Source organism: Giraffa tippelskirchi, chromosome 4 (genome assembly GCF_054371585.1).
Source record: "Giraffa tippelskirchi isolate mGirTip1 chromosome 4, T2T-mGirTip1v1.2.pri, whole genome shotgun sequence".
NCBI lineage: Eukaryota > Metazoa > Chordata > Mammalia > Artiodactyla > Giraffidae > Giraffa > Giraffa tippelskirchi.
In genome coordinates, this window is record NC_137278.1 from 172515917 (window position 1) to 172621193 (window position 105277).

Sequence of the window (105277 nt, forward strand, 5' to 3'; positions counted from 1 at the left end):
TGTGTGTGTGTATGTGTGTGTGTGTACAGACAGAGCGGAGTCCACCCCTGCACACAGCCTTGTGTGTGCACACAGAACACACATCCTTCCCCACGTGCACACATCATCTTACCAACCAACACACCCACCCCTGCCCCCCTCTTCTGCTAGTTGTTGGAACACACACACACACACACACACACACACACACACGCACACACATATCCCAGCATTGGCCCTGGCCCTGCCAGAGCTGCAGTCTGCCGATTTCTGCTGCCTCCCTGCTTGTCCCACACCAGCGCCACCAGAGGAAGGGGCAAAGCCTTTGCAAAGGTTCCCACCCCCTGGGAGCCCCCACTCCCCAATTCTGGTCCTCTTACCAAACCATCGCCCTCCTGCGGGGAAGGGGAGTAAAGCCCCACCCTAACTCCCACCCCCCCACCTCAGCTGTCATCCCGCACCAATCAACTCCCCCTTACCAGCTAGAAGATGAATTCCTTGACCCCCGGACCACTCCCTGAAAGAGGGGTGCGAGGGCCCCCGAATCGCAAAGATGGGGGCAGAGAGGCGCGCTGTGGTACTGGCTGGCACGACCGTCCACCATCAAACCTCTGCACCACCCCCCGAAACTGCTCACCTCACCGACCGTCCTCCTCGTCCTCCCACCCCGCCTCTGTCCACCATCCCCAGCCCTGCACAGGGTGGTCCTCCCCGGGGGTGGGGGGCGTCTCACGGGGATACCCCGACCCAGGAGGCGCCGGGGGTGGCTTTCCCCGTCTCATCCTCCCCCGGCTGAGTCCTCCTCCAAGCCCCACCCCCATGGCGGAGCGGGTGTCCTCCGGTCCCAGCGCCCACTCCCACCGTCTGGGCTGGCCATGGGCGCTCGGATCCGAAGGAATTCACTCACCTCCGGCCCCTGCCGGGCTCCGGGCCGAGCACCGCCTCCGATCAAGGCGGCTGCGGGGCCTGCGCACGAGTGTGAGTGCGAATGCGAGTGCGGGCGCGGGGCGATGCGCTCGGCGCCCGGCGGGCTCGGTGCGTGGCGTGTGTCTGTGGCGCGGCCGGTGTGTCTGCGAGCCGCCGCCGTGTGCGCGCAGACCCCGCCGCCCGCCTCGCGCCTCTGCCTCGCCGGGGCCCGCGCCCGGGAGGGGGCTGGAGCGCAGCGTGCGTCAGGGGCCGCGGCCGCTGGCTGTCCGCCGACCTCGCCGCCCGCGCCCGCGCCCTCCGCAGGCCTCGCCGCAGCGAGACCCCTCCCGCCCCCTCTTCAGGCTCGATGCCGCCGCGGACACACGCACGCTCACAGACACACGCCCGCCGGGCGGGGGCCGCACCGGCCTCCGCCGCTGCCAGCCGCGGCCCCGCGGACGGCTAAGTCCCGAGCACGCTGTGGCCCTCGGCCCCCGGGGACGCGGTCCCACCGCCACCCCTGGCGCATTCAACAGCTGGAGGCAAACTTACGGCGGGGCGAGCCGCCCTAGGTGCGCGACGCCCCCCAGCGCCCGCCCGAAGACGCCTGCAGCCCCTGGTCTCCCCCTTCCCCAGCAGTGGACCACACACACACACCCCATCCCCAGCAGCCGGCTCCCTGATCGCCGGTCCTGTGCTCAACCCCTGGCAACTGGAGGAGTGTGGCTGCTGCGTTCCCATTTTACAGGCAAGACAACTGAGGCTTGAGGAGCGCAGAGAATCCCCCAAGGTCAGAAGCCAGCTTGGTAGCAAAGACAGTACTACTAGACTCCAGGTCTCTCTGTCCTTGGGCCAGGACTCTGGGCGGCGCTCACTACCTTTCTCCAGCCCTCGCGAAGCATGGCCAGGGGCGTATTGGGCTCTGCTGCAGCCCAGAGATGCTTCCTAAGGCCTTCGAGCCCTAGCCACCTCCCCCACATAAACACAGAGGGAGGAGATGCAGGAAGAAGCTCTGGCATGCGGGGCTTATAACCCTCACCCTACACACACACACACACACACACACACACACACACACACACTTGGGCACACAAGCACCCAGTGAGAAGACTTGGCTTGTATCCCTCCCGTGCAGAAAGAAACAGGCCCCTCCTCGGCCCCTGGGGCCCTCAAACCTACTGGCTGAAGCCCTGCTCGGGACAGGTCTTATGCGTCTCAATCACTTTTATGGGGCCGCATGCGCCAATGCCAGTCCTCAAGTCGTGCACAGCAAAACGGGCTGCAGGAACTCCCAGAAGCAGCATCTCATCCCGGCCAGGAACGGAAAAGACTCTCTGGAAAAAGCCTGTGCTGAATCGATGGATGAGTAGGAGTTGGTCAACTGAAGAAGGTGGGGGAGGATGTCCCAGGCTCCGGGAACATCATGTGCAAAGGCACAGAGGCATGAGACCACCTGGTGTGTGCGAGGAACTCCGCGGAGTTTAGGTGTTACTAGAGCATCAAGAATCTGTTCAGAAATTCCTCCATTCTGTCAACTGAGAACCGAAAAGCAGGTCCAGGATGAGGCATGGAGTGCAGACAAGCTCTGAGAATTAGACCAACAAGGTCATGGTTTCTCCGAGTAGGAGCAAACTAAACTGTTGGGCGTCCCACTTCTGCCCTCCACAACTGCGCTCCAAGCTGGCTGGCACACTCCTATCCACCCTTCAAGGCCCCTTGCTGCAGACCCAAACAAGCCATTACGTTGTCTCTGCCCTCTAAACTGACCCCTCCTAGAGGTCAGGGACCATATGGACCATATGGCCCTGCACAGGGCCGGGCGAGAAGCAGGGTCCCAGCCCAAAGTCCTTGCTAGAAGGAAGGACTCGCGCACCGCACCGCCCACCTCAGGCGGACGCACAACGGCCTCTGCGCCCTCTGGTGGATCTAGGGAGCAACAGCAGAAAGCTCCCCAATCTACCCCTATGGCTGTGGCTCTGCGATGCAGAGGCCTGCCAGAGGTGGGCGCTGGAGGAGGTCCACCAATTCTGCTCCGGCCCGAGAACCTCAGCAATGATTCCAAGGAATACGAGGCAGCAAAACAGTCTGTTCTGGTTCAGTTTGCGTGACTTTCCTAGTCCTCTGCCAAAGAACAAGTCACACCCCTGTCTGAGCCTCGTGCCCCCATGTGTTCTAAGTGGCTTTGGTCGTTGTTTGATTGTGCAAGCCTATGGACTGTAGCCCACCAGGCCCCTCTGTCCATGGGATTCTCCAGGCAAGAATACTGAAACGGGTTGCCATGTCTTCCTCCAGGGGATCTTCCCCACAGAGGTATCGAACACGTGTCTCTTAGGTCTCCTGCAATGGCCGGCAGGTTCTTTACCACTAGAGCTACCTGGGAAGCCCCTCTGAGCCTCATTTTCCTCCTTTGTGATATGAGAATAACAGAAGCAGCCCTGTCTCCATCACAGTGCTGCGAATCACCACGAGGGCACTCCCTTCCCCTTGGAACCTCCAAGTCTGGTGGATTAGCTCTGAGATTACTTTAAACTCTGAATCCATTCTAAGATTCTCCCTTCAGAGTCTTTGTCCTTAGCAGGCAGACATAAATAGGCAAGACTTTCAGACTCTTAACTTAGTCACTGCCCCCAGGTAGAAGATGGAATTGACCTAGGCTAACTAGGGTCATGGTGGGTCACATGATATGGACACCCAACTAAGCTTTCTCTAGACCAGCACTGTCCAATAGAACTTTCTGTGGTGGTGGAAAGATTATATATCTACATCATCCAATACAGTAACCACTAACCACATTGTGGCTATTGAGTGCTTGATATTGTGGCTAATGGGACTCAGGAACTGCATTTTTAATTTTTATTTTATTAATTTAGATTTAAATGGCCATATGTGGCTAGTGGCAACCCTGTGGGTTAGCTCAGGTCCAGAAGTACAGCACCTTTCTCCCTACAATGGAGCCCAGACAGAGCTAATACATACACACACACACACACACACACACACACACACACACACACAGGACCCTGAGCTCCCTGACCAGGCCTGGCGGTAGAGATGAATCCACTGCTTGCAATCTCTAGCTGGACAGGTAAAGTTGAGACAAACTCAGGCAGCAGAAAGTCCATCCCCATGGTCCTTGTCCTAGGTTAGGACTTACCATCTCTCACTTGAACACCTGCAACAACCTCCCTCATCACCCACCTATTTCAACCCTCCAGTAGCCCACGCAGGGATGAAGTGTATTCCTTTTTTCATGATGATGCCGAGTGATTGACAGCAGCTACCTGGGTGCTTCCTTTGCAGACAATGTCATGGTCGATTGGTGATGTCTGCCTTGGGTGCAGACACAGAGATGAATGGTACACCCTCCCTGCTAAGGAATAAAACCCAAACTTCCTGCCTTGCCCAAATAAGACCCTCAGCAGTCAAGCCCTTACTTACCTTTCCAGCGTCATCTCGTATCATCCTACACATGCTCTGGATCCCAGACACCAGTGCCTGACCTTTCCAGAACATACCATGAATCTCTCACCTCTCCACACTTTTGTGCTTTGAGCATGCTATTCCCTCAACTTGGAAGATTTTCCTCCTTTCCTATTCCTTCCCCACCAGTCTACTTCTAGTCTGTCATCAGGTACTACACAAAGTCTGCCTCCTCAGTGAAGCCTTCCCTGACCACCCATGAAGTGAGCTGACCAAGGTACTTCTTTCTCCACTGGCTCCCAGAACAGTCTGTGCAGGCCTTAATAACAGCACACATTGCGTCCTATTATTATTCATTCTCACATGTGTCCTCCCCCAAATTATTTCTCATGCCGACACCTCTCTCATAGTAGCTAGCTTGTATGGGGCTCACTCAGAGCCAGGCACTGTGCAGGGCCCTTAACATAAATGATTCTCATTAAAAAGTCACACAAAAAAAAGTCACGAAGTTTAAAAAAAAAGTCGTAAAATGAACATTAGGGATTTTTTGTTCTGGGACCCCAGCATCTCTCCCCCTTCCCATCAGCCTCCCAAGTTCCTCTCTCCCCACTGCCATGTACAGTCTTGGTGGAATTTGAGTCAAGGTGCCTCCCCCAGCCCCAAGCTGGGCTAACTGAGTTGTGACTAGAGTGATGTATGGACGGGAAAAGCAACCACAGTAGAACCATCCCAGAGGCCTCAGTGCCAGATGAGGTGCAGGCATTTCCAGCTACCTGGCCCCCTGTCCTGAATCCCAGACCCTGGGATCTTCTGACAGTGCTTGGGAGTTGCCCCTCACAGCCCACCTGCAAGGGCCCTAAATTGACCAGATGTGGCTCACACCCGAATGACCCCACTGCCCTGGCCATATCAGCACAAGAACCTGTTTCTGGAAGATCCTCCTTTCTGCAGGCTTAGAGAAAAGAGGAGTGACAGTGTGAAGAACCCATGAATTGCTAAAAAAGCTTCATGGGCTCTTTAAGGTAAATAACAAGATCTACCCTTTGTACTTAGGTGAATTTTTTTTTTTCACTCAGTCTACATGGCATTTCGAGTTGATGCTAAGAAAATTAGGTTAAGTGATTCTTTTAGAGAAACACACACACACTGACTGTGTATGGGGTGTCATATTCCTATTTTGGATCCAGATCAAAAATCAGATTTTCTGCTGTGCTTCCAGTGCTAGAACCAAGGGCTATGATCACTCAGAACAGGAACCAGTGATGAGACTCAGAATCCAGAGGACAAATAATGAAAACTCCCAGACTAAAACCCCCACCTCTTGTCCACCATGGAACTGTCCTAGATTGAATATAAAGAGATAGATGTGGGCTGTCTTCTTGGGAAAGTGGGGCCACTCAGCTGAGGGCATCTTGTTTTGCTGGGCACTGTGACAGGTCAGGGTGTGCTAGATTAAAGGTAGAGGTTAGGGAGCAAATATTGCTGGTCATAAAAACGATGAGAGGATTTGGAGCTGGGAATTGAGGGAAGGTTGGCAATATAAGGACTTCCTGGGGGGTTCAGTGGTTAAGAATCCACCTGCCAATACAGGAGACATGGGTTCAATCCCTGGGTCAGGAAGATCCCCTGGAGTAGTCAACCCATTCCAGTATTCTTGCCTGGGAAAACCCATGGGCAGAGGAGCCTGGCAGACACAACTAAGGGACTGAACACACACACTTCAGCAATATAAGCCCCTCCCCCAACTTCAGCCTCCCCTACCACCTCTCCCCACCACTTCCTTCAGGAAAGTCTACATGCTTATCATATAAGTCATCTATTGCTGTGTTACAGATTACCTCGAAGCTCAGTGGCTTCAAATAGCAAAAGAATAGTTATTATTTCACAATTCCTGTGGTCTGGAATTTAGAAGAGACTGATTTCAGCTTCCTGGTGGCTCGGTGGTAAAGAACCCGCCTGCAATGCAGGAGCCACAGGAGGCTCGAGTTCGATCCCTGGCCTGGGAAGATCCCCTAGAAGAGGGCATGGCAACCCATTGCAGTATTCTTGCCTGGAGAATCCCATGGACAGAGGAGCCTGGTGGTCTACAGTCCATATGGTCGCAAAGAGTTGGACACAACTGAAGCAACTTAGCATGCATGTATGATTCTGGGCTGAGATCTCTCATAAGATTGCAGTCAAGGTGTCTGGCCGGGGCTGCACTCATCCGAAGACTGCCCTGGAGGGTCTGTTTCCCAGATGGTTCATTCATTTGGCTGGCAAGTTCGTGCCGGCTGTTGACCAGAGGCCTCAGTTCCTTGTCACATGACCCCCTCAATAGGACGGCTCGAGTGTCCTCACAGCATGGCAGCTGCTTCCCTCAGAGTGAGAACAGGGAGGAAGCCATCATTCTCACATGACCTATCCCCAGAAGGTACACACTGTCATTTAGGCCATTTCCTATTGGGTACACAGGTCTGCCCTGTTCACTGTGGGAGGGTACGACCCAGGTGTGAATTTTAGGAGGAAGGTAACGTCAGGAGCTGTCTTGGCAGGCCAGTGGGCTTGAGGTCGATCAGTTGTATTTAGGAAAATTGAGGAGGTTCCATGTTCTGCATTCAGATTAGCAAGAGTGAAAACAGAACTGGGGGTGGATACAGGAGCTGGAGAATCTAATTCCATAAGATTAGGTCTGGGTCTATTATCCTCCAAGAATCAAGGGCAACTCAAGGTCAATGGGGCTTGAAGAATGTACATAAAGTTCCTGATGAAGCCAGGCAAGAATGAAGGGTGGCTTGGTGTGTGGCCCGCATGAGAGGGTATCTGTGAGGGCCAGAGGCTAAGACTGGACCCTGGGGGATATTTTGAAATGTCCAGGTGGATACCTTTTGACCCAGAAATCCAGTTATGGGAGAGACCCCAGGGAACCTCATTAGGGCTGCTGATAGCATGCCTGGCTTGGAGCTGGAGGGTGAGGTTGGCCAGCCTGCCTCCCTGCCAGTCTTGGTAGAGCAGGCTTGGAGCATACGCTGGGGCAGGGAAGGAATGTGAGTACCCCTGTTGAGACACCAGGTGCCTCCACCAGAATGTAAACAACTCCCAGACCCCGCAATGTCTGACCTGTTCTGTGCCCTGGGTGCCCAGGCCCTCACAAGATACAAGATGTGCTGGCGAGGGTCCTTATAAGTGGCCCCATCCACTGGTGAAGGGTCAGACTCAGAAGACCACTCCAACATAGACATAGTCCACAAGCACTGCAGCCCTGTGACAGACCACCTCCTCCAGTCTTCTGAGCCAGAGGTCTCCTCTGAGACCTACCAGGGAGAGCTGGAGGGGGTGGTGGGAATGCTTGGGGCTCTGTATACCTTCCTGCTGCCTGCTGTCCACTAGCCAAAGGCGTTTGAGCCCTGCAGCATGGGGGTGTCTGCCATTTGGGGTTAAGCATCCTTATGTGGGGATCTTCCTGGGTGGCTCAGTGGTAAAGAATCACCTGCGATGCAGGAAGCACAGGAGATACAGGTTTGATCCCTGTGTTAGGAAGATTCCCCTGGAGAAGGGCATGGCAACGCGTTCCAATATTTTTGCCTGGAGAATCCCAAAGACAGAGGAGCCTGGCAGGCTACAGTCCACAGGATCGCAAAGAGTCAGACATGACTGAAACAACTTAGCACACATGCATCCTTACGAGGAGGGGTGCAGGGCTTGAATCTCAGCTGGCTCAGCTGCCACGAGGTCAGCCAGGCAGCCGCATTATTAAACCATCTATCTGGCTCTGCCCAGAGGGATGCTGGGGGTTGGGGTCAAACCGGCTTCTACTGCCTAGGTCCAGAATTGGGGCAGCTGGAGGGCCCTGGGAGCTGGAGGTCACTGGCCTTGTGGCTAGGCTGTCACGGCTGGCCTGAGGCCGGCTCCAAGGCTCTGGATGCTGCAGCGACTGGAGAGGCGCTGACTGGCTGCTTTCCTTGTGTTCTTCCTCTGCTCAAAAACGTCCAGGCTCTGACCCCATGAGGTAAAGTGCCAGCTCCTTACACCAGCATCTGGAGTTTTCTGCAACCTGGCCACACTCTACCTAGAATCATAATAATAGCTTGAAATGGAGGTGTTTACTATCTCTTTTAGGTCGAATGCCAAGTGTTCCCAAGGAATTAAAGTCTCAGTGAAAAATGACAGCAATCTTGCAAGGTGTTTATGTTGTTATTCCCATTTTACTGATGTGGCTCAGAGATGCTGAGAGATTTGACCAAGATCACACAGTGAGCAAGAGGCAATACTGCAGCTCATCCAGTTTTTCTTGCTGATGGAACAGTGCTGTGACTACGGGTTTCTTAGGGTAGTCTAGACTAGTAGCTCCACTCTTAGCCCCCATGTAGCTCATCCTTCCTAGCACCTCGCCTTTATACCCAGTGTTCTATCAGTCTAGAATCCAGGTGTGAGGGTGGGTCAGGGTTAGAGTAACTGTGTGTTCCCCAAGCTCTGTACAGAGTGGCTGATGTATGTTACTCAGGCCCCAAACCCAGATGCTACATTGATGCCTCCTGAGCTCCCTGCAGAACTGATCCATCGACAACTCCTATCAGCTCTGCCTCCAAAATATATCTAAACCCAGCCCCTTCTCTCCCTGTCGCTGCCACAGATGCAAGGGCAGGGTCCTTGCTATTCACTTCGGTTTGCTCAGGATGTGGCATGCAGCCAGCACTCAAAAAATATATGTTGTATAAAATGATCAAGCTGGAGACAGGGCTGGAGGTAGTGGGGAGGTGGGCAAAAAGAAAACTTCACGCAAGAAAAGATGCTCTGACCTTAAAAACACAACAAACCAGTGACTATAACAAAAGAAGCAGACTCACAGATATAGATAACAACCTAGTGGTTACCAGTTGGGGGGGAGCGATAGAGACGTGTGAGAGTTGGAAGTACAACTACTGGGAAGGGAGGCTTAAGGATGTGTTATTCAACATGGGGAATAAAGCCAATATTTTGTAATAACTGTAAATGGAAGTAACCATTTTAAACTGCATAAAAAATTTTAATTACTGCAAAACAAAAAAGAGAGAGATGCTCTAGCTGTCAGCCCAACAGGTGAGGAGGTGCACGCAGGCAGAGCCCCTGGAAGGAACAAGCCACAGAGGCATGAAATGGCCAGGACAGGACTTAGGGGCAACTGAGGCTCAGGACAGCAAGCCAGGACCTGCCTCCTCCTCCCTCGGGCTGAGCAAGGTCCTTCCCAGCCCAGCTCCAGGGCAAGGTGGCTGCATGCCCTCAGTCACTCTGCCCTGGATTTCCCTGGTGGTGTCTCTGCCTTCCTGGCCCACAGCCCAGACCTGAGATAAAAGAGGGACTTCTGCCCTTTCTCACTCAAATCCTTCTGATTGCTCTGCCTGCGGTTTCTCTGAAACCTCCCCTCACATCTCCTGCTCCCCCGCCCACCTCTCACTTGGGGCCCATGGAACTCCAGTCTCCACAGTTCCTCCAGTTCATTCTCAGAACAGGCACTAGACAAACCGTGGCTTTCAAACACCCAGCTTCACCTTGATTTCACTCAGTCTGGCCAGGCTAGTGTTAGGATTTCCCCTCATCCAATTCTGAGGAGGAAATTTGCTGCCAGAGGTTAAGTTCCATTTCCTCCTCCCTGATACCCTTCCCAGAGCAGAGCCCAAACTCAGCTTCAAACTCAGCTCCCAGGAACTTCTCTGATGATCCAGTGGTTGAGAATCCGCCTTCCAATGCAGGGGATGTGGGTTCAATTCCTGGTTGGGGAACTAAGATCTCACATGTAGCAGGGCAACTAAACCTGCATGCCACAACCAGAGAGTCCACACATTGCAATGAAGACCCAGCACAACCAAAAATTAAAAAAAAAACAACAACAACTCAGCTTGCAGCACCAAGAGGCTAAGAACAGGGCCAGAGGTGAGAAGTCGTGTGGTATTAGTTGGGCTGGTATTAAGCAGTACGCCCAAGGTGGGAAAGGAGCAAGGCAAGTGTCAGGGCCGTAACCAAACAGGCCGAAGTTCACAGCAGGCCCCAGACTCCCTGGAGAAAAAAAATATCTCTCACCATTTACAGGATGACTGCCATGCGCCAGATTATATACAAATGCCATCGAATCTCCACAACAACTGGATAGGATGTTATGTTAGGACTCCTTGGATACAAGTGACAAACCCAACCCAAGCCCAGTTTGAACTGACAAACTCAAAGGAGGATATACCAGCTCTCATAAGAGGGTAGGGCAGGAAAGGCCTCCCTGAGGAAGAGTGAGAAGGAGGAGGCCATCTTGAATGCCATCTACATTCTCTGCCTGTCTCTCTCGGCAACTAATTCTTCTGAGCCACAGTCTCCATTCAGTGCAACCAGGAGACCCCAGGCTAACAGCCTGACAGATTCATGGCAAGAATGGGAAGGTCCTTCAATTCCAAGCAGCACAGTTCTAGGGGAGGACTCTGATTGGCCCATTGTAGGTCACATGTTTACCCCTTGAACCAACCACGGTGGCCAGGGTGATGAGGGCAGATTAATGGCCCAGGCTGGGTCAGGTGCCCCCACCGCTGTAGCCAGAGGAGGACCTGAGAGCAGAAGAAAGGGGGAGGGACTCAGAGCAGACAAAGGAAGAGCAGCAGTACAGGTTCACTGAGGTTTTGTTTTTTTTTCTTCTTATGTATATAAACATCTTATTTTGGAACAATTTTAGATTTCTAAAAAAAGCTTCAAATATAGCACAGAGAATAGCTGTATACCCCTCACACAAATTCCCCTGATGATAACATCTCACATCACCACAATACATTTGTCAAAATTAGGAAGTTAGCACAGGTATATTGCTGTTGTTGTTCAGTCGCTCAGTTGTGTCCAACTCTTTGCGACCCCATGGACTGCAGCACACCAGGCTTCCCTGTGCTTCACCATCTCCCGGAGCTTGCTCCAACTCACGTCCATTGAGTTGGTGATTCCATCCAACCATCTTGTCCTCTGTCATCCCCTTCTCCTCCTGCCTTCAATCTTTCCCAGCATCAGAGTCTTTTCTAATATATTACAACCAACTAAACTCCAGGTTGCATTCGGTTTCACCCATTTTCCACTAATGTTCCAGGATCCTATCCAGGATCCCACACTGCATTCACTCATGTTTCTCCTTAGTTCCCTCTGGCCTATGACAGCATCTCATTCTTTCCTTCCTTTTCTAAACCTTGACAGTTTTAATTAAAGGATATTTCTCAAGTATTTGGGGCCTTCCCTGGTAGCTCAGATGGTAAAGAATCTGCATGCAATGCGGGAGACTCAGGTTCAATCCCTGGATCAAGAAGATCCCCTGGAGAAGGGGAAGGGCACACTACTCCAATATTCTTGCCTGGAGAATCCCATGGACAGAGGGACCTGGCGAGTGCAGTCCTTGGTGTTGCAAAGAGTTGGACACAACTGAGCTACTGACACTTTCACTTTTACTCAGGTATTTTGGAGAATGTCCCTCAATTCAGGTGTACCTGAAGTTTTCTCATTATTGGTCTGGGCCATGGGCGGGGAGGAAGACCACAGAAGTTTGATGTTCTTGACGTGGCTGTGTATCAGGAGGGACATGACCAGTGGTTAATGTGAGGTCTACATCCACTTAACAAATTGGTAAACTGAGGCTGGGAGAAGCTAAGCTGCTCAGTGGTGGGAGGAATGCGAACGAGACCTGACTCCCATTATCAGTTCTTTGGAGTTTTAGCCCAGCTCTAAGAATGGGAACGGAGAAGACAATGGCAACCCACTCCAGTACTCTTGCCTGGAAAATTCCATGGATGGAGGAGCCTCATAGGCTGCAGTCCATGGGATCGCAAAGAGTCGGACAGGACTGAGCGACTTCACTTTCACTTTTCACTTTCATGTATTGGAGAAGGAAATGGCAACCCACTCCACTGTTCTTTCCTGGAGAATCCCAGGGATGGCGGAGCCTGGTGGGCTGCAGTTTATGGGGTTGCACAGAGTCGGACACGACTGAAGCGACTTAGCAGCAGCAAGAATAGGAAGGTGAGAAAGGCTGAACCATGAAATCTACATGAAGTCTGCAGCAAGAGCACTGGGCCCAAGGCTTCGTGGGAGACAAAGCCCTGTTGGGATTGGCACAGACTCAGCCAGGTAAGAAGGATGAAGGAAGGGGGGAATGGCAAGGATGATGGGCCAGACAATCCAGGAAGCCTCCCTGGAAGAGAAGACTACCACTGTAGGAATAGTCAGGAGGGCAGCTCAGGTGTCAGGTCTATCCCAGGAAACAGAAGAGCAAAGTATTTATGACCATGAGCCTTGGAGTCTGATGAGACCAGGTCCGATTCCTTGTCTGCCTCTTCCTCACTATGGTCTTGGGCAAGTAACTGCTTCCCAAGCTGATTCTGGGCTTTTTAGCCCCCAGGCTTTGCCTGTCCCACTCTCTCTGCTGAAATGCTCATTCCTGAGCCAGCTCTCAGACCTCCACAGGCTGGACAACTCTATAATTTGTGAGACCCAGTAAAAAATGAAAAGGCAGAACCCCCTTTTCAAAAAGTATTAAGAATTTCAAGACAGCAGTGCAGAGCATTCAGTGAAATATGGGGTCATTTAAGTCAGGGGGCTCAGGGTGACTGCACAGGTTACATTCCCATGAAGCTGACCCAGTCCCCAGGCCTCAGTGACCATCCTAACCCGTGATCTGACCCTGCCATAGTTCCTCTACAGTTCCTTGTGCATTAATCATAAGCCTCCTATCGATGCTACTCAGGCCACTGTATTGAGCTTTGCTCTCCCATGGTTTTTCCTTGCTTTGCTCTGGGTGGAAGATTGGATGAGATGAACTCCAAGGTGCTTCCAACAGTTCAATTTGATTTCCTTTAATTTTATGGCTCTAATATTTTCTGCCAGGAAGCTTCAGCACTCCTGTGCCTGATACTAAGAGTCAAGGGGTCTAGACTTCCCTTGTGTGGTCTCAAAACCCTGATCTCCCCAAGCAATTGGGAGTTTTTGGATGAAAGAGGAAAAGTTGGAGGAATGTCATTCGCTTCCATTTTGCAATTTTGAAGTGGAATATTGTGACTTTTTGCAGGTGCTGTAGCCTGGCTGGCACACTTTTACATTTTGTATTCCTGCTTATTGGTTAATTTTGCTTCCTCTGCTCTCTTATTGTCAAGAGGCAGAATGTTAGAATCAGGCTGCCTGCACTCATCTCTTATCTTTGCCATGAAAATGGATGCAAGTTGCTTAATCTCTCTGGGGCTCAATTGCTTTCTCTGAAAAATCAAGATGAAATGAGTTCTATGTCTTCTGGTTACTATTGCTGCTGACAATCTCTAGCAGTGAAAAACAAAAAATGCACACGCAACCATTTTATTCTGTTCACACTTTTGTGGGTCAGGAATTCTGGAAGGGCTCAGCTGGGCAGTTCTCACTGGGGGTTCTTGCGCAGGTGCAGTTAGATGCTAGCTGCGGCTGCCATCATCTGATGCATCATCTGGGCTGCCCTGGACGTCCAAGATCACTCACTCACATGGCTGGCATCTGGTGCCCACTGGAGTCTGACAGCTCTGCTGGAGCTGGTGCCCACATCTAGCATGGCAGAATCAGGGGAGTTGGTGCCTGGCTTCCTCTAGAACAAGTGTCCCAGGAGAACCAGGCAGAAACCGCACGGCATTTTTGCACCTGAATTTGGAAATCAGAAAGCATTACTTTCACTGCCTTCTACTGGTGATAAACGAATCAGTAAGTCCAGCTCAGATTAAAAGGAAAGGGACGTAAATTCCAGCTCTTCACAGGAGAAGTGTCAAAAAAAAAAAAAGAAAAGGAAGCATGTATTAAAACTGCCACAATCTATATAAAGCACTTTGTATAGTGTAGTAAGCTCTTAAACATGTTTGTGTTGTAGTACAGCTTCAAGGAACAAAATGGATTGATCATGGAAAATGGTTTGTTGAAACATGAAACTGGGGATGAATATATTTTTAAAATTCTATAATGTAGAATAAGGCTTAACCATAATCAGTGACTAGGATTTTTCATTTGAATGCTCTGGTTTGAAAAGGTATGATTTTTGCACCAGCAAAGATAAAGAGTAAAAATAGAAAGTACAACCCCATGTACCTGCCAGTGAATCTGTGTCATAGCTACACCAGTGCAGGGTCTCTGATGTCAGGTTGTCTAGTGGTCGGTAGGAGCCTTTGAAGTTTTCACATCTATTTCCCTAGAAAACAATCATAGCATCACTCTGGGGAACCACTGGAGTGTTTCTAGAACAAGCATGAAATAAAGCTTTCCAGTACAAAATTGATGACTCCCATCACTAATGGCAGAGTAGAGACCAGAAACACAGAGACATTATTCAAAGTGGCTGGCCTCATAGAAAAGCCAGGTACAAACCACTCTATCACCAGGACCCTTATAAAGGCAGCCACACAGTGAGTGACAAGTCAGAGCAAACAGGTTAAGCTATTGGCAAAATTATTTTATCTTTTATCAAATAACACTATTGGAGTTGGGAGCCGTGGTCCATGAAATTAATGGCCAATGATGTAGAAGACTTGTAATGATCACACAGGCAGAGTGACTGCCTGTGCATTCTTTAGAGATGCACAAACCCCTGGGGGGCAGGAACAGCAGACCTTGGCACATGCATGGGAGGGCATGGCAGGGAAGCCCCCTTCCTTCTCTTAGCTGAACTCTGGCTGCATTTGATGAGGCAGTGTGCCCTCCTCTCAACTGGTCTTGAGAATCCTGTTCCTGATTTCCCAGCCTCCCTTGCAGCTAGGGGTAGCCATGTGATTCAGTTCTGACCAATAAGATCTAAGCAGAAAGCAGCAGGTGGATTTCTAGGAAAGATTTCTCTTGTCTTTCACTTTTCTTCCACTTTGCTCCTGCCTGGAATGCTGGCATGATGCTGGAGACAACAGTGGCAGTCAACTTGTCCCTCCTGGAGGCTTCTTGTCACATGTTGACTTTGTTTCCTTTTTTCACTGAGGATTCAGGAGTAATCAGAAGAGATTCCATCAACGCCCATGTCCCTCTTTCTAAGACCAAGGCTCCATTGTGCCCTCGTCCCAATCCCTCTCATCTCCTCAAGGATCTTCCTCCAGCGTTTCCTGCATCTTTCTCCTTCATCTTCATTTTTCATTTTCCCCTGAAATCATTCCCATTACCACACACATACTGTATTTCTCCATCTTTAAAAAACCTGTCTTGACTTCACACTCCCACTTCTCTCTTTTTTTTGTTTTACAGAAAGAAAAAATACCCAAAGAACTGTCTGTCTTCACTCACCCCAATTCAGTTCCTCTCCAGGAGGCCCCTTCAGTCAGTCTCTGCGCCTCCCCGCCACTCCTAGTCTAGGTCACCAGGCCCTTACCTCCCTTCTGATTTGTCCCATCAGCCACCTTAGTTAGGCACAGCTGACCACGCCCTCCTTGAGACCCTCTCTTGTTGCTCTTCTCACACATTAGTGTGAGCTCCGGAAGAAACAGAATATTTGCTGTCTTGTTCACTGTCCCATCCTCACCCCCGTGGGCAGTCAGTGCTATTCACCGAATTAATGAAGTGACTGCCTGGACTACCTTGGTGGTCCAGCTGTAAATCTCCATGCTTCCACTATGGAGGGCGTGGGTTTGATCCCTAGTTGGGGAACTAACATCTTGTATGCTGCACAGTATGACCAAAAAAATAAAGTAAATAGACTAAAGCATATAGCTAAGACACTTGCTCCTTGGAAGAAAAGCTATGACCAACCTAGACGGCATATTAAACAGCAGAGACATTACTTTACCAACAAAAGTCTGTCTGGTCAAAGGTATGGTTTTTCCAGTAATCATGTATGGATATGAGAGCTAGAATACAAAGAAAGCTGAGCACAGAAGAATTGATGCTTTTGAACTGTGGTGTTTGGAAAAGACTCTTGAGAGTCCCTTGAACAGCAAGGAGATCCAACTAGTCCATCCTAAAGGAAATCAGTCCTGATTATTCATTGGAAGGACTGATGCTGAAGCTGAAACTGCAATACTTTGGCCACCTGATGCAAAGAACCGACTCATTTGAAAAGACACTGATGCTGGGAAAGATTGAAGGCAGGAGAAGGGGAAGACAGAGGATGAGATGGTTGGATGGCATCACTGACGCGATGGACATGAGTTTGAGTAGGCTCCTGGAGTTGGTGATGGACAGGAAGGCCTGGCATGCTGTAGTTCATGGGGTCGCAAAGAGTCAGACATGACTGAGCGACTGAACTGAACTTAACTGAAACTGGGAAATGTAGTCTTTATCTGGGCAGCTATGTACGTCATATTCAGCAAAACTTCTATTAGTACTGTAGAAGAAAGGGAGAGGGGGTACTGGGGGACAACTAGTGGTCTCTTCATTTTTTAAATAAACCACTTCAGTTCAGTTGCTCAGTCGTATCTGACTCCTTGTGACCCCATGGACTGCAACACACCAGGTTTCCCTGTCCATCACCAACTCCAGGAGCCTACTCAAACTCATGTCCATTGAGTCAGTGATGCCATCCAACCATCTCATCCTCTGTCTTCCCCTTCTCCTCCTGCCTTCAATCTTTCCCAGCATCAGGGTCTTTTCAAATGAATCGGTTCTTTGCATCAGGTGGCCAAAGTAATGCAGTTTCAGCTTCAGCATCAGTCCTTCCAATGAATATTCAGGACCGATTTCCTTTAGGACGGACTAGTTGGATCTCCTTGCTGTCCAAGGGACTCTCAAGAGTCTTCTCCAACACCACAGTTCAAAAGCATCAGTTCTTTGGTGCTCAGCTTTCTTTATATTCCAACTCTCACATCCATACATGACTACTGGAAAAACCATAGCTTTGACTAGACGGACCTTTGCTGGCAAAGTAATGTCTCTGCTTTTTAATATGCTGTCTAGGTTGGTCATAACTTTTCTTCCAAGAAGGAAGCATCTTTTAATTTCATGGCTGCAATCACCATCTGCAGTGATTTTGGAGCCCCCCAAAATAAAATCTGTTACTCTTTTCACTGTTTCCCCATCTATTTGCCATGAAGTGATGGGACCAGATGCCATGATATTAGTTTTCTGAATGTTGAGTTTTAAGCCAACTTTTTCACTCTCCTCTTTCACTTTCTCAAGAGGCTCTTTAGTTCTTCTTCACTTTCTGCCATAAGTGTGGTGTCATCTGCATATCTGAGGTTATTGATATTTCTCCTGGCAGTCTTGATTCAAGCTTGTGCTTCATCCAGTCCATCATTTCTCATGATGTACTCTGCATATAAGTTAAATAAGCAGGGTGACAATGGCCCTGTGACTGGATGCTGGCCAATGAAATGAGAACAGAGAGGAATTGTGCAATTTCCCACTCATGTCCTTAAAAGGAAAGATGTATACCTCTCTTGTTTTTGTACACTTCTTGTAGGCTGGAATGCAGATGCAGTGGCAGGAGCTGGAGCAGCCATCTTAAACCAGATAGTGGAGCTACCTGTGATATGAGGAAGACAGGTAATAAAATAAAAAGTTGTGTTTTTTCCCTATATTCCCAGGAATGCACCTTATTTATTAAAGTACTTACAGTTGGATATTCTTCTATCACCTGCAGCCTGATTATTGTACATATATGAGAGAAATGTGCTCTGTGATTTATTTGGGTCCTGTTCATCACTCAGCATTGATGCTGCAACAGAGAACTTTGGGGGTTAAGTTGATGGTAACTTTGTGAGTCACGATGTGGACTGGAAAGGGACACAGGGATCAGAACTGACACTCAGCCACCCTGTGGGTGGCAGGGAAGGGCACAGCTCCATGGATGGAGGCACTAGCTCAGGAATGCCAGCCCTCACACTTGTTCGCCAAGCAGCTGGCAGGCAACAATGTACCTCCTGATCTTCATTCAGCTTTGAGAGAAATGGAGAAAATAACAAGCACAATCAAACCAAGGCCACTGAGCAGATGTCTTTTCAGCAGCAGTTAAAAGAGATGGGCCAAGCAAAACTCTGCTTTTGCAACCTGAGCAACACTCACTGTTAAATAAAGGTGCTCATCAAGTTTTTTAAAATGAGAGACAAGATTGAATGTCTTTTGCTATAACATGATGATGCCAATAAAAACTACTTTGATTTTAGAAACATGACCTGGCTAAACAGTCAGCACCTTGAATCATCTGACTCTGTCACCTGGAGGCTATGTGACAATGTTCACATTTGATAAAAGATACAAGGGTTTTGTAAGACCCAATGTGGGGCACATTTCTTGATCCCCAAGAGCCTGACTCTGCCCCAGCTCTTGATGATTTTCTTTACTTGCTCGTGGGGAGAAATCGATGACACAGCAAAGAACATATTAAAAGCCACATCCAGAAGCTCATGCTGAACAAGAAGGAATCCTCTCCAGTGTGAAATGCAGCCAAAGCCCAGGCCAAGCTGTTTGTCCCCACGCTGGCCGGCTCTCGAGGGTGGTGCCTTCCCTTTTGATGGGTGCTTAAAGAGGCCGCCGTGAGAAATCGCTTCTTGGTCACCTCGGGGCCGTGTCTAATCCTCAAAGCCCAGAACCACCTAATCACTACCAGGCACTGGTCCCCAGCCCAAACAACCTGTGGCTGGCTCATGTGCTGTCAGGTTTGGTCAAATCAAGAGAGAAAAGAGAATCAGCTGCCTGGCCAAGTATCCTGAGCTGCGGTTCAAGGAGGCTCCTCGTGGGGCCAGATGGGAGGCCCAACTCATTCATCCATTCAGCAAAGGATGAGTAGAGTCCTGTTATGTGCTGGGGACAAGGAGAGGAGCCTGGAGGATCAATGGTGGATATTAAAAAATAAAAATAAAAAAGATAGAAGGATTACAAACAAAATCATCTCCCTCAAATGTAAAGAAGACTTTTATTGTGCTAAAAGATACATAACAAAGTTGACCATTTTAAAAAGTATGCTCCATGGTATTAAGTACATTCATCACTGCTATCCACCCCCAGAATATTTTTATCTTCCCAAACTGGAACTCTATATCCATTAAACACTAACTTCTCATTTCTCCCTCCACCAGCCCCTGACAACCTCTTCTCCTGTCTCCACAAATTTGACTATTCTATGTACCTTATATAAGTAGAATCATATACTTCCATGAGTGTATAATATGGAAAATTGAATTTGACTGGAATTAAATTTGGGAGTTTGATTGAAAAAAGTATAGAAATCAAACCTGTCATTTTGCATCTGGTTTTCTTCACTTAACATAATGTCTTCAAGGTTCATCCACGTGGTGGTATGTATTAGAATTTTATTCTTTGTTAAGGCTAACTAATATTCCATTCTATATACTTGTATTTTTTATATCTTTATATATGTTTTGTGGGGTTCCCCGGTGGCCCAGTGGTAAAGAATCCACCAGCAATTCAGGAGGCACAGGAGATGAAGGTTCAATCCTTGGGTCCAAAAGATCCCCTGGAGGAGGGCATGGCAACCCACTCCAGTATTCTTGCTGGGAAAATCCCATGGACAGAGGAACCTGGCAGGCTATAGTCCATTGGGTTACAAAGAGTCAGACACGACTGAAGCAACTAAGCACATAGGTTTTGAACTTTATTTATCCATTCATCTGCAGATAAGCATTTGGGTCATTAATTTTAAACATACTTTATTTCAATTTTTTTAAATTATGGCCAATCTTGGAGGTGGTTGAGGGAGGGGCAGACCTTACTGCTGAGGATCAGAGCTGGGCTGTGTGAATGGAGCAGAAGAGGCAGAGATGGGACAGACGGAGGAGGAGAGTGCGAGTCCTAGGGACCCACCTGAGAGAAGCCATGAGTCCCAGATACCCTGTCCAAGTTGGCTGAGGGCTGGCTGGGGCTGGCATTGTGTTTGGGAAGAGCTGAGAGAATAATCACTCGTTCATTCAACCAACATCCTCCAAGCACCAGCCCCACTGGGAGATGGCCTGCAAAGATGGGAAAACCCAACCCCTCTGTGTCTGGACTTTCACCATATCTGACCAGCCTCCTACTCACCTCCCCAAAGGACCCACACAGTTATAGCCACCAGTTATTAGGGGTTCAGCAGGTGCCAAATGCATTCCAAGCACTTTACAGAAGTTAATTTTTTTTTAAACTTATTTTATTTATTTATTTGGCTGCGCCAGGTCTTAGTTGAGGCATGCAGGATCTTTAGTTGCGACGTGTGAACTCTTAGCTGAGGCATGTGGGTGCTAGTTCCCCAACCAGGAATCGCACCAGGGCCACCTGCATTGGAACCACAGAGTCTTATCCACTGGATCATGAGGGAAGTCCCCAGAAGTTAATACTTAATCCGTACAACAAACCCCATGTCACAGGTGGGAAGGTAACTGAAGCTCAGAGAGGCTGAGTAGCTTCTTCAGGATCACACCGCTGGGAAATAGAATAGTCCGCATTCCTCCCCTCAGACTGTCTCTCTCTCGATGCCAGAGCCTTCTCTGAAGACACCGAAGGTGACACCAACAAAGGGACCGATGTCACACACTCCACAGGATCCCATATATTCCAAATCCCTCTTGGAGCCTAGGACACCAGCAAGGATTTCTCCCTCCAGCCCTCCTCGGGTATCCCTAGGTCCTCCTTCCCTCTGCCAGATTCCTGCGGTGCCCAGCCCCCACCCCACCCCAGCCCTCTGCCATGATGAACTTCTCCTCCTCCTGGAAAGCAGGTCCTGACCCACCCCATCCACCATGGCGGCCTCCACAGAAAGCCGGGCCCTCCGGAGAGCAGCCACACCTCCCCGAGCGCAGGCAGAGCTGCTGAGAGCAAACACCATTTCCCCATTGTCACATAGAGTAATAGACTCTTGAAAAATCACAACTCCAAGGATCACAGCTGAATCTTATAATCTGAGTCTTTCCATCAAAGAACCTTAGAACCATCGACTAATAGCATCTTGGAGTCAGTGACTGGAGAACCCCAGAACTCTACGAGCTCTCCATCACTGACTGGGAGGCGGCTGACGTCATGGAGGGGCCCAGGCCAGCAGACTGACACAGAGCAGGCCAGGAGGGTGAGGGGGTCTGGAAGGAGAGGGAGCCGGGAGGGGTGCAGAGGACAGGGAGGGGGTGGAGGAGAGAGGCTCAGCCTGTCATGCTAGAGGAAACAGTTGGCGGGTGAGGCCCCGCTCTGTTACTGATGGTTTTTAATTATGTAAATCAGCCCAGGGCCTGCGTCTGGCACAGGCTTGGCATCTATCAGCTGGCAGCAGAATTAATCAATAAATAACCAGCTGGATGGGGCCCGTGAATAAGCACCCAGCCACACCCCCACCAGCTCTCCAGAGCAGTCCTCCCAGGCTGGTGGGGGTGGAGAGATTACATGAGAGCTGGAGTTTCACACATGTCGGTGCAGCTGCACACACGTACACACGCGTGTCCGGAGACGGACATGCATACTCGTGCATGCTCCGAACACTCGGCTGTGGCTTTGGACGCACCATGTTTACGCACAGGTGGACGCACCTCCACACGCAGAACCTCAGCTGCAGCAGCCCTGTGTGCCCGGCACACACCTCCATGTGAAGAGCCCAGGACCACAGCAGTAGGAGGCAAGGTCCTCACTCCCACCTCACACTTGTCATCTCTTGGGTGGGACAGGGCTTTGCAACTCCTGGCCATGGCCTTTCTCCTCCACAACCTCCCTGTGAGGCTGACCAGCTGGGCTGAGGCTCTGGTTTTACAGATGGGGAAACTGAGGCTCAGAGAAGGGACTTGCCTGGGGCTGTATTCTTTGTTCCTCCCCATCCCACCCCCAACTCAAAGATTCAAAGAGGCTACAGACCCAGGAGAACTGAGGGAGAGAAGTGAGAGGTGCTGGGAGCCCCAAAGATAAGTTCCATCCTCCTGAGAGCAGGGCAGGCCAGGGAGCCCAGTCGGGGCCAGGCCAGTGGAGGCCCTCTGCACTCCCCAGGAGCTGTGATGAATTGCTCTCTCCCAAAGCTGGTGCCCTCACTCCCGCTCCCCAGCACTGGCCCCATAAATCAGCCTCCTAATCTCAGCCTTGACTGTTCCTTGATCACTTTCCACCTTCGGGGGTTGGGCTTTTTCAGCATCCCTAGTGACAGGAGGGGACTAGCAGGGAGAATCGTAAAATTAATGGACAGGTTTCCTCTTCCCCCTTCCTTCTCTCTGCCTCTGGCTTTCTGCTGGCCTCTACTTTGCTCTGATCGCTAAACAATGAAATGAGGGAAAGAACTGAGACATAAATGAATTTCTGAGACGTGGAGCAGCGGGTCTCTGTCTGTGGTTCTGGCTTACTGTGCAGCTGAGGTCAGCTCTCAGCATCTGCTTCCCTCAGTCTCAGCCAAGGGGGCTCCCAGCCGCCCTAGGAGTCAGGGAAAGGAAGCAGGAAGATGTGTGGTCAGCGAGCCCTGAGGAAGCTGGGAAAGGACCTTGCAAGTCAGGGGGCCCTGGAGCAGTCAGCCTCTTGGAGTCACCACTCCCTGGAGCCACTGACAAAAACTGTGGGCTTCTGAGAAGGCCAGGATACACAGCACTGGGAATTCAAAACAGTTTCGAGCAGTGGTTAGTGACTCAGCCTCTGGAGCCAGCCCCCTGGAGTTCCAAGTCTGGGCTCAGTCATTTAGTAGCTGTGTGACCCTGAGCAAACACTTCACCTCTCTGCGTCTCAGTTCCTCATGTATAAAGTAAGGTGAGTAATAGCACCATAAGTGAGTGGGTACATACTCTTTAGAAGAGTCACTGGTGAGCACAGTTAAATGCTTTAAAAATTAGCAATTGTTACCGTATATTCGCGTGCATCAGACTCCCCTGGAGGGCTTTTAAAACACAGATTGTTCTCCCCACTCCATCCCCTAAGTTTCTGCCTCAATAGGTCTGGGAAGGGGCCTGAAGTTTGTATTTCTGATGCAGGGACCCCTGGTCTGGGGGTCATACTTTGAGGACCCACTAAAGCCTATGTTGATGCTCAGTATCCAGCTCAACCCCCCATGCCCTTTATAACTTGGGATCTGAGGTTCAGAGAGATGAGCTAGTGGCCCAGGCTTCAGCCTTCCAGGAGGTAGAGTTCTCAGCAGGAAAGGAAGGACCCTGGTAGTGGAGATGGCTCCATCACTACCACCCCCCACAACCTGCACCCTAGTAACACTCTCACCCCTCCCCCTCATGGCTCTAGGAGCAAAGAGGCAGAATTTGCCTTCCCTGTCAGAGGTAATCTTTTAATCTCTTTGGCTTTAATCTTGCAGCCCAGCATAAACCCAAATCCGCACAGGGAAGGAAGGGGGTGGGGGACACAGATCTCGTATTCTGGGGAGGCTTTAACCCTGCTCTTCCCCACAGATCTGCCATCCCATCTCTGCCTTCCTCACCCCTTGCTCCTGGGAGGCACTCCTAATAGAGGATGGGGAGGCAGAGAGAGCAGCCAGGTAGAGTGAGGCCAGATGGAGTCATGTGTTAAAAGACTCCTTGGGGAGGAAAAGCCAAATAGCCAAAGCAGTCCTGAGAAAGAAGAATGGAGCTGGAGGAATCAACCTTCCTGACTTCAGATTATACTACAAAGCTACAGTCATCAAGACAGTATGGTTCTGGCACAAAAACAGAAATATAGAGCAATGGAACAAGATAGACAGTCCAGAAATAAACCCATGCATCTACGAGTACCTTATTTTTGACAAAGGAGGCAAGAATATACAATGGGGCAAAGACGCCTCTTCAATAATAGTATGGGAAAACTGGACAGCTACATGAAAAAGAATGAAATTAGAACACTTCCTAACACCATACACAAAGATAAACTCAAAATGTATTAAAGACCTAAATGTAAGACCAGAAACTATAAAACTCTTAGAGGAAAACATAGGCAGAACCCTCAATGACATAAATCAAAGCAAGATCCTCCATGACCCACCTCCTAGAGTAACGGAAATAAAAACAAAAGTAAACAAGTGGACCTGATTAAACTTAAAAGCTTTTGCACAGCAAAGGAAACTATAAGCAAGGTGAAAAGACAACCCTCAGAATGGGAGAAAATAATAGCAAATAAAACTACTGACAAAGGATTAATTTCCAAAATATACAAGCAGCTCATACAACTCAATGCTAGAAAAACAAACAACCCAATCAAAAAGTGGGAAAAAGACCTAAACAAACATTTCTCCAAAGAAGACATACAGATGGCTAACAAATACATGAAAAAATGCTCAACATCACTCATTATTAGAGAAATGCAAATCAAAACTACAATGAGACATCACCTCACACCAGTCAGAATGGCCACTATCAAAAAGTCTACAAACAATAAATGCTGGAGAGGGTGCTGGAGAAAAGGGAACACTCTTGCACCGTTGGTGGGAATGTAAATTGATACAGCCACTATGGAAGACGGTATGGAGATTCCTTATAAAAGTAGGAATAAAACCACCATATGATCCAGCAATCCCGCTCCTAGGCATATACCCTGAGGAAACCAAAGTTGAAAAAGACACATGTATCCCATTGTTCATTGCAGCACTATTTACAATAGCTAGAACATGGGAGCAACCTAGATGTCCATCGACAGATGAATGTATAAAGAAGTAGTGGTACATATACACAATGGAATATTACTCAGCCATAAAAAGGAACAGATTCTGATGAGGTGGTTGAACCTAGAACCTATTATACAGAGTGAAATGAGTCAGAAAGAGAAAGATAAATATTGTATTCTAACACATATATATGGAATCTAGAAGAATGATACTGAAGAACTTATTTACAGGGCATCAGTGGAGAAGCAGACATAGAGAACAGACTTATGGACATGGGGAGAGGGGAGGAGAGGGTGAGATGTATGGAAAGAGTAATATGGAAACTTACATTACCATACATAAAATATATAACCAATGGGAATTTGCTATATGGCTCAGGAAACTCAAACCGGGGCTCTGTATCAACCTAGAGGGGTGGGATGGGGAGGGAGATGGGAGGAAGGGTCAAAAGGGAGGGGATATATGTATACCTATGGCTGATTCATGTTGAGATTTGACAGAAAACAACAAAATTTTGTAAAGCAACTATCCTTCAATAAAAAAATAAGAACAAAGAAAGACTCCTTGGGGAGGAAAAGCATTTTTAAACATGACACAAAAATATTAACCATAAAGGAAAAATTTGTAAATTGAGCTTTGTAATAATTAAGAACTTATATTCAGCCAAAGACACCATTAAGAGAAAGAAAAGCCAATACACAGATGCAGAGAAGATAATTCAATACCTATATCTGACAAAAGACTAGTATCCAGTACATATAAAGAACTTCTACAAATCAATAAGAAAAAAATCACAATTTTTTAGTAGGCAAAGATATGAAGAGGCAGTTCACAAAAGGGAACATCAAAATGACCAATATGCATAAAAAGATACTCTACATTAGCAGCTATCTGAGATATATGCAAAAGGAAACCACAATAAGCTACCATTCACACCCAAAGGAATGGTCAAAATGTGAAAGTCTGATAGTATCAAATATTTCCCAGAAGGATGAAGATCAACTCTCCCACATAGCCAGTGGGACTGTCAGTGGTTCACCTTGTTTGAAGAACTATTCGGCAGTTTCTCACAAGGCTACACCCATTCTATTACCCAGCCATTCCACTCCAAGGGATTTACCCAAGAGAAGTGAAAACACGTGTCCACACAGAGACTTGACATAAATTCTCATTGCAGCTTTATTCATTATGCTATGAACAGAAAACAGCACAAATGTCCATCAACAAGTGAAAGAATAAGCAAATGGTGGTGTGTTTCCCCACCATAGAGCATTTCAGTTCAGTTCTGTTGCTCAGTCGTGTCCGACTCTTTGCAACCCCATGAACCACACCACGCCAAGCCTCCCTGTCCATCACCAACTCCTGGAGTCCACCCACACCCATGTCCATCGACTCAGTGATGCCATCCAACCATCTTATCCTCTGTCTTCCCCTTCTCCTTCTGCCCTCAATCTTTCCCAGCATCAGGGTCTTTTCCAATGAGTCAGCTCTTCGCATGAGGTGACCAAAGTATTGGAGTTTCAGCTTCAACATCAGTCCTTCCAATGAACACCCAGGACTGATCTCCTTTAGGATGGACTGGTTGGATCTCCTTGCAGTTCAAGGGACTCTCAAGAGTCTTCTCCAACACTACAGTTCAGAAGCATCCATTCTTCGGCACTCAGCATACCATAGAGCATTACTTAGTAATAAAAAAGAATTGGCTGCTGATATATGTGCCACAACCTGGATGAATCTCACAGGCATTACACGAAGTCCAACAGGTCAAAAGCAAGAAAACATGTTGTATGACTCTGTTCAAATGAAGGGTAAGAACAGGCAAAACCAGTCTCTAGTGACAGAAATCAGGGTAGTGATTACCTTGGGGGAGAAAGGGTTGGTGACTGGGAGAGACACACGAGGGAGCCTTCTGGGAGGCTGGGCATGTTTGATCCACATATGTAAATCTGTAAAACTATACATTTAGAATCCATGCATTTAATTTCCTTTCCTGTATGTAAATCATACCTCAATATTCTCTTAAGTTAAAATAAATGAGGAAATTAGGACCTGGTGCTTTCAAGACACAGTTGAGCTTCCCTCCCCACAGTCCTGGATGCCTATCTCTTGACATCCTTTATATAAGAGAGAGATAAGCCTCAATCTGGTATAAGCCACTGTCATTTCCAGTCTCTATGATTGGCAATACAAAGCAATCCCTAACTAAAACACAAAAGCCTTGTGAGGTAGATATTATGGTGCAACCTCCACCTCTTGCACCCCCATTTTCCAGGTGCACCCCCAGCCTCCTGTCAGATTTTGCAAGACACCAGCACTCAAATCCCAGCTCCCAGATGCAGTGAATCAGCCTTGGCCTGAACTGGAGGGGGCCTCACCAACCAGTGTCGGTGGCGCTCCAAGCTGATCACTGCGTCTGGAGCCGTTGACACAAGTATAGGTGAGACAGCAAGGTGCTGGGCTGAACATCATACCTGTTGCAGAAATAAAGGAAAAGCTGGGGAATATTTGCATATCACAAAGAGAAAATACACGAAACAAATACTAGCCACATGGGGTAAAAGTCTGTTTCAGACTTGTCTTCCCCTGTCTTTGCCATGTGAAACTAGGGTTTGTGGGTCTCCTGCAAGAGGAAAGAAAGTGTTAGTAGCTCAGTCTTGTCTGACTCCTTGCGACCCCATGGACTGTAGCCCACCAGGCTCTTCTGTCCACAGAATTCTCCAGGCAAGAATATTAGAGTGGGTTGCCATTTCCTACTCCAGTGGATCTTCCTGACCCAGGAATCGAACCCAGGCCGGGTCTCCCGCATTGCTTTCAGATTCTTTACCATCTGAGCCACCATGCAGGAAGGAACAGCATTAAACCCACACTGAGACCACCCTATAGGGCTGTCCTACAACTCATGACCTAATGGCTGGGTAGTGGGCAAGGGTACCAGCCAGCCTGGGTTCAAATTCCCACTCCATGAACTGTGTGATCTCAAGGCAAATTCTTTACCCTCTTTGTACGTTAGTTTCTTCATCTCTAAAATGGGCACCCTGGAAGTCCAGTGGTTAAGACTCCATGCTTCCAATGCAGGGAGTGAGGGTTCTATCCTCAGTCATGGAACTAAGATCCCACATGCCATGCAGCACAACCAAAAAATAAAATAAAATGGGCATCATAAAGTGGCTTTGAGGGTTTCAAGAGCTTACCTGGGAAGAGCTTGGTGCCTGGTATGTAGGAGGAGCTATTAAGTATTAGCCATTGTTGACATGTTTCTGCTGAGAATTCTCTTCCTTTATCACGTATTTGTTATAGGAAACTGAATTTACTCACCAGTTTTGGAACATTTCATCAGTGGACTTCACACTTGCTGCTTCTGATCATAATTAATCCTGTGTAGAGTCTCCTGGCACCAGGAGGAGCAACCCAAAGCTTTTCCTCTTGCTTAGGTTTACGCAGGTAAAACTAAGTGGTGATTATACGCAATTCATTTCTCAAACACAAGGTCAAGAATCTCAATTTGTCCCATGTCATCAAGGCAGCACCAGGAAGCACCCTACATCCCAAGCCATCTCCCCTCTGACACTGACTGAAATGCCACCATTAGCACCAGAGAACCCCTAAGAGGAGAAGCAATTTAGGAGCAGAGTGACTTCATCTTCGTGTAAATGCACATATCCAGGTCAGCCAGGGGGAGCGAATCCTGGTAAGGAAAGGGAGGGAAGGAAACACCATGGGCAAATTTTTGGACCTTTTTGGGGGTAGTTGAAGATTCTCCAACCCCTAAAGGTTGTGAGCTCAGTCTCACCCACCTATACAAGTACACACACAAACACACACACACAGATAATCGCTTTACCCCAGCAGTAGGGGCTTAAGCGGCTATCTGGGCTAGCACCATCCTGCCCCCAGCTGCACCAGCACCTCTGCCCAAGGTGGGGTTCCCAGAGGCTCAGCAAGGGAACCTTGCAACTGGAAGCTAAGTCCCACAGAGCCAGCTGCTAGCAGTGGTAACGTGCAACCGGCTCTCTCTGTCACACACACTCACATGCAGACACACAGTCGGAGACAAAACACCAGACACAGACGCACACTGAACTGGCCTCCCAAAGGCAAAACAAATCAGGTGAGACCACACGGAATCATCCTGTCTCAGAGAAAGCCACAGCTGCACACTCCCATAAACAAGCGGGACTAGCACACAGAGAAAACACTCACCCACAGACTGCTCCCTGGGGTCTCTCTGCCCTGTGCCCAGCTAGCATTTGGCCCTCAGTCTTCTTCTCCCTGGGAGACAGACTTAATCAGCGTTCCCTGTCCTCCCCCATCCCCTTTCCCAAGTACGCGGGCTCCCCAGGAATGTCACCCTCGCACACCTCCACTCCCAGGGGCTGCAGACAGTAGGTGTTTGGCTGCACGCCTCCCCCTCCCCCTTGCCTGGGGTTCACGCCTCAGCTCCCCTCCTCCGTGGAGCTGGCGGCTCTTCTCATTTTCCAGCGAGTGCGTGAAAACACAGATTAGAGCAATTAGAGAAAAGTCATTGCAGGGCAAGCAAGGCAGGAGCCACCACCGCACCTGATTGCCAGCTCCAGCAAGGCGTGGTGAAGCACAGACTTACTCACACAGATTACAAATTGCAGCAAATCCCAAAGCAGGAAGAAACAGAGAAGAGGGGCTCCAAGTTCCATTTTAGATTCTCCTGTTGCTCTTCAAACATATTCTTTGCTGTTTGCAGCAGTTTTCACAGCCACGCTCCCAAGAGAGGCAGGTAGGGCAGAGATTATTTCAGCTCCATTTTATAGAAGGGAAAACTGAGGCCCAGGGGAAGAACAGTTGTAGAAAGCCCCATTCACCTGGACTGGTCTTCCTGGCTGTAGGTGGGGATCAGGGTGGCCCCAGTCCCCAGGAGAGGCCCCCTTGGTCCCCATCAGCCTTCTCCTCCCCTTGGAAAGAATCAGCAGAGGGTTGAGGTGGAGGACAGGTTCCAGATCAGCTGTAGGTGCGCTGTCTGGTGCTTATGATGGGCTGCACATGGGGTGTGCACACGTATCTGCACATGGGGTGGCCTTACCCTTCACCAGATGGCAGGATGGTTTCATCGAGGGCCACTGTCGCCAGCTGCTCCTGTGTAAATAGGTGTACTGTGTGCTCTTTCCCCCTGTCAGGGAAGAGGGGAAATTTCCTAGAATCTGAGTGCAGGGGCCCCATTTCCATGCCTCCTTATCCCATAAGGCTCTTCAAAAGCCCAGCCTGGTGCCCCTCAGCAGCATGCCAGCCATCCTCCCCTTCCAGCCAGGCCCACCTTGCCCTGGCCCTGGCCTGGGTGAGAAGCCAGCAGTGAGGCAGGAGTGCCCCCTGGTGGTGACGGCCTACACTACCCACTGGGACTCCACCCCCAGGTCTAGCATCAGGGCCTGACTGCTTTGGGTGGGGAGGGCTCCATTCTGGTTCCAGCAGCAGGGAGTGTGGGAGGCTCCTGGGTGACTGATGGACACTAGGCATGGTCAAGCAAGAAGGCAGGGGAGGATGCCCAGTATCAAGCATGGCCCATCAGAGAAGCTCAGGAAATATGGGATGGATGGATAAAAGAATGAGTGAACAAATACAGAAGTGAATTGTTTCCTAAAAGGTGGTATGAATATCACAAGTAATATACAAGGGATCTTTTAGTCATTAGTTTACTTTTTAGATAATAGTATATCTTTTAGGTAATTCTTATTTAGAATTATGTGCCTATGTTGAAGTATGATAGATTTAATAGATCTGGCCCATCAAATCCATTACATAAACTTTCTGTTTAAAACAAATGTCTTGGGACTTCCCTGCCAGTCCAGTGGTCTAGGATTTCCCCTTCCAATGCAGGAGTGAGAGTTCAATCCCTGGTCTTGGAGCTGAGATCTCACATGCCTTGTGGCCAAAAAGCCAAAACATAAAACAGAAGCAATATTGTAACAAATTCAGTAAAGACTTTTTAAATAGTCGACATTAAAAAAATTTTGTAAATTCACCCCAAAATGTCTTTAGGTGCAAAAAAAAAATTAGGCAAGTAACATATAGGTATTGTCAGGACCTAGCATAGAAGGTTCAATAAAAGTTCGTGTGACAAATGAATGAGGAGATGACCAGCAGGTGATGATGGTCTTTGTAAAGTAGAAACAGATGGTCCCAAACTTTGCTGTAAACTGAACTCGCCTGGGGAGGTTTTTTTAAAAAAAATATCTCTGGGAAGCTATGTGTCTGTGAATCTCAGGTGTCTGAGGAAAAAGCCAGTGTGTTCTGGACAGCTCCCAGAGGAGGGGAAAACCCCAAAGCACCCAATTTAGGTGACTTCTAAGATGTATCATGGCTTCGCTGCCATTTGAGATAATGCAACTGTCATCATTGGAGGAATCAGCAGTGCTTGGGCGATCCGGGGTTCCTTTGTTGGATAAGAGGTTGGACTGGATGAACTTGAAGGCATCATGCAAGGAAAGAGAAGTGAGTTATTATTTACGTAAACTAGTTTCTACATTGACACACAGTACAAAGTGAATTGTGCATTTACTATGGTTTTAACATACTAAGTATTTCTTATTTATTCATGCTGCACATCAAGTATTATTTGACATATACCTTTATCATCAGTTAATATAAATATTATATTACTTGCCATGAAGAGCATATAGAATTTGCATCCTGAGTTGATTTATTAATACATATTAGTTCTTCATTTACAGGAGTTTTCACCTCTGAAAAAAGTCCCCTTCTTCTTAAAAACTGTAATTATGAACATATATAATATATTATAGTTAATGTGGCCACAGTCTGTTTATCTGTTTTAATTGGATCCTGGCTTGATCACAACAATCTTCAGTTACTTTCTTAATTAGAAGCCAGAGGAGTGAGGGGTTTGGCGTTGGCTATGGAAAGCATGCTGTTTGTTTCTAAATCCACATATCACCTAAAATGTGCAGGTTGAGTTAATATTTGATGTGTGAGTTGTTCCATGATCTTGTTAGATACCAGTGACAACAGAAAAGAGTTTCCAGGCATGAATTTTCATGGCTATACCTCTGGGGGAAAAATGGATAAAAATAAGTTGTATCCTATTTGGAAAGATTGGCATACATATTGATATTGAGTCTGATTTTTTAAATATCATTTTAATAGTATTAAAAAGCAGTTTTTTAACTTTGAATAGATTTTTAAAACATAAAACATGAATAGATTTGTCATAGCACAGGGTCAAAAATCACTGTTGATGGCAAGTTATTTGATATTAATTCCATTTTATGAACAAATGCAATTAAGTTGCAAATCCCTTAACAGAGGGCAGTGTTAGGCCAACATTTTAATCGGTATTAGGAAATGTCAGATTAGCATCCCCAAGGAAGAAGAAATCTTTGAAATAATGCTGAAAACTTACGTGTTAGTTTTAAAGCTGCACCTTACTCTCCTACATAGCTACAGGAACTATAAACTGGTGCATACTCTCTCAAGGGCAATTGGACATCATCTACCAAACTGACACATGCAGCTTCTCTTTAATTCACCAATCCTACTGCAAGGATTTTTCTTCCAATATATTCACACCTGAGCATGATAATATGTGTAGGAGAAAATTCATTATTGCATTGCTTGAACAACACATGATTGGAAACAACCTGAATAGCCATCAATAGAGGACTGGTTAGTAAAAGAACTGTATAAGTATAACTCTTCTTTGAAATACTACATGACTGCAAAAAAGAATGAGATCTCATCAACAAGAACAACAAAAAACAACCCAATTAAAAAGTGGGCAAAGGACTTGAAAAGACATTTCTCCAAAGAAGATATACAAATGGCAACAGACATATTAAAAGATGCTCAAAATCACTAACCATTAGGGAAATGTAAATCAAAACCACAGGGAGATGATTCATACCCATTGACGAGACTTCATACTCATTAGGGTGTCTGTTACTTAAAACACACACACAGAAAACATGCTGGTGAGGATATGGAGAAATTTGAACCCTTGTGCTTTGCTGGTGGGAATGTAAAATGGGGTGGCTGGTTTGGAAAACAGTATGTCAGTTCTTCAGAAAAAAAGGTGCACAGAATTACCATATGATTCAGGAATTGCCCTCCTGGGTATATTCCCAAACGAATTCAAAGCAGACATGCAAACAGATATTTGTACACCAGCATTCACAGCAGCATTGTTCACAATAGTCAAAAGATGGAAGCAACCCAAGTGTCCATGGATGGATGAAGGGATAAACAAAATGTGACATATATAGGCAAAGGAATAATATGCAGCTATGAAAAGGAATGGAGTTCTGAAGCATGCTACAATATGGAAGACCATTACAAAAAAGTTTTTGTGGTGGTTGTACAACATTGTGAATGTAATTAATATCACTGAAGTACACTTAAATGGTTCCAATGGAAAATTTCATATTATATATTTTAACACATTTTTAAAATTAATGTAATTTCTTAAAGGCAAGGGTAGGGCCAGCCCTCTCGTTGAATATGAACTGGCCTTGGTTGATGATGCTAGACTTTCTAAGCCAGATGATAAGAGGCAACCCACCTTACTCTCTTGGCTGGAAGCCCTGAGCCAGCATGTAAGAAGTCCAGCCACCCTGCAACGTCGTATCAGAGAGACCTCATAGAGAGAATAACAATAGCAATTTGAGTCTTCCCCACCCAGGCATCAGATGTCAGAGCCTTCAGATGATCCAACCCCTACTGGAGCGGCCCCAGTGGACACCAAGCAGGGCAGAGATGAACTTTCCCACCAAACCTGCCCAAATCACAGATGCATGAGCAAAATAAGTGGTGTCACTGCTTTAAGCCACTACATTTTGGGGTAGTTTGTTTTGCAGCAATGGGTAAATGGCACAGTAAACATATTACTAATGTATTAGAATTTATTTCAATTTAATTTAAAAATAATCAGATACAAATAAAACAGATTTGAACTACATAAATGTCTCTTGCAAACCAACTGGTAAATTGGATGTTTTCAGTCTCACGATCTGTATCCTGCTTCTCTAAAACCATTAAAGATGCAGATCTGCTTGCACCCAAATACTGAACAAAGCTGGGGTGGGGGAGGGTCAATGGGCAGGAGAGAGGGGAACACAGATCCATCTGGAGACTTTTCCAAGAAGGCCAGGATATGGGTGGGAGAGAGAAAGGTCACTGGAGCTATGTAGCATGAAGGGACAGGTTTCTGACCCAGCAGGGCCAAATTAAAGATAAAAATTAAAGACAAACAAACAGCAGGTCCTTGAAATAAAATCCAGAAGGTGGAGTTAAGAGTGACATAGATCACGCAAGACAGGGTTTCAGAAGGCTTGAGAAAGAGGTTAGCCAGACAAAGCCTGAGAATTTTAGACCAGGACCATTGAGAGGCTAAAGGTTTACTCATTAAGCTTAGAAGAATTTAAAAATAAATCCATAATGTGTCCTCCAAAGATCCCCCACTGGCTCCTTCCTGTATGTGGCCCTCATCACTCCATCAGTTTCTAGAACTCCTGTTTGTTTACTTGTTTGCTGTATCTCCCTGTATTAGTATTAGTCAGGATAGGCTGGGGCTTCCTGGATGGCTTCACCTGTAATGCAGGAGATGTGAGAGACGTGGTTTTGATCCCTGGGTTGGGAAGATCCTCTGGAGGAGGATTCAGTATTCTTGCCTGAAAAAAATCCCATGGACAAAGGAGCTTGGCAGGCCACAAAGAGTCAGACATGACTGAGCACAGACAGAGAACACAGAGAGGCTAAGTGCTGTGACAAACACCCCAAGACCCCAACTCAATACCAGTTTGTTTCTGCTTCTTCTAACAATTCAGTGCAGCTGTTTAATGGAGAGACTTCCACAAAGAGATTCTGGGACCTGGGCTCCTCCCATCTCCAGGCTCCTATAACCCATAGTCCTCTTCATCCAGCCAGCAATGAGGACAGAGAGAGATCATCTCGTAGGAGAGAATTTTATGGGCCAGGCCTGCAAGTGGGACACGTCCATCAGCCAGAACTCAGTCATATGGCTGGCCTCTCACTATAAGGGAGGCTGGAAATGTCATCTCACTGGAAGCCAGGAGTATTACCCTCCACCCCAGTTTACACCCCTTGCATGCCATCTCTCATGCACCTTGACTCTCAAGCATCTTCACAGTGACTGTCAGCACATCTGGCATAAATGTAACGTGAATGAATGAATATGAATCTATGAGTGAATGAATGGTGCTGGGGCTGTGCCCCTGGAACTGGGCTGATGGAAGGATGTAATCACTCCCACTTCTCAGATTAGGAAACTGAGGCTCTGAAAGCTAAACAGCAGGCACAAGGCCACACATCTAGTCAGTGCTAGAGCAAGGTCTCAAATCCAAAAAGCCTTTTCTGCCACATGTCTGTTCTCTCCACTCCCCAGGCTGCCTCTCCAGTAAGCACACTCGCTGACTCTGGGTCTGGTTATCTTCAAGGCTGCTCTCCTTTCTAACAGTCAATGAACCATATTTGAAAAGCTGTGGGTTCCTTGGGGAGGCAGCTGTATCTCGCTCATCCTTAGGTGCCCCCTGGCTACCAGCACAGCCCTTGAACACAGTAGGTGCTCAAACCACCTTTGGGGGATTAATTTGTTCACACTGGCTCAGGCTTCATGCTTTGCTGCTTGCACAGTATGAGGGTCGCTTACAACTTGTAAAAGAAATGGAGGGGATATTCATTGTCCTGCCTCTCCCTGTGCAGTCAGAGCTGTCTCCCACAGCAGGACCATTGCCCACCCCAAAACTCGCTCCTGAAGCACAGAGGGCCGTGTCACATGAGGGCCAAGGCCACAGATGTCTCATGGCCCCCATCAGGGTTACACCATTAACTCCTGTCACGTACACACATAGAATGACCTTGCCCCAGAGCTGGTCCCAGGAAAGAGAGGAGATAGGGGCAGCGGTGTGTGGTTCTGTCCATGGTGCTGAACTCACCTCAAATCCCACCTTGTTTGCTAAGCCAGGAACTACTTAGATCCTCTCAGGAACCAGGTAAAAACACAGATTCCTTGGCCCCTTCTTTGGAGATGTGAGTTCCAAGGATCTAAGACGGGGCCTTGTAATCTGTTTTTACCAAGCACCTGTGATTCTAATACAGCCAGTTTGGTACTAGCCTGAGGTTGACTCACTTACCTAGTCTTTGGTCTGCATGAAGTGCCTGCTATGTGTCCAGCACTGTGCCAGATAATATGAGGCAGAGAGATGCATTGTGCAGGGTCTCTGCCCTGGGGAGAATTTACACAGTCATTCAGGAGGAGATGTGGGAAGGAACGAGGGTGAGAACTCCCTGTATTTTATGTGGACACAGTGCTAGGTACATACATACTTCACCTTTACCCTGCAAGGTGAGATAAGTAGGCACATGAAGACAGTAGTACTCACAACCATAACTAACATTTTCACTTTCCTTCGGGTCTCCCTAGACTTATCTGCAGGGTAGGATGTGACGCATTTCATTCAGTCTGACATCTTCCTGGCTCCAGACGGAGACCTTCCTGATTTCTGCTGCCCCTAGAATTGAGTCCTCCTTCTTCTGCCCTATGGTCACATTTCATCATCAATTACATGGTAAGCCATGCTTTTAATATTGCTCCAACTGGGATTCGAGCTCCCTTTTGAGAGTAGGGCTTACACCTGATTCCTCTGTGTAATCTCTAACACAGGGACCCCAGACACTCCCACCAGAGGAGTTGAGCAGTAAACTCTTATTGGATGGATGACTAGGGGAAGTGGTAAGTGATGGCTGTGATTGTCACTGTGACTGCCCAAGGAACGTGCTGCTGGGTTATGAAGCAGCTGGGACCAGTGCTCAGAACCAAAGAAATCAGGATGGGCCTCAGAGAAACCAGGAAACAGGCAAAATGCAAATCAGGAAGGGGCCAGCTTCCAGTCAAGGTCTGCCTCTCCTTCCTCTGGGTGTTTGGGGAGAACAGGAAGTAGAGTCAGGACAGCAGTGTCTGATGAGAACAGATGTTCTCTGGGCCTGAATGTGGGGCATGGAGGAAGGGGGAGGGGAGGGAGAAAGTTAAAAAAGGGAAAGGGGAGGGCCATAACCAGCAAAATAGAATATCCACGGCCCTCTTATTTATTTAATTTTACTTTTTATGATGGAAAATTTCAAACACACACTCAAGGAAAGGAAATAGCAAGAATGAACCCCTGTGTGCCCACCACCCTACTTCAACAACTATCCCCACTTTAACATCCTTATTTCATTCCTTGCCCCCAAGCATCTCTTTAAAAAAAATTATGGACAATATATCATTTCACCAAAATATATTTCAGAATGCATCTCTCACATATTAGAATATTTCTGAAAAAGTAACCTCATTATCACACTTAATAAAATTAACAATTTCTTAAGACTATCTAATATGAAGTCCATTTTCAAATTTCCTTATTTTTCTCAAAAAATGTCTTTTTAGGATCCATTTATTTGAACCAGGATCTTAACAAGATCCAGGCACTGTATTTTGTTGCTATGACTCTTAAATCTATTTTAATGTCTAACATTCCTTCCTCCTTCCTTTTTTATGGTATTTTAGTTGTTGAAGAAACCAGGTCTTTGTCTGTAGAATTGTCCCCATTGTTGATTTGCTTGGTTGAACCCTCATGGTGTCATTTAACATGTTCTACTGTGCCCTCCCCCATTTCCTGGAGACTGATTTTTAGATCGAGAGGGTTGATATGTGGGGTCAATTACTTTGGCAAGTAGACTTCCTGGGTGAAGCTGCGTCCTTCCTAGTGCACCATATCAAGAGTACTTAAGGTCAGATTTTTTCCTTTGTGCATGATACTAAAAAAATGGTCAATGTTACCAACTTGATCTTTCCATTATAAAGCTTCCCCATCATCTTATCCCCAAGGGGTTTTAGCACCTTTCATAGAATCTTCAAACTGACAAGCTGGAAGAGCTCTGAGAAGCTCACTCACCCATTTTTCAACTCATCTCACAAATATTGGTTGAGTGTGTGCCAGGTAGCAAGTAGCAGTGAGCAAAACCAACACAATCCCTGGGATTGCAGAGCCAACAGTCAGACAGGGGCGAGCAACAAATACATGAGCAAGCAGATGCACCAACAAGAGATGTGCCTGAGAGGTTTAGAGCCACCTGGAGAGCTACCCCAGAGGGAAGTGATGGCGCTCAGGCAGCCACTTTGTGGTGGGTGATCAAGAAAAGCCTCCCTAGGAGAGGATGTTGGGGCTTGACAAGAGCTATCCAGCCGTGCAGAGTTGGGAGACCATTCCAGGGAGAGCTGGGGCAGACAGAGAAACTGCACACCCATGAGGAGTAACGAGGAGCAAGGGGGAGGGGGGTCTGAGGGGAGGCCAGCAAGGAGGCTGCTATGGTAACGCCCTTTTCACCCCGTTTTACAGCTGAGAACACTGAGCTCAGGGAGATACGTAGAGGTCACTCTATTTCACAGGTGAGGCCAGTGAATGGTGAAGTCAGCTGCCCACGGACTGAGAGGCAGAGGGAGAAAGCAGGGTCAAGCGCAGCCTGAGGAGGCTCTCCCACCCTCCATGGTTGTCCTGCACTGATGACCACTGTGGAGTCTCAAACCTTGGCCTTGGCTCCTAAAAGCCCCATGACCTGGACCAAGGGCCTTCTCCCTCTCTGAGCCTCAGTTTCCTAACCTGTAAAATGGGAATGATCTTTGCCTGAGGGGTACGGCAAGGCCAAGACAAGGTGGTTCAACCTTGCCTCCCCACCACGCTCCCAGCCCCTGCCTGTGGAGCCCGCACAGGTCACCCTAGCACAGCCTACAGGCAGTTTCCCCCTTCCCACACAGACTCACAAGGGGTTAATCCCAGGCTTCCTCCTTCCTCCATCCCAGTTCTGATCCTTGCTGACTCTGCTCCCCGCCCTGCGTGTAGCTATTCTGGGACAATGGAGGCAGCAGATGGCCGAGTCCTGTTCCCTCCACCCGACCCTCAGGATCTGGGAACAACCCGTAAATCTGCTGTTGCTTCTAAAAGCGGGCCAGCCGGCAGCCCTCTACACACAGGGTGGAGAGGACGGCGGCTGTAGAGTACACCATCCCTTCCCTACGGGCTGTGAGCCCAGAGGCCGCCCCACTCGGCTCGCATCCCACACACTCAGCATCAGGTCAACTCAGAAAGAAAAGAAGCCCCACACCTAACAAGCACAGGGTGGCTCCTCTCGGGGTCAGACTCCTCCTTGGAAAAGAAGGGGCCAAGGCTCCAGTGTTTAGCGGTTCCATCGGCCCAGACAGAGTTGCGGCAGGGACGAGGTCCTTTGAGGGCTGGAGGACATGCCTCAAAGAAGCCCCCAGCCCTGGCTTCCTGGATCAAAGCCCCTCTGTCCCTCTGGATCTCTGTTCCCTCTTCCCCCTTGCCCTGAGCTCCACTGTGACCCCCAACCCCTCAACATCTCTGAGCATGATGCAGGCTGCGAGCAGACACATCCTCTTCCTAGCCCTCCCCACAGACACCACCAGGCCTGAAATTTCACCACGATCACTTTGATTCAATCAGGCAACCTCTTTGGGACATGAAATTTTAAGGGCACTTACCTTTACCTAGTTCCTACCTGGGCTGTCAAAGTGCCCCTTTATCTGATACCAGAGGCTGAATCCCTCAGCTCCATTCTGCCTTCCCTGATTCTCTGGCCACCTCAACCCAGGCCCTGAAGGCAGATAAAAGGAAGTATTGTCCTCAGCAAACCAGCACCTCATGACACACATATATTCACTCACGTGCATATCACTCACACAGAGGTGTGACCGAGGCACACATACATCTATATGTCCCACATACATCGTCAGGCACAGACAAGCAAAGAGTGCATGGGCACACCCTTATACATCCTAGCACATCATGACACAGCACACACTATTAGCCATCACTGTTCATGGAGCCGTTTCTTTCTCCATACCAGACTCTGTGCTATGCCCTTTACAAACCCTGCATCATTTCACCTACAACCTGTGAAGTAAGCACTCCTTTTCTCATCTATAAAATGAACAAACAAGCCAGAGAGGCCAAGCAGATTCCCCCAGGTCACACAGCCAGCAAGAGCAGGGCAGGGCTGTCCAGTTCGGGGACCCAAAATCAACATCACTGAGACAGACAGATGAAAGATCCTCCCATCCTGCTCAGGAATGACTTTGACTGCATGTAACAGAAAACTGAACCAAGCAAGGCTTAAACAAATAAGGGTTTAATCTTCTTACAGAACCAGATGTTGGAAGGGACAGCTATGGAAATGATTGTCTCGGCATTCCCTTCATGGCAGCAGGGTGGTTGCCCTAGATCCAGACATCACACCCACATTTGCAGCAAGAAAATGGGGTATAGGGCTACATAACCTTCCCCAGAAGCCTCTCTGTTGGCTTTGCTTAATTCACACTAACAGACACAGATCTGGCTCTGGCCAGAGCTGGGCCATGTAGTAGCTCCTAATGGCAAGGGAAGCTGGGAAAGTGAGCAAAAGGAACATCTTGATGGGCTGGGACCCATTCTGATTCATCATCTGAGTCTGGACATGCTGATGCTCCAAACAACATCAGGTGGGAAGCAGGGGCTGGAGACTGGTCAGCAACAACATTATCTGCCACAGACTCTGGATTCTGCCCTTCTTCCACTTGGGTACACTCAGTGCTTGAGGATCCAGCCAAGTAAGCCAGGAGTGAGTGGCCCAGTGCTTGATCCCAGGAGAGGAACTGAGAGAACAGAGCTGGGGGCTCTGCACACCCAGGGGCCCCAGTAATTCTCTGGAGGGTTAGGATTCCTGAGCCCAGGTAGCTTAAGGACCCTCCATCCTCATTCAGTTCAGCCACGCAGGGCCCATGAAGGCCCAGCCATTGAGGCCTCTCTGGCCCTTACGTGGTGCCCCCAATCCTAGGCTGTGCAACACACCTCCCAGGGGCTTGAGTTGTGTTCGGCACCAGTCATCATCCAATCCTGGGCTTGCTCATCTCTCAGAGGCCCTGTCAGGGACTGCCCCCCCCCCGCCACACGAGACCCGCCATGGGCCCTCAAGGGTGCCTGGGAGGCTAAGGACAACCAGAGAGCCTCAGCCCAGTCTCTGCCCAGCGGTTCAGGGTTCATCAGGCCACCAGCTGCGGGCACCAGGGAGTATCCGGGTAGAGGAGACAATGGAAGGAGTGAAACCTGTGGAGAGACCAGAAATGGACAAGACAGTCACCCTCACGGGCTCCCGGGGGAGCATGTCACAGAGATGGTTTGGAGTGGGGTTTTTCCACCTTGGCACATTACGAATATTAGGAGCCAGATAATTCTGTTGTGGGGACTGTCTTGGGCATTGCAAGTGCTTAGCAGCAGCCCTGTACTCTGCTTGCCAGATGCCAGATTAGATTTTTTTTTTAATATTTATTTATCTAATTTATTTATTTGGCTGTGCTGGGTCTCAGCTGTGGCACGCAGGATCTTCTATCTCCACTGCAACATGCAGGATCTTTAGTAGCAGCATGTGAGATCTAGATCCCCGACCAGGGATCAAACCTGGGCCCCCTGCATTGAGAGCATGGAGTCTTAGCCACTGGATCCACAGGGAAGTCCCCGCTGAGTCTTAACAATCAAAAATGTCCCCACACACTACCAAGTGTCCCTTGGCAGGGGTGCAAAATGGTCCCTGGTTGAGAACCACTGATGCGTAAAGACTTCAAAAGCCAGAGAAACCGTAACAGCTGAGGCCACAGCCTCTGAGTGACCTGAGTCTCCATCAAGCAGGAACCTATGGATTCTAGAATCTTTAGGCTTTGAGAGAATTTAACACCAATTTTTAAATCTCTTGACTTACAGCCATAGCTTGCACACCTCTACTGATGAGAAGCTCACTCCATTAGAAAGCAGCTCCTTTCCTCTTGAAACTTGAATTTTTTTTTTCCCCTGTATTGAGCCAGATTCTGTCTCCTTGTAATGCCCAACTTGTTCAACACAGTCCTGGGCCCAGCAGACTTGCGATAGTGGTGAGCCCTCTTCCTCCAAACAGATGGCTCTGCAGGATTTCAGGGGCGGGAGTGCAGGCTTCCTTATGGGTTACACATTTCAGGTAAGTCCAGAGTCTGGACAGAGCCTAGAAGGCCCAGGGGAGGGGGGGAATGCCACCTCCCCAAATGAATCTGATACCACTTTCTTCTTTTCTCCCATGTTCCAGTCACACTGGCTTCTTATACTTCCTTGAGCAGGTCTTACTCCCCTGCCACAATATGTCACAGGCCAGGCTCTAAACAGCTCCACAGCAATGGGGGCTGGGAGTCGGATGGAGGGGGCTGAGCTGAGCAGCCCTAATCCCCCCGGGGTGTGTTTTGGGGGAGAACTGGAGGGGCCTAGGTGGCATTTTAGCCCTTATTCCAACCCTTTGTCCATGGAAAAGTATCATCCAAGAAATGAAGAGTCTAAGAAAAAAAATTTTTTTAATTTCCCCATGAGTGCCTGGAGTTTCTCCATGAGAGCATCTCCTTTGCTCAGTGAACACAGTTCAGTCTTCTAGAGGTTCCTGAAGAGTCCCAGAGGATCAGGCCTGGGAGATCTCCTTCAGATCCTCTTTGGATCTGCCCAGCCTCTTTGTGCTACAAATGGGGCAACTAAGGTACTGAGAGGCAAGGCAGGCACCTGCCCAAGGTCACAGAGTAAGCCAATGACAGAGCAGGGACTGAAACCCACTCCCAGCTCTGTGCTATCAGCTACTAGCTTCTCCCACTTCCCTCCCTCCTGGTTCCCTTGTCTTTCTATCCCTGGCCTCAGGCCCCAGTCCTCCCATCCTATAGTTTCAGCCCACAGACCCACCTGGAGGGGTCCTCCTCAGGGGAGAAGGGGCCATGGAGCTTAATGACGTTGCGTTTCCCCTCAAAGACACCGTAGCTAAGGGTGACCTGTGCAGAGAGAAGCAGAGAAGTCAATGAAGGCGGGGGGGGGGGGTCCCACCAGGGACCCCACAAGGGGGCAGCATTCTGATAGAAACAGAAAAGGTGCCTAAGACATTTTGAGTGGCACAGAAAGCCTGTCTCTGCACCTGAAATTCCACCATCAGTAATGGGTGTGTCACTGAGGGGCCCATCCCCTCCCATTCTCCCATAATCCCTTTGGTGCCCCGAACAGTCCCATTTACTAAAGAGGCTGGAATGATCCCCTCATCTACAGATTGGGAAACTGAGGCTCAAGAGGGCAGTGCCTTTCCTGGTGCCTTTCCAGGAAGTTGTGCATCTGGATGGAGGTTTCCTGAGACCTACTCTAGGGCTTTAGCAATCCCTCAGGTCATTCCACAAGCAATGAGGCTGCGGATGATGACTCCAGTCAAAAGGCAGTCAAGCACAGTGGTTAAAGACTGTGGATTTTGGGGCCACCCACCAGGGTTCAAGTTCCTCTCTGTCCTGTACTAGCCACAGTTAGTTCCATTCTCTGGGCCTCAGTTTCTCCGTCTGTAGAATGGGAATAATGTTAAGCTCCATCCCCTATGAATGTCACGAGGAACCAGAGAGTTAAAAAAGATAAGGCCCCCAGTGTAGTGTCTGGCACAGCAGGGGCTCTGAAAACCCCAAACTTTAGGGAACACCCTGGTTTTGGCTGTCCAAAATCTGCCCCTCTTTCCTGGCTGTGGTCCTAATGGGACCAACCTGCACCCCAGTTCTAGGTCTGATCAATCAACACTAGCTCTAGGCTCTGGCAGGAAACAGGTCACGTGACCCAAGTGAGCCATGTGACCAATGAGCACCAGCCCTGCAGTCTGACAGAAGGAGAAGCTCTCTTCTCACTGGTAGAGTGGAAACCTGGGGCTGCCATCTTGCCAGCACAAGTAGGGAGCCTGCCTGAGAATGAGGCCAGCATAGGGGAGGACACACAAGACAGGGGATGGGGTCTGAGCACCCAGATCTCACCAGATCTAGCAAGTCAGCCACACCCTCACCTTCTCAGGTACATGGACCCATAAACTTCTGTTTAATTTCTGTTTAATTAGTCTATTTCCTGTCACTTGCAGCTAAAAGGGCTCTGACTCATACCATGAGACAGAACCTCCCCAGAGGCCTTCCCAGCCATGACCCCCTATGGGGCTGGACACCCATGAGTTGGAGGGCAGTATCTGCAAGGCAGAGCTCAGCAGAGTCACTACCTGCCAGGTGATGGGAGGGGCACCCACCCCTCCCCCAGCCTGACATTACGAAGACCTGGTCTTTCCCAGTAACACCTGCGTGAGAAGGACAAGCAGTAAGCAGTGGCCAGGTAAGCTCTGATGAAGGAGGAGACTGTTAAAAAGGGCAGAACTGGACCCTTCGGAGGGTGTGGTAAGGATGGGAGGTTGAAGAGAGGTGAGAAGGAAGGATGCAGTGTTCAGGGAGCTGAGTGGTCTGAATCTCAAGACGAGCTTCCTCTCATCTGTGCAGGTCCCTCCAGCTGACATTTGGGAACCAGATCAAAGAATATTAGCATCACAAATGCCAACCCTTAAGGGTCAGAGGTGGAGAGCACTGAGTCACTGCGTGCCATTAAGGGGGTCCTTTGCCACGCTGAGACTCAGTTTCCCCATCAGAGGAGAGAGCCCCCCCACACATACACCTCCCCCGTTGCCACCTGCCCCATGGCTAGCTCACCTGCTCTGGGAGCTGGGCAGCCTCCAGCAGCTGCAGGGTCTCCAGGTGGGAGTGGAAGAGGGGGCAGGGCTGCAGGTGGCCGCCCAGCTTGCACTCAACGATGTAGCCCACGGTGCAGTCGTCAGGCAGCCGGATGAGGGCAGATGTGTCCATAAAGTGGGAGCCACTGAAGGACAGAGCCATGCTGCAGCCACTGGCCTAAGGCCCTTGATACCTAGAGCCCTTCCTGTCTCCCAGAAGACCCTCCCTCCACCACAGCCAGCTGGGAGAAAAGAGTGTAGCTCTAGCATCTGCCCCCTGCATACTGTGTAGCCTCGTGCAAGTTGTAAGCCTCGGAGAGCCTCAGTTTTCTCTTCTGTAAAATGGGCATGATAATAGCCAGAGCTGTTGTGAGGATTAAGTGTCGAAATGGTGAGATGAAGCATTTTATAAATGTATCCTTTCCTTCTCTCTCTTTCTTTTCATTCATTCATTCACTCATTCATTCATCTTGAGTTTCAGCATCTACCTGGTGCCAGCCATTGATGACATAGAGGCTGAGGACACAGACAAGGGAAAGAAATGCTTCCTGCCCTCAACAGCAGCCCCTGTGCTGGAGGGAGACAGACAGATGAGTAGGTCATTTCAGAGGAGGACTGGTGCTAAGTCAGAGGAAAGCACGAGGCCTGGGAACACAGGGAGGGCAAAGCAGATTCCCAGAGGAGATGGCAGTATTTTGTTTTGCTCTTTATTTAATCATGGCAGTAGCAGATTCTAAACAGAGTCTTACAGGATGATCTGCAGTCAGCCAGGTGCCAAGTGGGGGAGGAGCAGTGTTCCTGGCAAGGGCGTCACCTGACTGTGCACCCCACGAACGCCCTAGAGACCAGGCTGGGCAGCTTGCCCCGTTGCACAAGATGCCTGAGAGAGGGGTCGAGCGGGTACGGAAACCCAGCCTTTGTCACCTTCCCCAGGCTGTGCCTGGAGGCCACACTGCCCAGAGAGGGTACTTTTTTCTAATTTACACAAATGTACCATAGAGGGGGGCAGAAGCCTAGATGGGGTAACCGGGTCACAGGGAGACCCCTGGTCATGTGTGTACACCTGCTATCAACAGACCTTAGGACAGCATTCCTGCTCCCCGTCAGGACACAAGCTACCTCCGGGGGGCACCCCCATCGAGGGCAGGGCAGGGCAGGTTGCTGCAGAGGCAAATCACTCAGGCCCTAGAGCCAAACCCAGCAGCTGAGTGACCTTGGGCCTGGGTGACCTTGAAACAATCACTTACTTAACCTCTCAGTACCTTAGTTTTCTCAGCCAAGTAGAAATAAGGCCAACGCCCCTTCCTCCCTGGGAGCTGTGATAATCTTAGCAAAGCACAGGCCTGGCTCAGAGTCAACCCTCAATTCAAAGTGGTGACACTGATGCGGCTCTTAATAACAGTAACGGCCTGCCCAGCAGACCTCAAGAGACCTTTGTCATGTCCTCTCTAGAATACCAGTACTCCTACCCAGTACTGAGGGCTTCCACTACTCTCACAATCCCCCTCAGTCTGGGACCAGTCTTCTAGGACCATTCCAGCTCAAATGCCACCTCTTCCAGGAAGCCTTCCCTCCTCTCCCAAGGTAGAAGGCCCTACTCCCTCCTCTGAGTATTCCTCCACTTGGCCTTCACCTCCCCGTGACAGTGACTGGTCAGAAGAGGGCTGAAAACAGAACCTAATATTGACTGGGCTCCTACCAGGTGCCAGCCCAGGCACTTTCTCATTTAACCCTTACAATGACCACTAGCCACTGTATAATCAGGTCCATTTTACAGATGGGGCACTGAGGCTCCTAGAGATTACACAGCTTGCCTGTGTGTAGCAGAGTGCACTAGGCAGTGTACCCCCAAGGGCAAGGTAACAGGTGGTTTGCTCACCACTAACTGTGTAACTCTGATGCAGTGGGAATGAGAGATAGTGTCTCCTGAGCTCATTCTCAAGCCCTTTCTGCTACAAACACCCCACCCACACACAGCCGACTCCTCCTCTCTGCACACCTCTACCTCCCCCACCTGCCTATAGGTCTCTGCTTACCTGGCCCACGGGGCCATCTTCAAAGCCAGTTTGCGGTTGATGCAGAAGCCAGCACCCCCGGTGGCAAACCAGAACTGTACCAGCCTCTATGGGGGAAAATGGGGAAAGCCAAAGTGTAGGGTGAGCCTAGGAGTGGGGGCAACAGCCAGGCCTCCCCTTACTCACAAGCAACATGGCTCAAAAGCTTTTTATTTCACATCTCACTGCTGCTGCTGCTACTGCTGCTAAGTTGCATCAGTTGTGTCCGACTCTGTGCAACCCCATAGAGGGCAGCCCACCAGGCTCCTCCACATCTCACTCGAGTCTTGCTATGAGGCTTCTCAGATTGCACTAGTGGTAAAGAATGCGCCTGCCAATGCAGGACACATAAGTGACACATATTCGATTCCTGGGATGGGAAAATCCCCTAGGAGGGCATGGAAAACCACTCCAGTATTCTTGCCTGAAGAATCCCATGAACCGAGGAGACTGGTGGGCTAAAGTCCATAGGGTCACAAAGAGTCGGACATGACTGAAGCGATTTAGCACGCATGCAGAGTCTTGTTATAAACTGAAATTATGCCCATGGAGGAAAAAGAGAAGGGCAGGTGAACATTCAAGGGCTTGGAATGGGATACGGCACATGGTAAACACTAGTGGGTTTATCGATCAGCTTGTAAAGCCCTTGACATTTCAATCTCTGAACCAATACCACCCTTTTAGGGTGTAAACCGTTTTCTGCCCTTGTCTAGCATCACCATGGCCTAAGATCTCTTCTCCCTCCTCTGTGAGGACCTGTGAATTCACCCATGAATTTCTTCAAGGCTTTTGAGAAACACTGTACCTTTTCAACTGTACCATCTCTTAGTCAAAGTGCCTTAAAGTTACCTTCTCCCAAGTCCACAGTTGGTGCTTCATTGATGTATGTTGCATTGGGTTGGGTTATGTCCCATGATTCAGCAGTGAGAAGAGCACTGGACGGGAAGTTGGAAAGTCTGACACTGGGCTCCCCCCTCCACTGTACAGCTGTATAACCTTGAAAGAGTCCCTGCCCCTCTCTGGATCTCAGATATGTCACCTGTGAGCACAACACTGGCTCCAGTTCTGAAATCCAACGGTTCTCCAGGCCCAGAGGTGTCCTCCTCCTCTGAGATCTCTACAAGCTTACTTCTGGAAACTCTGCCCTCTTAGAGAGAAGTCAGGCCTCAACTAGGCAGAATGAATGGGTTCTTTGGGACCTAACACATAGGAGGCGCCCAATAAAACTTGTTTAATGAATTAATGAGAGCAAGGCTTCCACTCCCAGAGAATCACAGTAACATCAGCAGCGACCATGTGAGCGCCTAGCCCCAAGCACTGACCATGTCAAGCTCTGTGCTACAGATCAGGTGACCGAGGTACACAGAACTGAGGTCATGTGCCAAGGTCCCAGAGCTCGGAATGACCCCAAGCCAAACCTCCTGCCCTCTTTGCCATCCTACCCTGGGGGGACACCCACAGTCTGAACTGGCCAGGACACTCTGGAGCAGTCCTGGGATCCTGCTGGTGGGGTGTCTGACAAGGAGGGCACTGGTGCACATTGTAGGCTTGAAGAGTGGGTATGTCCAGCAGGGTCCTGTGCCCAGCACAGGAAAAACACTGCTCAGAGGTGAGGCTGGGCTGAGTCAGGTGCTCGTGCTCAGCTGCCAAGTCATGTCTGACTCTTCAGAATCCCATGGAGCTGAATCGGGTACTGGTGGAAAACACCCACTAGGATCTACCATGTGCCAGATCCCATTCCAAGCCCTTGAATGTTTGTGTGTGTGCTTAGTTGCTCAGTCATGTCTGTAGCCCACCAGGCTCCTCTGTCTACAGGACTCTCCAGGCAAGAACATTGCAGTGGGTTGCCATTTCCTTCTCCAGGAGATCCTGGTCCTTGAATAGGTGACCTCATTTAATTCTTCTTTTGCTCACAACTGCTCTAGGAGGTAGTGACTGTTTTCACTGATTCTACAGATGAGGAAACTGAGGCACAGAGAGGAGAGGTGACTTCAGTCAAGGTCACAAAGCCAGGAGGGAGTGGGGCTAGGGAATGAGCTCTGGGAGTCAGGTTTCAGAGCAAAGCTCTCAAATCTTTCGGTCAGGGAGAGGTGGTATGGGAACCTGGGGGACCCCTCGGCTCACCTGGCATCAGCTTGCTCATGCACACCACCCCTCAGGGCCCAGGAGGATTTAATTAGGGCTCAGAGGCTGATGAGCTGCAGATAATTAAGGTTTTGTGTTTCCTGCTCTTGGTTTCCCTTGAGAAGCAGATGGTGACCCTGAGAGGGAGAAAGCCCCATAGTGGGCCCAGCTCCCGCTCCAGACATTGCCTCTAGAGAGGGGGACCCATGGCTTTCCTGTTCATGGGGGCCAAGGGTGCCCTAGGGGCCTGGGTCACCCCAACACCAGAATCCAGGTGGGTTCTGGGGACAGGGGGAAAAACATGCAATATACGTATACTAAAAAATTCTTATTTCTCCAAAAGTCAAATTTAATGAGTATCCTGGGCTTTTGTTTATTTGCTTCCTAAATCTGGCAACCTAAATCTGTCCATTCAGGTCTGGAGCTGAAGCAGGTGCTGGGGACCCTCTTGTGCCAGGTGTCAATACCTCTGTGGGTGATTAGTGAAATCTGGAGAGAGAGAGGAAAGCTGTCTAGGGGAAGGGAGGGTTCAGGGGCTCCCGGCAGCCGCAATTTGCCACCTGGCTCAACAGATTCAGCATTTTAACAATCCGTCCAACTACATGGTGATACCAGGCGGTTAGAAGCCTGATGGTGGAGCCTGGAGACCTCAGCTCACCCCACCATGCTCACGGTATGACCAGGACAAGCCACTGCTCCCCAGTAATTGAGGCCCTACTCAGTGCCAGTCTTTGCTTTCCTTGCATTATCTCAATCTCCTCTCTCTCCTCTCTCAGTCTCATAAACGAGGAGACAGGATCCGAGCAGAAGCCACCAGCCCAGATACACAGTGATGCAGCCAATTCTGAAACCCAGAAAATCCACTCGCCCCCTGCAGGACCCCGCCCCTGCAGGGCCCCGCCTCCTGGCCCCGCCCCCCGAAGGGCCCTGCCCGCCACCCCGCGGCCAGTTCACAAAGGGGGCAGCGAGGGACCCACTGTGCGGTTGTGAGGCTGCGGCTCCGAAGCGTGAATTGGCCGATTCAAGCTAGGCCGGCCTACGTAGACGTCGCGGGTCTGGGGGAAGGTTTTCAGCAACTTCAGCAGCGCCCTCGGGTTCAGATAGTTGTCGTCATCCACATGGCAGAACCATCTGTGGGGATGGAATGGGGGTACTTTGAACTTGGAAGGGGTTCCCAAGAGCTGCCTGTCAGCCAGATTCCTCCTGTACCCTCATAGTCAATCAACAAACAGATATGGGCTGGAGGGGTGTTAACATTTAAGGCCTGTCCCTTTGCCAGGCAGCATCTCCTGTAAGCTTATGAGGAAGTTGTGCCCACTTCTCAGGTGGGAACCAAGACTCAGGAAGGTTAAGACACTTGCCCTAGGTCCTACAACCAAAATAGCAGGATTTGAACCCAGATGGTCCAGAGACAGATCCCAGAAGGCCCTACATGTGATTCAGTTCACAGGATCCAGAACTTTACTTCTTTGACAAGACATCCCATTTAGATATGGAATGTCTTCAGTGGCCTGAGGCAAAGGTCACACCTGCCCCCTAAGACCAAGGTGAAGACCAAGGTAGACTCACCTCAGCCCACTGGCCAAGAAGGCATCAAATTCAGCGGCCATCTTGCAGGACAGGGCAGGGTGGCTGTGCTCCGCCGAGCAGTTGGTGACCACAAGGTGGGACCCTGGAGAAGTAAGGACAAGTCAGCCCAGCTCCTCCCCACAGCCCTGCACAGTGTGAGAAGCAGAGCAAGGTGGGTCCTCAAAGAGCCTGGAGCAGTCCACCCACTCCCATTTTACACAGGGGAAACTGAAGTCAGGGAGGGCTGACCTGCCCAGAATCCTGAAACTAATGGACAGTACGCTGAGTTGGGACCCAGGTGTTCATGGCCTTACTGTTTCCAGGAGAGACTCCTGCTCCCCTCCTGGGCAAAGGGGGAATCCCTGTGTACCAAGGGTAGACAGTCGTGTTTCCTGGGGACTCCCAGGCAGCCACCCCAGCTTTCCCTAACAACAACTGAGGGGTCCCCATCCCACCCAGAGTTACCCAGTCTCTCCTGGAGGCCTTCATCCGGGCTGTCAGTGAAGATGAACGTCTAGGAATGAAAAAAGAGTCAGGGTTGGGGTCAGCCATGGAGAGTTCCGGGTCAGCCCACGGCCAAGTCCAGGTGGATACACACACAGCAGACCTCTGTCCTCCTTCGGTGATGAAAATACACTCCTGTCACAGTCACACACTCCTTTAGGACAACAGGGCTTTCTCAGCTACCCAACCCCCTCCCCCATACAACACACACAACTCAGCTTTTGTATACACACAACTTCGAGCTATACATCAGCCCATCAGTCTCACACTCAGCCCCCTTACAGACCAATACCCACCAGACCAGAGTCATACACCCTTGGTAGAATCACACCTTCTTCAACCACACACACATCATAGTCCCACTTGGCCACTCCACAATCACATATACACGTGTGTGTCAGTAGACAGACACACATGCTGGGACACCGAACCACTTAGGGAGACAGTCACAACTTTCAGTCACCCAAACTGCCTGTGCAAGTGTCAGGGGCCTCATGTGCCTCCCAGACTGAAGAGGCGCCCCACCCACAGCTTTCACACGTCTGGTCCCTCATGATTTCACTGATCCTCCAGACAGGCATTGTGATTTGCAGATGGCAAAATGAAGGCTAAGTGATGAAGTGAGGCTGTGTGGTTGGCAAGAGGTAAGGACCTCTCCCCACTCGCAGCTCCCAGCGCAGCCAGACTTCCTCCCAGGAGCCCCACCCAGCAGGCACTCAGACCCTGCCTGAGGACACTGAGCACCTGAGCATCCCCAGACCTGAGCTCCTCTCACTCTTCCCTGTCTTACTGGGACCCAGCATCTGGGGGTCACCGTGCCTCCTCTTTCTCTCACACCCACATCCAGTCTGTCAGCAAATTCTATCCACCCAACTTTCAAACTAAAGAACTAAAGAGCCTCTTGATGAAAGTGAAAGAGGAGAGTGAAAAAGTTGGCTTAAAACTCAACATTCAGAAAACTCAACATTCAGAAAACCAGATGCCATAAGATCATGGCATCTGGTCCCATTACTTCATGGCAAATAGATGGGGAAACAGTGGAAACAGTGGCTGACTTTATTTTGGGGGGACTCCAAAATCACTGCAGATGGTGACTGCAGCCATGAAATTAAAAGACGCTTGCTCCTTGGAAGAAAAGTTATGACCAACCTAGACAGCATATTAAAAAGCAGAGACATTACTTTGCCAACAAAGGTCTGTCTAGTCAAAGCCATGATTTTTCCAGTAGTCATGTATGGATGCGAGAGTTGGGCCATAAAGAAAGCGAAGTACTGAAGAATTGATACTTTTGAACCGTGGTGTTGGAGAAGACTCTTGAGATTCCCTTGGACATCAAGGAGATCCAACCAGTCCATTCTAAAGGAAATCAGTCCTGAATATTCATTGGAAAGACTGAAGCTGAAACTCCGATACTTTGGCCACCTGATGGGAAGAACTGACTCATTGGAAAAGACCCTGATGGTGGGAAAGATTGAAGGCAGGAAGAGAAGGGGAAAGCAAAGGATGAGATGGTTTATGGTATCACCGACTCAATGGATATGAGCTTGAGTAAACTCTGGGAGTTGGTGATGGACAGGGAGGCCTGCCATGCTGCAGTCCATGGGGTCGCAAATAGTCGGACGCAACTGAGTGACTGAACTGAACTGACTGAACTTTCAAACTGCTTGGGGTACACCCTCTCCCTGCATCCTCCACGGTCAGCCCACAGTCCATCCCCTCCTCGTCACCTCCTGCCTGCTTTGCTGCAGTCACCTTTTCCCTGTTCTCTCTGCTCCGTCCTGCTCCGCTCCAGTCTGTTTTCAACACAGCCCCCGGGGGAGCCTGTAAAGTAAGTCAGACTTTTCTTGCCCTGCTCTTCAGCAAACTTGTGCCACCAAACAGTCACCAGATAGTGGAACTCTCTCCAGTCTGCAGTGTGGGCCAAATGGGCCAGGGAATGCCTGGGAATGAATTAGTGAGGGGAGGGGGAAGGAAGGGTCCCCACAGGACGGTCTGGGGGCTGAGCAGAGCTCAGGAGGCTGGTGTTTCAGTCCCCAGGAATTCTGAGGTTGGCACAGAGCAGCGGGCAATGTTTTCTCTGAGCCGAGGGTTGCATTTGATTGTTTCAAGGAGGGATCCTGACAATGGTTAAAACCTTGCAGGAAAACAAAAGGACAGACAGCCTGCTGGGGTCAGGGGAGGGGCTGCCGGGGGCCATCTGCTGCAGAAGAGGGGAGATGTGGGGCTCTCATTGCTCCCCCCACCCCTGCCCTCGAGGAATGTGAGGAAGAGAAAGGCTCCTCTGCATCTCAAAATGTGCTTCCCCCAAGCCCACCCCCTGTGCCTGGGACAAAGGCCACACACGAGCCCCAGCCCGCTGCCACAAAGGCCCACCTGCCACCCGGCTGCCCTTAACCAGCTGGAGCGGGTGCCCAGCCCTGGAGTTAACCAGCTCAGGCCTGCTCCTGATGGCAGAGCTGAGAGAGGCTCTAATACCCTCCTGCCCTGTGTGGCTGGGGAAACCGAGGGTTGAAAGGGGGAAGGCCTTGGCTGAGGTCACAGGGAGAGATGAGCCAAAGGGTGGAAATGAAGGGGGGCCAGATGTAGTGATGAGAGTGGGTCTTCCTGTCTCCTCTCTTCTTCCTCAGTTTGAGTGTCTTTCCTTTTTTTTTCAGATCTGCCTTAAAGGACAAGATTTCTAGAGTCTGCCCCTTGTGCTAGGGACAGGGGAGGCGGAAGTGGGAATGTCCAGCTGAGTGAATACATCTCCTACCTCTGCTTACAAATGGGAATTTTTAAGTTTCCGCCTCTGAAAAATGGGAATATCAATACCTACCACTCAGTTTATTGTGAGGGTTCAACAGAGTGATGCACAATATGCTGTCCCTTAGATGCAGAGCAGTTGGCAGGTACTCCCTCTGGCTGCCTAGTTAGCATCTGAGATTGAGCTCAGAGCACAGAGAGAGTGTCTGCATGCCTCTCCTCTGCCAGCTTAGTCCTGCCAGGCCCGGACACCCAGGCTAAAAGCCCAAGTGATCAGGCAGCCATGGGGTCCCCAGTCTCAGCAGAGAAGAAGGGACCCCAGCCTAGAGGTGGGCCCACTGGGCTCTGCCCCCTTGGGCCTTTGGGGTGATGCTAGCAAGCACTTCCTCCTCTCTGGCCTCAGTATCCTCATCCGGAGCAAGGGCACCATCGTAGTGATCAAGACGAAACAGGAAAGGGCCTCTGACCACATGAGGCCATGCTCCCGGGTACACACAGACACAGCACCATAAACAGGAAGGTCTGCAGGGAGGGCCAGGCTTGGTGGCTTCCGCAAGCGGAACTAGAATCTCCCCAAGATGAGAAGCTGCGCAGCCTCCCAGGGAAGAGTCTGGAGGGGTGTTGGGGGTTCCAGCAAGGAAAGGGTTAATCCAGGGTGCCGGGATATCAGGACCAGGAAAACAGGGTAAAGGTGCCCCCTCCCCAGTGGGCCCTGGCCTCTTCCAGGCACCACACCACCTCCCCCCTCCTTGGTCTCCAGGAGCCTCCAACCACCCCCGCCCAAAGGCTCGTCACTTCCTCCCACTGAGCCAGCCGCCAAAGTAAGGACAGCGCGCGCACGTGTGTGTGTGTGTGTGTGCGCGCGCGCGCACATGCGTGCGCGAATCTGCCCCTCTGCCCCCCTAGAGATGACTCCCAACACCCCCAAATCACTGCCTTTGCCTGAGGAGGGCACTGGGTATGAGGCTGGAAGAGCCAGAGGGGACTCAGAGCTGTCTCCCCAGAAAGCCACACCCCTGTCACACACACACCTCTTGTTATGGCACGTCTAACACTGACACTGGCTCCATGTGTGTGTGCATACACGCATGTGAACACACATATACATCCCCACCGTACATGCCAGGCAGTCCTCTCCCTCATCACTGCTTTCACCACAGTACACACCCACTTCATCCGTCCCTCAGAAACTGCCCCACAGGAAATGGAGCACAGGAGGTGAGATGCCACTGCCCCGGGGCACACCCTTGGCAGCAGAGGATGGGGGCAGGGGCTGTCAGGAATTCTGAAAGGATGCCCCCCACCCCTTTCCCTAAACAGGTCCCACCTAGACGGTCCCATCCTCAGAGGCTCAGCCCCTGTGCTCTACCCTCTGCCAGGGCAAAGGACAGCACCCAGGGCCTGGCCTGGGGGCAGCCTGGCCAGGGCTCTTGTCAAGAGTCAGGACCTCACAGAGGCCTCTGTCCAGCTGCCCAACACCCACCATCATCCCCAAGGCCAGGGTGGGCAGGCACAAAGCCTGCTCTGGAACAACCAGGGAATGAAGGGACCCCCAGAAGGGACCTAGGAGCCCAGGGTAGCCTGGCCCCCAAAAGACCAAGCAGTGGGCCTGAGGAGTGCCTGGCTCCTGGGCCAGTGAGGGACACACAGCCGCAGGAGACCCCCATCCTAGGAGGAAGGAGGAGAGGGAACACAGTCCAGGCAGGGCAGGTGGGAGAGCAGCTTCTTCCGTGGGGCCCTCAGAGACCTCCCCCCCAACGTCGGCGGTAGAAAGGCCTCTGTGAGCCCTCAGACCAGGGGCCACTCCTGGGACCCTCATTCACCCGCTTGTCACCTGTTCCCTGGTCCTGGAGACCCACGTGTTGAGCAGCAGCTCCAGGCGCGAGTGGTGGAAGGCCTGGGTCGTCTTGACTGCGATGAAGACCTCGTGCAGCTGCAGCTCGGAGGGCCGAGGGCTTGGCGGGCTCAGCTCTGGGGTGTTGGGCACACGCTGCGGGGACGGGCTTGAGCGGTACCGTAGGGAGAGAAGCCCCATGCACAGAAGGGTGAGGAGGACTCCGGCCAGGCCCCGGAGGAGCCGGCACTGCATTGGCCCTAGGGCCCCAGACGGCTCAGCTCCCAAATCCCAACCAGACGGGGACGGGAGGCTGGTCAGGCGGGAGCCCCGGCAAAGGCAAAGGGCCGGCAGGCATGGCGGGCGGGCCAGGAAGGGAGAGGTGGGAGTCGGAGCTCCAGACCCGCAGGCCGAGCCACCGCAGCCCCGCCGCCGCCAACCCTCCACCTGCTTGCTCCCCGACCCTCCCGCCCGAGGCTCTGGGGCGCCTGGCCCCGCCCCTGCTTCCAGCGCAGCCCAGAGGCGGGGCCGGCCCAGGGGAGCCCAGAGGTGGCTGGAAAAGGCACGGGCAGAAGGCACAGCTCCGGCTCTGCCAGCTGCTGCGGTGGGGGTGGGGGCAACAACAACCCCTCCGTGCCAAATGGAAGGGAGGGGCCCTCCAGCCTTCCCACCCCCCAGAGACCGTGGGCTTAGCTCATTCAACACCCAGTATCTTCGGTGGCCAGCCTCCCAGGTTTGGCTTCACACAGTTCCTCCTCCTGGGTGCACCCCACCCCTCCGCTAGCCCTGGCCATCCTCACCCACGTTTCCTTTACCAGGCTGAATTTTATTTGCCTTTTAAGGGCTTCCCCAATGGCTCAGTAGGTAAAGAAAGGAAAGGAAAGGAAAGGGAAGTCGCTCAGTCGTGTCCGACTCTTTGCGACCCCGTGGACTGTAGCCTACCAGGCTCCTCCATCCATGGGATTCTCCAGGCAAGAATACTGGAGTGGTTTGCCATTTCCTTCTCCAGGGGATCTTCCTGACCCAGGGATCGAACCCAGTTCTCCCGCATTGGAGGCAGACGCTTTAACCTCTGAGCCACCAGGGAAGTCCCGTAGGTAAAGAATCCCCCTGCCAATGCAGGAGACACAGGAGATGCAGGTTTGATTCCTGGGTCAGGAAGATCTGGAGGAGGAAATGACAACCCACTCCAGTATTCTTGCCTGGAAAATCCCATGGACAGAGGAGCCTGGCGGGCTACAGTCCACGGAATCACAGAGTCGGACACGGCTGAACAACTAAGCACATAGCCAATTAACAAGATTTTATAGTTTCAGATGGACAGCAAAGGGACACAGCCATACATATACATGTGTACCCATTCTCCCTCAAACTCCCCTCTCATCTGGGCTGCCACATCACAGAGTTCCCTGTGCTCTACAGTAGGTCTTGATCCATTTAAGGCTGAGGCTCAAGTGGCCCTCCTCCAGGAAGTCTCCCAGCCTCTGGGGCTCCCGCAGTGGTTAGCCCAGTTTCTTCGGTCTTCACAACAGTGCTAGAATTATTTCCAGTTCATAGCTGAGCATATAAAGCTCAGAATGATCCAAGCTGATCCAGCAGCCTAGCCACAGAGCCAGTGAACCCAGGTCTCTGGCCCGTGTCTGGCCCACAGAAGGCCCCTGAGGGTCCCTGTCCTGCTGTGACCCACCGTAGTCCATCTTGCTCAGCAGGCATTACTGCTTCCTCTCTCCTAGCCAGGCCAGTGGACAGAGGACTTTCTGCAGCTACCACCTCTGTCTTTTTTTTTAGTTATTAATAATTTTTGATTGTGCTGGGTGTCCATTGTGGTGCTCAGGCTTTCTCTAGTTGCAGTGAGCAGAGGCTTCTCGTCTTTCAGCTAGTGGGCTCTAGGGCGCAGGCTCCGTAGTTGCGGCTCATAGGCTTAGTTGCTCTTTGGTATGTGGGATCTTCCTAGGTCAGGGATCGAGTCCGTGTCCTCTGCATTGCAAGGTGAATTCTTAACCACCGAACCACCAACGAAATCCCTCCATCTTGTTTGGTACAAGGTCACTCATGTCTTGTCCTCCCTCTGCTAGAGCCCTGATGGCTTCACAAACACCAAGGACCAACACCAGCCTGCAGACCCTGTAAGGGTGGCCCCTGTTACCTCCAGTGCCAGCTCCTACTCTTCTCCTCTTGCTTCCTCACTCCAGATCCAGTGGGCTTCTGACCAGTTCAGGGACACATCCACCTCAGGACCTTTGCCCATGCTGTTCCTGCCTGGGCCTCTCTCTGTTTAGTGTCTAAGTTGTGTCCAACTCTGTGACCCATGGAATGTAGCCCGCCAGGCTCCTCTGTCCATGGATGATTGTCCAGGCAAGAATACTGGGGTGGGTTGCCACTTTCTTCTCCAGAGAGTCTTCGCAACCCAGGGATCAAACCCAAGTCTTTTTCGTTTCCTGCACTGCAGGCAGATTCTTTACCTCTGAGCCACCTGTGATATTGGTCCTGAGAAATAAATCAACTGGCCTATCAAATCAACTGGTTCTATCAACATAATGCTACCAAAAAACCTGAAAGTCTTAGCATTTACATCTCAAACTAGATTGAAGAGACAATTCTCTTTAAGGTAGTTTCATGATTATATAGAAAATCACTGATATTCAGACAATTAATTCATGCTATACTACTACTAAGTATTTTAAAGTGATTTTTACCTCTTTGTAAAGAAGAGATCAAAATAATAATTAGGATTTTTTAAAATGAAAAATGAGATTCACTTGAAGTTAATAAAATGAATCAGTGACCCAACTCTATGGACTCTCAAAATAATTAGTTCTACCCAGGCTGCCAGCTCTGCCAGAGACCTAACTCCCTCATCACCCTACCTCCAAGTCTACATAAATATCTTCTACATGAAGCCTTCCCAGACCACTTTATTTAAATTGCAACTCCAACCCCCACTCCTTCCCAGCTTTCCAGGCTCTCTTTCCCAGGGCCCCTTTTCTGCAATGTTCTCTCCAAAAGTACTTTTCATACTCCAACATCCTATATATTTATTGTCTGTCTTCCTCATGAGAATATCAGGGCAGGGATTTCTTTTTATTCACTGAATTCCTAGTACCTAGAACAGGGCCTGGCATATGGTAGGCACTCAAACTTTTCTTGTTAAACACAGGAAATACCAGATGCGTGGAGAATTGCATTAGCACTATAGAGGGAGAGAAAAGGAAAACCAACCCTTCTGAATCACCTTTCTATGGCCCAGCTCTGTGCCAAGCCCCTTCACAGCCCACCTTCTCAGAATGGCATCTCCAAGGGATGAACCCATGCTTCATGCCATACAGACCAGGGTTCAAATCCTGATTGGGCCACTCCCTAGCTGTGTGACTCTGAACAAGTTACTTCACCTCTCTGAACTTCACTTTCATTTGTAAGACAGGGACAAAAATAAGACTTGGGGTTGGTGGGCCTCTCCACCCCCATGGCAAGGGCACCTAACATGGGATCAGCCACTGGGCTCCTGCAACTTCACCCAGACTCGTATGTCCATAGACCAAGCACTGGGCCAAGAAGGGGGGATGGTTTGCTTACCCCAATGAGCATAGCCCAGTCTCCATGGCCAGGGAGCCAATAGCCACCTATAGAGACCCACCATCTGGCCACAAAGCAGAGTATGGCATGGCCCAGAATTCCCAAGGCCTGGGAAAATCAGGAGGCTTTGTGGAAATATCTGAGCCAGACCTCAAATGTAAGCAGCCCCCAACCCCTGGACTCGGACCTCTCAGCTTCATTTCCTACCACTCCCCAGTGGCCAATCTCAACCCATTTTCTACCACTGAGCCGTTGCTCTTGAGGTTCCCTCCACCTAGTCTACCCACTCCCCCCAAACCTCCCAAGAGCCTGCCCAAGTTCATCACTGTGACTGAGGAGAGTCCTGGGAGGACCAGGAACATAGGCATGTGAGCCCCTTAAGTGCTTCCTGAAGAAAGGAATCCCACACCCCAAGCTCAAGCAGCGCCTCCTCCAGTAAGCCCACCTAGATTTCTCCCATTGGAGGCGCTTATCCTCTCCAGTGAAGCAGTCTCACGGACTTGGTAGTACACTGAGGGTTTGCTCTTAGTCTCCTGGATTCAGTGACCGAGCCCCTTAGCCTAAGACCACACCCTGCTGGCTAGGTATTCCCACTCCAGGAGACATCTCTTTGATGATCAGACACAGGCAGGGCTGGGCGCAGGGGTGGCCCATCTGTAGGGCCCTCCTCCAGTCATTTGGGGGCAGGTAAGGTGATGCCAGCACAGATGGCAGGCAGCTCCAGGATGAGTCAGGAGAGAAATCTGACCCTCCCCATGGGGGAGCAGGAACCTGAAAGGTGGTATCAACCTGAGCTGGGGGTGGCAACAAGTGGGATGAGGGGAAGGGGGCCCAGGCCAGGGAGGCAAGCAAGCAAAAGGCCACCAGCTTCTATGAAAAACTGTTTAATGTTCCATAATTTGCCGCTTCTGAGGGGAAAAAGCCCATTAAAAATCCACAAGCTGTACATTCTGGTAACGGAGCGGCTGGCCCCCTCCCCACCCATTCCTCCGAGAGGCAGGGCGGGGAGGGGTGCAGGTGCTGTGAGAACATGGTCCTGGGGTGTGCTCACCGGGAACACACGCGGGTTAGTGCCTAAGGGTCACGGGGGTGGGGGGCATGACATTTACACAGGGGAGAACCACGGACACACATGTGACTGGAAGACACGACGGGCACAGGTGACAGTAGACTGGAGAAGCCACAATGCCCCCGTGGAGGTAAACACAAGAAATGTCAGCTGGACGGGTGGGTGTCACACACGACAGGCTCGGGGGCTCCTGTGAACAGAAGAGGCTGTGGAGGACTTCCCCAGCGGTCCAGCGATGAAGACTCTGCTTCCACTGCACAGGGCACAGGTTCGGTCCCTGGTCAGGGAACTAAGATCCTGCATGCCACACAGTGAGGCCAAAAAAATAATAAGAGGCTGTGGAGCCAGGAGACCTCGTGAGCTGAGGGGAGAGGCAGACTGGAGTCCACCCTGTGGGATCTTAGGTGTGCAAACCAATGCACAGGACTGAGAATGCAGATGCTCTGAGAAGAGCAATGAGGGACAGGACACAGATGTGTGCGTGAGACCAAGAGATGGGCCCGTGGAGACACAGGGCCAGGGGAAGGCCCAGAGCAGCAAGTCCAGGGGTGGGAGGTAGGGCTCTCGCCAGGGGCTCCTGTGGGTGAGAGAGCCCAGAGCCCAGAGCCCAGAGCCCCACGTCAAGAGTCCCAGGGTCAAGGAAGGCTCAGGATGGGGAGGACCCGGCTCCACTGCAGACACCAGGGTCCCCGGTGGTGGCTTCTGGAGTGCGTGAGGAAGGCACAGGCGTTCCAGGGGGCCCTCAGGCCTCGCTGCTGCTGCTGCTGCTGCCACCTCTGGTGCTGCCACGCTCCACCCACACAAGGCGGGCCTGCTCCTGCAGGATGCGGCCCCGCACCACCTTGGCCAGCTCCTCCGAGTGGCCCCACTCGTGGGCAGGCACCTGTACCCAGGAGCAGGGCAGCCCCCAGAGCACATGTTCCGAGCCCCGGCACTGCCGCAGCAGCTCAGAGTCCCGCCAGCCCGGCCGGCCCAGCAGACCCCTGCCGAGAGAGGACAGTAGGCAGTGGTCAGAGCGGGGGATGAAGGTGGACAGTGAGACAGACAGAAAGGGATGGACTAAGACAGAGTCAGAGAGGGATGATGGACAGAGGGAGTCAGAGAGAGAGACAGAAGGCAAATGAAGAGATGGAGAGAGAGAGAGAGCAAGGCATCCAAACAGGAGGAAGCACGGGGTCCCTACCCCTCCTTCCAGCTCAACGCACCTGACTTCTCGGACATTCTTCTCGGTCACCTCTACGTGGATGACGATGGGGTAGATCTCGTTCTGGACCAGCTCCCGCACACCCCGAGCACCCAGCTCCAACAGGCAGTGCTTCTTCTCGGGGTGGGGGTGGTCAAGGCTACATTTTACTCCCAGGCCAGAGACCCTAGCCTCCCTGCCCCCTGACTGGGCCCCCATAACACAGCCCCCTACAGGGTCTGGCTTCCCCAACCACCTTGGCAATAAGGAAAGAACTGGAAGGGAAAACCCAAGACCCAGGGAAATAAGTCACTTTCCCTAGACCCCAATCTGCAGAAGGCGCTAACCCCACCCTTGGCAGCCCCAGGTGGCTCCCAGGGGAGCGGCAAGTCTGAGACAAGGATGAACAGATCAGATATATCAGCCAAACTCTCCAGGGTGAGCCACTTGAGGCAGAGTGCCCCAGGCCACCCATTTCACAGGTGAGAAGACACCCATAGAAGGAAAGGGGCTTGCCCAGGGTCACCCTCTGCTCCTGGGTCCAGAGGGCACCGCCCCCCATGCCCCACCCCAAGCACCTACCTTCCCGACAGACTCCTGGATGGCACGGATCCTGCTGCCCAGGCCAGGGGCGGCAGGCCGGGCCTTGGGGGCTCCGGGTGCTGACAATGTGCACTGTTCCTCTCCAGAGAGGCTTTCTGCAAAGCACAGAAAGGCACAAACGAAGGGCCAGTGGGCCTGACTGCCCCAGGGTACCACCCCACCCTCCCATCTTCAAGTGTGCAGGCTCACCCGCTGGGCACACTTGGAAGTCCAGCCGGGAGCTGGGCAGGTCTAGGAGGTTGCGGATGAGCCGGGGCGCCAGGCACTCAGGCAAGAGCACCACGGGCCGCAGAGCAGACACCAGCAGGGGCCGCACCAGGCTGTAGGGTTTGAGGCTCCGCTCTGGCTCTGGGCATGGGAAGGGACAGGACGTAGACGAGATGAGGGTGCAGGCAGGGCCCCAGCTCCTCGCTGCTGGGATGGCCAACCCCCTCGACACTCAGAACCCCAGTGCCTCCTCTCAAGGCCCCTATCTTCTTTCCCTTCCTAAAACCCGCTGCTGGACTTCACTGAGACTGTGCTCCTCCCCATCCCGGGCCTCACCCGTGCCCCCTAGAGGCCATTCTCCTCTCGGCAGCTGAGGCAGGCTTCAATGCCGAAGTCAGATCCTGTAACTCCCCTGTGTTCAATGCACCAGTGACTTCCCACAACTCTCAGGAAGAAGGCCACATCCTCCATGTGGGTGACCCAGCCCTGCCGGAGCTGGGGAGGCAGCAAGCCACGGATCCCCTCACTACAGGCTCTATTCCGACCTCACAGCTCAGCAGCTCTAATCACGGGACCTCTGCACGCCCTGGTGGCCCAGTTAACTCTCCTGTCAGAGCCCAGGTCACACCTTCCCAAGCTCCCAGGTGGGCCAGGACCCCTCCTACCTCGCCCCTTCCCTCTCCCCTCTGCCACAATGTGTGACCTGAGTTATACGCTTGCTGTACTCGGTGTCCTCCAAGCATATGACACACAGCCACGCCTCTGAGTCTTTGCCTTCTGCCTGGCATGAAGTCTTCTTCATCCTTGAAAGCCCCAGTTCAAACAATCTCCCTTCCAGGAAGCCTTTCCTAACCAGCCTTACCCTCAGAATTGCTATCCGTTCCTCTGGGCTCCCCTAACCCCTCATCCTCCTGCCTCCAGGAACTCCCTCTGGGATCATCGTGGCACCTGCCACCATACACAGGCAAAAGGCACAGCTGTGCATGCTTTGCCACACAAGAACAGGCCCATGCTTGTCTGTGCCTCACATGGTCACACCTGGACACAGCCCAGCTCCCTCCATCCTGATGGCCCATCTCCCACCAGGTCCCTGGCCTGCACCCTGCCCCCGACTGGAACCCTCCCACCACCCCTTCAAGGCCAAAGGGAACACCAAGGCCAAAGGACACCCAGATGGGCACATTCCTGGAGCCAGTAGGCAGTGGCTGCACCTTCGCACCTGGGCACGCACCTGAGCAGGGCTCCAGCAGCAGCTGCTCTGGGGAGTCCCCAGGAGGACTCCCCACATGCTTGGGCTTCACCAGCCGTAGCTGGTCCAGGGCACGCTTCTTTAGCTGGTGAGGGAGTAGAAAAAGAGGGGCACCTCAGAGCTCAGCTCCATCCCATCCTCAGGGAGAGAGGGCCCTGCTGTCCAGTCTCACGGATCAGCACAAGAACCCCCTCTCTATCTGGCTGTCCCCTGCCCCCACCTGGCCCAGCACAGCCCCCGAGACAGGGGAGGGTGACCATCACTAGGAACTCAGGGAAGCAAGGCTGCTAGAGCTAGTTAGAGCTAGAGGAGCCTTAGGTCTGCCCCCACATTACCGATCAGAAATCGAGGCCCAGAAGGACCTAATAAGATGTAAGAGACAAACTCTGAGGTCTCTTCCAATTAATCAGCAATGTAGGAAGAGAATAGAAAAACCAAAATTGACAGCACTAATTATAATAGTGGTTGCTGTTGTTCAGTCGCTCAGTCGTGTCTGACTCTTTGCGACCCCGTGGATATCAATAGTTGACAGGCGTCAAATAATGTAACAATGTGACAAACACTAACTAGATCCCACATGCATGAACCCACGAGGCAGGAAGCATGATCCCCCATTTTACAGATGAGGAAACAGAGCCTCAAGAGAGGAGGTAGTCGTCCAAGGTCACACAGTAGAGAAGGAGCAGAGCTGGAATGCAAACACCGGAGGCATGGCTCCAAAGCCCAGGTTCTCCACCTTCTCTCTAGCACCATGGTCGCTTGAAATATTTAACCTCTCTGAGCCTTGCTCTGCCCAGGCGCATGGTCCAGGGATCAGAGAAGGGAGTGTGACTATCGTTCTATTAAGTGCTCACCACATGCCACCCATGCTCCTGGGGACTGGGCACACTGTCTCACTTCCCCCTCTCAACTACCCGGACAGGAGCCCTGTTGCTATTCTCTTTCATGGACACACTGGGGACAGGACCAACCAAGTCTGGGTGAAGATGCAACCGAAATCCTCACCAAGAAGATGAGCAATCAAGTGGGTGGGATCTCCTCCCCTAGCTTCCAGAAAATGGAGCCTGTCCTCTCCCTTTTAGCCCCCCCAACTTGGCACTCCCTCCCCAAGCCCTCACCCTGTCCTCTGCAGCCCAGCTTACGTTATTGCGGGGGCCCCGGTGTCGGCTGGATGGCAGGCATTTCTCCTGAACTTCCAGGAGCTGCTGGGCTCTGGCGGGAAGGGGTGGGGGAAGAAGGGAGGTCATGTCATGAGTTTGTAGGGAGATGGGGAGTCCCTCACCTTCTCTCCTCCAGCTCCCTCCCCCAATCCTGTCCCAGAGGATGGCAAGGGACTGCAGGAGGAGAGAAAGAGTCCCCCATCCCAGTCCCAGCTCCCAGGGCTGTGGGCTGTGTCACCTCTGATAATTGGGCACAGTGCCCCGGTCCAGGTCTCGCAGGGTGAGGGGGTCGACCCGCGTGCAGAACCACTCCTGCCGCCGCTTGTATGCCGGGTCCACCAGCCGCAGGATCTCCTGAGCTTTCACACACAGGGCATGGGGGTCAGCCCGCTCAGGCAGGGTGAGGTTGGCTCGAATGTAGAAGGGCTCAGCCCCTGGCTCCTTCACCCAGGTGTCCAGGGCCTCATGGAAGGATTGGCAGGCTGAGTGTGGACAAGGCAGGGGGCAGCAGCAAGGACAAGGGAAGGAGAAAGTCAAGCATTAACCTCAGAGAGGTCATACCTTCCCCTTCTTAAAATGAGAGTCCAAGGCCCAGGAAGGAGGGGATGGGCCCAAAGCCAGCAAGCCCACTGGGGACAGAACCGGGACCCAAACCCAGGTTCCTGGACTCCTATCCAGTGCTCCTTTCACTGTAAGTTGCTTACTGAGGATAAGACAGAGGAAGGGCATAAGAAGAGACAACTAGCAAGGGGGCAAGGTGTAGGAGGGAAGAGCACTGACAGGAGTCAGGAGGCAGGGCATCCCCCTCCCAGGCTGCAGCTGTCCCACCCACACCATGGACTGGAGGAGCCTTCTCCTGGGCCCTCAGTTCTGACCTTCCAGGACTCCTCCTGAGTCCTCAGTCCCTGCCCGCCCCAGGCCAGGGTTACCCTTGAAGTCCATCAGTGGGAGTGTGGACGTCTGTTTCCGGGGCAAGGTTCTCTGCTGGGCCTCGCCTTCCAGGCCTGCTCCCTCCAAACCAGCAGCCTCTCCCCTTGGCTGGGAGAAAACCCAGACAGGGAACTAAGCTAGCTTCCCAGGGCTTCCCAGGACAGCCCTGGGGATGAAGAACACCGCGTGTGGGGGTGACCATGTCAAAATTCTGATGCTCCCACCTCACAGGGTGCGTGCCCAGTCAGACCGTGCTCCCTGTAACTGGCCTCCCCACCCAGCATGGCTCAGTCTGGTCTTTTCCACGTGTAAGGGTGGGGATCTGTCCAGGTGCTATCAGTCTGCCCCACCGCCCAGCCCCTGCCCAATCAGATTTCACTTAATGCTGGCTGAGGCGGGGCAACCAGCCGCTAGTGATGAGCCCACCCTACTTCAACCAATCTCCAGAAACTCCGCCCAATGATCTAGATCCACCAATCAGAGGGCGCCAAGCCCCAGCTAATGTACCGATTCAGCCCCCAGCTCAGAGGGGCGGGGCCTCACCTCTCTTGGTTCTACCCTGGCCGACCCTGGCCCAGAGAGCACCCTCCGCACAACAGCCCCAGACCAGCTGTCCCCGAGGAAAGACAGGCTATCTGGGCCCTTTTCCTGGGGCTCAGGTCCCCCCGGGGGACTCCAGCCAGACACTCGGATGGCCAGAGACCTGAGCAGAGAGAAAAGAGATGGAATTAGCGTTTAGTCAGTATGCTGATTCAGTTCAATATTCTTGGAGAACTATAGTGATGCCCCAAAGATGCCAAGACTGCCACTCCAGGCCACTGCACCTGCTGGAATGCTCTTTCCCTTCTTTTTTGCCTGGCAAATTCTGCTTATCATTCATAGCTCAGGTCAAAAGCAACCTCTCCTTCCCAAACCCCTCAAACCCCTGCACACAGTGAGGTGGATCTTCTTGCTGGAGCACCCCTTGGTTTCCTCCCTCAATAAAACGCCTTGAGAATCAGCCCTCTATCATGTTTGGCTCTGGATCCCTACCACCAATCACAAGTGTCTGGCACATCTGGCAGATGACTAATAAAAGTTTGTTATGCTCATAGTCTAGAGCAGGAGGTCACCCTTAAATCGTAACAGATCAGGGATGGTTACTGCTGGCAGTAGGAGCATAAAGGGGAGGGGCTTCCCAGAGGAAGAAGCAGCTAGGCTACATGACGGTGAAGAATAGAAGTACTTCTGGAACAGACAGAACCCTATGGTTCCAGATCGAAGAGCTGGTACAGGCAGAAGTGTGGAGAATAGGATACAGTGCAGAAGAATTTAATAACAACAATAATAACAGTAGCACCAAACACTTACTGAGTGCTTCCCATGTGCTAGACACCATGCTAAACTCCTTGCCCTAAATAACTAATTTAACATCCTGGGAAACAGCTCCCAGGAAAAGCAAGCTGGAGCCAGCCTATGGAGGGCAAGGAATGAAGGTATCTGACCTTCCTCTGGTGGTCAGTGGGTACCACTGACAGTCAGGACAAAGAGGCACCAAATCTCTATCATAGGAGGACTCTGCTTATCCCTGGATGAGAAATGGTGAAGCCCTGTGGCCAGACTCAGAGACAACTGACCACAAGTCTCCCGATGACCCCTCCTCCATGGTTCTGGGGAAAGGGAGAGGTCAGGTTCTGTGGGTGTGCCCCAAATGGAAAGGGAGCCCAGGAAAAGCTTGGGCGTTCACTCACCTCCCCATCTACCCTGGCAGCTTCAGCCACACAGCTACACTGCCCCCTGCTGCCTGCCCAGGGTGGGCAAGGCTGCAAAGACCTTAAACCAGTCAGTACCCATGCAAGGGAGGACCCTGGCCCTCTGGAGTCTGGCCTGAGTCAAAACAGAGGACCAGGACCCAGGGGCTGTGGATAGACATGGATGCTGGGGACATCTGGGCTGCCTTTACAGGCTCCTTCAGCCCCAGGACTGTCCTGGCCACATCGATTGGGCACAGAAAGGCCTGGACAGAGATGGGAGGCCTGAGGCTGGGCCTGGCTATGCTGCCCAACGGCTGGATGGCTGAAGCCACAGTACTAACTGTGCTGTAGCCTTTGGAAGCAAGCTGGCCACTTGTTTCTATCCCCACATCCATAAAGCAAAGACAATGATGACACTCATTTCCCACCGGGGGTGTGAGGGTTAGACAAACATAGAGATAATGCAGGTAGAGGTGGAAACCAGAGGGCTCCAGGGCTTTCCAACTAAATGGGTTATGAAATTCACTGGGTCATGACCAGCACTGTTTTTGAATGGAATGGAATAGAAAATATAAGCCTGTCTCCCTTCAAGTAAATCCAACTATCTTCCCGTTATCCTTTTGTTCCAGGCACTTGTACTGGGTTTCTCCTGCGGCGGGATACCATCAGAAGAGTTTGAGAAAAGTGGCATGGAGGGCACCAGCAGGAACTCTGGGGCCAGGAGGCCTGGCTGCTCACCTCTGGTTCTCAGCAGTCCCATCTGTGTCTATCTACCTCGTTGTACAACTCAGTAAGTTTAAACACTGGATTTTGCTGGAACAGTGCCCGATAAAAACTAGACATTCACTATCACCACATGTGATTCAGGACAAGTCACCTCTCTGTGGTCCAGCTTCCCCCCACCCAATTTCAAACCCATAGACAGCTGACCACTGTTGGCTTCCCCAGTTGAGGGCCCAGCGAGCAGACTGCATTCAAGCCCTCCAGGTCCAACTGCTCACTCCCTACCCCTGCCTGCATGCCACGCCCCCTCCCTGCAATTTCAGCATCAGGGCAATTCCTCAGCCATTCCACCTTTTCAGGCTCAGAGACGCAGCTTGGGCATCCTCTCCTTCAGGATGCCCTTGCCCACCTTCCTGAGGAACCAAGTGACTTCTCTGAGCCTCCATAGCCCCAGGCTACTACCTAGGGGCTCACGGGCGCAGGATCCAGATCAGGTCTCTCAGACTCAGACCTCAGCAGACAAGTGGGTGGGGAAGAAAAAGGAACATGATGGAGGGCAGGGGATGCCTGCTCCAACCTCTCAGGAGCTCCTAGGTTTCTGGCAACAACATCTGACTGATCCCAGTCCTGCCTGTGGGAAGGATGGGGGTCCCCATCCACCAGGAGAGGGCTCCCAATCCTATTCCCCAGTATCAGGTCAGGAGTCAGGTCACAGGGGAACAACAGGAACTGGGCCAAGTCCTTCACTCTGCCAACCCTGAGCATCATGAGTCAGGTGGCCTGGACGAGTATTGCCCTACACCCTGGGGCACTGTGGGAAGATCCCTAGGTTCATAGGTCAGAGACCTATGAAGCTGAGATGTAAGCATGTCACACAGATTACCTCACTGAATCCTCTCAACCACCCTACGGAAGCCATCTGTTATTCCCCCAACATAAGAGAAGAGGAAAACTGAAGCCACGGGAAGTTACAATTGCCAAGGGTTACACAGCTGGTGGGTGGTGGAGTTAGGCGATGACCTACCCAAACCTTCCCTGTGTGAGGTCGGCCAATGCCGGAGATCCTGTCTTTGTAACAAGAGCAGGCAGGTATGGCCGTGCCCAGGAGACAGCACCCCAATACTCTCCCAGTGTCCTCCCCACCAGCATCTCACTTTCACTCTTTTCCACCTGCCTGACCATCTTCTGCCCTGGCCCAAGACTCTGGGAGCCAAGAGGGGCAGGGGAGAGCAAACAGCTGCAACACCCAACGCACAGGGAGCACTCAACACAGGTGGAGGTTAAAGCAGCTTCAGTGGGGACTTCCCTGGTAGTACAGTGGTTAAGAATCTGCCTGACAAGGCAGGGGACACGGGTTTGATCCCTGTTCTGGGAAGAATCCACATGCCGTGAGGCAACTAAGCCCATGCGCCACAACTACTGAGCCCGAGCTCCACAAGAGGGGCCACCGCAATGAGAAGCCTGCACACCCAAACTGGAGAGTAGCCCCCTCTTGCCGCAACTAGAGAAAGCCTGTATGCAGCAGTGAAGACCCAGCACAGTCAAAAACAAATAAAAGTTAAAAAAAAAAAAACAACTTAAGTAGCTGTGACAAGAGGAAGGGACTCTGGAATCCCCAGCTCTACCACCAAGTGGCCGTGGGACACATTCCTGACTCTGAGCCTCATTCTCATCTGTATATGGGGCGTGCAGGGCTACTCTGAAGATTAAGCCACAACAGCACCAATAATAGCTAAGAGCTAACTTCCCACTCAGTATGAGCCAGGCACTGCACTTAGCACTCTTGCAAGAATATTAGAACCTCCACAATGACCCCAAGGGACAGGTACTACTGTGAGCCCATTTTACAGAGCAGAAAACGGAGGTACTGAGAAATTAAATGAGTTGCTCAAGGCCCCACAGTAGCAAGTGACATAGCCAGGATTTCAGCTGGCTCACAAGTCTGTTTGGATCCTGCCTGTACTCTGACCTGTAACCCTGCCTCCAGCCCAGGACATGTGCAAACAGCACTCCCCTGTCCATTAAGGCTCTCACATCCCTGAACTCCCATCAGCCCACCCTCCTCTCTCTTGGTCCACCAACCCTGCCCCAACCCCTCAATCTGTGTTCCTCCCCCATCTCCCTCCTCCCCAGGAACTGTGTGGGCACCAGAGGTGGTCCCATGATCACATGGGCAAGAACCTCCAGCTCCCTCTGCGGCATCCCTGAGGCGCTTGGACAGCAGCCAGGACCCCTGCTGCAGGCCTGAGCGGAGGAAGGGAGGAAGGGCCGAGGCAAGCAGGAAGGGAGGCGCCTCCGCCCCTTCCCCCAGAAGCACGTCCTGCACAGTGAGAAACAATGTCACACTGGGCCCAGTGCCGGAGGGTGAGAGTGGGGGCAGGGGCCTGGCCAAGCTGCTTCCAGGGGGCAGGAGGCTCCCAGTGCTGCTCTGCCCTGATTTCTCGTGCGACCTGTCCTCTGTAACCAGCATCCCCACATTCCAGCTCTGACATTCAGTGCTTCCTATGCCCTCCCCAAAACCCAAATCTGGTCAGGCCACTCTGGACCTTGGCCCTGGCACGTCCCAGCTGTGTGACCTCGGGCAAGTCGCTTAACCTCTCTGAGCCTCGGTTTCCTCCTCTATAAAAAAGGGGTACTCATAATAGAGCCTGCCTCCCAAGACAGAAGGAATGCTGTAAAGCAGCCAGGAGCCGGCCTGAGTTTAGTAATAACTAAACACCATCCCCTCTCCCCCACCGCTCCCCACCCCCCCACCTTCCCCCCCATCCACCCACCCCCCTCCCTCCCCTCATCCACCCCACCCTCCCCTATCCAACCACCCACCCTCCCCCATCCCCCCCACCCTCCCCCATCCCCCCCACCCCACCCCACCCCACCCCACCTCCACCCCACCTCCACCCCCCAACGCTGCCCAGGTTTCCCAGGGTGCACAGCACCACACTTCCCCAGCCTGACTCACAAAGCCTGCCCTAGCCTAGACTTTCACCTTTCCCCCTTCCCTGCCCTCACACTCCAGTCACCACCAAATGCCAGGCCTGTCCCTGGACAGCCTCTGTTCTCTCCTCTTCCATATTACCCAGCTGCCCTTCTGGCCTGCTCTCTCCTGGCTGCGTTCAAAGGCCACATTCTCAGAACAGCCTCTTCCATTGCCTGTCCTCCTGAGATCACTGACAAGGAAAGCCATGCATCCACCAAAACAGACAGAGCACATGGCCTGCAGCACATGGCCTGCAGCGTGCTGGGAGCCACCAGAGGTTCTTGTCTCGTCATAGGCCTGGGGCCAGCTCAGCTGCAGGGAGCTACAAATGACAAACTACCACCACCCCACCCCGCCCTCAGCACAAAGTCTGCTGGGAGGCTCAGTCCTGCTGGAAGATCTGAGCAGGGACAGGCAACCAGTACAAGTAACAGTTGCCACCTACCGAGCACCCACCGCACACCTGGCAAAGCGAGGTGCTTGGCTGCCACAAGTCCTAAGCCTCCAAACACCACCTGCAAAAGACATTGCTGTGCCCTTTTCCCCGATGAGGAAACTGAGGCCTAGAGAGGTGAAATAACCAGCCCAAGCCTCCCAGACAGTGGTGACAACATATGAATTCAACGTCTGCCTCTGTGCAAAAACCCAATAGTCTGACAGCGGCTTGAGGCAAGGGCTTCGCTGCTGCTCCCTTCCACCTCATCTATGCTCACCCTTCTCCAGGGATCTGGAGCAGACCCCCAGCTCCACCCCACCCCAGGCGACTGCGGTACCTGTTGAAGAGATCCAGGCCACAGCCTCTGGCCAGAAGGCTGTCCGGCTTTCCCAAAGGCCACACACTGTCGGAGGACGAGGACGAGGAGAGGCCCGGGGACCAGGGCTTGAGCGTCACACTCCCTGGGGAGGAGGGGTGAGGTTCAGGGGCGCCAGCAGAGCCATGAGGGAGGGCAGGGTCCATAAGAAGGGGTTGAGCCCCTCGAGCCCAGGGATGGCTCAGGGCCCAGAGGCCTTGGCAGGTTGGAGGCCCTGGGAACACACTGGACTCACTGGGCTCAGGGCTGGGCCTGGGCCGACCAGAGTGACCCTTCAATTTCCTGGAAGAAGGTGGAGGGTGGGCTAGAACTGAGTAGCTCCACAGAGCACAGCTGGGACCAGGAGAGAGGACCAGGATGGGCTCAGGATGAGAGGTGGGAATCAACCCCCCCAGAGCCTCCTGAGCAGAGCCTCCCTGCCCGGCCAGGGGACAGCAGAGCCTCAGGGAGGGGACGCAGGCCAAGGGAAGCATAGATAGCACAGGCCTCAGGTGGGTCCCCAGACAAGCCCTCCCCATGGAATCCCAGGGCCTTTACCTGTGATGTCTGACATGCTGCTGAAGGACCTGGGCAGAGAGAGGGTGGGAGGGGCCGGCACTGAGTGTAGTGGGCACTCAGCCCCACCCCCTGCTCCTGTCCCCGTGCTGCCCCAATGTCTGGCAACCCCGAAGCACATGCAGGCTAGACTCCTAAAGTCACAGGGCAAGAAGCTAATATTCTGACCGTGCAACTATGCCCATGTCCCTCCACCTAGGAGGCCACCCCTTGTGGTCTGTAATGCCACTCCCTCCAGGAAGCCTGCCCTGACCTCTCATGTCTTATCCCAATCCTACTTTCTACTGTCATTTGTAGCTCCAGCGTCTGCATCCCACACTAGACCATAACCTTCCCATCGCACACTCATCATGGCGGGTTCACTCATTACATCAAGCCGATGACAGGGGACACATGCCAGGAGGCAGGACATCTCCCACCCTCGGTCCTTGCACCAATCACATGGCTCAGTTTATCTGGCCCCCGTTTGCTGCTGCTGCCTGAACCTGCAGCCTTTCTTGCCTGAGATCCTTGACACCTGAGAACCTCCTCCGTGTCTCCTAGTCCTGAAAACCCAGGCTTCCCCCTGGATTAAGGCTCTTTGAGGCTTAACCTCCAGTGACTTTCATGTCAGGGTGCTCAGCAGGGACTGAGCCCACTCTGCCCGTTGACCTTGTCTTAACCCCTTGGTTACACATATGACTTCTGGAACCTGGGTTTCCATAGCTCCAGTCATTTAAGGGCAGCAAAGGGAGGTGACAGCGTGGACCTGACCCTGGCATCAAGGACTCTGGGAGGCAATAGTAGTGCCCCCCACCCCAGGCCTCTCCCTTTACCTCTTAGGGGGCGCGGGGTCCTCCTCTCGCTGCCGGCGAAGGATGGAGCCAGCGCTGGGCGGGAAGGGCAGGATGGAGAGGCGATTGATCTCCTTCTCGTTGTCCGTGGCCTCCTCCTGCAAAGTCACAGCAGGGCCTGGTCACCCCCATGGCACCCGCCCACAACTCATGGTGCCAAGTTTGTGCTCATTTCACAGATGGGAACTAGAGCCCAGAGTGGAGGGGCGGGCTCTGCGAAGTTTTGGTATGTGAATGGCTCCCCAGGTCTCCTGGTGCCTGAGCCCAAGCCCAGCACTGAGCCAGCTTCTTTGGGAGTTTCAACAAGGTACTTGGCTTTCGTGGGCCTCGATTTCCTCTCGTGGGAAATGGAATGGTCAGCAAACTGGAGAGCCCCCTGTGTGTCAGTAATAATATGACGGCCATCTGTACCCCAAACGTCTGGGCTAGGGCAGGCGTCTTACCGAGGTGTGGGGCTCCAGTCCTCCCACAACAGCCGCATCCCCAGCTGCTTCTGGGCCTCCCAGCGGGGACGGAAACTCGCTGAGGCTCCAGGTGCTGCTGAGGTTGGAGCACAGGGAATGGGAAGAGGCACAGGCCTGGAGAGGAAGGGGAGAGGGAGCGGTCAGCAGTGCTGGGCCGGGGCCAGCCACCACCATTTTCTCAATGCCTGAGTGCTGGAAACAGGGATGAGGTGGGGAAGGAGGGAGCTGGATTCCTGCCCTCATGGAGTTCACAGCCTAGTGGAGGAGACACACTATAAACAAGCAGGCAGATGAAGGAATTAAGGCTCAGCTTCCAAAAGAGCTGGGAAGGAAGGTACCTAGGGTGGGGAAGGCACTCAAAGGCCCCACCAGGCCAGGGGGCCATCAGAGTGTTTTCCAGGGAAAGTGTGGTTGGAACTGAGAACTCAAGGATAAGTAGGTGTTAAAGTTGGGGAGGATGGGCGAGGCAGATGGAACAATAAGAGCAAAGGCCCTGAGGCAGGACTGACACATTCTAGGAATTAAAAAGCTAAGGCTGGGGGGAAGGGATAGTGTGGGATCAACAATGTACACATTGCTATATTTTAAATGGATAACTAACAAGGACCTACTATACAGTATATGGAACTCTGCTCAATGTTCTGTGGCATCTTGGATGGGAGGGAAGTATGGGGGGAGAATGGATACATGTATATGTATGGCTGAGTCCCTTTGCTGTCTACCTGAAACTATCACAATATTATTAATTGGCTATATGCCAATACAAAACAAAAAGTTTAATAATTTAAAAAAAAAAAGTTGAGACTGAGAGAACCTGGCTCGAGGTGGGCAGGTAAGGGAACCACCCTGTAGGACTTCTAGGGCAAAGTAAGCCACTGAGGATATTTAAAAGTCAAAAATCACAGATTTATGCTTCTTTTGTTCTGTTTCTTCAGGTACGACACTCCTGGCAGACTGATCCTCTTTAAGCAAACCCAAGATAGGAAAGGGGCTTCCCCTGATGGCTCAGTGGGTAAAGAATTCGCCTGCAATGCAGGAGACACAGGAGATGTGGATTCAATCGCTGGGTCAGGAAGATCCCCTGGAGGAGGAAAATGGCAACCAACTCCAGCATTCTTGCTTGAAAAATCCCATGAAGAGAGGAGCCTGGTGGGCTACAGTCCAAAGGGTTGCCAAGAGTCAGATATGACTGAGCAACTAAGCACACACACAAAATAGGAAAAGCCTTTCTTTTCCTATCTTGGCAGAGATCTGAGAGCCAGTGTCTGACTTATAAGGGATCTAGGGGCTCGGCTCCACTGCTGGATGGCTATGTGATCCTGGGCAAGCTTATGACCCTTTCTGGGCCCTGTGCAATGAGGCAACTGTACTAGTCGGTCTCTGAGGAACTTCTAGGGCACACATTTTGCATTCTAAGATGCTTGCTGACCCTCAGGCAGCTGGGCTTCTCCAAGTGTAGAATAAGACAAGCTTCAAACTGTTTTTTGCGCCCCAAGTATAACCTCAGAAACCCAGAGGCCCCTAAACTCCTGTCCTGTTCCCTGATACACCAACCCCCACCCATCAAGCTGCATTTTGTCCACCCTGGCCAATAGGCGCCTCCAAGACTGGCATGTTCTTGACCTCAAATGAGGACTCCAGTCAGGACCCACATGTTTCCTCCCAGAGCCTGCATCTTCCCAGGCCCAGGTGAGGACTCCCAATGGGTCCCCCATGTCCCCACCCCCGGTTGAGGTCTCTCACCAGGTCTCACTCTGGCCGAGAGCTCCAGCTTGGACTCCTGACCCTGCTCACCTTGAGATGGGGCCCCCCCTGGACCCGCTGTAGCTGCACCTCCAGCAGGGCCTTGGCACCCTCCAGGCTGGTGAGCGCCGTCAGCAGCTCATCCCGCTCCACCTCCAGGCCTCGGACCTGCTTCCGGTACTGGTCCTTCTCAATGAGGCTCTGTGAGTATTGCAGCTGAATACGGTCTCGGCTCTGGATGGCCTGGCAAGAGTGGGCAGGGAGGGGACTGGGGCCAGGAGCCGAAGGTGACATGCTGGCTCACCTGTCCTGGCCTCTGACCTCTCAGATCAGGCCAGGGGGTGGGGTGGGGGGGTTGCTACAGGACCGGCAGCTAATGTTTATTAAGGACTGCCTGCATGCTTGTGCCCTGTGCTAAATCGGCTCATTTAATCTTCACACTAACTCTCTGAGTTAGAGAGTCTCCTTATTGTCATTTTACAGATAGGGACACCAAGCCAGCAGGGACACAGCTGCAGAGTCCAGGCTCATACCATTTCCCCAAAACAACTCAAAACTCTTCTGTGGGACACACTGTGTGGGAGGGACTTTATTCCCAGCCTCCAGGGCTCAAAACCCAGCCCAGTGCACCCAAAGAACTTTTCCACACACTGTAGACCAGGGTGCCCGAGAGCTTGATCCATGGCTGCGGGGACCTGCCACCCATTGTCTCAGAGGGAGCAGGGGTGAGAGCCTCAGGGGCTAGGAGCAGCCAGGTGAAGTGCAGATTCCTGGGCCCACCCCAGACCACCTGAACCAGTATGTCCTGGGTCAAAACTCCAAATCTGCGTTTTCACCAGGTCCCGAGGCCCACTCTCACGTGTAGACATCAACTGCTCCAGGGATTCCAGGGATTCGAACGTGGCCCTAGGACAAAACCTGCTGCCCAGCCTGCTGCATGGGGAGCTCAGACAAGGAGGGCTGGAGACCTCGGCCCACCCCTCAGGAGGTGAAAGAATGGTACCCAGAGCCTGGGAGCCAGAACTTTTGAGAATCTCTTCACCAACAAACATTTGAAAGCCTCACCCTTGATGTGGGGAGAACAAGGATTCAGATGCAAAGGCTGCCCACACCAGCTTTCATACCTGTCCCAGGAGCCCAGTGAGGCAGGTGTGTTGAGAGGGCAGGGCTGGCATACCTCAGTGCTCAGGTCCCCTGTCTGTTTCTCCTGGCCTACTTGCCCCATCCTAAACTGACGAGTATACTGTTTGTCTGTGATTCCAGTCCCACCTGCCTCTCCCCATCTTCCCCTGGATGGGAACCAGGACCGGGCACACAGCAGGTGGGGCTCACCTGGTCCCGCTCCTTCTCGATCTCCTCCAGCTGGGCCAGGACAGTGGCCATGCGGTGCTTGTACAGGTCACAGTCCTTCTGCAGCGTACGGTGCTTCAGCCGCAGGTCCTCCATCTCCTGCAGGTACTGTGGGTGTGGCAGGGCAGAGGGGGATGGGACACACCCCGGTCAGACTCCAGGGCTGGGGACTAGGGGCAGGAGCCCAGCAGGTCCAGGGAGAGGACTGAACCCTAGTAATGTGTGCCCACCTCCCCAACTGGGTGGCCTGGGCAGCTAACTGACATCCCCTCACTGGGCCTCAGCTGCCTGATCTGTAAAATGGGAACAACCCATCCTAGCCCACCTGGGCCTCCTCATTTCAACTGTAGTCTGCCCCCTTAACCCACTCTGCTTCCTCCACAGCACTCATCACCCTCCGTGACAAGAAGTGAGGGACTGTGGGTTATGCATAAGGCATCCTGTTTGTCTCCCCTGCTAGAATCTGTCCTCCCCAGGAGAAGGGACCTTTGTTTTGTTCACGGATGGACCTCAACACATATTTGAGAACAAATGAATGCATGGTTCTTGGCATGGGACCTGGCACACAGCAGATGCTTGGGGAAGGCTGGCTGAAGTAAATGGGTGATGCCCATTCCCCCCCTCCCCAGGAGCCTCCCCAGGCTGTGAGCAAAAAGGCAGGTGGGGGCAAGGCAGGGGGTGGATGGGGAACATGGACATCACCTTGTCCCGCAGCTCCTCAGCCCACTGCAGCTCCCCCTGTACAGCATGCAGCTTCTGGCACAGCTCCTGCCGGCTGTCCTGTGCCTCACGCCAGTCATGCTCCAGGATGTCCAGGAGGATGCGCTCGGAGCCTGGGGCCCCTGGCCGGCTTGCCTCCTGCGGGGGCGGGTGTCAAGAGTTCAGGGCTGCCTCAGCCCCTGGCTCTGGGCCCCTCCTGAGTGTGGGGTGAGGGGGGACACAGCCCTCATCCCCAGCCCACTAGCTCTGCCCCCTTGGCCAAGAGCCTTGGCCTCTCTGAACCCCGGCTTCCCCTTCTGCCGAGTGGGTGTGGCCCCAGCAGCTCTGCCCACCCTCCAGGGAGCATCTGGGGTACAAATGAGGTAAGTGGATGAGGGCGTACTCCGACAAGTTGGACCAGGATCTTATTCCTCAACAAGAACCAGGCCTGTTCTCTCTTGCTCTGGCCCCCACCCGCTAGCCAGGACAGAAGATGGGTAATATTTCCAAGGCCTATTTTCATCCCCCTCCTCTGGCCTGACAAGGGGTTTTCATAGGGTCTAAGCCTGGCCCAGGCAGATAGACCTTGGGCCGAAGATCCAGTCCCCAGACCCACACCCTAGCCAGGCACCCCCAACCCTATAAAATACACCAGAGTCCTAGCTTCCTCCCCCACTTCCTGTGAGGAGTAATGGCCAGGTGGCAGGCCCATGCTTTCCCTGACCTGCCACAGGACACTGAGCAAGCCCTGGGGCCACCCAGACCTCAGAGGTCTCAACTTTCCATGGTCAGACTCCTTTACAAATCCAAGGAAAACTGGGGGCCCACTCCCCAGAAAAATGTTCACACACAAAATCCGATGCACAGTTTCAAGGAGTTCAGAGGCTTCCTGAGTTCCCCCCCTTCCCCTAGCCCCAGACCCCAGACACCAACACCCAGTGCGTGCTGAGCGCCTCCACTCAGAACTTAAGAGGCCAGCCGGATCTCAGATCCCTGGATTTAGAATCCTTTTTCCAGGCCTCAGGGGGACAAGTGAGCAGGAGGGTCTGGCCTCCCCCCAGCCTATCCCCATACCTGCTGCAGGCCTTCCTGCAGCTCCTGCAGTGAGGCCACCAGCCGCTGGTTCTCAGCACGGAGCTCCAAGACCAGGTCCGCACTGTCCGGCTCTTTCTCTTTCTCCTCGGCCCCAGGGAGTGGCCCCCTGGCCCTTCGCAGCTGCGTGCACTCTTCCTCCAGCCGGCTCACCTTGAGCTTGAGCTGATCCACCTGGGGCCCAGGACACAGGTCAGCTCAGGGAGGGAGCACCGGCCAAGCCAGAGGGGAGACAGAGGTAATGCTCCTGTAGTCCGGGGTGCCTCCCCAATTCCCAGAGGGGGTCCAAGCAAGCATCCTGCCTGGACATGTCTACAAAGAAGCGACAGGCTGGACCAAGCCACCCTCCCAGGGGAATCTGCCTCAAGGACTTGTGGGTGGATGGGCCAGATCACAATACACTTGTCTGTCCCGCAGTTCTGACATTGAGCACAGGCAACTGAGCCCAGCACCAGCATAATGGATGGGAAGGAGGGCTGCACCAAGAACAGGAGGACCAAGGGGCTGGGCCCAGCTCAGCCTCTAACTCCGTGTGGCTTTGGGCAAGTCATGGCCCCTCTCTGTCCTCAGTCTCCTCATCTCCCAGGGGAATAAGGAGGAGGATAGTTTTGAGGGTCTCACCCAGCCCAAAAGCCAGGATGTCCCCCCTCAGAAAGCTTCCCCGCTCAACATACATGCACAGAACAGCTATGAGTCTGATCCTCCCTTAGAGATATTCCTACCAGAGCCTCCAAGAGGGATGGTTATGTTGTTGGTTCACTCCCAACACAAATTCCAAATCTGGGGTCCAGGTTTCAATTGTACCATTTTACCCTCCGTCATCCTGAGCAAGTCACTTACCTCCTCTGGGCCTCAGTTTCCCTATCAGTAAAATGGGCCTGTTCAATCCCCCTGCTCCTGCTCCACCACTTGCCTCCCAAAGTCATTGAAGGCATCAAACAAGACAGCAGGTGGACAGAGGCCTTTAAACTACAGAACTGCTGGGGGTGTAACAGTAGCTATTTTTACAGCTTTGAATAAAATCCTAGGACCCCCCTGCCACTGTCACCAGTTCAGTGTGGGCAGCCAGAAACTGACCAAGGGGGCTGTGTGGGTGGCTGAGTGGTGGCCATGGCAGAGATGTACAACCAGCTGGCTGGATTATGAGTGTACTCACCCCAAGTGATTTTCCAAATTCATGTGGGGTCTGAGGTGGCTAGACAGCGACACGAGGAGCAGCAGGTGGCAGGCCACAAAATGAAGTCATTGTTGGAAAAAGACACAGTGACCTCTGGGGCTACACTCAGGCATGCTGACGTCTGGTGCCCTAGGAGCGCCCTGGCCTTGCTTGGAAAGGACTCACAGCCTCCCAGCCTCCAGAGCCTGGCATGGCACTCCCCACTCCCTCCACCCCACACACGCAAGGGTCTGGAGACTGGGTCAGGCAGTTCCACGAATTAACAGCCCATTCCTCCTCCGCAGAGGACTCAGAAAGAAATTCATGACTCTCACATTCCTTTCCCCTCACAAAACCCGCTTTGTGAGCCGCCAGAGAAAGACAGCTAGTTACAAGGGCAAATGTGGTCACACCCTCTCCAGCAAACCACAGCCACACACCCCGGCCTCCTGCCTGACCTGAGGCCGGCAGGCTTCCCGGATGAGCTCAGAGGACAGGGCACCTGGGAGTCTCCACCGAACACCAGGAAATAACGGATGCATTTAATCCTGGTATACAAACTCACTTAGCACAAAATTATAGCGTTCGTTCCTTTAAGTTTATGTTGCTTAGAAATAACAGCTCATTAAATTTGCACCTTATAAAATACAGTATTAAATCACAGCCACCACACACCTGTCCAGGGGGGAAGGGACCCAAGCTGCCAGGAGAAAGCATGATCAGCTGCTCTGTTCATCTCCACCTGCAAAGCCTTTGTTAATTGGTTGTGGAAAAGCTCCAGTAAATTAAGGCAAATGTACAGTAGCTACATTGAAAGAAAAGCTTATCTATTAATTGAATTTCATCCCTTACCCTCCACCAGCTAAACCGGGAAGAAGCAGCTGTTCTCTGCCCACTGGCAGATTTCTTTACCCCTAGGGCCATCCTGGACCTTCCCCAGTGGCTCAGCGGTAAAGAATCCACTTGCAGTGCAGGAGACACAGGAGACGCGGGTTTGATCCCTGGGTCAGGAAGATCCCCTTGAGAAGGGAAATGGCAACCCACTCCAACATTCTTGCCTGGAAAATTCCATGGACAGAGGAGCCTGGCAGGCTACAGTCCATGGGGTCGCAAAAGAGTTGGACACAAATGAGTGACTAAGCACACGCATCCTATGTGCACCTAGAGCTGAAATGCTGACACACAGAGAACCTCCAACATCTCTCCTTCATCCCTCTACCCAACCCCAGGAGACTCCAGACAGGTACACACACACACACTCAGGGCACCCCCCCACCCCAGTCACATGCACATATCCACCACTTCAGTAGACCCAACTTAAAATCACATCCAACCCAAAGGTGAGACAAACTGTGCTGGCCACAGCCCCTCCCAACACCCAGGGACCAGTGCCCATCACACTGTCCTCTCTGAGCAGGCTCTCCCCACCAGGCTTCTCCCCCACGTCACCACACTCCCAGCAGTGCCCAGAATAGAGTCAGAAATTCTCCATCTTGGAACTCTGGGAAAGTACTCCAACCAACCTGTCTGTGCCTCAGTTTCTTCATTCATAAATGGGGATAATAACAGAGCTCTGCCTGAACCCCATGCCAGTGGAGTTCCCAGGAAATTACAGGAGTTGATGGACATCAAGCCCGGATGACCATGCCTACTACACAGGAGGTACTATATTGCTATGATGTCACTGCATCGTGACCTCCCGCTTCAAGGATGAGGAACCTGAGGCCCAAGTGGGCCTGGCAGCCTGGGCCTATGAACCTGTGGCCTCAACAACCCCCAGTCGGGACTCCTTTCCCCAGATGTCCACCCCTACCCCCAGTGGCACCCACAGTCGCAGGCTCCAGAACACCAGTGCTCTCACACTTGCAGGCTCATCGTGGACATGTGACCAATTGTCCACGGCCACCTCTCACCCCCTGGGGTGCCCCAGCCACAGCTGAGGCTCATGGAGTCAGGTGGCTTCAGATCCCACCATCAAAATCCCCCAGTGGAACCTTGTGCAGTACTGCCAAGGACAGCCTACTGTGTGCCACGTGTGTGCTCAGTCACTTCACTCATAGCCCACCAGGTTCCTCTGTCCATGGGGTTCTCCAGGCAAGAATACTGGAGTGGGTTGTCATTTCCTCCTTCAGGGGATCTTCCCCATCCAGGGATCAAACCCTGCATCTCTTGCCTTGGCCGCAGGCACTGTCAAATCCTTGAGACAACTCTCTGCAGCAGTAAAATCCCAGCTTTATCCCCATGTGAAGACCCAATAAGACACCAAGAAAGAGGAGGCTCAGTTTCTCAGCCTGTAAGAGGCATGGCCTCATTCGCTTATAGAGAGAACTGGGTGAGATTTCATCTGGATGGGAGCGAGAGGAACAGCATCATGAGGCAGAGGCCAGCAGGGGTACCAGGCAGACCTGGATCACATCCAGGCTGTGCCACCTGCCGCTCTGTGACCTTGAGCAAGTCCCTTTAAATCTACACCTGTGTCTGTACTTCAAAACGAGAACGTGGAGCACAGTGTCTTTGTGAGATTACATGATGTGATGTGCGTAACCAACACGGCATAGAGTCATACTTAATAATATCAATAACAATGGCTAACCATAATCCAGGTTCTGAGCACTAACCCTGCACCAGGCACTGTACATGTCTTAAATTCTGTGTCTTAAATCCGAGGAATCCTTCTACCTCAAGGTCTCTCTGCCTCAGCACTTGCGGACCTTTTGGACTGGACAATTCTTGGTTGTGGAGCTGTCCTGGGCTCCAAGGATGTCTAGCAGTATCCCCGGCCTCTACTCACTAGACTGCAGTAACACACTCCTGGTTTTGATGATCAAAAGTGTTCCCAGACATGGCCAAAAGTTGCTAGGGACAGGGGGAGCAAAATCACCCCCAGTTGAGAACCACAGTCATAACTCAATGAAATAAGCACTATCAATATCCCCATGTTACAGATGAGAAAACTGAGGCACAGGGTGGGGAAGGGACTTGCCCATGGTCCAGTAGCCAGCAGATGGTGGCTCTGGGACACCAGCCAGCTACCATATTACCGTCATTTTTTGCAAACCTGCCCCTTCCCCATGGCACACCCCACCCCAACCTCCCCAGGGCCTACCGCCAGCTGCAAGTCCCGGCTGCGCAGCACGGCTGAGTTCTTCTCCTCGCTGAGCTGTGCCAGGCGCATGGCGATCATGTAGTTCTCATCCTTAAGCCGCAGAAGCTCCAGGCTCCCCGCCTCCCAGTCCTCCCGCAGCCGCTGGCAGCGCTCCTGAGCCTGCTGTTGCTCCCGAAGCCGCTGCTCCAGCCCTGCCCGCTCCTCCTCCAGCACCCGGCCCCGGGCCTGCAGCTGCTGCTCCCGCTGCAGCTGGCTCTTGCGAGCCTCCCGCAGCCGCCGCACCTCTGTCATCAGGAACTGGGTCAGGCCCTCAGGCCCCTCCTCATCTGCCAAGGACAGGGCAGGGAAGTCAGGTCAGGCAAATAAAATCCAGCAAGATGGCAGACTACACAGAAAAACCCAAACCAGAAAAACACTAGAAGGAAATATTGGAACCCATTTTTACAGTGTGGGGACAGGGAAATGCTTCCTAAACAAGGCAAAAATCAAAAAACTATAAGAGATGTCTGAATGATGACAGATGTAAGAAGCAAAGTTAAAAGACAAGTAACAGAGTGGGAGAAAATACAACAAATGACACAGAGCCACACTATATAAAGAGCTCCTACAAACCCAAAAGCAAACAACAAAATAAAAATATGGCCAGAAACTATCAAATTGCAAATTCCCAAACAAAAAATGACTGTTAAACATTGCAAAGGGCTTCCCTGGTAGGTCAGCTAGTAAAGCATCCACCTGCAACGCAGAAGACCCCGATTCAATTCCTGGGTCGGGAAGATCCCCTGGAAAAGGGATAGGCTACCCATTCCAGTATTCATGGGCTTCCCTGGTGGCTCAGACAGTAAAGAATCCACCTGCAGTGCAGGAGACCTGGGTTTTATCCCTGGGTTGGGAAGATCCCCTGGAGAAGGGAATGGCAACCTACTCTAGTATTCTTGCCTGGAGAATCCCCATGGACAGAGGAGCCTGGCGGGCTACAGTCCATGGGATCACAAAGAGTTAGATACAACTGAGCATGTATGCATGCAGATATGCAATGAGGAACATATTTTCCTATGTTTGTGCTGTGCTGTGCTTAGTCGCTTAGTTGTGTCCCATTCTTTGTGACCCCATGGACTGTAGTCCACCAAGTTCCTCTGTCCATGGAATTTTCCAGGCAAGAATACTAGAGTGGGTTGTCATTTCCTACTCCAGGGGATCTTCCCAACCCAGGGATTGAACCTGTGTCTCTTGAATTTCCTCCACTGGCAGGTGGATTCTTTACCACTGTGCCATCTGGGAGCCCCCTCCAACTCACTAGCAATAATAATAATACTAGTAGTACCACTAACATTTGACTTTACTCTTTGGTCTACATACGTATATTAATTTATGTAATCTTCACAACACTTAAGGTAGGTACTATTTATTGCACCCATTTTAAAGACAGAAAAACCCAGGCACAGAAATGTCAAGCCATTTGCCCAAGGCTAACTAAGTTGCTGAGTAAGCTGAGTACATCTCTCAACAAAGTGCAAACTTATAACAACAACATATTATTTATCACATATCTAACCATAAAAAAAATATTTTTAAATGATCCCCAGGATGAATGAGGGTACAATAAAAAGGGTGCTCATATACTGCTGGAGGGATCCATGTTGTGTCTGTGTTAGTTGCTCAGTCGTGTCCGACTTTTGGCGAGCTCATGGACTGTATGTAGCCCACCAGGTTCCTCTGTCCATGGGATTCTCCAGGCAAGAATACTGAAGGTGGGTTGCCATTCCCATCTCTAGGGGATCTTCCCAACACCGGGATGGAACCCAGGTCTGCTGCACTGCAGGCAGATTCTTTACAGACTGAGCCACCAGGGAAGCTACACATTCTCTAAGAAATATGACTTCTCAGAACTTCTCCTGAGACACACATCTGCACAAAGATGCACCTAGAAGGATGTTCCCAGCACTGTAATATTTGCAAATAACACATCAATAGAGGATGTGTTAAATGACTATGGCACATCACTAACAAACACGATGCAGTCATTAAAAACAAGCATAACGGAATCACACTGGTGGTGGTGGAGGAGTGAATCACAAAAATCAGTTGTTCCAAGAAAAAATGAAATACAGAACAAGACATGTAAGATGATCCCCTGTGTATGTGTGTGTGTGTATAATTGCCAAACTGTTACCAGCAGAGCAGAGTTGAAAGAAGAAGTAAAGATCTTTGCTGTTTATTCTCGTCTCATGGCATGTTTGAATTTTTTGCAGAAGAAACTGCAAACTGGTACATGTCGGCCACATACGTGTCTGCGAACAATTTCAGGTGGAAAGAGCCACGTTAAGTGTGTGGGCTCTGAATTTAAACTCTAACTGCATTACAAACCCAGCCCCACACTCAGCTTGCTGGGAGGCTTTGGGCAGACAGTTTCAGTTGTCTCTGTGCCTCAGTTTCCCTGCCTGTTCAATGGCCACAATGGGAGTGCCCCCCTCACAGGGAGGGGGTAAGGAATCTGCACTGGCACCCACTGCAGACCCACTCACCGAGGATCATGGAGCAGCGCTGGGCAGGCTCTCGGCCAGTGAGCAGTGTGAAGTGCTCAGGGTAGTAGAACTCCAGGGCTTCCAGAAAGGCCTCATAGCCCCTCTTCCCGCGGCAGCGCAAGATGTCCATCAGGCGCCCTGGAGAATGGGGGGTGGGTGTCCAAGGGTCAAGGTGAGGGCTGCCCCCAGTGCCTAGCTGCTTTCTCCCGTCTGCTCCCTGCCCCCCACCCCGACTACTCCAAGGGCCCACATTCCCCAGATCTCTGAACCAGTGACACATACAGGGGCCTGACTCAACACATCAGAGGAGATAGCCTGTCTGCTGCAGCCAGGAGAATCAGGGGCCACTCCCCCCCCCACCACCAGTGGCAACTGTGTTTCAACAGCTCCCCAAGCCCCTGCCTGCTCTCCACACAGATAAGGGGCCAGCAAACGGAGCCTGCCTTTACAACGGCACAGAAAAGCCCCCTCCATCCTCAAAGGCAAACCAAAATATCTATCTCGTTCACCAGTGCCTGAAATTCCACCATCAGACCCTCATGGCTTCGCCAGCTCCGTTCAGGCACAACCTACGGGAGAAGGCACCCTCAAAAAACTGGGATGGGAAATTAAAGAAAAATAACTCTCCGAAAAGTATGTGACACACAGAAGGCGGGGGACAGGGAGAAACTATGAAAGCAAAGGACACAGGAACGAGGCCAAGTCCACCAGCTGTGACCGGGAGGTCCCAAGCCCGGCCTGAACCGCAACTACAGCCAACCTCTTACTCTAAGGTGGGCCGAGGAGGCGGCAGAGAAATCCAGGCGCGGTGTAGACACCGCGGACACGCTAAAGGAGGCAGGATGGCGGGCACACCAACCATCCCACCCTACCGATGTGGAGACTGAGGTCCGGGGGATCAGAGCTCTTGGCCGGTCGGCCCCAAGAAGGCCCCAGGGAAAGTCGGCCCCGCCCGCTCAGTGCCGACCCCTCGCCCCCCACGGCTCACCGGTACGGTTGACACGGCACGGGAAGCGGTAGGTGCTCAGCACCTCCTCCTCGTCCTGCTCGTCGATGACCCGGCATTGGCGCAGATACGGCGTGAGCTTGGCCGGGTTGAGGGTGCGCGTCAGCCGGTGCCGGACGCCCTCGATCCGCTCCCACAACGCGTCCTCCTCCGCCTCGGACCCGGAGCCGGCCCCAGCCTCCTCCTCGGCCTCCCCAGCCTCGGCTCCGCCCGGCATGGCCGCGTCCTCGGGGTCTGCGGGCCAGAGGCGCGCGACGGTCAGCGCGGGCGCCGGCGGCGGGGTGCGCCGACCGATCCCAGCTCCGGGCGTCGTCCGCAGGACCCCTCGTATCCCCTCGGCTTTCCCCCGGCTTCCCGCGCCCCATCCGCCCCGAGGATTCCCGGGCCCCGAGACCCCGGGACTCACCTCGCACGCCAGAGCCGCCTCGCACTCCCAGGTCGGCGCTCGGGCGGCGGCTCCGCCGGCGCAGGGGGGCGGGGTCGGCGGCGCCCCCGGCCCCGCCCCCGCCCCCGGCCCCGCCACCTCCCGGGCTGCCCGGACCTCCCCACATAGCCGCCCGGGTCCGGGCCAAGCGTCCGGACGGCCAGCCACCCGCACGTCCGCCCGCAAGCCCGGCTCCCTGCCGTCCGGCCGCCGCGCGCCTCCCCCCGCTTCCTGTTTCCCGCCGGCTCTCCCGGCCCTGGCTCGGCGGGGTCCAGGCGGCCCGCCCACACCTGCCCGGCCTCGGGGCGGGGCGGCGCCGGCGGGACACGCACTCTCACACCCTCCCGCGCGCCGCCACACACCTTCTCCCGTGCGCACAGGGCACTGGGCACACGGCGTCAGCTCCCCCGGCCCAGCGCGCGTCCCCCGCGCCCAGTCCGCCCCTTGCACCTGGCACCTGGTGCTGACTTCGGCTCGCAGCGCGGCCACAGGGCATACCGGTCACACCGGCACACGGCACATTAGCAAACCGTGTGCTCGGAGTTCAAACGTCCCACACAGCCTACACATTACACCAGCCCCGTGCAGATGCCACACACCCGGTGCAATTCCATCTGCTCATCTCAGGAAATGACCATGCAGTGTGGAGCCGGGCCACCCCCGCCCCCAGGGTCTCTCCCTGGGCCTGAGCACTTGTGGCTCGGCTCAGCTGGGAGAGCACTGCTCCAGAGCAGGAGATCCGGATCCCAGTCCAGCCTCCGACCTACCCTTGTTTCCGTGTCCCCAAATAAATTGCCAGTTCTGGCACCTCCTCTCAAGCTAGAGGGCCGCCCCTGGGTGGGCAGCAAAAGACGGGAGTTATGGCTGTCTTCTCAGAGATCAGAGTCGGAACTCTCAGGGCACCGATGCCACGTCCCTCCTACATAGTCTCACTGGAGAACATGAAGACCGGAGACCCATTTCACAAAGGGTGTTCCTCTAGATGCTAGACCCAGAGACACTTGAGAGTGGTGCTGTAGTCCAAGCAAGGAATCTACACTCCCTAACCCCCTTGGGAAACTGGTAGTCACTTACCACCATAAAGTGAACACCCACATCAGCTGGCATGGCGATACCATCTCTCCATGGGTTGGATACTGCCAGTGGGGCCTGCTGAAAGTGAGGAGCAGAGGGACAGGAAGCTGTGAGCTCCCCAAACTCCTTCCATGCCATATGAATTTAATGCCATGTGCATTTGTGCTGTTTATCCAAAGAAATAAAAGTTTTCAATAAATGAAGGCCAAGAAACTTGGTCAAGAAACTGGCTTACCTTTATATACCCTAGTGTTGTTTCCCAAACTTAATTAACCATTTTTTTGTTTTTTTGTTTGTTTTGGAGATAACCAGTTTTCACCGGGGGTAAATGCTTTGGAAGTACTGGATTCTAGCGCAAATTCCTCAGTTCACAGAGGAGGAAGCAGAGTCCCAATAGGGCAAGGAACTTGACCAAATTTACACAGTGAGGAAGCAATGGCACCAGGGCCAGGCTCTGGGCCCAGGCACACACCAGGCCTTCCCCCCAGTGGCCCCAGGTGCCCTTGGCTTCCTGTCATCCTCCCACTAGCAACCCTGTTCATTGTGAATACTTTTTAACTTGACCAGGAGAATGGGATGAAAGTCTTAGAAAATGCTTCTGTGGTTAATTATTTCCTCATTAAGAAGCCTAAGCAGGGCCTGGCGATAAGACATAGAAACCAAGGGGCCTGCAGGTAAGTGGACAAAGAAGTGACCAGCAGGAGGTCGCTGGATGCCTAGCAGTCCCAGAGAGGCTGTTGTTGCTGTGGGCACCACAGTCATACTCACATACAGTTACACACACTCATCTACACACACACAGTGGGCCTCCAGCCGAATGGGAGACAAGAAGGCACACAGCTACCCTCCCCACAAGGCAAAGCCCCCTCATTCATCTGTCCCTGGGCATACCCAGCACTGGGAGTGGAAGTGTGCAATTCAACATCACCTCCTCTTAAGTCCTCAGTGGGTTTGCTACATTCATTTCCCTACAGTCACACCAGGAAGGCAGGAACTGCAGTAGGGAGACAGAGGGTCTAGACCTCTCATTAGGGACCCTGGGTCTTAACCCAGGATCAGTCATGAGTGCTGTTCTTCTGAGCCTCAATTTTCTTGTCTGCAGAAGGCAGGTGGTGAGTAATTCCAGCCACACCTAGAGAGCAAGACTGTTTAGGAGCAGAGAAAGTGCCCTATGGGCCTACATTTGACTTTAATTATGTCTCCTTGAGCAAATTCCTTTCCCTCTCAGTTTCTACATCTATACAGCGGGCACAATGGTTCCCCCTATGCAAGGACTGTCTCTTAGCTACAGTTCCTTCATTTGTGAAATGGGCACTGGCCAATCAGTCCTCTTCCGGCTTCCTAGCAAAGCGTGTCCCCATGTTGCAAACCAATCCAATGTCCCACCACCTCTGACCCTGCTGGTGGTCCAAGCTGCTAACTGCCCACTCATGGGGCACTGGACTCTAGTCTTATCTGCAGCCAGAGTGATCACTTTAAAAACAGTTGATACCCTCCAGAGGTTTTCCCACCAAACTGGAATAGAATGTAAATTGCTCCTAGACCCCGCCAGCTGCCCCACCCCATCTCTTCTGTCTGCCTCCCTCACTCACTAGCCTCATTCTGTTCCTGGAACTGGTAAGCTCTTCTCACGTCAGGGCTTCCGTTCAGCCTGTTCCCTCTGCCTGAAATGCTTGTCCCTCAGCTCCTCGTGCAGAGGGCTCCTTCTAGTTATTCAAGTCTTGGATCAAAGGTCACCTCCCTTGGCACAGGAGCACACAGGCACACAGGCAGAGCTCACCCTGCACAGCTCCTATATACCCCCTCAAGACACTCTACTTGTTTTCTCCATCAGACGTCTTCCCACTCCTGAGTGACTTTACCTGTTTGTTGCCTGCTTCTGCTCCAAGAACAGAAATGTCTTGGTCAGCAGGAGTGCACTGGAAAGTTCCAAGAACAGTGAAGATGAGAAGTGGAGAAGGACAGGAGAGGAGATCAGAGAAGGCAGGGAGTGGGGGAAAGATACAGGACAGAAGGCCATTCAGGTGACTGTCAAGACGTTCCCTTTTATCAGTAGTAATTCAGTGGGCCTTTGAACAACATGAGTTTGAACTGGCACAGGTTCATGTATATGCAGATTTTCTTCAGTAAGTATGTACTACAGTAGTATATCATTCTTTGTTGGTTGAATCCAAGAATGCAGAACCTAGGATATGGAGGGCTGGCTATAAGGTTCTAAGCAGATTTTCAACAGCAGAGGGGTAGGTGCCCCTAACCCCCACGTTGTTCAAAGATCAGCTGTATTAGATTATTATTGTCTCTCTCAAATCAGCCTCAAAGCCCACAGAAGCGAGCATTCACTTTTTCGTTCACTCCTTCAGGAAGGGCCCCAGCCCCGCATCTTCTCCATTCCTCTTAGGCAGCCTCTGATTGCATTCCAGGAATTGGAGCCTTGATTTCTCTTGCCAGCGAGACAGGAAATGTGTGTGTGTGTGTGTGGTGGACCCGGGCTCCCCACCCCAGCCCCCAGACTGATCTCACCTTGTCTGGCCATCTCTTCACCAAATGCAGGGCCTGGGTTGCATCAATGTGTATGTGGCAGCACTCAGCAGGGGACCTGGCACACGGTAAGTGTTCAGTAGGAGACTGATGAATGGACCTGGCAACAGGAAGAATTCCTTTTGATGGGCTTCAAGACACAAGAGCCAGACTGCCCTGGGGTTCAATCCCAGTATAGCACATGCTTGTGATTCTAGGCAAGTCACAATCTAACTTTTCTCTACCCTTCATCTGAGGGTCCTTAATGCACATGCTCAATTGAATTCATCTAACAATGTCTCTTCCTCTCTCACTGCCCAGGATCCCCCTAGGGTCAGTCTGTGCAGAAGGCCAGAGGGGCCCTGCTTCCCCGAGACCTATTTCAGGGAGGAGGGGAAGGAAGGAGGAGGCTGGGGAGTCTTTTGTGACCAATCACAGGAATCTGAGCCAGTATTTAAAACTATCACCTTTCATTAGCTGTAAAGAAAAAAGAAGGAAATCCTACCATTTGCAACAACATGGATGATGGACCTGAGGGCATTACATCAAGTGAAATAAGTCAGACAAAGACAAGTACTGTGCAATTTCTGTTGTATGTGGAAACCAAAATAACCGAATTCATGGAAACAGAACAGACTGGTGGTTACCAAGGGTGGGGGCTGGGGGCAGGGAAAAATGGGTAAAGGGAGTCAAAATGTACAAACTTTCAGTTAGAAAGATAAATAAGCGCTGGGGATGAAATATACAACAGGGTGATTATAGCTAACAATACTCTTTTGTATATTTGAAAGTTGCTACCAGAGTAGATCTTTGAAGTCCTCTTTGGAAGAAAAAAACAATTTGCAGCAATGGGAGGTGATGGATGTGAACTAAACTTATTGTGGCAATCCTTTCACAGTTTATACATGTATCAAATCATTGTGTGCACACCTTCAACTAATGCAGTGTTGTGTATCAATTAAATCTGAAGGAACTTTCAGCTACTGTGAGGCTGGGGGAGATCCCGCGCAGAAGGACATCAGATCTCACCGTCCTCCCAGCCTTTCACCCCTCCCTCAATAAAATGGCTTAATTCCTTCCCCCTCCCCCCAAATTATATCTGAATGAAACTGAATAGAAATTGGGGGAACTGAGGGCCAAGGCTTTGGTAGCCTGAGTGAGCCTGGGTTCCAGAAGACAGAGACAGCAGGGCACCCTGAGGCAGAATGGCCGCAGGGAATGGCTGTCAGGAGCCATGCTCTAGCATCACATTATTGAGCTGGAGACTCCAGAGGGACCAGAAGGAGAAGAGGTAGCCATGACCCTACCTGCTCTTGGCAGCAGCGGAGTAGAAAGGCAACTCACAATTGTCCCCATTCAGGTCAGTTACAGAAGTCTGTGCGTGCCTGACCTTCACCTGTCCAGGGCTGGGAGCTGGGCTGGGCTGAAGGGTCCTGTTCAGGGGTCCAGGGCTGGGCAAAGACAGAAAAACGCAGCCAGAAATTGAATATGAGCTTCTCCTACTCCCACCCCTACCCTCAACCATGGCTGTATCACCCAGCCACACCACAGGTCCCCTCTGCCTCAGTTTGCTCCTCTGCATCACAGAGAAATTGGGAGGGAGATGTCCACTCCAGCAAGTCACTGACCACCCTCCTGAGAGAAGATGGAGACCCCAAGGGGGATGCAGGACACAGCCAAGGCTGCCATGGGAACACAGCCATCTGCCAGCTCTTCGGGGAGTGTATCCCAGAGGAGACAGCCACTCAGGAACGTTGCCTGGGGGCCCTGAATTCCAGAGACAGGCCCGCTGAACCGCCTGGGCTGAGTCAGGAGGAAAGGGCGGGCCAGGGGACCCGCCAGCTCTGAGTCACTGGGGCCCCACTGACTTGTGTGCCTTCCTCTGCGAGCTGCTGGAACCAAATGAGGGATCGTGCAGACCTGGGTTCAAATTCTAGCCAGGCCACTCCAGTGAGGTCGTGACCCAGGACAGTGGAGACAATAAGGGCTGTGTGTTGTTACATGAATGAGTGTGTAACAGGCTTGACACAAAGCTGGCACTCAACAGCAACAATACCAAATAGTTTTGAGTGCTTATTATATACAGGACATCTATGTATTAAACAGTTTCCAGAATTAGCTCCTAACTAACAAACAGCTAGACATGTGGAGTCACATGGACGATGTTGTTGGTGCTGTGCTCAATGTGGGGCGGGGAGGTCTGCCCCCAGAGTTGCTCCTTCTCTCCTCCACCCCATGCCCCCAGGCCCACCTGCACACACTGTTCCCTGCCCAGTCTCTGTCTCCAGTCTCTGTTTTGTGCCCTGGGCCAAGCACTTTAGATTAAGTTGCTCCCAAAGGTAAGAAGAACAAGTGTTCTGCCCTGGGGGCATCAAAACCTAAAGCTGGGGAAGAGACAAGAGAGGGCAGGGCTGTCCAGGCAGAAGGAACCGCCAGTGCAAAGACTCAACGGCAGGAAATCTCAGGTTCTGTTCCCAAATTGTCCTCATTCCCCTCACTTGCTGGGACTTGCACCATTTCGAGCCATCAGTCCTGCTCACCGTGGTCCCCATGACTCAGACCCCACCCTAGAGGAGGAGGTGAGATGTGGGGGCGGTCCTACCAGGAAGGCTGGTGAATAATCATCCACTGGCCTTCAGGGCTCACAGAGAGAGCTCAGACCCCTGCTGAACTCGGCCAACTCACGTAAGCCCAGTGGGCGGGGCCTCTTACTCCAAGACCCTGCCCAGGGGGCGGGGCCTCTTACTCCCTAGAACAGGCCAGGAAACCCAGGCTCAGGTAAGGCCAAAGGCTGAGCTTCCCGCCCCAGCCAGGAACCTGTTGACTTCTCATGGGAGAGTGAGCAACCTCAGTGTGGACGAGAAAACCAGGTTTAACTCCTACTCGGCCTCTCATTTGTTACTGTACTTTGGGGAGCCGGAACCTCCTTTCTTGGCCTCATTTTCCAACTCCCCTGCAGTAAATGTAGCCTGATGAAATGAACCTGCAGCGTGGCACAGGCTCTGGAGCCTGCATTTAAACCCCTCTTAGTGCGTCAGTCTCCTTATCTGTAAAATGGGGAGAATAGTACCTATCAGATAGGGCTGTTTTGAGGATGAAGATTTCAGCATGCTTGTTGTTTGCCAAGACATACTGAGTGCTTTCCATAGATTAATCCCTTTAATCCTCAGGGCAGACCTGGGAAGTAGCCAAGATTATTACCCCCATTTTATGGATGAGAACACTGAGGCTCCAGTTAAGTACCTCGCCCCAGGGCACCCAGCTGGGAAGTGGGAGCTCTGGAATTTGAACTCAGACACAGCCTGGTGCACAGATAGTTCCCATATACTCTCTGCCTCTGTACAGGCATAGCCCCCCTCATGATCACCATCCTCCACCATCAGCTTGCAATGTGCTAAGTCACTTCACTCATGTTCGGCTCTTTGTGTCCCCATGGACTGTAGACCACCAGGCTCCTGTCCATGGGATTCTCCAGGCAAGAATACTAGAGTGGGTTGCCATTTCCTCCTCCAGGGGATCTTCCTGATCCAGGGATCGAACCCGCGTCTCTTATGTCTGTCTTCTGCATTGGTAAGTAGGTGGATTCTTTACTGCAAGAGCCACTTGGGAAGCTCACCATCAGCCTGCTTATAAACAAACAGGAAGGCTTCCTGGAGGAGGCAGGGCAGAAGCTGGGTCTGGAACAGGGGAGAAGATTCCTGCACCACAGGCAGGAGAACGCCTTTGCGCAATAAGGAACTGAGTGTACCCAGATGTGCCTGGATGAGTGGCAGAGAGAGGGCCTGGAAAAGCCCTGGGGAGTAAAGTTACCAGATGTTCCAGTTACCTAATGGTGCATGTCAGTCCACCCCAAAAGACAGCCTACAACAAAAGACAGGCACCATTTTTATAGCTCAAGAATCTGCACTCAGGCTTCTCGTCTTTGCTCATGTGACATCAGTGGGGATCAAAAAGCAGCTAGAGGCTGGACAGCTGGGGCTCCTCAGGCACCTCACTCTATCTCTCAGCAGGCTCACCACATGGTCTCTAAGTATCACGGCCTCGGGGTGGCCAGCTTCCAACGTGGCATGTCCAAAGAGAGCCTGAGGAATCCATTGCCCTTTATGACCTGGCCTTGGAAGTCAGCCAGTGTCACTGCTGTCACACTCTATTGGTCAAAACAGTCACAGGCTCGCCCAGATTGAGGGTGCCAGGGGTGGGGCGGGGCCTGAATGGCACCTTTTGATGGAAGAGTGGCAGATTTCTGGCAGAGCCTGTGTGGGGTGACAAATACTATGCTAGACATTTTTAAAAATCTATTGTCACAGGAGATGACTGGGGCTGGAGCAAGGTATCAGCCATGGAGCCTGCTCTGCCTGTTCATGGCAGACTCAGTCTCCAAGTCCTGGGTCAAGTGACTATATGCCTCAAAACGTTTTTTAAAGCTTTTTAAAAATGTTTGCTTAGGTATGAAACACAGTAAGGTGCACAGATCTTAAGTGGGCTCTTAAAAGACTTTGACCTATGTCTCCACTCGAGTGATCACCACCTAGATCAAGACACTGACCATTTCCATTGCCCAATCAAGAGGTGTCTACTCATGCTTGCTTCAGCAGCACATATACTAAAAAACTGGAACAGTATAAAGAAGATTAACATGACCCCTCCGCAAGGATGACACGCAAATTCGTGAAGTATTCCATACTTTTGGAAAAGAGAAGAATAGAGTATATTAATGTATAAACAGCTTCCAGTTGGTGCTAGTGGTAAAGAACCCACCTGCCAATTCAGGAGATATAACAGACATAGGTTTGATCCCTGGGTCAGGAAGATGCCCTGGAGAAGGAAATGGCAACCCACTCTAGTATTCTTGCCTGGAGAATCCCATGGACAGAGGAGCTTGGTGGGCTGCAGTCCATGGGGTCGCAAGAGTCAGACAAGACTTAGCGACTAAACAATAACAACAACGTATATGTATGAAGTCTAGAAAACTGATATTGATTAATCTATTTGCAGCATAGGAATAGAGATTCAGATAGAGAGAACAGACTTGTGGGCACAGCTGGGGAAGGAAAAGGTGGGATGAACCGAGAGAATAGCACTGAAACATATACATTGCCGTAGGTAAAATAGATAACCATATGTAAAATAGATAACCCGTGGGAATTTGCTGTATGACACAGGGAGCTCAACCCAGTGCTCTAAGGGGTGGGATGGGGTAGGAGGAAGGTTGAGAGGGAGGGGACATATGTATACCTATGGCTGATTCATGTTGTTGTATGGCAGAAAACAGCACAATGTTGTAAAGCAATTATCCTCCAATTAAAAATAAAAAAATAACGTAAAAAAGAGGCAACTACTCTTCTGTCCTCTGTCACCACAGATTAGTTTCATCTATTTTTGTTCTGCATAGAAATGGAACCATCCAGCTCGTGCTCCTTTGTCTCTGGAATCTTTCGTTCACCACATTCACCACATGGAAGTGAGGTTCTTCCACATAGATACATATATGTGTAGTTCAGTTCAGTTCCATTGCTCAGGCGTCTCCAACTGTTTGCGACCCTGTGGACTGCAGCACGCCAGGCTTCCCTGTCCATCACCAACTCCCAGATCTTGCTCAAACTCATGTCCATCGAGTCAGTGATGCCATCCAACCATCTCATCCTCTGTCATCCCCTTCTCCTCCTGCCTTCAATCTTTCCCAGCATCAGGGTCTTTTCCAATGAGCCAGTTCTTTGCATCAGGTGGCCAAAGTATTGGAGCTTCAACTTCAGCATCAGTCCTTCCAATGAATATTCAGGACTGATTTCCTTTAGGATGGACTGGCTTGATCTCCTTGTGGCCCAAGGTACTCTCAAAAGTCTTCTCCAACACCACAGTTGGAGTGGTTGTAGTAGGTACATATAGTTGTAGTAGGTGATAGGTACAACACCATATTTGTAGTAGGTACTTATTTTTGTAGACTGTTGTGTATTTGTAGATTATCCTGTCTCGTCACTGAATAGCATTCTGTTTTGTAAATATACTGTATAATGAGCAGCTTGGTAGTTCCTGTTTGAGAGCTATTACAGATACCGCTGCTATGAATATTCATATGCCCTTCCAGTAAACATGTTTATGCACCTCTGTTGGATTTGCCGCCAAGAGTCGGCTTGCTTGGTCATGGGGTTGGCATATGTACAATCTCAGTAGATCTGCCAAGCAGTCCTGCCACGTGCTTGACCATTTTCCACTCCAACTGGTGGTTTGTGAGAAGCCCACATGCTTCCCAACACTTGATGCAGGCAATCTCATTTTACTCAGTCTGTGGGAGGTGAAGTGGAAACCAGTTTTCTGAATGAAATCTCAGTACAAGTCATCGTTTCCAAGACAGATCAAAGGTGAAATGTAGTGAAAGCCAATACTATGTACAAGAGGGAGTCTACTGAAATATCTTGCTATTGTTTTAGTTGGTTTTGCTTTATTTTATATGTTTATATTTTAGAGGTAATTACATATTGTTAAATTTAAACTTAAAGCATATATGTGCCCTTGAAAAAAAACTACAAAGCCCTTCCTGCTAGAGTGCAAGCAGCTAAGAGGCAACGCTAAGTAAAGGAACTTGGGATTTGCCTGGTGGTCCAGGGGTTAAGATTTTGTGCTCTAAATGCCAGGGACAAGGGTTCAATCCCTGGTAGGGGAACTGAGATCCCACATGCTGCACAGTGCAGCCAAAGAAATAAATTTTAAAAAATAAATAAAGGAACTCAGAAATGGAGTAGCTGAGGTGAACATGGAATCCACTTTGGTAGTGGATTATAATTAACCAAGTGAAGAGGAATTCCCTGGTGGTCCAGTGGCTAAGACTCTGTGCTCCCAATGCAGGGGACCAGGGGTTTGATCCCTGGTTAAGGAACTAGATCCCACATATTGCAACTAAGAGTTTGTATGCCACAACTAAAGATCCCACATGCTGCAACGAAGACCCAGTGCAGCCAAATAATTAATTAAAAAAAAGAAAAAGAGTACGTGGTTTAAAAAAATGCAAGCAAAACTTAATGGAACTAATAGGAGGAAGAGATGTCTATAATCATGGTAGGAGACTTTAACACACATCTTTCAACAATTTGTGTGAATTTAGCAAAACTAGAAATAGGGTCAAAATCAACTATATTTCTCTCCACTGACCACAAAAATAAAACATTTTAAAACTGAAAGTGTTGAAGTCCTAAAAGATAACATAAGAGAAAATTTAGATGATCTTGAATTCAGTGATAACTTTTTTGATAAAACATCAAAGATGTAAGTGATGAAATCATTGACAAGCTGGACTTCATTAAAATTGAAAACTTGTAAAAGACACCATTAAGAGAATGAGAAGACAAGCCAAGAGCTGGGAGAAAATATGCTAAAAGACATATTTGATAAAGGACTGTTACCCAAAATATGCAAAACTCTTAAAATACAAAAAATAAGAAGATGAACAACATAAGTGAAAAAAAAAGTAGCAAAATATCTGAACAGACACCTCCAGGAAAGATGTACAGATGGCAAACAAGCATATGAAAAGGCACTCAACATCATGTGTTAGTAGGGGTTTGCAGATTGAAACAACAATGAAACACTACTATGCATCTACTGCTGCTGCTGCTAAGTCGCTTTAGTCGTGTCCGACTCTGTGCGACCCCATAGACGGCAGCCCACCAGGCTCCTCCGTCCCTGGGATTCTCCAGGCAAGAACACTGGAGTGGGTTGCCATTTCCTTCTCCAGTGCATGAAAGGGAAAAGTGAAAGTGAAGTTGCTCAGTCGTGTCTGACTCTTAGCGACCCCATGGACTGCAGCCTACCAGGCTGCCCCGTCCATGGGATTTTCCAGGCAAGAGTACTGGAGTGGGGTGCCATTGCCTTCTCTGATGCATCTACTAAAATGGCCAAAATCCAAAACGCTGAAAACACCAAATGCTGGTGAGGATGTGGAGCAAAAAGAACTTTCTCTCTTGGCTGGTGGGAATGCAAAAGGGCACAGTCACTTTGGGAGATGGTTTTTTATAAGACAGTTTCTTATAAATGAAACATTCTCTTATACCATATGATTCAGCAATCTTTTACGTCTTAATATTTACCCAAAAGTGTTGAAAACTTATGTGCACACAAATATTTGCACCTGGATGTTTATGGCAGCTTTATTCATAGCTGGCAAAATTCAGAAGCAACCAAGAAGTCCTTCAGTAGATGAACAGTTAGATAATTGAGGTGCATCCAGACAAGGGAATATTATTCAGTGCCAAAAAGAAACGAGCTCTCAAGCCATGAAAAGACACGGAGGAAAGTTAAATGCATATAACTAAGTGAAAGAAACCAATCTGGAAAGTCTACATACTGTGGGATTCCAACTATATGACATTCTAGAAAAGGCAAGACTACGGGGATAGCAAAATGATTAGTGGTTGGGGGAAGGAAGGATGGTAGATGGAGCACAGAGGATTTCTAGGGCAGTGAGATTATTCTATGTGGCACTATAATGATGGATGGATGTCATTATGCATTTGTCAAAACCCATAGAATGTACAACACCGAGAGTGAAACTTTATGTAAACTATAGACTTTGGGTGATGATGTATCATAGTTTCATTGATTAAAACAATGGGATGTTGATAGTGGGGGAAGCTATGCATGTGAAGGCAAGGAATAGATGAGAATTCTCAGTACTTTTCTCTCAATTTTTCTGTGAACCTAAAATTGCTGGAAAATAATAAAATTCTATTTTTAAAAAATGAAGCCATCTATAACAGCATCAAAAATATCAACTTCCTAGGAAGAAATCAAACAAAAGGTGTGCAAGACCGCTACACTGAAAAAGACAAAATATTATTATGTGTTAGTCATTAGGAAAATGAAATAAAGACCACAGTGAGGTCCCATTTCACACCCAGTAGGATGACTATAATCAAAATGACAAACAGTAACAAGTGTTGGCCAGGATGTGGAGAGATTAGAACCCTGTCACATTACTGGTAGGATCGTAAAATGGTGCAGCTGCTTTGGAAAACAGTTTAGCAGCTCTTCAAAAAGTTAAACATAGAGGTGCCCTATGACTCAGCAATTTCACTCCTAGATATACAATACCCAAGAGAATTGAAAATATATGCCACACAACAATATATACATGATGTTCACAGCAGTTTTACTCATATTAATAATAGCCCCAAAGTGGAAATAACCCAAATATCCATCAACTGATGGATGGATGAACAAACAATATATATCTAGACAATGGAATATTCAGTTCAGTCGCTCAGTCGTATCCGACTCTTTGCAATCCCATGGACTGCAGCACGCCAGGCTTCCCTCTCCATCACCAACTCCTGGACCTTGCTCAACTCATGTCCATCGTGTCGGTGATGCAATCTAACCATCTCATCCTTTGTTGTCCCCTTCTCCTCCTGCCTCCAATCTTTCCCAGCATTGGAATCTTTTCAAATGAGTCAGTTCTTTGCATCAGGTGGCCAAAGTATTGGACTTTCGGCTTCAGTGTCAGTCCTTCCAATGAATATTCAGGACTGATTTCCTTTAGAACTGACTGGTTTGATCTCCTTGCAGTCCAAGGGATTCTCAAGAGTCTTCTCCAACACCACAGTTCAAAAGCATCAATTCTTCCACACTCAGATTTCTTTATAGTCCAACTCTCACATCCATACATGACTACTGGAAAAACCATAGCTTTGACTAGACAGACCTTTGTTGGCAAAGTAATGTCTCTGCTTTTTAATATGCCATCTAGGTTGGTCATAGCTTTCCTTTGAAGGAGCAACCATCTTTTAATTTCATGACTGCAGTCACCATCTGCAGTGATTTTGGAGCCCAAAGAAATAAACTCTGTCACTCTTTCCATTGTTTCCCCATCTATTTGCCATGAAGTGATGGAACGAGATGCCATGATCTTGGTTTTCTGAATGTTGAGTTTTAAGCCAACTTTTTCACTTTCCTCTTTCACTTTCATCAAAAGGCTCTTTAGTTCTTCTTCACTTTCTGCCATAAGGGTGGTGCCATCTACATGTCTGAGGTTATTGGTATTTCTCCCAGCAATCTTGATTCCAGCTTGTGCTTCATCCAGTCCAGCATTTTGTATGAGGTACTCTGCATATAAGTTAAATAAGCAAGGTGACTTGCTTATTTAATAAGCAAAGGAGCCTTGGTGTACTCCTTTCCCAATTTGGAGCCAGTTTGTTGTTCCATGTCTGGTTCTAATTGTTGCTTCTTGACCTGCATACAGATTTCTCAGGAGGCAGGTAAGATCGTCTGGTATTCTCATCTCTTTAAGAATTTTCCACAGTTCATTGTGATCCACACAGTCAAAGGCTTTGGTATAGTCAATAAAGCAGAAATAGATGTTTTTCTGGAACTCTCTTGCCTTTCGATGATCCAACGGATGTTGACACTGTGATCTCTGGTTCCTCTGCCTTTTCTAAATCCAGCTTGAACATCTGGAAGTTCACGGTTCACATACTGTTGAAGCCTGGCTTGGAGAATTTTGAGCATTACTTTGCTAGCGTGTGAGATGAGTACAGTTGTGCAGTAGTTTGAATATTCTTTGGCATTGCCTTTGGTATTGCCTATATAATGGAATATTATTCAGCCATAAAAGAGAGAAAGTGCTGATACATCCTTCAGCGTGAATGAACTTGAAAAACATGATGCTAAGTGAAAAAGCTAAACACAAAAGGCCACATTTTTTATGATTCCACTTCTATATATTTAAAGTCCAGAACAGGCACATCCATAGAGACAAAAAGAAATTAGTGGTTGCCGAGTTGGGGGAAGGGGCGTGTAGAGAATGACTGCCAATGGAGATGGAGTTTCTTTGGGGAGTGATAAAAAATATTCTGGAATTAGATAGTGGTGATGATTGTACAATTTTGTAAACATACTTTTTAAAAAATCAACTGAATCGTACACATTTTTCATTTGCCACGCCACTCGGCTCATGGGATCCTAGTTCCCCAACCAGGGACTTGAACCCGAGCCCTCAGCAGTTAAAATGCAGGATCCCAACCACTGGACCAACAGGGAATTCCTTGTACACTTTTTTTGGCAGCACTAGGTCTTTGTTACAGTGTGTGGACTCTTTGTTGCCTGTGGGATCTTTATTCCCTGACCAGGGATTGAACCCGCGTCCTTTGCATCAGAAGGCAGATTCTTAGCCACACAGAGAAATCCCACCCTGTCTACTTTAAATGAATGAATTGTATGGTATGTGAATTATATCTCAATTTTTTATTTTTTAATAACATCATTATTTGAAATTAAATATGATCTAAAGAAACCGAGAGCAATATCATTTTCATGGACTAGAAGCCTCAGTATTATAAATATATCAATTCTTCTCAAATTAATTGCAAGATTCAACACAATCCCAATTCAAAAATCCCAGAGTTTTTCCCCTGAAATTAACAAGTTGATTCTAAAATGTATATGGAGATGCAAAGGAAAGGCCATTGACATAAAACAATAAAATAAAGAAAACCACAGAACTTACTGTACCAGACATCAAGAACTACTGTAGGAACAAGAATTTAAACAGTGTGGCGTTGGTACAAGAGCAGACAAACAGACTACCGGTCTAGAAACAAACCCACACGTATGGCACATATGACACAGCAGTGCAATGGGAGAAGGATGATCTTTTCAGGAAATGGTGCTGGGTCAACTAGATAGAATATTGTGAGGGAAATGCATCTTGATCCCTCTAATGGCTTCCTGTAGCTGCTGTAAAAAAATTACCAGAAACTTGTGGCTTAAAACCATAGAACTTTATACCTTCACAGTCCTAGAGGTCAGAAGTTCACAATCAGTATCACTGGGCCAAAATCAAGGTGTTAGCAGAGCCAACACCTTGGAGGCTGTCAGAGAGAATGTTATTTGCCTCTTCCCATCTCTGGAGCAGCGTGCACTGCTTGGTTCACGGCTATATCAATCTAGTCACAAGGCGAGCAACTTCCAATTTATCTCTGTCTGCTCCATCTTCATAGGGGCTTCCGTGTGTGTCTGTGTGTGTGTGAAATCTCCCTCTGCTTTCCTCTTACAAGAATGCATGTGGTTGTATTTAGGACCCAACTAGATAATCCAGGATAATCTTTCTCACTCAAGACCTTTAACTTAATCACTCTGCAGACACTTTGTTATAGAAGGTAACAGTTCCAGGAATTAGGAGGTATGCAAAATAGGGAGACCATTTTTTCAGCCTAATGTAACCCCTACCTCACACCATAAACAGAAATAAATTCCGAACCTAAATGTGAAAGTGTAAAATAATAAAGACTTAGAAGAAAGCATTAAGAGAACATCTTAATGACCTTGAAAGAGGCAGGGTTTTCTTAAACAATAAACAAAGGAGCTAATAATTTTTTAATGGACTATATCAGAATTAAGAACTCTCCTTTAACAAAAAATACATTTTGAAGAATTAAAAGATGACCCACAAAATGGGAGAGGATGTTTGTAATGAACATATACAGCAAAAAAACTTCTGCTTCAAATATACATAGAACTCCTACAAACCAATACAAAAACACCCAACATGAAAAGACATGCTAATAGCAAAATAAATCAACTATATGCCAACAAAACTTTTTAAAAAGAAAAATAGGCAAAAGACTTGAATAGATCGAAGTAGATACCCAAATGGCCAATAAATACATTAAAAGGTGTTCAACTTCATTAGTAATCAGAGAAATGCAAAGTAAAACTACAATGCTATAGCACTATACATAGGCTAAAATGAAAAAGGCAAAAATATCAAGGGTGAGTGAAGATATGGAGTAATCAGAACTGGTGGGAACTTCAACTGCTACCCTCACTTTGGAAAACCTTTTGGCAGCTTCTGCTAATACAGAACGTGTGTGGGAGCATGCTTCAGTCGCTCAGTCGTGTCCAACTCTTTGCCATCCCATGGACTGTAGCCCATCAGGCTCCTCTGTTCATCGGATTTTTTTCCAAGCAAGAATACTGGAGTGGGTTACCATTTCCTCCTCCAGGGAATCTTCCTGACCCAGGGATCAAACTCAGGTTCAAGTCTCTGGAATGGGTATCTATTCCCTTCTCCAGGGGATCTTCCCGAACCTGCATCTGCAGGTGGATTCTTTTACCACTGAGACACCTGAGAAGCCAAAACAGACCACATGTAGACCTTTGACCTAGAAATTCTGCCTATAGGTATAGATCCAACACATTCACCAAAAAGACACATACTAAGCTAGAATAGTCATAGCACACTGTTTGTAATGGGCAAAACCTGGGAACTATCCAAATGTCCATTAATAGTAAAATGGGTGAAATAAAGTGTGGTGTAGTCACACAGTGGGGCATTACAAGTCATGAGGATAAATAACGTACAACCACAGGCAACAATGTGACTGAATCCCACAAACAAAATGTTGAGTGAAAGGAGCTGCCTACAAAAGAGGACAAGATGCCATTTACATGGAGAACAAAGATATCAAAATCTCAGAGGTCAGGACAGTTAGTAAGTACCATTTGCAGAGAGTTGGAAGTGGCACTGAGGAGACTCATGGGGAGCTGATTGTGTTCATGTGTTTTGTGTGTGTGTGTTCATGTATTTATCTGGGTGCTGGCTGCCTTTTGTGTTCACCCTGTATACATTTATGATATAGATATAGATATCTGGTGGTTCAGATGGTAAAAAATCTGCCTGCAACGTGGGAGACCCTGGTTTGATCCCTGGGTCAGGAAGATCCCCTGGAGAAGGGAATGGATACCATTCCAGTATTCTTACCTGGTGAATTACAGTCCATGGGGTGGCAAAGAGTCGGACATGACTGAATGACTCACTCACACACACACACAATCATATGCATGAAATGTAAAAGTGTCATTAAGTGACAAAAGCAAATGTAGAATGTTGATTGCGTGCCACTTTTTTTTAAATGGGAGTGTGTGAATATACATGCAAGGGCGTGTATATGTGTATGTATACATACCTATATATAATCATATGCAGGGGTCATTCCTGGAAGAATGTGGAAGAAACAGCTCAGCTTATTGCCTTTCAGAGGGGACTGGAAGCCTGCATAAAGTTTCTAACCCAGTAAGTATGTTTTTTAAGTTATTAATTAGTTCACACACATGCAAATGTTTAGAGAAAAACAATAAACACCTAATTGCTTTGTTTTGTTTTTTAAGACCAATGTTTGGAAAGTATGGAGAAGCAATGAGGTCTACAGACCATTTCAGTGAAAGACTAAATTCTGGGTTCTTCGGGTTTCTCTACAAGGGGCTACCTGGGGGGGCTCGTGTGCATCCCTGACCCTCTTTCATGTGGGCAAACGTAGACCCTGAAAAGCCTTGCAGCCGCCAGGGTGGACAGGTCCCGTCCCCAGCCCGGTGCACTAGTCTAGCTTGTGCGGTGCGGCTTTGGAGTCAGACGGGAGTGGAAGTTTTGAGACCTTAACAAATCACAGCCTCTCTGAGCCGGGGTCTCCTGACCTGGGGGCTATGTCCCCCACTTCACATTGAGGCCAGCAGAACTCATGTGTGCGGAGCTGGGGAACAGCCGCAACTGTATGGCCGCACCGCTCCACTTGTCCGCAGGGAAAGGACCGGGCTGGAGCCTCGGGCTGCAGCGCTCGAAATGAACACAAGGTGGCGCTCACCTCCCACAGGTTTAGCCGGGTCCCCGCCTCTGAGGGCGTTGGCTGCTGGAAGAAGGGAGGCGGGCAGGAGGCTACTTCTGCACACGTGTCCGTACACTTCAGGGCCCAGGGGATGAAAGGGTGAACAGTGGGGCGTCCTGCCTGATCCAGGAGGCACGACTGCAGGGACCGGGAGCCCCGAAGGAGGGGAAAGAGGAAAGACTCTCCATCTGGGAGGAAGCACTGGGATTAGAGTTTAGGACCTTGTGGTGTGTTGAATGGTAACCCCCACTCCCCAAAAGATAGGTTCACCTGGAACCTGTGGGTGACTTTATTTGGAAAAAGAGTCCTTGCAGATGTAATTCAGATAAGGGTCTTGAGGTGAGATTATCCTGGATTATCCAGGTGGGCCCTGAATCCAATCACAAGCGTCCTCATAAGAAGAGATTCTGACACAGAGAAGGCCATGTGGGAACAGATGCAGAGTTTGAACTCTTGCAGCCACAAGTAGGGAACACCTGGAGCCACCCGAAGCTGGAAGCCTTGTGAGCACAGCCTTACCCACACTGCGGTGAGAGACCAAATCACTACTATTTTAAAGCAGAATGCCTTAAGGTACCCAGGCTGTGGTCATTTGTTTCAACAGCCACGAGAAGCTAACAGAGATGTTGAAATTCTCTTCCCACTGCTCTGTCTGCTGATCTTCCCCCAACCCCAGTGGCCTACAGATGATACCCAAGGCCCCCCAGCTCCTGAATCCCACTCTT

The 105277-nt window shown here is 50.8% G+C and overlaps 2 protein-coding genes, 1 long non-coding RNA gene and 1 other non-coding gene across 13 annotated transcripts; 1 reads left to right on the forward strand and 3 right to left on the reverse strand.

Annotated features, from left to right (window-relative positions):
* Positions 1–25876: 25876 nt before the first annotated feature.
* Positions 25877–29473, reverse strand: LOC145545995 (uncharacterized). The gene is made up of 4 exons (XR_014082401.1): positions 29080–29473; positions 28922–28990; positions 28037–28406; positions 25877–27192 (listed from the first exon to the last, which is right to left on the reverse strand). It is a non-coding gene; the product is annotated as an uncharacterized LOC145545995 (long non-coding RNA).
* Positions 29474–39891: 10418 nt separating this feature from the next.
* Positions 39892–55594, reverse strand: MFNG (MFNG O-fucosylpeptide 3-beta-N-acetylglucosaminyltransferase). Of its 3 annotated transcripts, XM_081591537.1 has the most exons (8): positions 55142–55594; positions 50527–50575; positions 50062–50164; positions 49470–49623; positions 46351–46436; positions 44295–44460; positions 42496–42581; positions 39892–40857 (listed from the first exon to the last, which is right to left on the reverse strand). In XM_081591537.1, exons 1-8 carry the CDS (start codon positions 55394–55396, stop codon positions 40794–40796), a joined length of 963 nt encoding a protein of 320 aa, XP_081447663.1. In that variant the 5' UTR covers positions 55397–55594; the 3' UTR covers positions 39892–40793. The 3 variants fall into 3 exon arrangements, with proteins under 3 accessions (XP_081447663.1, XP_081447662.1, XP_081447664.1); XM_081591536.1 differs by lacking the exon at positions 42496–42581; XM_081591538.1 differs by lacking the exon at positions 50527–50575 and having other exon boundaries at positions 55135–55594.
* Positions 55595–59582: 3988 nt separating this feature from the next.
* CARD10 (caspase recruitment domain family member 10) lies at positions 59583–86332 on the reverse strand. Of its 8 annotated transcripts, none has more exons than XM_081591542.1 (22): positions 86296–86332; positions 85872–86123; positions 84884–85021; positions 82359–82684; positions 79253–79291; positions 78079–78270; positions 77008–77163; positions 76288–76413; positions 75007–75198; positions 73192–73326; positions 72731–72846; positions 71898–71926; positions 71322–71445; positions 65659–65818; positions 65115–65223; positions 64424–64667; positions 64168–64237; positions 63008–63110; positions 61759–61917; positions 61549–61664; positions 60989–61104; positions 59583–60766 (listed from the first exon to the last, which is right to left on the reverse strand). In XM_081591542.1, exons 2-22 carry the CDS (start codon positions 86104–86106, stop codon positions 60526–60528), a joined length of 3126 nt encoding a protein of 1041 aa, XP_081447668.1. In that variant the 5' UTR covers positions 86107–86123; positions 86296–86332; the 3' UTR covers positions 59583–60525. The 8 variants fall into 8 exon arrangements, with proteins under 8 accessions (XP_081447668.1, XP_081447665.1, XP_081447673.1 ...); XM_081591539.1 differs by having other exon boundaries at positions 60989–61101; positions 65061–65223; XM_081591547.1 differs by lacking the exon at positions 79253–79291 and having other exon boundaries at positions 60989–61101.
* Positions 86333–94483: 8151 nt separating this feature from the next.
* LOC145504043 (U6 spliceosomal RNA) lies at positions 94484–94592 on the forward strand. The gene has a single exon (XR_014052035.1). It is a non-coding gene; the product is annotated as a U6 spliceosomal RNA (small nuclear RNA).
* The last annotated feature ends 10685 nt before the right edge of the window (positions 94593–105277 follow it).

Bases quoted from the DNA above. Each gene is read 5' to 3' on its own strand.
- MFNG (XM_081591536.1), bottom strand. From the start codon at position 55,396: ATGCAGTGCCGGCTCCTCCGGGGCCTGGCCGGAGTCCTCCTCACCCTT. The intron at 49,624-50,061 runs GTGAGTCTACCT...CCATCCCCACAG, and splicing joins TTCTTGGCCAGTGGGCTGAG to ATGGTTCTGCCATGTGGATG. The intron at 40,858-44,294 runs GTGAGCTAGCCA...GTCTCTCCACAG, and splicing joins CTGCCCAGCTCCCAGAGCAG to GTTTCACTCCTTCCATTGTC.
- CARD10 (XM_081591539.1), bottom strand. From the start codon at position 86,106: ATGCCGGGCGGAGCCGAGGCTGGGGAGGCCGAGGAGGAGGCTGGGGCC. The intron at 85,022-85,871 runs GTGAGCCGTGGG...CCCATTCTCCAG, and splicing joins GTGCCGTGTCAACCGTACCG to GGCGCCTGATGGACATCTTG. The intron at 61,665-61,758 runs GTGAGCCTGCAC...TGTGCTTTGCAG, and splicing joins CTTCCAAGTGTGCCCAGCGG to AAAGCCTCTCTGGAGAGGAA.